At 55.1% G+C, this 140,773-nt stretch overlaps 4 protein-coding genes and 1 long non-coding RNA gene across 23 annotated transcripts; 2 read left to right on the top strand and 3 right to left on the bottom strand.

Annotated features, from left to right (window-relative positions):
* Window positions 1–21,768: 21,768 nt before the first annotated feature.
* On the bottom strand, window positions 21,769–22,893 carry SMIM38 (small integral membrane protein 38). Its single transcript, XM_074337175.2, has one exon. The coding sequence runs from the start codon at window positions 22,244–22,246 to the stop codon at window positions 22,091–22,093; it is 156 nt and encodes a 51-aa protein (XP_074193276.1). The 5' UTR covers window positions 22,247–22,893; the 3' UTR covers window positions 21,769–22,090.
* Window positions 22,894–64,849: 41,956 nt separating this feature from the next.
* Window positions 64,850–91,060, bottom strand: TPCN2 (two pore segment channel 2). 6 transcript variants are annotated; one of them, XM_074336858.2, is made up of 25 exons: window positions 90,885–91,060; window positions 86,441–86,505; window positions 85,620–85,696; window positions 85,040–85,217; window positions 83,574–83,690; window positions 82,561–82,667; window positions 81,884–81,956; window positions 79,859–79,961; window positions 78,862–78,927; window positions 78,296–78,360; window positions 77,694–77,791; window positions 77,106–77,187; window positions 76,796–76,882; window positions 74,229–74,348; window positions 74,023–74,082; window positions 73,527–73,655; window positions 72,662–72,711; window positions 71,086–71,185; window positions 69,309–69,380; window positions 67,986–68,062; window positions 67,386–67,467; window positions 67,181–67,263; window positions 66,631–66,712; window positions 66,140–66,237; window positions 64,850–65,495 (listed from the first exon to the last, which is right to left on the bottom strand). In XM_074336858.2, the coding sequence occupies exons 1-25, from the start codon at window positions 90,976–90,978 to the stop codon at window positions 65,417–65,419; spliced, it is 2,244 nt and encodes a 747-aa protein (XP_074192959.1). In that variant the 5' UTR covers window positions 90,979–91,060; the 3' UTR covers window positions 64,850–65,416. The 6 variants fall into 6 exon arrangements, with proteins under 6 accessions (XP_074192959.1, XP_074192963.1, XP_074192960.1 ...); XM_074336862.2 differs by having other exon boundaries at window positions 74,229–74,351; window positions 90,885–91,054; XM_074336859.2 differs by having other exon boundaries at window positions 74,229–74,351; window positions 79,859–79,958; window positions 90,885–91,053.
* An 11,942-nt stretch (window positions 91,061–103,002) lies between these two features.
* Window positions 103,003–106,515, bottom strand: LOC141572298 (uncharacterized). Of its 3 annotated transcripts, none has more exons than XR_016018423.1 (3): window positions 106,117–106,507; window positions 103,476–105,585; window positions 103,003–103,398 (listed from the first exon to the last, which is right to left on the bottom strand). It is a non-coding gene; the product is annotated as an uncharacterized LOC141572298 (long non-coding RNA). The 3 variants fall into 3 exon arrangements; XR_012497663.2 differs by having other exon boundaries at window positions 103,476–103,629; window positions 104,655–106,470; XR_012497661.2 differs by having other exon boundaries at window positions 103,476–106,515.
* Window positions 106,516–106,966: 451 nt separating this feature from the next.
* On the top strand, window positions 106,967–115,570 carry MRGPRF (MAS related GPR family member F). 12 transcript variants are annotated; one of them, XM_088789752.1, is made up of 5 exons: window positions 106,967–107,838; window positions 108,145–108,265; window positions 110,717–110,834; window positions 111,381–111,491; window positions 113,684–115,570. In XM_088789752.1, the coding sequence occupies exons 3-5, from the start codon at window positions 110,787–110,789 to the stop codon at window positions 114,662–114,664; spliced, it is 1,140 nt and encodes a 379-aa protein (XP_088645878.1). In that variant the 5' UTR covers window positions 106,967–107,838; window positions 108,145–108,265; window positions 110,717–110,786; the 3' UTR covers window positions 114,665–115,570. The 12 variants fall into 12 exon arrangements, with proteins under 12 accessions (XP_088645878.1, XP_088645879.1, XP_088645880.1 ...); XM_088789753.1 differs by having other exon boundaries at window positions 108,095–108,265; XM_088789754.1 differs by lacking the exon at window positions 108,145–108,265 and having other exon boundaries at window positions 106,967–107,394.
* Window positions 115,571–130,178: 14,608 nt separating this feature from the next.
* On the top strand, window positions 130,179–130,908 carry MRGPRD (MAS related GPR family member D). Its single transcript, XM_088789911.1, has 2 exons — window positions 130,179–130,368; window positions 130,466–130,908. Exons 1-2 carry the CDS (start codon window positions 130,179–130,181, stop codon window positions 130,906–130,908), a joined length of 633 nt encoding a protein of 210 aa, XP_088646037.1.
* Window positions 130,909–140,773: the final 9,865 nt, after the last annotated feature.

Below are 140,773 nucleotides of genomic sequence, written 5' to 3'. Positions count from 1 at the left end.
AGAAGTCCTCAACCTCTGGGGACCTGAATTGAACCGAATTTTCTCACCACCGCTGAACTGCCTCAGTTTCCCCATCTATACAGAGTGGTCAGGCTTTACTACCACACAGGGTTGGGGCGGGGGTGATCTGCATTGTATGGCTTCAAGTTGGTGCTTTTAATTCTCAAATGGTCCCAAGAACCCTTTCAAGTATTTGAAACAGAAATATATGGTGAAGGTGTGTGGCGAGGTTTTAAACACAGGTCCACTCTGATGCCTTTCTTCAGGATTTCCGGGCAGACCGCCAGCTTCTCTTTCCAATTAAACGCCCCATTTGGCCGGCTGGTGGGCCCCTGGGCTGGAAGAGAGAGATGACTGCTACCGCCGCTGTCTGGATGTAATTTGGGGGACAGGAGATTTCATAAGGGAGGGAGGGGCTACATCTGAGATGTAATCAGAGCAGAAGCATCCCCCACCGGCTCCCTAGAAAGGAAGAGAATCCACGTGTCCGTGCCCCAGTACATGCTCTCATGGAGGACACGCACTCTGGGAAAGCTGGGGGTGGGGGCTGGGGGCGGGAAGGGGATGGGAGCGTTGATGACAGTGTCACCGCTGGAGGGATGGAGGAGAGTACGGCTCCTCCAGCTGCAAGGCACCGCTCCCAAGACCGGCCTTGGGTGACGTGATGTTGGAGTAGGCATAATAATGCGATTATCAGAAGAAGTAACACTACGCAGACTCACTGTATGGAGAACCCTCGCTAAACGCTTTACATGGCTGCACAGCAATGTGTGGGAGGGGGCGCTGTCAGGCTGATGGGGAAACTGAGGTTCAGGCGAACTGAATAAGCCGACCAAAGTCCCAGGCTGACAGGAGCGGCCCTGGCTCTGAAGGGGAAACGGAAACCACCGGGCCTGACTTCACCACTCAGCCCTCTGGCCTCTGCCTGGCTGAGAGTCCAGGAGAGTTTAGACGTAGCATGTTGACAGGGAAGTGGACCCGGCCGGCCAGTGAAGAAGGCTGTGGAACACGTGAGCACACACACACACACACACACACACACACACGCACACACACGTGCAAGGGTTTGTGGACGTTTGCACATATATACACAAGTTGAGAAGAGCCTTTGAAGAAAAAAAGTAATGAAATGACTGTGAGCAAAGCCAGGTGCCCGGAAAGGAAATGGAGGGAAGATGAAAGGCAGCAGTGCCCCCCCACCGCCTCCGGAAGCTTCCGCAGAGCAGGAGGCCTCCTGATGGCTCCCATTTGTGGAGGCCGGGCGCTGGAGCCGCCGTGACACTGGGGCCGTGTGGCTGAGGGGACACGTCAAGTGGGGGGCCAGTGACCCGGAGGCAGCTATCTCGGCCCACGATCTGATCACCAGATGGACCCTCTCCTGCTCCCTAAAAAACAGGAAATCCATCTGAAAGGAAGACAAATCACATCCCTGCCTTCTTCCCATCTGCTGTGATATGTGAACGCGGCGGCTGTCGGCAGTGCACGCTGATTGATTCTGGGTATTTATGGCCGAGGGTCTGTTATCAGCTGTGCTCTCAAAGGCTGAGCTCGGAGGGGCTGATCCCACCAGCTATTTCAATCTGCCACCCCTTAGAGACATGTCTAACCCTTTAATTCAAGGTGACAGCGATACTATTTCAAGTCAGGCCCAGAGAGGCCTCTTCCTGTTTTGCAAAGGACTTGTGCCTGATTTCAAGACAAACTAAAGCCAACTCAGAAGTGTGGCCCACAGCAAGGCCAAGGGCACTACAGGCTCCACTCTCAGCTGGGATTTCACCTCCAAGGTCAGACCCTGTGGGACAGCTGACTCGTCAGCACCAGAGAGATAGCACCGGGTTGAGAAACATGATGCCCTTTCTTATCCCACTTTGCCACTAAAGCACTGTGTGACATTGGTGAAGTCACTTGCCCTCTCTGTTTCTCATTTTCTTCGGCTGCACAACCAACTCTTCAGTGCTACGATTTTTTTTTCCTTCATTCTCCTGTTTTATTCCCCTGCCCATCACTATCCGGCAGGGGAGATACCATAATCACAGTGCTACGATTTCAAGTTTAACCTCTTCAGCCTGGCCTTCCAAACCCCTGACAAGACTCCAGCCCCATCTCACTCACCCCACATGCACCCCAAAGGCCTCCCTCGGCTCAGAACCAGGCGCGCACACAGCCATCACCCAGCCTCTCTCAATGCTGTTTCTCTATTCGCAACACCGCACCCCCTGAGTCCGTCTGTTGAGCGATGACAACCAGCAAGGTCCTGCCGTGCACCCCCACCTTACAAATGGGAGGCTGAGGCTCGGAGAAGTTCAGTGGGGAAGTGGTAGTGCCAACAATCAAATCGTCTTAACCCCTGGCAGAGGGTGCTCTGTGTTGCCAGGTGGTCACCCTCAGGCCCAGCAGAGCACAAGAAGCACGTGGAGGAGTCCTCTGCACCCCAGGCATCACAGAGAAGGTTCCAACCTACAGGGAACAGCATGGCCAATTTCAGGTAGAAGCAGGAGAGAACATGAGCCAAAGCTCCCAGGAAGGAAGGTGGTCCCAGCATGGCGGCCACCCAGGAACCAGCCTCTCCACAAGGGCCCTGGTCTCCTGACGCTCCCGCAAGCCCGCCTACCCCTGACTACCTTCCCCACCACCCTGGGGCAGCACTGTGTGGCTAAGAGCTGCTCTTTCTTGCAGATGACAAAACTGAGGCTCAGAAAGACATCATCGCCTTCCCGATGTCATGTGGCTTGCCAGGGCTGAAACCCAGCTGAGAGCCCCGTCCCAGGCCTGCTGTCCACTGGGAGCAACCCTGGACACCAGCAAGTTCAGCCAGGGTGCCCCCATTTTTGTCTGTGTTTGTTTTCAATTGGGTTTTCTATAAAAGCCTCTTCAATGAAAAGTAACTCTAATGCATCCATTTTAATTATTATTTTTATTTAATTTTGCAAACTACTATAGTAACAAGGAAGGCTCTCATATCAGGGGTGTTGCTGGGGGACATCCCACAAAGGCCTTCCTGGCCCCAACCCCGGCCTCCCAAGCCTGCGTTACAGGGGCCGGTGTAGCAGCATAATCCAGGAAGGACTGGAAGGTACAGTTACCCACAGACACACACACCCGTTGACCACACCCCAGCCATCCAACAAGCATTTAATGAACATCTATTATGTGCCAGGTACGGAAGAGGGACCTGGGAGCGCGGCCCTGCGCAGGCGGGAGAGAGTCCTCCCACATGCCTCCCCCCGCACCCAGCCCGTGCCGGGAGCTCTGCCACCTCCCAAGACACCTCTGACATCCAGCTTCAGGTGCCACAGTGGCTGGATCACTGATTCTTCATGGAAGACCAGGGGTGAGGAATGACCACAGGAGTGGTCAGCCTCCATGACAGGCCCGTCACTTTCTTTCCACCTGCCCGGGTCTCAGGGACTGGGGAGCTGGCCTTAGAGTCCAGGAGAGGAAGCGCCTGGTGGACTTCTGACCCTTCAGCTGCACATGGCCCCAAACCCAAGCTCGGACAGCTGCCTCCATGCCCACACACCCCTCGTCCACTCAGCACCAATAAGGACAGAGGCCGCAGAGCACGGACGCTGGCCGACGCTGCTAAGTTTCACCACACGCCCATCACTGTTCACATTTTGCAAGCGCTCACACACAACCCCGGAAGGCAGACGCTATGGTCTCCATCTTACAGATGGGGACACTGAGGCACAGAGGGGCTAAGTAGCTGAGGGTGCCCAGATAATGGGTCCAGGGCCAGGATTCAAACCCAGGCGTGGGCTCCTATGACCCTGTACTGCCTGTCAACGTGTCCCACAGTGTCGGGGGGGTGGGGGGGGACATCAGCTCTCCCCCCGGGAGCCAAACGAAGCAAGAGAGAGAACAGAGACGGGTTAGAGGGGGCCTTCCTGCTGAGATGGTATGGCCCCCCCAACCCCCACGGACCTCACTCCCATCCGTCCTGCCTTTCCGTCCAGTCCCCATCCCCAGGCCTGTCCCTAATGTCACAGGAAAGATCTGAAGTAAACGCCGCACGGAAAGTGCCATCTCCTGATGGGACACCCTACTGGCACCTTCTCTGGACATCACTGTGACGACGGTGACGATGTTCCTATGAAATGGCTGCCACTGGGATCCTGAAGCCCTGCGTGGACAAGTCTTCCTCTCTGCTGGGTGGTGTCCAAGAGCACCGACCCTGGCTTAGCTTCCTGTTGCTGCCATGACAAATTGCTACAACGTTGGCGGCTTAAAACAGCACAGACTCATTGCTACAGTTCCGTAGGTCAGAAGTCTGAGCGGGGCTCACAGGGTTAGTACAGCGTGTCAGCAGAGCTGTTCCTTCCTCCAGGTTCCTCCGGGACCCCTGCACCCTCACTCCCTCCACAGCGCCATCGCGGTGCTGGTGACCCTGTCCCCCCATCTCCAACTGTGGCTTCTCCCCAGGGAACTCTGCATATCCAACTGCCTTCTTAGCTACTGGGGCTTCACGGGGTGGAGGAGTTTCCTGGGGTGATGGTAACAAATCACCCTAGACTGGGTGGCTTCAAACAACAGGAATTCATTTTCTCATGGTTCTGGAGGCCGGAAGTCACAAATCAAGGTGTCACAAGGGGCCGCGCTGCCTCTGAGGGCTCTGGGGAGGATCCTTCTTGCTTCTTCCAGCTTCTGGGGGCCCCTAACCTCCTTTGGCTTGTGGCCACATCCCTCCAATCTCTGCTTCCATCTTCTCCCCTCTTCTGTGTTCTCTCCCCTTCTGATAATGACACTTGCCACTGGATTTAACCCACCAAAATAATCCAGGATGATCTCGTCTCAAGATCCTTCACCTAATTACACCTGCAAGGGCCTCTTTTCCAAATAAGGTCACGTGTACAGGTACTGGGACATATCTTTTGGGGCGGGGGGTGGGCAGGGCGCAATCCAACAGGGGCCATATTTTCCCTGCCAGAGTTCTGAACCATTTCAGCAAAGAGGTCAACTGAGCTCTGCAGGCAAAGAATGAAACAAGTGCCTTCGTCTCTGAAAAAGCTCATCTCTGGTCATTGAACTCATGTATGAGGGAAAATGGCTTCTTAATTCTAAACCTCAGATTTGAGCAGGCCTACCCACTTAGCCAAGGTGACACTGGGATACCAGCCCTGCTGCCTCTGGGGACGAGCCCCACCCAACACTTTGCAAAGGAAATAGCAGAAGGCAGGCCTTCTGCAGCAGAAGCAGAGAGGGGCTGGCTCCTGTCCCCTAACTCTCCATCGGTTAAGTCCATCCTCATCCCCTGGGAGGAGTCGTGGGGGACCAAGGAGGTCAGGTACATGACTTTGACAGGGGTCCCCTGACACAGACGTCTCCTACTAGCTGGGAATTCCGTCTGTTCTGGTTATTCTATTTGCATAACGCGCTGCGCTCCAACGCAGTGGCTCTAACAACAATCACCATTTATTATCTCTCATGGTTCCTGGGGGTCAGGGATTCAGACAGGTCCAGTGGGGATGGCTTATCTCTGCCCCATGATGCCAGGGCCTCAGCTGTGCGGCTCGAAGGCTGGGGGCAGAAGCATCTGAATCTTCTTCCCTCCCAGGTCTGCTGGTGGAGGCTGGTGTTGGCAGAGGCTTTGTGGGGCTGAGTCACTTGTGGTTTCTTGGGGTGGCCTGGGTTTCCTCACAACACGGAGGGCGGGCCCCCAGGACAAGCCCAGAGGGAGAGCCGTGGGGAAGCCAGGCTGCCTTTTTTGGCCCAGGCAGGGGGTCACAAAGCATCACCTCTGCCACGTGCCCCATGGGAGTTACACAGGTCTGCCAGGTTCCCGGCCCCGGGAGGGAAAAGTCCCCTCCCTCAAAGGCGCAGTGTGGGCCAGGCCGGATGGCGGCCGTTCTCCCTAGGAAAGGCCATCCTCCCTGGCTTCTCAGATGGAACTGGGCCCAGGCAGAACTCTAGAGTCTTTCCCAAACCTGGTCTCTTCCTTCTCCTCCCCCACCACACTTCAAGGCAGAAACCTCAGCGCTGTTTAGCTGGTGGCCGGCCATTCGGGTCGGACCTCAGGAGGAAACTGGGCCACCTCCAACAGGGTGGCAGGGCTTGGTTCTCCCTGTGGGAACCTGCCCCGCCCCAGGGACCCTGGGCAAGTTGGCAGGAGCAGCAGCCCCTCAGCGCGGGAGACAGTGAGGTAAGAAGGCTGCTCTGCCCGATAGCCTCATCCAAGAAAGGGCTTTGATAAATGGAGAGATAGGCGGGCTAATTCCTGGGCGCCACTGGGGAGGGACGCCCTGTCACTGCTAAAATGGGCCCGGACACCTTATCGTGTGCTCACTCTGCAAATCACCAAAGACAGGCTTACGTCACCCCGTCTGAGGGGCTTCAGAGGGGCCGCTAATCCTAATGGATTTGCCCAAGTGGAGATAAAGAACCTTCTTGTTCCTCTTGCATTGTACTAATTCGTTTTGCAAACAGATTCAAGGAAAGTGGTTGGAGGTGCTGGCCAGGCACGCAAAGCACCCGGCTGTTCCAGAAAACATATTCTGGAATATGCGCCACAGGAAGGCTGCCGGCCCCATTCCGGGGAGCGCTGCCCAGCTGGCAAGAGTGGCTTCTTGGGAGGCCAGGGTCAGATCTGGCTGGTGGGCCCCTCCCACCTGGTCCAGACACATCATTTGTGGGGCCCAGTGCAAAGTGAAACTAGTGAGCCCCTCGTTCAAAATGACGGAGAATATCTCAACAGCAACAAAGCATTAAGCCACGCGTTGGGCTCTTCTGAGAGCAGGGCCCTATGCTCCTGCACAGAGCACATGTCCAGGGAGCCAGCTCTATTCCCGGTGGCCAAGGCCATAGAAAAGGCTTGAGTCATTAGAACCTGGCATGTCCAAAAAGGTCAGAGTTGATGCTGATGGTCCCAGAGATCTACTTCCCTGGCCTGGAATTAGCCTGGGGCCATCAGAAAGGGGCCCATACGTCTGAGACCAAAACTCACCTCTCTACCTCTGAGCTGTGCTGTCTTGAGTGTATGACTTGGCTGCTCTGAGCCTCAATTTCCTCACCTATAAAATGGGGTGCTAATTGTAACCACCTTCCACATAGCCGTGAAACTGAAATGTGACCCAATTCAAGGCACAGAGGAGGGGGTGACGACATGGTACCTGTCCCTATTGATGGGGTTACCAACACCCTTTGTGACAGAGGCAGACACCACAGCCCTGGGCTGCCATCGGGCCTTCGGAACCAAAGCCCTGGGTTCCAGACCCAGACCCACCAATGTGAACATGGGTCACAAACATCTCTTGGAGACGTTGCTTTCAGTTCACTTGGGTCTATACCCAGAAGCAGAATTGCTGAATTACATGGTAGTTCTGTGTTTAGTTTTTTGAGGAACCTCCACACTGCTCCCCACAGCGGCTGCACCGACACTACACAAGGGCTCCACATTCTCTGCGTCCTCCCCAACGCACGCTGTTTCCTGGTTTTGATAGTAGCTTTCCCAGCAGGTGCAAGGTGGTGTCTCATTGTGATTTTGATCTGCATTTTCCTAAAGACTTAAATGCATTTTTCAACGCGTTGCTACCTTGTACTGAGCTACACAGCGCTATACTGGGGTTAAACTTTCCTGCACAGTGCATTGAATGATTGATGGGTGTGTGTACAAGTCCTGTCCCCGTGTCTTCATGCCATTGTGCTGCACTGGGACACGTTCCTCTGTCAGAACAAGATGCATCTCATGCTCCAAGAAGTGATCCAGTACCTTGAGATGCAGAGAACGCGTTTGATTCACACGCAGATGCTCTGGCTGTCTGTAGGCTGTGCTCTGCAAACCCCAGAATCCTGCTAAGTTCTTTTGTCATGATTGCTGTCGAAGCAAAGGACAAAATGCCTATCCAGTAGTATGGTCTGTTTAGTATAATCATATACCTGTATTTTCTGGTAAATTCTTAAGGAGAGACCTTTCATTTTGACTAGATGTGATAAGAACTGAATCCCCCATTTGCAACATGACACATCTGGTGACTGGACGAATTTTCCACAGACTAGCTTCTGGCCACATGCAGCTCAAACTTCATTTCTCCTGCCCACACACAAGATGGGCTCAAGCATGACTTGGCCCGGCCCTTTTACAGGACAAAGCAGGTGCACCCCCTGGAAGCCAACCTGAGCCTGAGGCCAGCAACAACCAACTCTCTAGGGAGGTGACCGGAATTATACAAACATCCCACCAAGCCCACTCACTGCCCCTCACCGGGACCCGGGAAATGCGGGCAGCCTCTCCAGCACCTGCCTGTCCCCAAAGCGAGGGCAAGTTGGAGAGGGAAGGGACAGCAGCCCTGTCTCTGCCACTTTCACAAATATAAAATACACGCCCAGCTGTGTGACTGCATCCTGTGGCCCTCGCTGTGGGGGCCCTGGGGCCTGAGCCTGTGCTGAACCCCCCGTGTGACACCAGGCTCCGGGCGGGCTGAATTCTAGGGTCACTTCTGGTGAACCAAGTCTGTGCTGCTAACAGGCAGGCGATCCCCACATGACTACAGGTCCCCTCCCCAAGCGTCTCAGTGACCTTGAGACAGGTCACCCCCCAACTCCCATACAACCCGGTGCCAAAATCCAGGGTCAACCCCAGACACCTCGCCTTGCTCATGAAACTGCCAGAAAAGACTTCGTCTGCTGTCTTTTCAGGAAGAAGCTCAAAAACCTTCTCCCCACGGCCGTCAGAGGCCTTTAACAGCGTGAGCCTAAAACGCCGCCGAAGGGACCCTTCAGACTTCCCCTGGCTTCTCATTGCCTCCACAAGAAGGTCCCAAGCCTGGCCAGCCCTCCAGCCTCGTTTCCTCAAACTCCCCGCTGACCAGCTCGAGGAGATGGGGACCAGAGCACCCCCACCATTTCCCAGAGGACACCCCTTTCCTCCCACCTCCCAAATTTGGATCAGAAATGTGATAAAACCATCAAAACTTTACATCAGCCCTGTAAATTACAAAACTCAGGTAAAGGTTCTCTTTCTTCCACAGGAGGATAAAAATAGCCGATTCTTGGGCTGGCCCGGTGGCTCAGGTGGTTAGAGCTCCGTACTCCTAACTCCGAAGGCTGCCGGTTCGATTCCCACATGGGCCTGTGGGCTCTCAACCACAAGGTTGCCAGTTCAATTCCTCGAGTCCCGCAAGGGATGGTGGGCAGCGCCCCCTGCAACTAAAATTGAACACGGCACCTTGAGGTGAGCTGCCGCTGAGCTCCCGGATGGCTCAGTTAGTGGAGCACGTCCTCTCAACCACAAGGTTGCCGGTTCGACTCCCGCAAGGGATGGTGGGCTGCGCCCCCTGCAACTAGCAACGGCAACTGGACCTGGAGCTGAGCTGCGCCCTCCACAACTAAGACTGAAAGAACAACAACTTGAAGCTGAACATAACCCCCCACAACTAAGATTGAAAGGACAACAATTTGACCATTGTTCCCCAATAAAGTCCTGTTCCCCTTCCCCAATAAAATCTTAAAAAAAAAAAAAATAGCCGATTCTTTGTGGGGAGAGAAATTGAAACAAAAGTAAAGCCATGACGTTGCGTTAAACTCAACCGGCAGAGACACCCCCACCCTGCAGGCCCCACCCACTGATCCCAGTTCAACCCCCCTCCCCCTCCCCCCAAAAACTCCCCAAGTTTTGTGGAGAACAACCCAAGAGCCGTCTAGAACAGCTGCTAGTTTCTTTATCATCAATAATTCATTGGGGTACATCTGGGGTCAACACAGATTCAGAGAATGATACTGTTTTTGGTTAGAATCCAGCACATGGTTGGAAATTTGAGAAAATAAGTGGTGGACCATGGCCACCAACATGTACCCTCCGAGGGCAACAAGTTCAAGGCAGACGGCGGCATTGGGACGACTTTCCTTTTATGTTGCCAACGGGTGGAACACGACTTTGCAGGGAAAGGACAAACCTTCTTGTCACTGCTGCTCACCATCCTGGGAACAGACATTCAGTTATCGGGAAGAGTCATGCACAACCCACGGAGCTCCTCGTGACAAAGGAAGCTCTGGAAACAATCAGAAAGCATAAAAGAAGGAAAATGCACTTGGCATTGCTACAATTTGGGAGCAAGCACCCACTTTGTCGTGAGCCGTTGCAGATAAAGCGTCTGCTCATTCAATTAGGCGGAGGAAAATGGAAAATAGCTGAAATTCATAGCTGAAAACATTTCATTTCCCAGCAAACACTGTTCACTGTTAAAAGGGGGGCCTGGTCTGCTCTGTCTGCGGATAAAGGCAATTTGGGGAGATCCTGGATATGGGAGTGAAAGATAAAAGGGAAGACATATTTCGACGGATGAGTTCACCAGCTGATCCCTGCAGAAATGCAGACATTTGAAATGAAATCAGGGAGCTAACACAGATTGAAATGTCACAGGACAGCAAGGATGACAACATGTGCCCCCAGCCTCGTCCCTAATATGTAATGAGCCCACTGGTAATGCAATTGGAGACCAGCTGGCGGTCTGTGTGGTGACATACTCGCAGACGAAGGCTGTTGAGCCCAAGCCAACCTTCCCGCAGGTCTCGTTAATGCTGCAGAGATGGCGGGACCCACTAGCTAAGGATTCAAAGAAAATTTACCTGCAGCAAACTGGGAGCCACATGGTTTGAACTCAGTTCTCGTCTGAGTAAAGGGACCTGCCAGAGTTCCAGCCACGCTGAAGACTGAAAAGTTTGGTGCAGTTTGAAGAGCTGAGGAAGCCCACGCCGAGAGCGCTGAATGTGCCATACTTGCACCTACATCTGTGAGGGGGTCTCGTGAAGAAACGGGAAGGACCCCAAAGCCTCTCAATCCTGTGGATTCTTTATGCAATGACCCGCGCATAGCTCTGCGCACAGCTGGGCGACTTTGCCAGCACCCATGAAAGAGCAAAGGGTGACAGGGGCCAACAGCTGTGTAGTGTGTCAGCAAGCTTTTAGACTGTGCATCAGGGTTGAGGAGAAACCCCAGCTCCCTGAGGTGGAGTGTGGGCGGAGGTATAAGGGACCTGGTAGGGTGGCCAGAGCAGAGGAAGAAGGCAGGAAAAGAAAGGTATTTGGGGAGCTGTGAGCAGTGAAGCTTGGCAGGTGAGCAACATGGCCTGTTCAAGCCCAATGTCCCCAGGGTCCCCCAAGGGCCTGTCCTGCTGAAGATGTCAAGGTGCCCCAAGAAAGCCCATGCCTGCCACCCCCACTTGAGCCTGGAGTCATTGAAATGGATTCTGTGGAATCGCACTGTCCCTCCCGGAGATGGGGGAGAGCACTGCTAACCGAGCCAGCACCCGTGGACTCACTTATCTGACTGTCACTGGTGCTAGGGCATCGTCAATCCCGTTTTACAAGTGAGAACCTCCGAGCTGGCCGGAAAATGTCTAGACAAGATGCAGGAGGCTGAAGCATGTGGAGCCGGCTAATGGGGTGGCTGCTGAGAGGAGAAAGGGGAGAGGGAAGGTCCCCGATTCTGATCCAGCCGCCAGGACACATGAGTCTGGCTCAGCGAGCATGCCTGGCATTCCAGGTACATTGCAAACACCCCCTCACATAACTTTTCAACATCTCTTTAAGGCAGGTCCACCATTTTCTTCTCCTTGCTCCTCTCCTAGAAGTGACCCTGGAACTTGTGCCAGGAAGGCCAAAGAGCTGAAAGGTGCATGCCCCTGGCCTCCCTGGCCCGGCATGGAGAGAGGCAGGCATGGCTCCTGGGGAGCCAGGATGTGTCCTCTTCCAGTTCCTTCTGTGTGTCCCCCACCACACCCCAAGCCCCCTGGGCCTCAGCGCCACAGACCTCTGGACCAGACAATTCAGGCTGCATCAGGCCCAGCTCAGGGTTTTTGGAAGAAGATCTGCAAGAGCAGGGGCCATGGGTTTGGATAAGAGGGGCACTGGTGCCAAGGGGTGCCCAGGGGGAGTGGAAGGCCCGGCTGGCCGAGAGGACCCTGAGAGGTAGGGGAGCTGTGACCCAGGCCTGTCAGAGTCTCCTGACCTGGAGCCCAGTGGGAATTCATCCCATTGTCTGGAGAATTCTTATCAGCAAAGGCAGACGGCCCTTTTCACGGACATCTGCCAACCCTTGTCCCAGGCTGGATCTTGGGTTTCCACGGGCGGCGAAGGCCAGTGTCGGAAGATGGGGCCACTCCAGAGGGGGTAGGCTCTGTTTACACACAGCAGTGCTGGGCGCCAGCTCCCACGGGATCGTGTGTCTGTGTGCACAGGTGGCAGAGGGGCCCTGCTCTGCTTGCACGGTGCCCGCCCGGCCCACCTTGCTCTCTTCCTCCTTCCCTCCTTCCCTTCCTCCTTCCCCCTTCCTTTCTTCTTTCCCTCCCTCTTTTCCCATCTCCCCTCCTCCTTTCCTCCTCCTCCTCTTTCCTTCCTCCTTTTCTTCTAGCAAATGTTTGGGTGCCTTTCCTGCTCCGGACCTGCGCGGTACAGCCATTGATGAGACCCCATTGCAGTCCACAGGTGGCTCACAGACCCGAGGAAGACTCAGCCAGCCACCGAAATACACACAGCAGGTCACGTGACTGCGGCAGCCCGGGCGCCGTGGGAGCCCATCGGAGTTCACCTAACCCAGCCTGGGGCTCGGGCCGGCTTTCCGAAGGAGGTCACGTGTTCCTAACATCTGGCATGAGACTCTCCATGTGACTGGTGTTCACTACACATGATTGATCAGAACTTCTCTGACCCAATGAAGTGTCACGTCACACCCACCAGAACGGTGATCATTGTAGAGACTGATCGAGTTCTGGAGAAGACGTGCAGCAGCTAGAATACCGCCCCCCCTTCCCCCACTGTGGGGCCGTCCACCGGGCCGCCACGCCAGAATACTGGGAGGCGGTTTCTGATCAAGATAAACACGCCATTGCCCTGGGACCCAGCCGCTCCACTTCTGAGCATATATCTAAAAACGTCAATGCATATGGCCGTCCAAAGATGCAGGCACAGAGCTTTTATTCAAAGGAATCAAAACCCGAAAACGGCCGAGATGTCCCTCCACAGCGGAATGGATAAATACAGCGGTACATCCATCCAGTGAAACATTATTTAGCAACAAAAAGGAACGGACGGTGGTGGCTATACATAAAAACTTGAATGAGTCTGACAGACATCATGCTAAGAGAAAGAAGCCAGACATTTGAAAAATAAAGCACACATGTATGTCTCTCTTATATGATATTCAAAAACAGGCCACATTAATCTATTGTGATAGAAATCAGCATGGTAGGTACCCCGGGTGGAGGGAGGAAGGTGAGGTGTCAGTGAAGGGGAGGGCCCCAAGGGAGCCCTGGGGTGCTAGAAAATTCTGTAACTTGATGTTTTGCTTGATGCTTATGTGGCTATATACATGGAGGTATACACATTAAAATTTACGCCTTTTACTATATGCAAATTATACCTCAATTTAAAAAATACATTAAAGTAGAAAAACAATCTCCACTACAGTGGGAGAACTCTGGGCCAAGAGACTGGAGACTTCAGAGTGGACTGGACAATAATGGACAGTAGATATTGAAAGGGTTGTGGGCAAGGAGGGGAGATACAGAGGTTCCAGAGAACCCACCGGGGTCACTGGTGAGGGTCCTCAAGAGGAGAGCTCCGGGGCTCTCAGCCAGGTCACCTGTGAGGCCGGAAGCACTGTGGCCTGGTGGCTAAAGGTCTTTAAATGCACTCAGACCGTGAGATTCCAGGCCTTGGAAGTGACTGCAGTTTTCCTTGCACCTCTTTTCCTTGGCACACCTACCAACATTTCACGGAAGACACTTCTCGGAAAGAAAAGTCTCCCTTGAAAATTATCACGAAGACGGAGAAAATGTTAAATGAGAAAATGTGAAGTGGGCTCCTGGAAACAGCTGGCTGATCACTGTCATCTAATTCTGCCTCTTCCCAGTCCCGAGCAAAGCTGCAGCAAAGGGATTTTAACAACACAAACCCACAAGAATGCAGAGAACAAAACAGGCACCTACAGCAACCAAATTTTACAAGGTGGACAAAAGATGGTGAGTGAAAACTTGGACTTTGCAGACTTAAGAAAGCTGGGTCTCATTGGTAGCTGCTGAGAAAGCCAGGGGGTGGGGGAAATACCTATTTACACAGAGAATTCCTCCCAAAATTCCCTCTGGAACTGGGATGAAGAGGCAGCCACAATGAAAAGAACTGAGTACAACCTTCTCAGATGCTGTTGGAGCCCTAGACCCCCTTTCGAACCCCACCACTGGGAGGATACCCGCCATCTTGGAAGAAGAACAGAAGTGTATTTTCTGGAGTGTGTGACGCAGACGTTTATGGACTGAGGATGCCAACACACGTGAGGGCCTGGGGACCTGGCCAAAGCCAGGGTGACAGGAGAAGGGATCCTTTGCATCCTTCCCCCTTCCAGTTCCCCAAACACCAGCAATCAGACCCTACTCTCCTGTGACACCTATCCAGCCTGAGAGGAAACGTCTAAGAATTCTGATGTCAGGGGATCCTCAAAAAACCAGCCCAGATCATTCCACAATGAAACCTGTGGTGGTCAAGCTCCACTCTTGAACTTCTAATGAGCTCTGTGGTCCCCCGCTCATGAGTCGACATCCAAGAACTACCAGATATCTATGAACAACCTCTAACATGGGAAGTAGAGACCAAAACAACCAACATAAAAATTAAAATAAAGAACTGGGAGGAAACAGAGACTGCTCAAGAAAAAGAAAGCTTTAACAACTATATCAACAAGAAGCTGTCATCAATATCCTCAGAGAGACATGAACACACCCAAGGACAAAAGCAAGAGTGCTATCAAAAAGGAACATTCAGAGGACAAAAAAAGAAAGAGGTCCTAAATTCAAAAATAAAAATCTCAGCAGAACCGATCAACTCAATAGAAGAGAACAAAGTTGAAAAAATATCCCAGAAAGTAAAGGAAAAGAGAGAGAGAGGGAGAGAGGGAGAAAGAACAGAAGGGTAACAATAGAGAAGATCCAACAACCAACTAACAGGTGCTACAGATGTATAAGAGAAAATAATTTAAGGCAACCCCCAGCACTGCAAAGCTTGGGTTTCCAGATTGAAGAGGCCCAAGAAATATCCAGCATAGAAAATAGAAAAGGACCCACACCATGGCACATCATTGTGAGTCTTTGGTATACTTGAGACTAAAGGGAGAGTCTACAAGCTTCCAGAGAGAAAAAACAGATCACTTCCAAGGGGTCAGTTCTCAGAATGGCTTCAGAATTCTCAACAGTGGTATCAGACGCAAGAAAACAATGGAGCAACGCCTTCAAACTTCTAGAAATAAATATTTCCTACCAAAAATCCCATGGCCAGCCAAAGAATCTATCAAGTCTTATGGTGGAATAAAGACCATTTCAGACAGGCAAGGTCTCAAAAATAATTGCCTGCCAATTACACTTTCTCAAGAAGCTACTGAAGGATGTGCTACCCAAACTGAGAAAATAAACCGAGAAAGAGAAGACTGGAGATACAGAAAATAGTTTATCACCGCGGGGGAGGGGTGAAGGAAGTGCCCAGGGAGACTGTGAGGGCACATCCAGATGGCAGCAATGCACTCAACACAGAATCACCAGTCCAGGTGGCAGCCAGGTGACTCAAAGTGTCTGCTGCCCAGCACCCCTTTTCACCCAAAACAATCTTATCTACCCGGCTTATCTTGACTACATGCTGATGAGGTTCTCACTTTTCTCACGCTCAGCTACCTGAACCTCTCATTTCATCCCCCAGAAATGTTCAACCCCAACCTAGTCCTGAGAGCGGGAAGTTGGCCCTGGTGAGCGTAGAAGCAGATGATACAAAGCAATCCATTCTCAGGCCACCCTTCCACAGTGATCCCTGGGTTGGTCCCACGAGACGGTCCAGCTGTAATGGGCCCTGGGTTCCCCAGGACTCATTCACAGCTTTGCCCATTGTCAAGGTCAGAAAGGATTTTGGCAAACTCAGGGCAGCAAGCTCGGCTCTGACCCAGAAATTCCCTTCAGCTTGACTTTGTATTTAATATTTTTCTGGGAGCCTTCAAGTGTTGGTGACAATATTGCATTCCTCCACAATTTGGGGATTGTGCTTCCTACTCCATTTTTCAGAGTTAAACAATGTATTGTAGAGGGGTTGTGGCAGTGGTTGGCCAGATAGTCAACAAACCTGCATCCTCTCCCTCTTGGGCACCCAGCTAGACCATACTGCCCAGCCTCCTTTGCAGGTAGGTACAAGTTCATGACTGAGCTCCACCAAACAGAATGTGATGGGAACCGTGTACCCCACCCCAAGGCCTGGCCAGGAGAGCCTCCCATGCAATTCGCCCTGTCTTTTCTCCCTGCTCATCTTCTGCTAGCCCAATTCAGGCCACCAAATGGAGAGCGCTAAGGCTCTCAGGGATGGAGAACCACTGGGAGGGAGTAGCCTGGGTCCCTGTGTGACCGCGTGGAGCAGAGCCCCCGCCCACTTGCACTGCACAGTCATGAACAAGAAATGCACGTTGATCGGATTAGGCCAGTACAATTGGTTACAATAGTTCATATGTCCTGATTAATAAGGGATATTTGCACCGGTGGTGAAACGCTAAAGGAAAATCTAAGAATTATTCTTAGGAGCACAGTTCCTGAAACAGAGTATGTATGTGTTTAGTTAACATTTGCTGAACAAATCAATAAACAAATGACTGTTCTTTGTGCTTCCAAAGTCATGTCTGCACAGGGATATGGCCTGGAGGGGAACACAAAAAAATGTACATTTGGTTTGTTAGGGTGGCGGGGATGGGGGTGAAAGCTTTCCTGTTATTCTCGGGATACGGTTGTTTTGCAATAAACACATAGGAAATGTGGAGGCAGCCTCTCCCACGTTGTACGTGGCATGTTTAAAAGCATCTACATACACTGCTTTCTAGACAGACACTTCTTTGCAAGCAAGAGCTTCTTTCTCCTAAAGCAGCAGGACCCAGCACCCAGGCGGCCTCCTTCCAGCAGCACTTCTCTCCAAATCCACCCTGCTCCCCACTCCACACAGAACCCTCAGCCCTGCCTCCCCCGGGAAAGACGCAACACCATCACAAACATCCTCTATAGCTTTCAAGGCCCAGTCCAGACGTCACCAGTCCAGAATTTCTCATCCCTCGCGTCCCCAGATTCACCTTCCTATTTAACATCGTTTTGCTCTTGACCCTGACGTCTCATTGTCAGATACATGTTGCACTTCTGTTGCATCTTCTTCCTGCAAATGCTGGGAGTGAAAGATGTACAGCCAGGCCAGGTGCCATATGTATATCTGGAGGGTTTTCTTTCTCTTTCCTGTGGCCCCAGGCCAACGCACTGGGAAGGAGTGGACCGACTGGCACACACTCAGGGGCAGGGTGAGACCACAATCAGACAGCTGTCCACACCACCATGGTGAGTGCTCTCCAGATACCTTGGGGGACCCAGGAATGCGGGTGAAGACAGCCAGAAGGGCGGCACCTGTGGTTGGCCATGGTAAGATAGTCTACCTTCCTACCTGTGACCAGAACCGCTTGAGCAGCTGTAGACAGCTCACAGGGGCCCAAGACCACAGGGAACTAGGGAAATGTCTCACCTGCAGCCAGCCCCCACCAGTTCCAGGAAGGAGCAATCAGACGCCCATGATCCGAAGGCTTCTGCCAAAGGCAGATTCTGAAACACAGCCACCTATGAGGTGACCTCACCTACACACCAAATGGCAGCTGCTCCCCACAGATATTTCTGCCACCCCACTCCCTGCCCTGCTCTCAGTGTGAGAAGAGGGAGAGGGTGGGAGAGGTGGCTGTTTACCTGTGATTCTCCTGCTAATTTCTGTCCCCCTAGGGACATGACCAGAGTAACTGAAGGCCAGGGGATTTGTTTTCCTGACAGGCAGCAAATGCTGCTTAGGAGGCTGAAAATTGGCACTGTCGTAGGCTATAGTCATGGGTCCTGGCCTCAGAAGTCTCACGAGGAGTAGAAAAGAGGGGCAAGCATTTAGAGAAGCAGGCAGCCCCCCCCCCCAGACATCACAAAGTGATCTACGTGCCCTCCCCACTTCCTGACCCTCTTGCTGTAGGCAGGGCAGTCAGGTCTGTTTTATGAATGAGGAGATTGAATGTAATGGGCTTGTTGAAAGGATGTACCAGTTAGGACATGGACAGAGCTGTGTAACAAAGAGCCCCAGAATAGACAATGGCTTGTTTTCCTCCATCTACTGCTTTCACCCGCGCATGGTAGAATCTGCCTTCACCATCCTTTTCTGATGTTTCAAGGATGATCCCCAGAGCTTCTCAGTCATTTTCTTATATAAAAAGAGGTTCATTCTGGTGATTAAGATGCATTTTCTGCTATCTTTCAGTCAGACAGGACCAGGAGGGTCATACCTCTCAATAATACAGGGCTCCTGTCACCTCTATTCTCAACTTTGTGGTTTCAGCAGAATTCTTGAGACAACCAGAAAAGTCCCATTGGACATGTTGATACGTGCACGCATACCCGGGAAGCTTCTGGGCCTTCCTGCAATCCAACGTGGACGGGCTCTCCATGCACGGGTTCTGCTCTAAGGGTTTTGCGGGACACGGTTGTTTTGTCCCCGTCTCACAGGCCGGAACTTTGTCCCGGTGGGGTTAAAACATGTGCTCTGACCACACAGGGAGGAGAGGACGTGGGGTTCAAACCTTGGCCACCACGGGCTCGGAACGTGCACCTGGAACAATGGCCTCCCACAGGCGACTATGCAGAATCCCTCCTGTATCTCTGCCTCCCCATCTCTCTCGGCACCTCTGGCACCAACCCCGGCTGTTTTCCCCAAATGCCCCTCGGTCCTCCCTGCCTCATTCTCGGCCCCTGATCACTGGTCCTCTCCAGAAACATTTCTGAGGTCCAGAAGTGGTGGGCACGTCTATACTCCAACACACAGCCTTCCTCCCCGTCCCCTCCCATGGCAGGCACATACTTCCTCTACATTTGCTCACACTCTGCATGTGCTGTTCTGGTGGTCATCACAGGGCTGTGCCCTGAATCCCAGGGGTGGGGGAGTGGCCCAAGTCCTGTCCTTGTTCTGTCCCTCAGATCCCCGACCCTTTCTCTCACATCACTCTCTGGTCCAGACCCCTGACCTCTGCCCCGGCTGCTGACCAGCCTCCCCACCCTCAGGCCCCCGCCCCACCAATCCGTCACCCTCATTGCTCCCAGGGGCCATTCTCAAGCATAAGCCCAGGGGTGTCGCTCGCTTGCAAGCCCCGCCTGCCTGTGCCTAGGTGAGCGTTAGAGCCCTCACAACTCAGACCCACGCTCCCTTCCGTTGCTCGTCTCTACCCTCTTCTCTATGCATACGGCACCCAGACCAGTGCATCTCAAGCTTGGGGAGCATGAGAACCACCGGGGGGTGCGGGGCTTGTGAATTGTATTCCTAGGTCCCCCTCTCAGAGATTCTAACCCCACTGGTTTAGGGACCCGGAACCTACCTGTGTAACCAGGTGACCTGAGAGGCTCTGCTGAGGACTGTAAACTTCCCACGTTTCAACCTCCGGGCCCTTGCTCATGCTGTTCCTTCTACCTACCCACCCATCCGAGCCCCCAAGTCCTACCTCTGGTGACACCTCCTCCAGGCAGCCTTCCCCAGACCTGTGTGTACCCCGACGGCACTCTGCCCCTCTGTTATAGCCCGTAGGACCATCTGCCGGATGTGGGCATTATTTACACACCATCCACTTTCCCCACTACCCCTGGAGCTGCTGTTGGAAGCAGGAACCATCTCATTCATCCATCCCAACACCCAGGCAGAACCCCATACAGGTGCTAATACCAGCAGGGGAGGGGGTGTGAGCCAGGGGAAAAAGAGGCTCCAAACCTTGTTGAGGGCCCCTGTCCCCACCCCCACTGCTGAGGCACCAAACTGCTGGGGATCCCTCAGCAGACACATCTGGCTTAAAAAGGAAATACGCTGTTTCATGACTTAACTCTTTATTTTTAGATCCATTGACTCATCCCCACCGGAGGGGCTCTGTTCTCCGGGGAGCTCACAGAGGAGGCCTCCTGCCTGCCTGCCTGGTCTCAGGCCGAGCGGTGAGGAGAGGGGCAGGGGCGGCTGCCCTGCCTGCACTCTGGGGCCGATGCCTGGCTGACTCACCTGGGGGCGGTGATCCCCACCCACTTGTCCCTCCAAAATATCTGGTCAAGATGCCCAGCACACACCTGCAGGGGCAGCTGGCAGAGGGTGGCATCGGTCACATCCCCTCTGAGGGGAAGGAAGATGTGATCGAGGAGTTGTTTTCCCAGGTCTCACCTCTCCTTCCTGCCCACGCCCCCTCCCCCCCCTCACACACACACACACTGTGGCCGTAGGGGCTGCCCAGTTCCTCCAGCACCAGCCTGGCAATGTCCTCCCATAACCCTGTCCAAGGGGCAGAGCTGTGGGCAGAACTGCTTCCCAGGCTGTGTGGCCCCTTTGGTGGGGGGCTATGGGGAGCATGTCTGGTGCTGAGATTAGTGCACAGACCGGGGACCGTGGGACGCACTCCCCTTTGCCCTGCCCCCACTCCGGTGCCCTTCCCTACTCACTGCTGCCCCTAAACACACAAGGAAAGGACCACCCCCGCCCCCTTTTCTGACCCTATCTCACTGCTTGCTACCCTTTTTCAGTGTGTATAACCCACTTGTTTATTTCCTTCTCAAAACATATATGCCACACAGAAATAAGTTAAAAGTCCACAAAAGCAGATATGTGACAATAGACTGGCATGGGGAACGTGCTACCAATTATGGGGAAACAGCAGCAGGGGGAGAAGACGGGTTTGCTCGAAAGCACTCGGAATAGCTCTGGACGAGACACGAGAACTGGGTCCCACAGTCTGCATTTGGGGAAGGGGGTTAGGTGGCTGGGGGGAGCGCTGGGGGCCAGGCTCACTTTTCACAGGATGCCCCTCTGTGGTTTTCAAGGAGGAGGGGGAGAAGAAAGGTGCAGAAATCAGGGACATTCCCAAGACCGCCCTCATTTCTGACCCCAGTTCAAGTTCAGGGGTCCCCTCAGGGTCAACCTTGCGTGAGAAGCACTCCAAACTCACTAACAGCAGTTATGCTCACAGTTTATCACAGTGAAAGGACAGATTAAATCAGCCCAGGACAGAGACTCACGGGGCAGAGTCTAGGGAAGTTCCGAGCACAGAACTGCAGTCGTCCTATCCCAGGGGAGCCTTGGATGGCGTCAGCCCCTCCCTGTGACATGCACGGAGTATCACCACCAGGGAAGCCCCCCGAAGCCTTGGCATCCAGAGTTTTGATCGGGTTCCACTCCCCGGACACAGTTGACCAACCCCGTGTCTGGCCTTCGGTCTCCAGCCCCCAGTGGTAGAGTGGATACTGCATGGCCCAAAGCCCCCATCATGTCACAGGGTTAGACTGTCTGCTAAGGCCCAAGGTCCCAGGTACACAGGATACATTTATTGGGCAGGACAGACCAAGGGCATGCAGCAACGGGGCAAAAGTGCCAGCTTCTCCTGCAGGTCACCGGGCTTCAAGGTGGGAAGTGGGAGAGACAGACATGAAGGGTTTGTGCTCACAGTCGGGCTTGACCGTCCCCTGTTGCCCCCACCCCCCACCGCCACTTTCCTTTCCAACAGCTGGGCTCCCGTGGGCTCCCTCACTGCCAGGCTCACTCTCTCAATAAATCTCATCCCAGGGGGCTGCTTTGGGGGAAACCAAGGCAGCTGCCTTCACTTATTCTTATCCCTCTGGGAGGCAAGAGGAGGCTGAGATGGGGGTGGCTTTTGGTGGCAGGGCTGGCTGTGATGTGGTCACATCTGTCCTGGTGCCCCACCCACCCAGCCCCTCCAGCTCATCCCCGCATCTTCCTGCAAACATTTATAAAGAATTGAAAGCACAGAACGTCTGAAAGCAAGACCCACCCCCAGGATCACTCACTCGCACAGGGAACCCCAGAACTTGGTGACACACAGGCAGTGGTGGATGTGGGATGTGACCAGGACAGTTTTGGTCACTCTGGGTGGGGCATGGTCGACCTCTACCCTGTGTGTGGGACACGGGGGTCCTCTGCCTGCCGTGATCCACTCCACTGCCACCCGTGGCCTCAGGACAGGACGTGTGTGGGACAGTGGCTTCCCGGACAAGACAGCCCTTCACACCCGGTGCTTTGAGGCCAGTGGCCAGTGGAGGCCTTAGTCTTCCTTGGGTTTGCGGGGCTGCCGCCGGGCCAGTCTATAGTCAATGTAGGTCCCAAGGCAGGACCACAGAATGAAGCGCACTAGCAGCACGATGGCCAGCAGGACCATGAGAGGGTCGGGGCTGGTGCTTTCTCCCAACCAGGCGGCCATGCCGAGGGTGGGTGGCCTCACGGAGCAGAAGCGATGTGTAGCTCAGAGTGCAGCTGGGCCCTGGGTTCCAGGGCAGACTGTGCCAAGGGCCCAACGTGCAGCCAGGGGCCCAGGCTCGGAGCTCGGTCCAGCCGGGGGTCTCCGAGGCCCACGCCCACTTTTAGGGATGAATCTGTCCTCTCCACAGCCCCCGAGCAGGCCAGACTCTACTCCAGGGCCTCCCTGGCATGTGAGAGGACAGCTCGGGAAAGGCTAGAGGCCTCCTTGGTCAAGAGGCCCGTGCACCATTCATGCAGAATGAACCACTCTCTGGGCCCACAATGGCCACATTGTCGAGAGGCCTGGGGCGGGCGGCCGTGAGCTTCCCCCTCTGCCCGGCTCCCCCTGCTTGCCAGCGCTGACGTAATCTGCAAACGTCTCCGGCGGCAGCTGCTGGGCGAAGCTGGCCACCTTCTCCGGCTCTTTCAGCCGCCCACGCCGCTCTTCCGGCCCCGCGAGACAATCGGGCCCTTTCTCTCCCCAATTAGCTATCACTCAGGAGGCCGGTGCTGTCCAGCGGCCCCGTGGTCTGTGCTGCAGCAGCCGGGGCAGGATGGGGTGGGGGCAGGGAGGCTTGGCGGGATCCGGGGCCACAGTGGGGAGGCAAGGAGGCAGCTCTGCAAATGAAGAGGGGAAGGAGAGAGGGGGAGAAGATGAGAACAGTCCACTCAGAGCCCAGAGCGACCCCAGACATGGCTCAAGTAGCACGTGGTGTCAAAATCCCACTCCCGCCTATGACAGCGAGGGGGTCAGCGCAGGCTGTGACAAGATGGCCTAGAAATGGGCTCCCAGCACCTCCTCCCAGCCCACCCACCCCAGAGGACCACGGCCTGGCACGGACAGGACTGTTCTAGAGGGGTCCCCTCCCATCACTCACAGTGACCCTCTTCCCCAAGCCAGATCGCACTGCAGACTCTCTGAGTGACCTTGGGCAAGCCACTCAACCTCTCGGGGCCATGGGCTCCTTATTAGAAAGTAAGGTGAGTGACGGATGTCTGCTTTGAAGGTCCCTGGAGAGGATTAAGGCGGAGAGTGTTCATATGAGGACCAGCCCCAGGGCCTGGGCACAGAATTGCTGACCACCTTCCTCTCCCACAAAGAGGAGGCCCCGAGAAATGTCTGCACACCATTTAGGACATAACAGGTCTGCCCACCCTTCTGTGCCTCACACACACACAAACACACACACACACACGAGCACACACGTACATACGTACACATGCACACATACATGCATTGCACGCTCACACAAGCACACACATGCACGAACGCACATTCCTACCCACACATGTGTACATGCCCCTCTACAGACTCTGCCCAACCCTCAAGTTCAGCTCTGGCCTTTCACAGCCAAGCTCTGCGCGAGTGAAGAGACAGCCTGGGCCCCACACCCAACTCCAATCCTATGTCCCCATGAGGCAAAGGGGCAGTTGGAGCTCCCAGGCCCCAGAAGACGACCGGAGGCCTCTGGGTCCCTGGTCCTGGGAGCCCAACCTCGTTCTCACCAGGAAGTGCTCCCACCCACAGGTACCTGAGCCTGAGAGAACGTGAAGGGGCCTCCAGAGCTGCGGACCCCTGAAGCAGCTCTGAACTTTCTTTACCTACATAATGACAGTGTGCTGCAACCCAGCCCTTCCAGAAGATTCTAAGGAGTACGTGCAATGGCATTGACAGGGAGCACACCCTAAGTTGGGCAGTGGAGCAGGACGACCCACTCATGTGTGGTTTTCGTAGCAATAGTCCCCGCGCCCGTGCGGGGTGCCCACCACACCCCTCCCACAGCCGGCAGCCATCACCCTCTGAAGAGCCATTTGGAGTGTGCCCAGCCCTGCTTTGCTCTCTGGGAGGCAATGGCTTTTTCTGCCTCTGTCCACAGAGAGAGCCCCCTGGCCGTGACCCTGGCCAGGTGATCCCACACGCTGGCTGGACGCTGTCTGTTAGGTGACATTTAGCTCTGGGCTTATTTGCCATGCGCAGAGGTTGGAGGCTCACTTGAAACACCCATGTGGAGCCCCATGTGGAGTCAGTAATCACAGAGCACGCTCGCGGGGACGTGGCTGCTGACAGGGCTTCCAGCATGTTACAGAAAGCCCTCCGTGGTGTTCACCAGGCTCTTTCCTTGAGGTACCCACCTGCCTAGAGAGTGAAGTTCCCAGAGGAAAGCAGCCGTGAACTTGGGGAGGGAGGAGAGGCCAGTTCCTAGGTGGAGATTTTGCTTACCTGAGAGGTCAGCGTCTTCGGGTGGGCGTCCAGGGGGAGTCTGAGGCTTGGGGTTCACGCTGATCAGAGCCCTGATACTCAGCCTCCCAGCCTGCAGCTCCAGATCTGGCCAGTGGGACAAGGTGGCCTTGGCTAAATCCCTCTGTTTGCTGAGCACACAAAGGCGACAATGCCCCGTCACATGGCACCCACAGCACGGAGACTCTCGGGGTCACAGGGCCTACCCCTTCCTGTTCAGAGTCCCCAGCCCTCAGGAGTCGGCGAGGCTGAGGTCAACACGTCCTTCAGGAAAGGAAGGGAATAGCCCCTGTCCTGGACAGTGTTACGGCGCTCCCCCAGGGCTGACATCGCCTAAAAAAGGTCTGCCTGATGCAGGTGTGAGGACCTCAGGTGGATAAGGGGGCCATCACCCACAAGGGAAAGACAAGTAGGTGATAATAAGCAGAGCTCATAAGACAGCCCTTCGCAGGCGTCACTTACGCAGCACCCACAGTCTCCATGGAGTGAGCACCGGGGGCTCCCCATTCTCAGGAAGGAAGACCCCTAAGTCACCCCACAATTAGCAGTGATGGTGGGTTTGGGGCACAATCAGGGCTCCACCTCCACCCCTGGGACCCTTTCACCCATCTGTGTGTCCCTCCCTCCAGATTCAATGTCCCTTTGCTGCCCACATGACTCTTCTGTGGGGATGTCCTCAGCTGGAGGAGCCACCCCAGCACAGAGACCCAGAGAACCCAGGGATTTCACACCCCCGGGAGCCCTTCACCAAGGACTGCCCTCGTGGGGGTTGGGGGGGAGAGCCCAGCTCCTGCCGGGGTCAGGACAAACTCCAACGCCCAATTCAGCCCCCAGAATTCCCTTCAAGACCACAAGGAACGTGGAGCTGTGCCTGAAGTCCCCTCTCCTTGTCTTTTTCCCTCTTTCCTCCTTCCCTCCCCACTCCTCCCTCCCTTTTTCCCCGGGGTGCACCACCTCTTAAAGCACCTGCCAGAAAGCAACCCATGACAAAGATAATGAGCCTCACGTCCTCAGGAGCTGGAGGTGGCCACCACTCACAGAGCTGTGTGGGTGGAGGCTCCCGCCCTGCTGAGGACGGAGTGGGGACCTACGCTCCATTCAGGAGTGCAAATGGCCTAGGAGGTCTTCTGACACCCAGATGGCCAACCTGCAGCAGTGACCTGCAAGTCCTCCCCCATTGTCCCCTAACAAAATTCTGGACAGATGAGCCCTTTCCAGAGGTGAGGTCCATGGAGGGGGGCTGCGGATGGAAGCACAGCCTGGTCCCCACCCAGGGCCAGTTCTCACTGAGGTGATGGCGCCAGAACCAGCCCCAAGGGCCCCATTCGAGTTGCTTGCCCTCTGGAAGCCGGGTCTCCATCAAGGTGACCCTTTTACAGCTTCCTCTTCTGTAAACGGGGACAATAGCCCCTCTCCCATGCTCTACACACAAGGCTGGGGTGAGAGTGCTTTGCAGGGGACCACGCACCTCTCCAATGCCATAGGGACCTGGGGGACTTCCCAACTCGAAGGCAGGAATGGTGAGCGAAGATGGGTCCTCTCACCCCAGCCCCGTCTATCATATCACCCTGGTTTTAGGTTGGTTGGTTGGTTTTGGTTTTTGCTTTCATTACAGCACTAACATCCTCTGAGATCTTGTTTGTGTTTCTAGCATGTGAGCTCTCACCAACCCCCCCCCCCGCCCCCCAGGCCTTAGCACAGTTCCTGGCACCTGGAAGGTGCTCAGCAGGGATGTGTTGCATGTGTAAATTAAAGGAACACGTGTTTTCATCAGGCCGGATTCTGCCATCATTGTAAAACCGCCAGCCACAACTGGGCTAAGACTGAGCGTCTCAGAAGGGTTGGAGTCTTACTGAAAATCACGACCACTGTTTTCTTTTTGCACAAGCAAGAATTGATTGCTCTTATTAAAAAAAAAAAAAGAAAAGAAAAGCAAAAGCAATCATTGCAGAAATGTGTGAGTTAGAGAGTGACTGTCAACTCATATTTCCACCACGACAGAGAGCAAGATATTGGAGAAAACCTAGGACCGACAGAGGCTGAAGCTAGCATTCTGTGAAGGCTTGTGGTAACTTGCCTCTTCCCCTGCAAACAGTGCATCTCAAAACCCAGCCGAAGTCAACAGAACTGTTCATTTGAAACCCGCTTTCACTGAAACGCTCTCTACTCACACATGGACGGAAACTAATTTTCTTTCTTCCTGCTCCACAAAAGCACATTACAATCCCAAACAGTGAGATGAGTGGGGAACCGCGGAAAGCTTCCTCATGAAGGCAGAGCCCTGTGCCAACCGGGTTCCCTCCCTAACGAGGCCTACCCCCCAACCCCCCACCCCACCCCCATCTGAGTCACGGGGCCGCAGCATAAAGCCGGACCCAGAGGACGCACTTGAGAAAAATGTCGCTGCCGCCCTTCAGCTGTTGAAAGCTGGTATGTAACTTTGCTCAGAGTGATCAAACAGCTAGTCGAGGACGCTGTCAGAAACAGAATGAAATTCCAGATAAATTAGCCATGTCCGAGAAGCCAATACAACACTGGATTAAGGCTCACAAAGAAAACGCAATTTATTCAGCCTACCTTGTCAGAATTCTTAATAACCTCACTTCTTTTGTCTCACCTCAGGCTCAGAGTCCCCAGATGGGAGGGGACAGTGAACCCCACTTGGAATGTGGACCCCCCCCTCCATACATGAATGCTGTGCGCTTACGGCCTAGGTGAGCGTTTCTAAAACTGTGATTTTACGAACATTTTAGCAGACACCATCCATGACGCACAGAGGAGGCAAGCTGTCACCAAGCCCGAGACACATCTGCAGAACGCTCACGTCTGAATGAGGGATTCATACATGAGAATACGGACGTGCGTGGGGACCAAAGAGAGGACTATTAACCATTTTGGCTTAATTCTTTGGGGTGTGGGAGGGGCAGCATCCTGCCGGCTGGCCCCTTCTGAGAAGGGTGTCCTGGCAGGGGCGTTCACACCTGAACCATTTCACCTTTCAAGGCAACCAGTAGGCGAAAGGTAACTATGGCCCTTTGCAAATACTAACTGCCCTCCCGAAAAACAATACCTTTTTTTATCAATGAACTCAGACAGCTTTCACAGCGACAGACACCCTTTGAAGAGTTAATAGACAGAGGCTTGTGCGGTAAGGAGTCTCCTTTGAAGGCTCCATGGGGATGTATCTGCTTTGCCTACAGACCTCAGTGAGAGCCTGGGGCCCTTTCTTTTTCACGGAGAGGCGGGTGAAGAGACAGAAGGAAGGGAATTTGCTTTGCAACACTAAGGCATTTGCGAGAGCTAAAACCAGCAGGAATTTTGAGAGGAACTGGAAGGAAGTGATCCAGTGGGTAGTCTGAGAAAGAATGTCAAGATGCTTGAGAAATACACAGAAGAGACACAGAGAGATGACCTAATGGTATTAAATTATTTTAAATATATAAAAGAAATGTACTGACTAGAGAGGAAAGACGTCTCCGCCGTCTCCCACACGTGACCTGGCCTAGATTCCCTTTCTCGATTTCTGAATAAAAAAGGAAGCCCGTTGATGGGGGAGAGGGATCGGGACACATTTGTGAAGCCTGCCGTGCGCTTGCAAAATGACTTTTTTGAAGTGAATATGAGTGTCCCTCAGATCAGGCCTTGTGTTGGAGGGTGACAGCATGAGGACTTGGTGACTCTTGGGAGCTCTTGAAGTTTGATGAAGCCACAAGAAAACGCCCCATTGTCACCAAATGTGTGACTCAGGCAGAGTCGCCTGTCACCTCAGAACTCCTAGAGGGACCTGTGTTAACATGCCTCCTGAAGTCTCCATTGTCATCAGTGGGTGACACTGTTCAGTTACCAGGAACAGGAGGCTGCTCAGCCTCCCCATCCTATCTGCAGGCTGTGGGTTAGCCCAGGCATATCCCCTGCTTATGAGCCAGTTTAGGCATGTCCCTGGGTTATAGGCTATCACCAAGCCATGGTTACAGGAATATCACCAGGCCGCGGGCTAGCTCAGGCTTACCCCTGGCTGCAGCTACCTCCGCCAGGTGTCCTGAGGATGGGATAGCTCAGGCATGTCAAGAGGCTACAGCAGCTCATGGAAGATGAGCTGGTGCCCCGTCAGGAAGCACAGCTGCCAGGTCTCACCTCTTCCTCTGAGGCCACACAGCCTCGAAGGTGAGAGGTCCCTCTGTCCAGATCCTTCCTCCTCCTCTTTCTCCCTGCTCCTGGCTTCCGTTGCTCTGTTGGGTCTGCCCCACGATGGCTGGGACCAGAGTGAGAGGTATAATGTATGGCCACACAAGTTCCAGAAGGAGAGGACAAAATAGGGCAAAGGCTATATCTGAAGGGGAAATGGCTGCGGATTTTTCTGAGTTGATGAAAGACATCAATCCACAGATGCAGGCATCCAAAAGAATCCAGTGTAGGATGAATGAAAAGAAATCCATACTTGGAGATATCGTAGTGAAACTACATAATCCCAAAGAGGAAGATATTTTAAAACGGGATTTTGTTTTAATCAGGTGTGTTAAAATGACTGACACAGAGGAACTTCTTTGAAAGAAGAATTTATACTTAAGTTCCCAAAGAGGAATGGATGGGGTTAGTGCACATTGCACCACCCAGGGATACATGGGGAAGCTCCAGAGCTGGTCAGGAGACAGAAGGAACAAGAGCGAGGGGAAAGCATGAGTGAGAGACTGTAGTACTGGAGTGACAGGAAGTTACTAAGTGGGAATGTCCCCTGTTGGTCAGGAAGTGAAACAAACACAGATGTCGGGGTTTTTAGAGGATTGGTAATGTGATTTTCACACATCGTGAAAACACAGGGAGGATATGGATACAAATAACTTTGGCCGTTAATCTGACCCATGATTTCAAGAAGCCAAATCATCACTTATGGAACATCAAGAATGATTATTACAGAAGAGACTATCTCAGAAGCAGCCAGAAAGTCGAGGTAGAACAGGAGAGACTGACAGTGAGACCTACAGCTGTCTTCTCAACAGCAAAAAGGAAGTAGACTCTGGTGGAATCACGTCCTCAGGGAGCCAGAATAAAATGACTCCCTAGACTTGTATAGTGAACTGAAAATGTTTAAGTCAAAACTTCTGCAGAGTTTTCTTGGGGGGATATATCTATGAATACATGTGGGAACGCCTATCTTTCACTTCACGAGAAATATGCTTATTTTCCAAACTGGTGGCACCACGTTACACTACCAACAGCAGTGTGTGGTGTTCTCAGCCCTTCTCATCCTCAACAACACTGGCTTTTTAAAGTTTTGCCAATCTGGTGAGTGAGAGAGGGTGTCTCATTGTAGTTTTCATTTGCATTTTTGTGTTTATTTTTCATATGCTTATTGGCATTTGGGTTTCCTCTCCTGTGAAGTGACAGTGGAGTCTTTAGCCTATTGGGCTGGTTCTTTTTCTTGCTGATTTTCAGGAAATCTTCACTGTATTCACCACATCTTTAATTTCCTGTAGTCTGATGTTCTGACATCTGGGACCTTGCTGACCTAGAGGGATGGCCCTTCCCAGGGTCAGCCAATTCCTAGAGACAGTGAGGACCCCAACCTCCAGCATGCTTCTCAAATGAACCAACCGTCCAGAGCCTAAACCCCGACCACCTCCTATATCTAGCTCTCACTCTCAGAGCCACAATCCCCTGCCCTAACCACCTAAGGAGGGTCCCAGACACCCAGGAAGAGCCCCTGGGCCCCAGAGCCCGCTGAAATTATTCAAACTAGCCAGTCCTGAGCCTGCTCACCCTGCCTGGCCCGTTCCTTCTCACAGAAACCACAGTGAAGTTTCCTGCCCATGTTTCCGCCCGTCCCTCTGCCTCCTGTCTGTCCTCGCGTGGCCCCCACAATGTGGCGTGCCCTGTGTTCTCAGCATCTGTGAGTTACAGACTATCTGTTCAATGGCAGTTGTCTCCTGATCTGTGGGCCTTGCCACACCCGTAGTAATAAAACCTATATTAAAACGTTCCCTTTCTTCATACTAAGTCTCTGTCAGTTCCCCTCTCAGTTTGTCGTTTGTCTTTTTGTACTTTTTATGGTGTCTTTTGATGAACAAAAGTTCTAAATGTAATGCAAACTTATCAACTGTACTAAAGGCCCTAACTGGAACCGTAAGTCAAGAACAATAAGTGAAACACACAAAGATTGGAGAAGATACAATGCTGTCATGATTCCCCAGTTACGGAGACAGAGGGGGGAGCATATGACAAGTCACACACAGTTCCTCGAGCTTCTCTCTGGAAGGATGCGCCCCCCTTCGGCTGACTCATCCTTGGCCAAAGCCAGTCACGTGTTCACACCTAACACAAATGTGGGAGAGTTGCTCCCATAATTAGGTTATGCGGAACAAGACTCCGTCTTAGCAGAGGAGTGAGGGTCTCTTGCTGGCTTTCAAGAAGGGAGCTGCCATGTTGTCAGAGGAGGCGGCCACATGGTAGGACATGAGGGTGGCCTCTGTCCCACCAAGAGCCAGAGCAGCCCCCAGCTGACAGCCAGGAACAAAACAGGGACCTCAATGTGACAACTGCAAAGAGCTGACTCCTGATGACAACCACATGAGCTGGACACGGAGACCATGTCCGTGGTCTCTTGTGAGAACTTGAGCAGAGAACCCAGTTGAGCCCACCTGGATTTCTGCTCTGATGAAGAGGGGTTGCTTTAAGCCATTGCATTTGTGGTCACTTGTTATGAGGAACAGATAACAAACTGATTGGATCTTGGCAGAGACTCGCAATTCTACCACATGCCTGAAATATTTAGAGCCCTACGTATTCGGTGGAGAACTGGTGACCCCTACCTCACACTTTATACAAAACTCCATTCCAGGTAGTTCAACAATTAACTGTGAAAGGCAAAACTATAAATCTTTTAGAGGACAATATAGAATGACATTTTAGTAGCCTCAGGGCAGGGCTATCTTAAAACACAGTAAGTACAAGAAAAGACAGATCCATTTATTTTTAGATGAGGAAACATGAAGATATCTGCTGCCGCTCATAAACTACCAGTGACGACAATCCCAAAGGAACATGTTTCAGGCCGAAGAAAAATAATCACAGAAAGAAGATGGGAGATGCAAGGAGTCATAAGCAAAGTGTGTAGGGAATAGCTGGGTAAATCTCAAGAAATACCAACGGTGTAAAACAAGAAAAACCAAGTCACTTGGGGAAGTTAAAATTAGACATGAAATAGATGACACAATCGCACATAAGTCAGAGGAGGCATGATGTATTCCAAGGTCTGTGCCCTTTGAAAGGAGTATAAAATATCGACAAATGTAGACATTTAAAAGTCTACTATGCCTGGTAAGTCTTTAGAGTCACCACTAAAAGAATAGAAATTGACTATAGGAGTTCCAAAGGAGCAGAAGAGGAGAGAAGACCCTGAGAAGAAGAATAAACCATCAAAAAGAAGCTCCAGAAAGAGAGAAAGCCACGTGGCCAGCTCAAAATAAAGGGCAGAGTGAAAGCCCTCTGCCCGAGGTTATGCTGAAGGAAACAGTGGCTGCTCGGAACTTGACCTTGAGGGAAGGTACCATGCTGAACCTTACGCGACTTTCACGGGCGGTCTCCTCCTCCACTGCAGGTTCGGCTTTCTTGTCACCTTCTCAGAGAGGCTCTGCTGACCTCCCTAAAGGGGTCGGTCTCCAAACTCTCTGTTCTCGCTGCTGAGGTCCCATTTGCCAAGTCCAGTCCATCCTCCTCATTATTTGCACATTCTACATGTGTGGATTTCCCTGCTCGCTGAAGTTTATTTGTGTCTCCCAAAATCAATATTCACGGCACCGTCCTGGTGACTCACAGACATGGGCAGAGCATGCTGTCGCTGGACCCAGGTTCCTGGCTGGGACGGAACCGGACGACATGCTGCCTGTTTCAGCTCTCACTGCAAACAAGGGTCCTTTCCGTGGTGTAGTTAGTTAATGCCTGTTTTTGCATTTTTGTGCTTTTAGTTGGTGATTTTGCTGTTTAAAATGGTCCTAGGCCCAGAATTGAGGGGCTGGCTGTCTTGTGTCTCACGGAGAAAATATGTGTTAGATGCAGCTCATTCAGGCCTGAGTGATAGCACTGTTGGCCGTGGGTTCTAGGTGAATGAATCAAAATGTATATTAAGTCGGGTGTCTTTAAACAGAAACACACATAAAACAAGGTTGTGTATTGATCAGTCAATGCAAACGTGACCCGAGGTTCACAGGAACCCAAGCCAACATTTCCCCCGTGGGCAATGACTGTGTCTACAGTAATCTCAGAGAACAAAATTACCACTCAGCGATGCTTGCTGAAGGAATGAGGAAAAGAGCCCCTGAGCCCACATTCCTACCCCTGGGGTCCCAGAGCCCTGGACACAGGATCTGTTGCCTTGTTTCAGGCCTGAGCACGCAGTGTGCTGCGTTTGAGAATTCGTCATCCTCTTATTGAGTGTACTGCCAGGGGCTCCTTCTCTGGGCCTCAGAAGCCTAGAAAAGGGTGAGAGTGGTTTTCAGCTGTAATTGAGGATCTACTATATGCGAAACACTGTATGTATCAATTAGAGGGTATCTGAAACTCTTTACAGAGGCTTAACACGTGGGAGTTCATTTTCTCTACATCGATGGGGCAGCATGCCGTCGACGTCCCAGTGCTTCTGGCCTCACTGTCCTGACCACGGAGTTTCAGCCTCATGACCCAAAATGGCTGCTGTGCCTCCAGCCTATAACCTGAACTCCAGGAAAAAGAAAAGAGCCCAGGAGGGGGCAGTAAAGCTTATATCAGAAGAGCAAAAGCTTACCAGGTAATTCCCAGCAGACTTCAGTTTATATCCTTTTGGCAAGAATGGTGACAGGTGGCCCTGGATTCTAAGGCAGCAGGGAGCTCAAGAATCCTCACTGGGCACATTTCTATCTGTTACCGCTAGAGTTTTCTGAGGAAGAGAGAAGGGAAGCCAGTAGTGGGTCGGCACCTGGCAGCACAGCCTCACCACGTTCGGCACTTTGCAGGTGGTTTCTCATGTATTCCAGTGACACAGCTATTTTGAACAAACTCCAACACCAAAAAGTTAAGTAACTTGAATCAAGTTCCCCAGAGCCAGGATCTGAACCCACATCAGGGGTCTCCAAGCTCTTTCTCCAAACCATGGGCTCCTGCTCTGCCAAACTCTCCAAACAGGGGTTTTCATGCTGCTTTTAAATTTTCTCCTAAATTACTCTTCAAAAATGCCCATCTTCGGGGTGGCCAGATGGCTCAGGTGGTTAGAGCGCGAGCTCTGAACAACAGGGTTGCTGGTTCGATTCCCACATGGGCCAGTGAGCTGCGCCCTCCACAACTAGATTGAAGACAATGAGCTGCTGCTGAGCTGCTAGAGGGGCGGCCGGATGGCTCAGTTGGTTAGAGCACCAGCTCTGAACAACAGGGTAGCTGGTTCAATTCCCGCATGGGATGGTGGGCTGCGCTCCCTGCAACTGAGGATTGAAAATGGCGACTGGACTTGGAGCTGAGCTGTGCCCTCCACAACTAGATTGAAGGACAATGACTTAGAGCTGAGGGGCCCTGGAGAAGCACACTGTTCCCCAGTATTCCCCAATTAAATTTTTTTTAAGGATTAAAAAATAAATGCCTGTCCTGCCCCTGCATGACCTGGTCGGAGTCTGACCCACCTTCCCGGCTCCCTGACACCACTGACCTGAGAGCAGACACTTTAACTGGGTTAACTCGCTGCCCTTGGAAGAAGCTCCTTTCCTTTTCCAGCCGTGGGGTCCAGGTCTGGACAGCACCTATTCAGGGTCCTGCGTGCCGGCCAGACACCCCAGACCTCGAGGGCTCTTCAGGACGCCCCACGCTGACTCCTTTCCCAGAATGCACCTGTGGGGTGACTACAGGCTGATGCCGTGGGAACGCAGCTGAAATGAATAAAGTTGCAGGTACGTGCAAACCCTCTGTGAAATGATACTCGCCGTCATAGTTTGGAAATCCGGCCATCACCAGGGAGGACGCCTGCCAAGAGGAATACTGCTTTCCCGCCTCCCTCCGGCGAGCCCCCACCTCATTTCCGACATTGCTCACCCAGGTAATCTGAAATCACACATCAGCCAGGCTAAGCCTGGGGGACGCCTCTAATGTTTCTGAGTAAATCGTGCACTAATGTGCTTTCCTGTGGCCACGCGTGTGGGACAATGGGGGCACCCCAGCCAAGCCTCGTTGCATAAGGCCCAAAGGATGGTTTTCCATCTATCAGGAAACGAACTCCTTGGCTCACAATGGAAAGTCTATGCGGCCCGGGGTGCTTCCGGCTCCTAAAATCTCTTTCAGTTCCTTTTTATATGTATATGCATACTGAGATTTGTTTCAGGAGCGGGAGGGGGCTAGGAGGAGGAACAAAGGGTACCAGGGAGTAAGGTAACCCTCGCAGGGACAGCCCATCTCTCCCACAATATTTCCTGTTGAGCAAACGCCTCGGTTCTGACACGGCCCTGGGCAGCTCTTCCTGAAAGGGGGCCAGCCCCAAACCCCCCGAAGCTCATGGCCGCCTGGCGCTGGGACTGAGGGAGAGTGGTCGGGAGGTCACAGAAGCTGCGGGAATCTGAGTGCCACTGCACCCCCAAAGCCAGTGGGGAGAGCGGGAGGCATCCACAGCAGGCAGGAGCGTGTAGGGCAGAACAGTGGCCCTGCTCCCAGCCACCTCATTACAGGACGTGTGGATGAGGACAAAGCCTGGGTCTGCAGGTCCCAGCAGAGACGTGGCAGGACCCGTTGGAGCATTTCCTGCCCCACTGAGACCCAGTCCATTTGGCACCTCCCACCCTGAGGGCCACGACTTAGGCTCAGCGTCAGTCCCTTGTCCTTCAGGTGGCTTCTTGAGAGACGCCACGCCATGAAGCCACACAGGCGGGGAGTTACTCTTACTGCCGCTGCTTTCTACCTGATGGCCCAGCACGTCTGTTTCTTCTTCCTGCATCCAACCCTTGCAACCCGGGCTCCTGGTGGGTGGGTCTTTCCCCTCCGATCTTCTCTGCATGGCCTTGCCACTTCCACATTAATCTTCCCAAAACACCATGCACATGAACCAACACACACACACACACACACACACACACACACACACACATACTCCAAACCTTTCAAGAATAACCCTGAGACCTTCCATTCTATCAGGTCCTGTGAAAAGCCCCCTTACTCACAGGATCAGTCTGTCTTCCTGACAGTCTTGTATAGCACTGGTATGTCCATTTTTCAGATGAGGAAACTGAGGCTCAGAGACATTAAGTAACTCCCCAAAGACCCCACTTCCCTTATCAGTGAAGCCAGGAAGAGAACGCAGGTCTGTAAGACAGCTCATAGCCACTCTGTCCCCCGCACCATAGGAGCAAACACAAACCTCTTCACCTGGCCTTTGAAGTCCCCCCACCATTTTATACATCATCCCTTTTCATGCAACTTCCTTTACGCAAACCAGGCTGCCCTCCCTCCTTTGCTCACACAGTTCCCCCACCTGGAATGCCTGTCCTGGCTTGTAGCCAGTTTCCAAGGTAGCCACCAACACTGCTCACCTCCTGGTGTTCACACCCTGTGCCGTCCCCTTGCACGTGACATAGGACTGACCTGTGAACAGTAGGACGTTGCAAACACAGTGGTGTGTGACTTCTGAGGCTCGGTCCTAAAAGATATTGTGGTTTCCTCTGGGATCACTCACCATGGGGGGAGCTGGCTGCCATGTTGTGGGGACACCTACGCAGCCCTGTGGAGAGGTCTACATGGCAAGGAACTGAGGCCCCCCACCAACAGCCAGACCCAGTTGGCCAAACATATAAGGACCTGCCTTGGAAGTGAATCAATTCAGCCTCAGTCGAGCCTTAAGAGGATCCAGCCCCAGCTGACAACTTGACTGCAACCTCATGAGAGACTCTGAACCAGAACCACCTGCGAGGCCACTCTCTAATTCCTGATCCACAGAAACTGTGAGATAATAAATGTCTGTTGTTTTAAGCTGTGAGTCTTAGTAAGAGATAACTGATTCACTCCTCATCACCAAGGAAGAAAACTGGTTGGCGGAGAAGCAAGCGGACAGCCAATGAAAAGATACTCAGCATCATTAGACAGCACTAGACACTTACTAAAATGGCTACATTGTTAAACTGACAATGCCAAGTGTAGACAGAGACGTGGAACAACCAGAATTCCCATGCATTGCAGGTGGGAACGCAAAATGGTGTTGCCATGTTGGAAAAGAGTGTGGCAGTTTCTTATAAAGTTAAGTATGCACTTAACATACAGTCCAGCAATCCTACGTTTAGTGTGTACCCAAGAGAAAACATGTCCACACGAAGACCTGCGTCTGAGTGTTCATAGAAGCTTTATTCACATTCACCACAAATGAAAATGAGTCAAACGTCCACTACCTGGAGGATGGAAGAGAAATTGTGGTCTTTATGCAACTCAGCATTCATGCCCTGTTCATGTAACATTCAGCAATAAGAAGGAACTAACTACAGACACACACACCAACACAGCTGAATCTCAAATGCATTATGCTAAATATGGGAGTTAGACACACAAGGCTGCATACGGCGTGATTCCACTCACGTGACGTTTTGGAAAAGGCAAAGCCATAGGGACGAAAAACAGATTTGCGGTTTCCAGGGGCTGTGGTGTGGGGGGGGGGGTGTTGACTGCAAAGGGCCAGCAGGAAGGACCTTTGGGGGCAGTGGGACACCTTGATTTTGGTGGTGGTCACATGACCGTATATTTTTATCAAAAGGCATTAAACTGTAAAAAGGGCAATTTTTCCTGCATGAAAATTATAACTCAGTAACCTCCACCCCAAAAATCATCGTCCTTGTCACTGAAAGTAATAAAGTTGGAGGAAGAGGACGAGACCCCGTCCTACACAGCAGATGCAGTGCCAGGTGATTGATGGGCAGTGTCCCCTGTGGTCAGGCGTCCAGTGGGTCCTGTGTTCTGTCCATTGTACAGATGAGCAGACTGAAGCCTGGAGGATATGATGGAGTCCGGACTTTCATGCAGGTCTGACTCTAGCAGCCATACCCCAGACCACTAAGGTGTCCTGGGGGAGACCTCCGGGGTTGCCAAGCTTTCCAGAAGGAGCACGAGACCTCAGAAGAACAGACCTGCCCAAGCTCACAAGTTGAGGAACAAAAATGGGAGAAAATCAGGTTTCGTTGGTCAACACTCATCCCTCCAACAACAACCTTGATCACAGAAAAGGCCCCAAGATGTGAGCAGAAATGACTGGGGGTGGGGCAGCACAGATACCCTGAGGCAAGCCCTGCCCTCAGGAAGCTCACCTGGCCCAAGGTCACCTTCCAGATGGGGCATGTGGCTGCCCAGACACACTTACAGGGTTCCTCCTGAAAGCTATCTTCTGGGATCTGGGATCAGTGGCGATGAGGGCCAGAGTACCCTCACCCCGGGGCTGGGGAGTGGGGTGGGGGAGGATGGTCCGAGGAGGGAGGGAAGGACAGAGGGGAATCATGACCTTGTCTCAGGCCTGTCCAGGAGGGATTATATCCCCAGGAGAGGCCCGAGGAGAGGGACACTGCGTTTCCAAGCTGAAGAATCTGAGCGTCCACCCACACTGCATTTCACAGCACGGTGACGGGTCTGCAGGAAGGGGCTAAAGTTGGGGAGTGGGTTTGCTGAGGGACACTTGCACCCCTCCCCAGTTCTGATTGAAAGTCCTAGGAGTCAGGAAACTGTAGTGCTTTGCACTTCAGCCCGAGTGTTCAGCTCTGAGTTCAAAGCCTCAGGACCAGCACGTGCAGAATGCCCCACCTAGTGGCAGGAATGTCGTCCTAAGTCCGTGGGGCCACCACTGCCTGAATAACTAGGGGAGGACAGTGGCCTATGTCTCTCAGAGTGGCCTCCTGCCCAGACTTCTCGTCCTGGCTGTGCCACCTACAGGCAAGTCTGCAGCCACTCTGTGCCTTGGTTCCCCCTCTGTAAAGTTAGGATTGAAATCCTGTCTACACCCGTCTCTCCAAGGTGATAATGTATACAAAGTTGGCCTGGCACTCAGCCAACACCTGTGCCCAGAGCCCACAGCCTGGAAGTCTGGTGGCTCTGGGACCTCTCCTATGGAGTGCCAAGAGGCCAAGAGATCTCAGTCTGGAGACCTTTATAGGCCACCCCTGGTGGCAGGAACACTGCTGGGGGCCTCAGCCTGCTCGTGTGCGGCCTGGCCCACCTGGCCAACCCCTTGCCCGAGAGTTGCCCGAGCCCTCACACAAGGCCTGGCCTAGACACACGCCACTCTGAAGGGAAGGGGCTTCTGGGTGGGAGAAGCAAGGGGATGGCCTCCTGGCCTCCGTTTAGGACCAGTGTGGTACTGAACTGACCGTTAGGACGAGAACTTCCAAGCACAGGGACTCCGAGCTGGACAGAAAGTGGAGCAGGACATCCATTCAGACCTGCACTGATGGAAGGAGTACCGGCCCTTTGCAAACTTGGATGGAAAACTCCCCCGACAGGAATGTCCTTGTTTAAGATGCCTCCCGTTCGCCTCTGGCAGGTCTGAGTGCTAAGCGAAGGACGCATGGGTGACGAGGCACGGTGACAAAGCCCTCGCCACCCCTGAGATCTGAAACCGTGTTTCCCGAAGCACACAATAATTGACCTTTCTCACTAACTCCTCAGAAGTGCTCTTGAAAGTAGGTGGCTAACAGTTAAGGCAACTGAGGCTTAGGAGATCATGTCTCTTCTCAAGGTCACACAGCCAGGAGCCAAGAGTCTCACTCCAGGGCCCCACTCTTCCCATTCTGCCCCCTATTCTAATATCAGAGTCCATTACTCAGAAAGCCCCCAGCGCCGCCCAGCACGGCCCCCAGGCCCGGCGGTGTGTTCCTGGAAGAAGGGCAAGCTTTGCCAACTTGAATTAAGACTTTCCTGAGCTTTAGGGACTTTCGCTTTCAAGGGTCCCTTCTTTCATAACATAATAATGATTCATATTTATAACTGCATTCAAATAAAAACAAATTGACATTATATATTGTGTTACTCTCCTGGGGCTGCCATAAGGAGTCCCACAAATCAGAAATTTATTCTCTCAGTCTGGAGGCCGGAAGCCCAAATTCAAGGTGTCACAGGGCTACGGTCCCCCTGGAGGCTCCTTCCTGCCTCTTCCAGCTTCTGGGAGCGCCAGGCGCTCTCTAGCTTATGGTCACATCCCTCCAACCTCTGACTCTGTCTTCATATAAACTTCTTAGAAGTACACCAGTCATTGGATTAGAACCCACCCTACTCTAGTGTAACTTCTTCTTAACTAACTTCATCTACAAAGACCCTATTTCCAAAGAAGGTCCCATTCTGACATTCCAAGTAGACATGAATTTTGCAGGGACACTATTTAGCCCAGCACATATATTAAAACATTTTCTTCAACATGAAAGTTTGTTTTGATTCTGATTTTTAAAGATATTAAAACATTTTCGTGAGCCCAGACACAGGGCCCCCCATGGAGACGGCACCCTCATCTCTGCCCGCCCCTCGGCCTGGCACGTTCACCGTGTGGATAGTAGATGCTGGGTCAGCCCTCCAAACTGGGCCGCCTGGTCTCAGCAGCTGGTGAGGGGTCGGCCCGGCCCAAGCTTTCTGTCCTGGCCGGCTATTTGCCTCTCCCTCCTCCTCAGTGCTGGGCGGGTGATATTCTCTGCTGTAATCTGTTCCGTCCCGGGGCACCCTCCCACTGGCCGCCCTGCACAAACAGCTTCGCTCAGGCCGCCGCCCGCCCGCTCCAGGCTTCTGATATGAATGCAAAGGTTAGATTTTCTTGACACCACTTTAATTTTTCAAATAGCAATCGAGTTACCAAGCACATTGGCACCTGGGCCCGGTTCCACCACGACTTGGCAGGACCTGTAAAAGCGGCTGGCAGTGATGGATGTGGGGCCCCTCGGCACACCCCCACCCCGCGCGCCCTCCCCGATCTGCCCGGCCACCCGTGCCAGCCCGGTGACCGCACGAGCCCAGCCCCTGGCAGCTGCGAGGCCTGAGTGCCAAGACACAGAGCGAGCTTCTCCCAGCATTGGGAGCCAGCGGGGCAGCTTCCCAGCGTGGCCATTGGAGGCTGTGTGCAGGGCCCATCCGCCCACGGGGGCTGGGCCATGTGATATGGCTTCCCACCCACCAGGCCTCACCCTCCCCCAGCCCCATCACCAAAACAAAATCACTTAGGAAATAAAATGTAAGAAGTAATGACTAAGAGCTGGAAGGAATGTAGCCATCAGAAGGTCCCACCCACTCATGGAACGGTTGGGGAAACTGAGGCCAGAACCAGGAGGCTGCAGAACGAGGATGGAGCTGGGATTTTGGCTGTCAAAGGTCAAAGGAGACAGACTCAGTGGTTCCCAGGAGGGTGGGAGCCAGCCAGGCTGGGGTCAAATCTCACCTCTTCCACTTGCTAACTCTGTAACTCGGAGCAAGTTGCTTGACCTCTCTGTGCCTTGGTCTTCCCACCCACAAAGGGGTGTGATGCAGTACTTACTATCCGCTTCCCAGATGCACCATCAGGACAATGAGAGTCAGTCGTGAGGAGGGAGAGCAAGCCCCGTGACTGGTCAATGTCACGTGTGGGATGCAGCCCCTGAAAAGGTGGCAGGGGTCCCTGAGGACGGGCAGTTGACCTTGTGGCAGGGAAACAGGAAAAGCAGTGCTGGGCAGCTCTACCTGGTGAGACCAGCATCGCATTGTTCACAGGCCAAGCCACTACGGTAATAAGTGCTGTCTGCATGCGAGCCGCAGTCTCCGAGCTTCCGAGCCTCCCAGGAAGGACCCCTGCTCCTAGTTTGTAGCCACTGGCACTGGTACAGATGGAGAGAGCTTAAGGGGACTTAGAGCCCTCTGCACAGACCCAAAGAGCGGGTGCAAACAGCTCAAAGACCCAGACCCTGCCCCAGGCACGTGCGTTAACACGCCACAGGGGTCCGGTCGGTCTCCATAGAGTCAATTCCCTTCCCTGCCTGCCTCCCACAAAGCCTGGACACCCCACCATATCACCCCTCGAATGTCCCCAAAACTGAGCCAGAGGCCACCCGGGCCGGAGGGCGGGGCATCTGGGCAGGTAAGGGGAGGACACAGAGCTGTCTAGAACACCGCCATCAGTGCGTCAGCCCCTGGCAACGTGTGGCCGTTGAACCCTTGGCATATGGCTGCGGAGACCAACGAAGTGCACTTTTCAATTTTATTTCACTTTGGTTAATTTAAATTTAAAATCTGAAGCAACGTCAAATGCTTTTCTGTTAAACACATTATTGCTTTGGCGAGATATTGAAGACCGAGCATCTGACTTGAGATGTGCTGTCAGTGTAAAAATAACACCGGATTTTGGAGAATTAAGTATGTACAAAGGAATGTAAAATATCGTAATAATTTTGCTCTCGATTATATGCTGAAATCATATTTTAGATAGATTGGGTTAAATAAATTGTTATTAAAATGCATTTCACCAGTTTCCTCCTGCTCTTTTAATGAGGCTACTAAAAATTTTTAAGTTACCTACACGCGTGGTTTGTAGCATATTTCTATTGAGCAGGACTGGTCTAGAGAGAAGAAAAGGGACACCTCAGCTCTAGCGGAGGCACACGTCTCCTTGCGGGGCTCAGCAACCTTGCCAGGCTTTGCTGGTGTGTTCCTGTTGGGGATACCCGTGAAGGTACTCGTTTCGAACAACAGCAGAACCCTTGTCCCACACCAGGCTCAGTGCAAGCGCTGCCGGCTCTCCCAAACACCACCAACATCCTGGTATGTCACACTGCTCCCTTCTCAGGGCCCAGAGAGATGAAGTAACTTGCCCTGGGTCACACAGCAAGCAGTAGGGACTTCTGATCCAACTTCACATTTCAAGTAGAATGCTTGCATCAACTGGGATCCTAAGGCCAGGGTTCAAGTCTCCACTGGAGCCCAAACTTGACCTTGGGCTAAACTGGGATGCAAAAGGTCAACATGGGGAGCAGCCTTGAAGATTGCGGGCAACTCTAGGGGTTTCCCACTGGCGGTAATTCAGGGGCTCCAGCTCACTCTCTGTGTCCCATAAATTCAACCAGAGTATCCCTTCTATGCATGTCTAGATGGGGTGGCCCAGAAGAGTTCCTTAGCAGGCAGAGCCCTGCGGCCACCATTTCTGTAAACTACTGATGTCTCTCAAAGAGGTGACTTGATTTGCCTGGGTCACTGAACCAGCAGGAGCAGATCGGGGTGGAATCCAGGTGTGTCGGCCCCCAGGCCCCACCCCAGCACGATGCGGATAAGATTGAAGAACTTCCAGAGACCCCCAGAACACACCTAGCAGTGTTCCTGAGGTCACAGATGCGGGGAGAATGCTGTCCCCATGAAGTGATGGCTGCTTCTCGAGTTCAGGTACAGACGCTGCTGCCATGTCACCCACCAACTCGGAGAGCCCCACTGCAGCGTCAGGGTTCCGGAATGTTAGCAGGACGCATAGCAGAGCAGTGAGTCAGCTGAAGCTGCGAGCACCAGGCTCAGCTGGGCTGTGGGTGGGGAGCGGGCATGAGGTCAAACCCTCCATGCAGAACGGGGCAACGGTGGCTTGAACCGGCCCTTGGGCGTTGTCCTCCAAGGTTCGGCCGTGAGCAGGGTACAGAGGAAGCATCTACGCCAGGAAGGGAAGGCACTTGCCCAAGGTCACTCAGGGACTCCCCACACGGTGCTGTCTGCGGGCAACCAAGTGCCGCCCAGCACGGCCGTCCTTGTAGGTAAACTGAGCTTCGTCGCTGAACAGTATTTACCTGCCCGGGAGGGCTGGCTGCTCAGAGGCAATGTCACGCCGTGGATGGTGCACATCAGACTGGGGTCAGATAAACCTGGTTCCAGACCTGGCCTGGCTCTGCTTCAACCCAGCTGTGTGACCTGGGCAGCCACTTACATGTCTGAGCCTCAGTTTCCCCATCTGGAAAGGGGGACAATAATTCTACCTCTCGGAGCACATGTTCAAATCAAATGAGACAAGAATTAAAGCACCTATTGTGTGCCTGGCACCGTGTAGGGCCTTCACATGAATTATCTGACTTGAGGTCCATGTTATGAGTGCGGAAACTGGCCCACGGAGATGCCAGCTCCCCTGGGTCACATGCTGAGGAAGTGACACAGACAGAGGCAGCAGGCTGGGCCCGTCCTGCATGCGGACCCACCCGCCCACCTGCGAGCCCTTCGGGGCCAGAGGAGGACATGGGAGGGTGGTTCTGCAGGGGACACGTCGCACCGAGGGCTCTGTGGAGAAGGAGAGGACAGTGGAACCAGGGACCCACCTCCCGGATGGGAGGCAGGCACCAAGGTGGAGCGCCTGCAAATTCTGGAGTCACAGAGGCAGGGGTTCGAGTCCTAGCTGGGGCCGTCACTGGACAAGTCCCTTCACCTGGTCAAACCTCAGTTTCCTCATTGGTAAAGTGGGGGATGGTGTCCACCTCATAGGGTTGTGGTAAGACACACCTGGCACACGAGTGACCACTATCATCATTATGGCAATAATAAGTGTGACAAACACCAAGGGTGGCTACAACTGAAAGGACTTTCTTATGTGGGCAACACACACACACACACACACACACACACACATACACTTGCCACATGCACACACATGAATAGACTCAACACATGCACCTCATACCTGTACAAACTCGCACGCTAACTGACATGTGTGTGCCAGGATATGCATGCCCACGTGTGCACCACCTGCCCCATAACACACACACACACACGCGCACACACACCCTCCCACATAACACACACACCTGTGTGTCAGGGACTCAGGAAGAGCTGGTGAGCCACTGAGGGAAGGGACAACAAAAGGGCCGACACAGTTTGAGCATCGTCCTCTATTGTGACCTTTAGTCCCTCTCGTGCTCCTCAGCTCGTGGAGGTGGTGGGGTCCTAACCCCCGGACCCTGTGCATGTGACCTCATCTGGAAAACAGCTCTTGGCAGATACAATGAAGTTCAGGGGCCTGAAGTGTCCCCATAAGGGACAGAAGAGGAGAGGCATGCAAAAGAGAAGGTGCGTGAAGATGGAGGCAGTGACACGGCAAAGCCGGGAGCACCTGGACCCCCGGAAGCCGGAAGAGGCAGGAAGGACCCTCTCTGGGAGCCTGCAGAGGGCACGGCCCTGCGACACCTTGATTTCCGACTTCTGGCCTGAGAACTGGGAGAGAAATTATTTCTGTTGTTTTAAGCCCCTCAGTTTGTGGTCATTTGTTCCGGCAGCCCCAGGACACTCGTGTATCTAGATCTAGATCTGGCTGGCTCATCGCGTCTCCCATTACTAAAGGAACCAACGTGCACACACACACAGGCAGCCCCCTTGCCCAGCACGCCCCGACTCCAGACGGCAGCCCAGGGTTAGAGCCCAGCAGGTCCCCTATGTGAGGTCAGGGAGGTCACACGTCCCTGACGCCTCAGGCTGCTCCTGGCGATGTGGGGTGGGAGCAGCGTCTCCTCTTCGAGGCCGCTACGTATGGCCGGCCTGGCTTTGAAAACTGTAAAATGCTTTTCGGGGTTAACTGGTGGGAGTTATAAAAAGGCGCTTGGGTTCCTACCTCCCGAAAGTGATGGAGCAGGTGCGTCCCTTACTCATGCCACCTCCCCAGGTCCCTCGGCCAGAAATGACAAGTGTGCGGGCACAGAGGCAGGACCCAGGAGGTTTGGCGGGCGCCCTCGGCCTGCACTGGCCTGCCCCAAGAGGAGCGGCTGTCACATGGCTGAGGTGCCAAGCTGGTGAAAGACCACCCCTCCAGCCCTGGCACTGCTGCCCACTGCAAACACCCGGCCTGAGTCGGTGCCAGCTGCTTTCGGGGCTGTCATGTGCCCAGGCTGCTGGCGGCCAGCCGGTCAGGGGGCCCTGCCCTCCCTCTCCCCTTGGCACACCTCTGATTCAGAGGAATGCATGTGTGTGTGCTTTTTATTCCTTCAAGGGGAAAAAACTCTCTCTCGGCAGAATTCTTCCCCAGACCCTGCTGCTGGCTACTGGCTGGGATCCTGGGAGGTGGGGCCTCGGCAGGGACCCCCACCCCGCAGTCTTCCCGCGGCGCTCCTTGAAACCACAGGTGCCCTCTGAGGCGTCCCCTTGCTTGGGAGGGATGTGAGGGTCGAGGTTACAGGGCCGGCTGGGGAGTCAACACCCCCCCGCCCCCAACTTCAGGTCCCACGGCCCAGAGTTTAAACCCTGAGAGTCAACAGGGGACCTTACAACTCCCTCCACCTCCGACCTTCAGGCTGTTGACCCACAAAGTGGGGCGACCTCACAGGGCTGTGCAAAGGCCCGCAGCCTGGGACCCACATTCCTGATCACCTGTACGGGGCTGCTTTTGAGTTCTCACTATCAACAATGACACCAGGGGGACAGGCACCCACTGGGACTTTGGGGCAGCCCGGGATGTTTGTCAGGCTCTAATTAAATAAGATAATGTACTTGGCTCGGCCTTCTAGCCCTTGATAAGCATAAGCGACGGCACTCCTGCTTTCTCCGATTCGCAGCTACGTGCCCAGCCACTCCACAGGCTGTCAAACCGGGGCTGGTCACAGCTTCCTCCAGTGTCACTTGGAGGTGAGCCCTGGTACGGATGGCCAAGCTTTGCACAAATTAAGAGTCCAGTGAAGGCAGGGCTGCTTCATTCCTTCACCCTGGGGAAATCGTTCAGGGCCCTTGTGATGTAAGCCTTTGGTTTCTGGTGTTTTGTCTCCTACGGAAAGTTTGGTGCCGACAAAAGGAAACCACGTTTTGGGTTCATGTCAGCCCCATGGCTTCTTGGTGGAGACGATGCTTCCAAGTGGAGGCTTCTGTAAGAGGGGCCGTCAGCTCCGGAAGAGGGAAGAGCTGGAGGTCATGAGTGAAACCCGCAGAACTTGCTGTGGTCACCAAGTGGCCACAGAGCAGTGGCTGGAGGATGGCCTGGCCTGTGGCCCTGGAGGCCCCACTGCATCACCAAGGGCAGCTCCTAGGGAGCCCCCCCGAGTGCATGGAGGCAGCCCCCACGGAAAAGTGGGGACAGACCCCCAGCAGGGCCAGTCCTGGCCCCCTGCCACCCAGCAGAGCCGAACGGGAAGCCAGCACCTGACACAGTTCCCTTCGTGTCCTGTGTGAGAGTGAGGTGGAGTAAGACAACACTCTTCCCCGAATGCCCCCTCCTGGGTGCCAGGTTGGTCTTTTTACACCAAATCACCACCACCATCCAGGTCGCTTGTCACCAATTCAAAACCCATGCCCTGGGCAGGGTCTCCAGAAGTGCTACTGCATCTCCTGTTTCCACGATGATGAAAAAGCAGGGCACAGAGAGGTTAAGTAACCTGCTCGAAGTCACACAGCTGGTGGCATGGGCCTGAGCCCAGGTCTGGCTGCTCCCGTGCCCTTGCTCTTGGCCACCCAGCTGCCCCCGCCTGTGCAGCCTGGGCTCCCAGTGCCACTCACTGCCTTTGGAGCCATCTCCCCACGGGAAGTGGTGTGTGTGCCGCCTGCACTGGGAGCCTGAGGACAGCTGTTGGCATGCCCGCCACCCACCCCATGGCTGCAATCAGCAACAGTGCTCAGAGGCGACTCTGGCCCAAACGCACAGAAGTGAAAGGACACCCGGGAGCCCCTGTGCCACAAGAAGACAAGATCCACAGAAAGAGAATAAAGCATGGTGTGCAGCGCTGCAGGGTGAGGGGCCGATTGTCAGAGCAGGCTTCCCCAACGGGAGGTGGGGGAATCGAGATGCCCTTGCAGCCACTCTGGAGACAGGGACAGGGAAAGGAGGGACAGGCTGCCCAGGACCTTTTAGGCTCAAACCCGGAGTTGGGATTTCTCTCTGAAACTTGTATCCTGAGGAGCCATAGAAAGTTCTAAGTTCAAGGTGAGTGATGAAATTAGCCCTGTGCAAGTGTCTCCTGGAGGCCACAGTGCCTCAGAAGAAGAAGCCAGGAGGGGAGGCAGATGGGCGGCCGAGTGGGAGGGCCGTGGCATGGGGTGCTTGTCTTCAGGAGGTAGGGTTGGTGGATCAAGCTGGGGGGGGCTCAGGGAGCTCACACGCTGGAGGCACCTTTTTAACGGCTTGATATTTGCCTTCAGATTCTACCAGAAAAGGGTGTTTCAGGAATCTTGGTAGAAAACTCACTCAATGAAAGCAAAAATGAGCATCTATTTATGAGCGTGGCCCCCTCAACTCCCACCCCAGCTGAGCTGCCCGACTCTGATATTCACAAAGCCCCTTGGGGTGGCTTTCAACCCGACCTAAAGCTGCTCTTTATCAGGAATCTTTCTTAGAAAGAGAATGTCGAAAACACCAGCTTATGAGGAAGCCAGAGCAGCGTCTGGGGCCAGGCCTGGAGGCTGCACCATGGAGAAGGGGGTCCCCGCCCTGTGGGTCCAGGACCCAATGTGCACAAGGGAGGAGGACCAGAGCCAGTTCCCCTGTGGCTTCTCTGTGGGCCTCTCAGGCCCACGGCCTCGGGAAGACCGTGGTGGGGAGGATGGTTCATGGGACAGAGCAGCCCAGGGAGCTGGGAAGGCCGCAAGGGCCGAGTCCCTGGCATTGGGGGAATTTGCCCGGCCCGCCGCAGGAAGGCAGGCAGCTCAGCCATGGCCCAATGGGTAGGCGGAATCAGCACGCTGGACTGAGCTATTTGGGCCAGGATTTGGAATGCCACACGTAGCAGACAGTTAATGATCAACCGATCACCCCTATCCAACAGACCGAGAGCTAATAGGGCAATAAAATGTGCAAAATATCTACCCCTGACCAGACTAGACATGACAACTAGGGAGTCAACATGTCTTAGTTTCCCCTTTTGATAACCTTGTTCTAGAAGGCAGGCCTGTGACAGCCATCCCCGTGGGAAAACGCTCCCTCAGCAAGCCATTATCCAGAACAGATTCCCACGAGCTTGGCTCACACCTCCCCCCCACCCCCCACCCACCCACCCACCCACCCACACACACACACACACACACACACAGGCCAAGTCCCCTTATGGCCACTGCTGAGGGGACACATACTCTTTCCCAAGTTGCATATTTCTGAAGAAAACCTGGAGTATTTTAAACGGAGCATGTCTTTGCCCCTTGAAGGAAAATGTAAGGGGCCGGAGATTGGATGCCAGATTCATCCTCAAGGGCCTCCAGCCATCCTGCCAACACCTGGAAAAAGTGCTTTCTGCGAGAGCTGCTGACTTTTGCCCATTTATATGCTAATTCCAGAAATGATTCTTCCTACATTAAATCAAAGCCGAGGAATGTTCCAAAGGTCTGAACAGATTGTACCATGAACAGACAGGGGAAAGCTGCGCGAATTCTGCCCACAGGAGTTTTGAGCGTGTGAACTCGTTCTCAGCACACACGCGTCTAATTTTAGGCCCACGTGCTCCTTCAGCTGACTTGGCCAAAATAAAACTGCGTTGGCATCTAAAGCCTCCAAGTGCCCATCTTGACCTTGAGGTCCACTTTCAAGTAACCTTTTGAGAAAGCAAAGATGGCAAAAAAAAAAAAAAAAAAAAAAATTTGAGGGGTCCGCATTGAGCCTGTGACCCCAGAGTGATCAACTGACTCCGAGAACGTCAGTGTCGTCAGATCATTCCTGATTCCAGGCCAAGGACCCCCAGCCTCCTCGACAGCTTCCTCACAACCCCCCACCTGGACACACATGCTTTCTTTTGCTTCCCACCTCACCAAGAACTTTCTGCTTCAGGGGCTTTGCACATTCTGCTCTGTCTGCCATGATCACTCTTCTCCACTCTCTTGACCAGGTGACCTCAGCTCATCTCAGCTTAGAGAAGCCCACCCTGACCATCAGACGAGGCAAGACCCCAGGTACCCACCCAGTGGGCATGACATCTGCCCTCCAGGGGCTCCTCACAATTCTAGTGGTACTATTATTTATGTAATAATTTCTTCAGTGTCTGTGGCTACCACGCAACGGTGAGAGCAGGGACCAGGTCTGCCCTATATGCCCAGGGTCTGGAAGAACACTTACCATAAAATGCAGCGAGGGAGGCAGAGAAGGAGGAAGGGAAAGAAGAGACGTTTGGATGCAGGGAAGGAAGGAAGGAAGGAAGGAAGGAAGGAAGGAAGGGAGGGAGGGAGGGAGGGAGGGAGGGAGGGAGGGAGGGAGGGAGGGAGGGAGGGGAGGGGAGGAGGGAGGACATTTGGATGGATGGATGGATGGATAAATGGATGGAAGGATGGAGGGATAGATGGATGGATGGATGTTTGAATGAACAGAGAGAAGAAGGAAGGGGAAAAGGGAAGGATGGGAGTTCAGATGGATAGATGGAAAACACTGGTCATCTTCCAAAAAGACAATTGTCTTGGTAGAATAATTTGCATTTCCCGCCTTTTTCTGCCTGGAGCTGAGCAAGGATCTCAGTGCGTGGACCCCGACTGGCCATGTCTCCCACCCTCAGCCCTGGAGGCAGAGTTCCCACCAGGCCACCCTCTTGTCCGTATTTGTCATTGCTAGGCATTTCCCTCCTAGGGTGCCTGCACCTGCATTTCCCACAGCCAAATACCACCTCCCGCTCAAAGCCCTCTTGCCCAGAGATATTAACATCTTCTCCCATCTAAGGTGATCACATCTTGCAATCCCTTAACTGGATTCCATCTGCAAAGACCCTTTTCTCCAAACAAGGTCACAGTCACAGATTCCAGGAGTTGGGATGTGGACATGTCATTTTGGGGCCACTACAAATGTCCTGGGCAAAGCCCTGATGTGGAAGCTGACCAGTGTGAGGCTTCGACAGCGCTGGAAAGTGGGGGCCGTGGGTACCCGGTGTCACAGGTGCTAGCCAAAGGGGGAGGATGCTGAGTTGTCCAAAGCAGCATGCAGGCAGGGTCTGCACCAGCCACCCTCACCACAGCGTTCCTGGCTCGATGCAGTGCTCAGCAAACCCCAGTGCTCAGCAAACCCCGGTCTCAGCAAACGCTGGTGCTCATCAAACACTGATGATCAGCAAACCCCGATGCTCAGAAAACCCTGGTGCTCAGCAAACCCCGGTCTCAGCAAACCCCGGTGCTCAGCAAACCCCGGTCTCAGCAAACCCCGGTGCTCAGCAAACCCCAGTCTCAGCAAACCCCGGTCTCAGCAAACCCCGGTGCTCAGCAAACACAGACAGCATAAGTGTCTGGACAGCAGGGCCTTCCTTGGTGTTCCCAGCATGGGGACCCTCCCCAAATGAACTCTCAGTGTGGGAGCCAAGGGGTCTTCTCCAACCAGTGCAGCCTGGGCTGCTCCCTGCCTCCTGGGATCTTGGTTTACCCAGCTTGAGGGGCTCCGACGTGAAGGTCTCTGCAGGCCCTTCCTGCTTTAAACTTTTCGAGTTCCAAGGATGTGAGGGACTCGCCCATCCAGAAACACCCATATGGTCATTAGCTCACTGAGCGGGCAGCGTGCTCCCTGGGCAGCTCCACCACTGCCTCCCACCCAGCCACAGGCGCACACACACACACACACACACACACACACACACACACACACTCCAGACCCCCTTCTTCCTCTCCCTCAGACACACCCTTTGTACCCTTCCACACTCAGGATCCTCTTTCTCCCACCCAGAGGCTGTGGTCCCTGAAATCCCCAACGCTGCCACTTGCTATGCCCACCTGCCTTTCTGTGGCCAGGAGCTCACAGAGCCACACAGAGCCTGACCACTCAGCGGCAAGGGTGGCCGGGAGCTGTGGCCTCTGTGTGGCCCCAAGAGGGAAGACAGTGAGAGGGAAGCCAGGCCCCACTGGGGGCAGGAGGCTTGACAGGCTCAGAGAATCGCCCAGAGGCACCTTCCCACAGAGGCCTCCCTGAGCGGCCAGACCTGGGAAGCAGGGCCAGCAAGCCTCGGGGACTGGCCAGTGTGGTTTTGCTTTGTGTATCTGGATGAACTGGAAATGCAAAGGTCCACACTGGGCGTACCGGGCCAGGCAAACTGGAAGTGCTTCAAAAAGCTGGAGCAGGTCCCCATGGCCGAGCCCAGCACCGTCACTCATGCCACAAACCCTGCTGCCGGCCACCAGCCCCCCAGACCCGGCACACAGAGCAGGACCTGCGACCACCAGCGCCTGGGCGGCGGGAACGTCCGGACGACCCAGCCAGGCCTCTTTCGATGTCAGATATTAATCAAACGCATCCTGATAGCGATCAATGGAGGCGACTTGGCAGCGTGGGCTGGCGGGCCTCCAGGCCCACCTCCAGCTACAGGAAAGACGAGGGTGGCAAAGTGAGCTTGGCGGGGGACAGCTGTGGGAAAGTGCTCGGTGTGCAAACATTTCCTTAAAATGAGTTTACAAGGAAACGTTCGCGATCACCCAGCTGAACGGGACAAAAATAACTGAAGGCCCCATCTGCTTCCCAAACTCTGAGGCCCAGATAAGTGGCCCCGCAGGCAGGGGTGGCAGCTCAGTGGCATTTGCTGCCGGATCACCCCTTGCACACGGTTCCAAGTTGGCCAGGGGTGGAAGCCCGTGCCCCCTCCCACCTCAAGTGCACGGAAAGCTCATGCGGGCTCTGGCTGGCAGAGCCGGGAGTGGGCCTCGGGCAGCAGGGGCCTCCAGGGCCACCGCGCAGGAATGCCGGGGCCTGGCTCCCTTTCTGAACCTGCCATATGGCCCTGCATCCTGAGACCCAGGCTGGTAGCCAAGCAGGAGCCCGGGGCTGGGTCCACAGCCCTCCAGCCCCCCACATAAAGCCATTTGTCAAAGGTGCTTCCCAAAGGCTTCTTGAAGGAGCTGCCTTTGGAGAATCTGGCTTGGGCTGGAGCCAGGCCGAGATGTCTGGGGGCTCTTGGCAAAAGCGCCAGCCATCCTGAGATCAAAAGTCCTCCCTTGACTGTCCCTGCTTCTCTGTGCCAGGTGAGCCAGCCATAGGGCACCAGGAGCTGGGCACGGCCAGGGTTGTCCTACCCAGACGACGACATAGGAGTGGGGGGCTGACCACAGGTGTGCGCGGCTGATCTGTGAAAGCCCCACTTTGCAAAAACCCATGGCGGGGCCCCTCAGACAGGAGTTCCCCCGGGACACCACTCTGTTTTTTCAGGGATCATTAGCTATTTGACAGAGAGGCTGGAGCAAGGAGATGGGAAGCCAGAGGGACAGGAGGTCCTGCCAGCTGACATGGCGTCAGCATCTAAAAGGAAAAACGGTCAATGTGGGCACGAGGGAATCCCATGAAACTGACAAAAAGTCAATTCCTCCTCCATGGGACCCGTTTTCTGGAACGAGGAGAGCTGGGTGCAAGTAAATTCACTGTGTGGCATGGTCACTAGGGACCTGGCTGTCACACTGCCCATGTTTGCCTTCTCGCTGCAGACAAATTTGGTGGTGACTCCATGGGCACATGGCCGGAGCAGCCGACACTCGAGAGAAAGTTTGGATGTCACTTATGCCGGAAGCCGGGCATTTCGCGCTCTGATTTCACCCTGCTGCCCATCGATGGCCAATTCCATCTCCAGATGTGGATAATTATTTACCCAGGTCTGTCTTGATGGCACCCACCACGAATAATGCCAGTGGTGCCTTCATTAGAACCAGTCTCCGGGGGGAGGAACAAGATTGGCCAGTCTGTCCTTAACCGTCTCCAAAGGGCCTGGGGGCCTGGACCCAGAGCCACACATGTGTTGGGGGCTGATGGCTGATCTGTGCTGAGAGCCAGCTCTGAGACCAGGCACCAGCTGACTTGTCCCTTGTCACCCTGCACGCCGGTCGGGGGGACGGTCTGTGTCACATTGTGCAGATGGAGCAGCCGAGCACAGGGTTCCTGGTCTTACACTAACCGTCCGCCACCATCCCCTCCACTTGCTCCAGAGAATCAGCGCCTGGCATCAGTGCTGTGAAGGGCACAGCAGACTCATCTTACAGGTGCAGACACGGAGGCCCAAGTGGGTTCAACAACTCCAAGGCCAAACCACTACCAAATGGCAAGGTCAGGAGTGAACCTCAAATTGGACACCACAGTCCACTCTGCCACCAACCCCTGGTTCTTGCACCCGCTCCATCCTCTGTCCCCGGCCCCCCGTTTAGCACGTGGCCACTGGAAGCCTGTGCAGTTCAGGCGCTCCCCACATAAAGCAAGAAGAGCTGCCCACTTACAGATGCTCATGAGAGAGGAAAATACCAGGGTGATCGTGTTCCCCCAAACTCAGGTCCACCCGGACCCTCAGAGTGTGACCTTATTTGGAAATAAGGTCTTTGCAGATGTGATTAAGATGAGGTGACACTGGGTTAGGCTAAGTTCAATGACTGGTGTCCTTATAAGAAGAGAGGATACACGCAGGGGAGGAGGCCGTGTGAAGATGAGGCAGACGCAGGAGCCAAGGATGCGGGGCGCCCCCAGAACTGGAGGTGACAGGAAGGAGCCTCCCAAGCCTTTGGAGGGAGCACGGCCCTGCGACACCTTGACCTCGGACTTTCGGCCTCCAGACTGAGGAAATAACTGTGCTGTTTAAGGCCAGTCTGCGGTGTTTTGTTACAGTGGACCCCAGGAAATTGGTACAACACCCCAGCCCCTGTGTTTTGTGGGGAGGCGCCGTGCCGGTCAGCTGCCACCCTGGCACATGAACTTCTTGCTCCTGCCACATTATTGGTCAGCTGGGGATGTGGGTGAAATTTGTTCTGGACGAAAAGGAGAAAAATAGGTGCCAGAAGGCTTCACCATCACTTTGTGAGGGGTATAAATGTCTAGACATTATGTTGTTTTGTACACCTGAAACTAATATAATAATAACAATAATAAAAGAATGCTCCACCAAGGAGCATGGGTCCCAGAGCCCAGAAGGATGGCCCCTCTGGGGCACACTCACTGCCTGCTCGCAGCTCGCCAAGGGGAGCCCTTCTTATCCTGGGCCAGTTTCACTCCCCCACAGCCAGACCCCCCCTCCCCAAGTCCCGCCTGGAGGTCCCCTCCCCTGGCCACTGTCCACTGAGACAGACCAGAGCCCAGAGCCCGTCCCACATACCTTCGCGGCCGGCCATGTGGTCAAGCAGAGTCACTGCCTTTTAGTTATGCAGCAAAACTATGTAGCATTGGAAAGCAGGACCATCCGGTCCCAAGGGCCCCCAAACACATTCTTTGCATCTCAAAAAAATGCCAAAGGCATCTGATCAGAGAGAGGTTGTTTCGGGGGGTGGGGGAAAGAGCGGGGGCTCTGCCTGAGAAATCGTTCTCAAGCCCAAGGCAGCAACGGTTTCGCCCAGGAGCCCCGATGTCAGGCCAGACATTTCCTCCTGCCCAGCGCACACACCGTCAGACACCTGTCATCCCTGGGGTGACTCTCAACCCTGGACAGGCCCCCAAATCAGTGCAATCTCCTTTGTCCACTACAGTAGCCAACACGTGGGCTTCCAAAAGCAGCCAGCCCACGCCTGCACCATGGGTGAGGATGTTAATGTTTGGGGGGGGGGGGGATTCCAGAATGTTCTGAGCCTCAGTCCCCTCCTCTGTAAGACAGAAATGAGAACCCATGGGTGAACATGGGCACCCTGACACACAGGAAAAGCGTGGGAGCCGGGGCCTCTCTGATGCTGGTCCCGCATCCAGAGGTTTATTTGACCACCTTTCCAAGGATGTGGGTTTAGGGGTCCCCCATGGCCCGAGAGGGCCCCATCACCGCGGCCCACTGCTTAGGTGGGAGCGGGCAGCCCACCAAACTACGCACTATCACACTGTCTCCCCCTAACAGGCCAACGTGCCCTCCGTCCCATAGCCTACAATTCAGCAAATGTTTTTTGTGGGCCCAGCACAGGTGCCCCAGCATCCATGAGGCCAGTTAAAATACTGATGAGTGAGCACTAATGGAGGAAGCAAAGGCTGTACACACGAGAAGTTCCCAACGCAGGCCGTGGGGTCAAGGAAGGCGTGGAGGAGACACCTTTATAGATAAGGGAGGGAAGAAAGTTCCAGACTGGGGTAACTAAACCTGCCCTCCGTCTGTCTGGGGCTGGGGCGGGGGCGGGGGCTGGGGCTGGGGCTGGGGCTGGGGCTGGGGCCTGGAAGCAGGGAGGGTCCAGGCGGGACCTCTGGGCACACCTGTTGCTGGGGCTCTGCTGCCCTCCGCTGGCCATCCCAGGTATTGTATGTACACCAGGCAGCGTCTCTCCAGGTGTGTGCTTCCTACCTGTCCCTGCCTCTGGACGTCCAGGGCCTCTGTGGCAGAGCTCTCACCTGTATGCAAATCACCTCTGAGGCCCCCAGCCCACTGCCCAGATGGGCAGCATTAAGAACCTGCATTTCCTGTCATGGAAGCTGGCTCTGCAGGTGTCTGGCAGATTGACAAGCAGCCCCATCCAGGCCAGTGTGGGCAGCAAAGTTCACCCTCAGGTGCTGGGTCTGTACACGTGCTGCATCTCTGGCACACACCTCCTCTAGGTGGGGGTGGGGTGCTCAGCACCCTCTTGGGGCATTCTCAGAAGGTGCCTACTCACCTTTGAAACAAGGGGAGTATCAGGGCCCCAGGGCCTGTGTGCAAACCCAGGGTGAGGGGTGCCCAGTGGGGAGCGAAGCCGGTCGCACCTTAACACTGCCTGTCAGGGTGCCAGGGAGGAGGGCAGCACACAGGGGCTGTCACAACATCAGCAGGGAGCTGGTCAGGAACACCCACTCTTCCCTCTGCCCCCCATTGTCCAGATTCGGGGGAGAGCAGCATCGTTAGGAAATGGAGGTGCTGCACAGGTGTTTTTACTTGCCTAGACCCCCCTTTATGTCCCAAGAATCCCGTGAGGTCACTTCCATCCCTTCTTAATCCCCAGGAAACTAAGGCCAGTGGAGAGAAGGGGCCCAGTCACAGGGCTGGTTCCCGAAGAGCAGGACCCGTCTACAAGCAGCTCCATGACTAAGCTTCGTGTCATAAAGGGGAACACCACACTGGGGTTGGCACACGGCTTTCTCAGCATCACTCGTCCAGCCACCCACCCACCTCCTTTTCCAAAGGCGGAAAGAGCTAACTGCATGTCAAGGTCACAGAATGTGGCAGGTGGGGCCCAGACTCCACCGAGGATGGAGTGCCCAGGGCCACTTTGGGAGAAAGGCACAAGGAGCCCAGGCTGCCCCGAAGCACACCTCATCGTGCCTGTCACCTACCACCTTCTGTGGTGACACACGGAGCCCACCAGGACTGTAATGATCCTCCCGTGTGCGGGGACGAGCAGCCCTGCCAAGTCCTCTGAGCCTGCGGCATTTGCTCTGCAAATATGTGTCTCAGGCACGTGGAGCTTACATTCTCATGCTGGTGCACAGTCAGATGAAACGAGAGAGAAAAGACTGGATCAGGAGGAAGAGGCACTGCCGGTCCCAGCTGTGTGGCCTTGAGGTTACCCAACCTCTCTGTGCCTCAGTTCCTCCATCTGTCCATGCTGCCACTGCCAGTGACTTCTGTAGGATTAAACAAGTCAACATCCCACAGAGAGCAAGCACTCCAAACTGCGAATTTTGCTACCGTGTTTCCCCAAAAATACGACCTAGTCGGACAACCAGCTCTAATGCGTTTTGTGGAGCAAAAATTAATATAAGACTCGGTCTTATTTTACTATAAGACTGGGAATATAATATAATATAATATAATATAATATAATATAATATAATATAATATAATATAATATAATACCGGGTCTTATATTAATGTTTGCGCCCAAAGACGTATTAGAGCTGACTGTCCGGCTAGGTCTTATTTTCGGGGAAACACGGTATTACTAGAGACCCTTTACAAGAAATAAAATGCCTTTACAAGAAATAAAATGTGTGTTCGCTGCTACACAGATTAGAAGGTGCTTTCACATCCTTCACCTCGTGAGGCCCCCACGATGAGCCGTCCAAACCTGCCGATGACAAAACCGAGGCTGGAGAGAGTACTGTGAAACCGGCCCACTTCCCGGGAGACGTGTCCCAGCAGGGAGCTGGAGGTTCACGGACACTGGGCAGTTCCCGCAGCCCAGGCCAAGCCCTGCCCAGCATGTCCCCACAGGAAGCCCGCCAGGCTCCCCGGGGCTTGGTGTGGGACACAGCTCACCAACAAAAAGCCTACTGCCTCCTCCAGCAGAAACCTATTCCCTTTTCCCAGAGGCTGCTGGGAAGCTCCGAGCTGGCGAATGTGCAGCCTCTTCCTCCTCCTGCTGGCCCAGCCTTTCTGTCTCCATCCCACTTCACGTCTGTGCCTGGCATGTAGCAGCCCCAATATGTATCAGAGAGCGAGTGCTCGTGTCTGATGTTCTTTCTGGTATTTGGTGGCATGAATGGCTAGACTCTCACTCACCAACTCCACACCAACCACGCCAGGCCCTGGGGCAGAGGACTGGATGGAAACACACCATTGCTGCACAGGGCCAGTCGAGGGGATCGGCAAAGAGAAGAGGGAATTGCAGAGTTGTGGGGGGGAGGTGGCCCGGACCCCAAGGAGGCGGGGGCCCCATGTCTGCCCTTTCTTGCCCTTGTGGGTGTCCTTGCCCACCCCACCCCCACCCGAGACTGGACCCGGTCTTGCTCTTCTCATAGCCCTCAGGGTCCAACCAGGTTCTCCATGTCCAGTCGTGCGGTTTGCACACAAACCCTGAGCCAAGGCAACGAGGGGGTGGGAGGGAGGGTCAAGGTCCTGGCTGGACCCTGCCAGCTGCCTGGTGCCTCTGCCAGCAGGGATGGTTCTGACACCCAGGGCTGTCCTTTCTGGAACTGTCCCTCCCAAAGGGTTGCCTTTTTAAAATTCCCCGACCACAGCTGTGGGCACTCAGCACATACTTGCTGAGGAAAGCAAACAAAGGGAGGGAGGGAGAGAAGTTCTGTAAGCGTGGTCTCTGGGCCTGCAGCAGTGGCACCTGGGAACTTACAAAAATGCAGATTCCCAGGCCCGGCCCAGACCGTCTGGGGCAGGGCCTAGGGCTGTATGTTAACAGGCCCTCCTCCAGCAGCTTCTGCGAGCCGCCGGCCCAAGGCCGTAACGTGGTCCCCTCACTACAGATCCTGGTGTCGGAGGCTCCCGTCCACCAGACAGGTCCATGTGCCCATAGCTACGAGGAAAGAGTAGGCCAGGGAGGCAGGTCAGGCCGGGCCCGCTCACCTGGCGACAGGTGTTGCCAGGGCCCAGGCTCGGATTAGCCAACTGCTGTTGGACCCAGGGCAGCAGCGGGTGCCCAGTCCCTGCAGGTGTGGGCCTGCCGCCCTGGTCGGGCTCCCAGTGTTCACAGAAGAATAGCTCGGCCCCCAAAATGATCAGAGGACTGCCCGCAGCGTCTGCTGACCACTTTCGTGCGAGGGGCGTGATCGAGCCCCACGCCCCCTTCTGTAATTTTTCAGAGCTGTGCGGTGTGCCTGCCTTCCACTCTTTTTTTCAAAGCAAGGAATTGTTCTAACCTTTTAATAAGAACCACCAATTATCTCCAAGGCAGGAAGCCAAACCCTGGCTGTTCTGGTGAAACACAAGACTTCTCCCTGCTGTGCCGAGCAGAGGACACCACATGAAAGGCCCAAACCCATTCCTGGGACTCGCTCTGAGGTTCCAGCGACAGATTGGGCCTGGGGCCTGGCGCCCATCCAGCTGCCTGGGTCTGGGAGCGCGTGTGGGAGGGAGCCCGGGAGAGGACCCTGTTGACACTGGGCCTGTGGGGCTGGCAGCTCTGAACACTGGGGGTGCAGAGAACCCCCAACCCACCCAAGCCCCTCGCCTCCAGCCATCGCCCTCGTCCACTCACAGCCAAGGCTGCCGCCACTTCTCAGTCCCACCCGCCGCGGGCTCACTGCATCCTGGGTCTCCCTGGCAGCCCACATGGCTTCTCCCACATACGTAGATAACCAAAACTCTCCCAAGCCCACATCCTCGCCAACTGTCACCCCCGTTTCGTCACTGCTTTGTTGCAAAATTCCTTGGCGCGGCCCACACTCCTTATCTGCAATTCCCTCCTCTTGGTCTCTTCCTTGATTCTATTTTGGCATTTGGCACGTGCAGAATCCAGGCGGCACACATCCACGTGATCGAGTTCTTACACCATGACCGTGAACCTGCCCAGCCCGAGAATGAGAACATCATGCAGAACTTACACATGCCCGTCACCCACAGGGCCCTTGTCACTCTGTCCGCCTCCCCACGGGAGGCGCACGCTGGGACTATAGGCTCTCTAGGCCCTTGCATTTTTGCATCCCCACTGCTGGTACGGTATACTGTTTAACTGTGGTGTTCGAGTTTATATAAATAGTAGTGTGCTGTATGGAGTCTTCTGGAACTTTCTTTTTCTCGAGGCTTCTTTCCTGTAGTTCTTTGGGGCTGGAGTTCGTCCACGTTCATTGCTGTGTAATATTCCATTGCGTGGATAAACCTCAATAGCACACGCATTGCGTCAACAGCATTTAAGTTACATCTAGCTTTTGGCTGGTACTCTCATTGCTCTTTGAACACCCGAGACCACCTTGCACACACAGGCAGGCGTTTCTCGAGTGCGCACCTAGCAGAGTAAGTAAGGTGTGTCCTACTCGGCTACAGTAAACAAGGCCAAGGTGTTTCTGAAGGAATGGTGGCCGTTTAAATTTCCTCCAAGTAGAGATGAATGTTCCAACCAGTCAAATAGTCAGGCTTGTTCCGGTCTGACCATCTGGACACAGTGGAGCGCATTGCACTGCGGTCCCACTTTGCGTGTCGTGAATTCCTACTGAGATGGGGCATCTTCACATAACTCCAGGGCTCAGCTCTTTGCTTTTCTGTGAAAAACCAGTCTAAGCTCATTTTTTCCTACTGGTTTGTCTCGTTCTTGTTCATACATAGGAGCTCTTGGCCTAGGTGTGGCTTCCTGTCCACTTCACAGCACTTTGTAAAGAAAGGTCTTGACGTACGTGTATTGAGTTTCTCGGTCTTTTCTTCTCTATATTGTCTTTTAGGTGCTTTCAAGTTTGCCTTTTACACTTCAGGCCTTCACACAGCGGGCATGAGCTTCTGCGTCAGGGGTGAGACTGGGCCTGACTGCGTTCTTTTTCCACATGGATCGGAACTTCCGACAGCACTTAGTGGGTAACCCAGCCCTTTCCCCACCGACACTCAGCTTCCACATATGTGCGGGGCCGTTTCTGGCTCTCTGTTGCACCCCATGGCCCATCTGTCCCTGCACCAGTGTCACACTGTCTTGGCTACCATGTCATCACAGTAAGCAGGAATGAATGCTGGTGGACAAAGGTCCTCAACCATATTCGTCTATAGAAGTGATGTAGGTGGTTTTGTACATAAGTTTCATGTACATTTTCCAATCAGCTTACCAAATTTTGTGGGGGAAATTAGCATTGTTTAGAATTATAAGAAATCTATGGATTAATTTGGGGCAGATTTTAATTTCTATACCAACTCTTTCTACCCTTGAAGACAGGAAAACTCTGCCGTGAGCAGAATCCTAAGATGACACCGATGACCCTCACCTTTGTTTGCAAGGTGTGGGCAGGACCTGTGACTGACACGAGTCACCCCGGGGCTGGGGGATTCCATGGCACCAATGACTTTAAGAAAGAGGTTATCCTGGCGGGCCTGACACTATCAGGTGAACCTGTGAAAGGCCGGGGCTCTTCCTGAAGAAGAGATTCAAAGAGCGACAGAGACTCGATTCAATTGGCAGTGGTTCTGGAGGTTCTGGTATAATCTCAGTTACAGATTAGATTAGACTGGTGATAGACAGAAGGGACAGATAATGATTGATAGAGATGGGTAGCTAGACAGACAGATGATAGATAATACGTAATGACAGAGATATAGATGACAGATAGGTGATCATGATAGATACAGATGATAGATGACTCATATAGATGATAATGATGGATACAGACGACAGATGGTAGACAGAAATGATAGATGGCAGATACATAGATATAGATAGATGATTGATTGATAGATAGATAGATAGATAGATAGATAGATAGATAGATAGATAGACAGAGATGATGGATGGATGGATGGATGGATGGATGGATGGATGGATGGATGGACGGACAGATTCCCTAGCTCTGTCCACCGAGAGAACCTGGGTGCAGCAACACCCCAGTAGCAGTGAGCACACCTCACACCCACATCTTGGTTCCTAGATACTAATCTCTGAAAGGGACAGGGGGGTCCTTGGAGAAATGGCTCATTCCAAGACTGAGGCAGAGAAGGTTCAGGATGAGCCTAGAACATCTTTTCATGCCAAAAGCAAAGAAATATTCAGAGGATGGAAGGTACAAAGCAAAGGGACACAAAAGTTAGCCGAAGGGGTGCCCCTGGCACATGAGGACAATTTGAACATCAAATCAAATATAGTAACAGACCCACTGAATGAAAGAAACCACAATCCACACAGATGAAAGCAAGAATGGGAGGGAGGGAGGGAGGGAGGGAGGGGGGAGGGAGGGGGGAGGGAGGGAGGGAGGGGGGAGGGAGGGAGGGGGGAGGGAGGGAGGGGGGGGGAGGGAGGGGGGAGGGAGGGAGGGAGGGAACGGAGAGAGGGAGGGGAAGGTAAGTTGACAAGCAACAGGACAGTTAGTTCCCAGCACCTGTCGCTCTCGAAGGGAAAAGGACTATTCTGGTGGCAGCCTGGTGGTACCAGCTTAACCCAGTGATCACAGTGGACACCAGCCATGGGACAAACCGCAATTGCAAGCCACCTGCTAGGATGCATTTTCATGATATTCCTGCAAAAAAACACCAAACCTAAAACTCATGAGGAAAGCTCACATAAACCCAATTTGGGGGCCATCCTACACCATCACTGGCTGATCTCTGAGAGTGATTCTGAAAGTCCAGGACGACAGCGCCTGTCCGGGGAGATTCCAGACGTGACCAGAGACCTGCAGGACCGGAAGTGGAGGCCGGAGCCAGGGCAGCCGTGACTGGGGTGAGCAGCAGGCAGGACTCACGGGGAGGACACCGGGCCTTCCCAGTGCCTGGGGTTCTTTAAGAGGGGGTCCCTGTTTGTTGGAGCCACTCCCCAAAGCATGGAGGGAAAGGGAATCAGAACTACAACTTCTCATCAGGAAAGAAGTTATTTTTACTGTTCTGACCACTTTTCTCTAAGTTTGCAGTTAATTCCATGTTATCACTAATATTAGGAAACATAAGCAGAAACAAACTCGTGGCCTCACCTTGCACCCGCTCCTCCCCGTCTCTCCAACCTCTCAGATAACCACCTTGCCCATTGGGGGAGGGGAGCCTCAGAACCTCACAGGTGAGACCACCGTGCACGCGTGGAAGTAGCCCTGCCCAGTCATGGCGACGCTGAGAACGGGCAGACAGGATACCAAGGCTCCAGGCAGCTGGTGGCCTCGAGCTGGATGGGATAGGAAGTGAGGACTCCCCACGTCGGGCTGCAAACGCCAGCTGGACAGGATGCTAGCCTCCCAGGTGGGTGGCGGGCTTGGGTGCCCATCAGGTGCCTCCCTCCCCCGCACACCCAGCTCCTGGGCCAGCAGTGACTCTCACCCAAGCCCGTTTCTCCACGGTGAATAGAGCCCCAAGCCCAAGGTTCAGGCCACAAGCACCCAGACCACCCTGGCCCACCCACGGCCCCTCTGCTGCCCACTCGCCGCCCGCCACGTGGGCACCAACCCCCTTCCCTTCATCTCCTTGGCTGCCTACCCAACAGGGCTGGCTGCCCCCGTCCAGGCCAGGGCTCCCTGGGCCATGGAGACACAGGCTTGTCCTCAGACCCCGAGCCAGCTCACAGGGATCCTCCTGCCAACCCCGCAATAGGGCAGCAGTGCCAGTCCCAGATGTCCTCAACTCCTGCCACACTCAGGGTGATGACAGGGTCCACAGGGTCCAGCTGAGCCCCTATATCTCATGCCCAGCCAGAGGCTGAGGGCGACCAGAGCCACCGCAGCCACAGAAAACCACAGGAGCCCCCAGCAGAGCTGCAAGGGTGGAGATGGAGGCACGTTTCTCCTCTAGTGCAGCATGGCGGCCCCAAGCTGCCACAGCAGCTGGCAGGGTGACCCCCACTGCCCTGCCCCCTTACCCAGCAGCCGTGCCCAAGCCCAGCCTTGTGGGGTTCAGCCCTAGTTCTCGTTGGGACAGAGTCTTGGAAACAAACACCTTTTGAAACTGACAGAGGGAATGTGAGCTGTGGGAGCCAGCGGACACCTCCCCCCTCCACCACCAAAGCATCCGCGAGACCGCAGCTCATGGGCAGAAGGCAGCAGCGTGATTACACCAGCTTGTTACCCTCCCAAGGGCAGAGCCAGCCTCTGCCCAGCACTGTGTCCCTGAGGCAGTGCAGATCGTCCAGAATTCTCTGCCTCAGGACAATGAAAATCCGAGGGGCCTCTCTGCACACAAGCCATGAAATGGGCAAGGGTGGACCGGTGATATCAGTTCCGGGACATGCACAGGACGTCCCACCCGGCGAGTGACTGCCGCAACCAGGCTCTGCGGTAGAACAAGCCTGCAGCCCAGACAGTGAGACCAGGTCACAGCAACAGAGAGAAGCAAGCCTCCGGCTGGCCTGGGAAAAAGCCATGAGCTGTCCCTGGGGGCACCGGTTCCAGCTTGTAGTAACAATAAGGGCACCAGAACCGGATCCCGCCACTAGATGGAGCTCAGGCCTAGGGGTGGAAAATACTGCAGCGGGCACAGCAGCTGTCCAGGTGCCCTCCCCTTGTGCCAGACACCAAGCCGTCCCCGTGAAGCAGTCGGGTGTACACTGCTAACCCCCCGCTCCATGAGGGGCTCTCCACCCAAAACCTGCCTTCCAGACGGAGCCTGCCGAGGACGCAGGTCTGGGGGTGTCCTTCCAACCCCCAAAGTTCCCCCAAACCTGAGGGATACCAGGTAAATGCCCAGGATTTCAGATAAACTCCAGGACCAGGAACTGCACTGTGCATGGACGTATGAAGCATCACCAGGGCTTACAAACCCCGAACACTGTGCTTTCATGACATTTTAGACGTTACTTTTTAAAACTTTCCTCTAATCCCATTTCCCAGACAGAGAAGACTGAGGAGCTCCCTTCCCAGGGCAGGGTCAGCACCTGTGCCCATGGCAGACATCACTAATCGATCCCAGCGTTATTCTCCATGAGGGTCCCAATCTTCCTCAACAGAGACCTCCGGGAGCTGTCACTAGTCACTCGAGTTGGCACTTGACATGAGAAAACCATCTGTCATCTGTATCAAGTGGCAGTGTGGCCTGCCACGCCCTGCTCACTTTCCCCTCTTCCCGACCCCAGCTCGCTCTCCCACACACCCTGGGGACACACCCAGGAGGGCCACCACTGGCTTATAAATGCCTTCATGCAAATTAGAAAGAGGTGCCCCTGGCCTCGGGCAGACAGCTCTGTGCCAGAATCCACGCTTGCAGCCAGGTACCCCTTGTGCAGTACACAACCTAAACAGCCTTACCGGCAGCCCTGCTCCCGAGAAGCAGACTAGAGCTGTGTCCAAAGTAAGGATGAGAATCTCATTCTTAGCAAGACTTACTGATATTGGCATTCTGACCCATAAAGAAACACACCCAACCACATTCACCCAAGCCATACAACAGTAAAACACCCGAGATGCACTTCATATAAAACCACCAGGATCCTGAGCGTAGAGCCGGGAAAGCCGCCGACAGCCTGTGTGGGCCCCATGGGGGCCCCTGGTCCCTGATGGCTGCCGGCAGCCAAGGCACCGGGGACATCGCAGGGCACATGGCAGAGCCGCTGCTTCTTGCTTTTCAGACTGTCTGAAGGTCCCTGGGGAGTCACCCTGTCTCCGTCCTTAGAAAAGTGAAAGCTCACAGAGGAGCGGGGCGTGGATGCCACTGCGAGTGCTGGTGGCCGTCCCAACGCTGCAGAGAAGCTGCAGGTGGTCTCAGTCCAGCGCCCAGGGGCCTCGCTCGGGGACGCCCCAGCCTCAGGTGGGCGGGTGCTTCTGTCCCAGGGAAAGTCTCTGCCTCCGGGCCGCGACCGGCATCAGTGCCCAGGCCGCAACACCATCCGCGGCCCCAGCCAGGAAGGCGCACCTGGGGGTCACCTGCACAGCTGCACGTGCGGGTGACGTTTCAGCTTCTCCACCAGCTCTTCCTCTGCTGGCTCCTCCAGGATGTCCCTGCAAAGTGGGGAGAAGGTGCACAGGGCTGTCTGGAGAGAAGGACCCCAGGCCCCTCCTGAAGAGCGAGCGAGCCGAGCATGTGGGGCCATCTTGTACGAGCTCCCTGTGGGGGAAGCCATCAGACATGCACAGGGAATGTGGCAGGGCTGGGGACGCGGGACTCAGATCCATCTTCAGGGTGTTCACATGGCGCTCTCAAAAGCCTGGGGGAACGCCCCTCCAGGCTGACTGCTGGCGCTAGATGGATATTGCCTGCAAGAGCACAGCCAATGCCGGGAGGGAGATCGGGCCGCCCGGAGCTGGGCTGTCCCTGGGACGACCAGAACCGTTCAGTACCAGAGAGGAAGTTTCCACATCCACCAATGGGGTCGCCCGGAGACTAAGGGGACCTGAAGGATGCTTCCTTCAATATGCCCAATTGGAGAACACGTGAGAATCCGTGGCCCGGGTGGCACGAGCAAAGAAAACACAGGACCCTGACTCCAGACGCTAACCCCAGCTCGGAGCTCTGCAGGAGGCAGGCAAGGCGCCTGGGACATGTGGGCATGTCACCATCACAAAAGACACCTGCCCCCCACCTCCCTGCCTCTGCCTCCCTCCTGGCCCAGGAGCCAAGCAGAAGCCCCTTCCCATCCACACACCTGAACAAGAGTTCCACAGTACTCATCTCATAGGTAGTCTCCAGGTCCCCAGAGACGGACTGCAGGTGACCGCGGCGGTCCCACTTGTGAAGGAAATTCTGGTGAGCGAGGGAGTAGAGGGAGGCCAGTGAGCGTGGGTCCTGCATGGAAGCAGCCTCAGCCCCCACAGCCCCAGTGTCAGCCTGGCGTCCACTGCAGGGAGCCGGGAAGCTCATCCCGGATACCTGGGGCCACGGCAGCAAGGCTGCCAGCCACATGCCCCAGCCTCTCTCTGACAGCCCTCCTCCAGGAGGTCAATGTCAGGGGCATTCCAAGAACCTCCCAGCAGCCAGGTGAGCTGCACTGAGCCCCAAGGGAAGGACACAGCCTGCACTCAGGGCCGCCCAAGGACTCTCCCATCCGAGTTCCAGGCAGGCCGGCCAGCGGCTTCATGCCCACCATCAGCAGCTTAGAAAACCCCATGGCACAGCCCCGGCGGGGGTCTCTGATACCTCCAGAATCAGAGCCAGAAACAGGTTGACCCAGATGACAGATGACACCAGCCACCACAACACAAAATAGATCTTCGACCACCTGTGGAGGACAGGAAGGCCCATGGCCCACCGTGAGCAGAGCGAGCTCATTCAAGGGACGCCAACAGCCCCGCGAGTCTGACAGCTCCCACTGAATCCTGCGCGGTAATTCTGTGATGTTATTATTCCCGTTTCAGAGATGACCAAATCTAGAAACAGTCAATGAGTTGCCCAAGGAAGCAGGGCCAGCAAGAGGTGGAGGCGGGATTGGAACCCAGGACCGCCCCTGGGCTGGTCTGAGCTCTCCAGGATCCAGGCTGAATTCCTGCGCTCAGCCCCGCCTCCTCAGGGCTCCCCCATCCCAGGAGCTGAGGAGCCCTGCTGTCGTGGGGTTCCCCAGAGGCGTATGCTTCTCCCACACACACCCCCAGGGTTGCCCAGCTGTAACCCAGTCATGGGCAGGGGTGCAGGACATGTGCCTTGCACTATGACGAAAGGGGAGGGGAGCCCCCAGGACAGAGTCACTCACGGGCCCGAGTAGCGCCGATAGGCGTCCAGGAACACCTGCCAGTTGTTCACCACCATCACATTCCACAGCGTGACCAGGGCGGCCTGTGGGCAGCAGACGTGAGGTCCAGGGTGTGGGCAGCAGGGAGGGGCAGGCTCGCAGGGAGCAGGGGGGAGGGGGGAGGGGCGGGCTCGCAGGGAGCAGGGGGGCGGGGGGAGGGGCTCACCGCAAAGTCATCGAAGTTGTTGGCCCAGTACTCCAGCTGCTCGTAGCTCCCACAGGCCAGCGAGCTGTTGTCAGGGGCCAGGCTGCAGGACACAATGGGGTCAGGGTGGGGGCTGTGACACGCACGCCAGACACGCCCCAGTGCAGCATGGAACCGTCTCGGGGCCCCTGAGAAATGGGGGGAAAAAGAAATGCCCCCGACCTCCAGAGGTTCCCTGAGGGCAGCACTGGGGGGGGGGGGGGAAGCTGAGGGCACATGAGAAACTGAACTTCACTGAGTGGCCAGCGGGAGGAGCCTTCCCAGAGCCAGAGCTGCTTTCGGCTCTGCGTGGCACACCCCCCTCTGCCAGCACAGGACCTTGTCTCCAGGCCCAAAAGGGGGCGCTACACGGAGCCACAGGAGACACTCAGGGCAGACTCTAGTCAGCGCGTCTAAGAGCGGATGGGAAGGCAGGGGAGTGGAGGGGGAAGCAAAGGGAGAAACGGAAGGGACCGAGGCTCCCTCGGGGAGCTGACCGACACCCTACCCCTACCGAGGCCTCACACCTGTCCCGGTCGCCCCCACCCACGTGCTCCCTTAGCGCCTGTAGGCCCACCTCACCTGCCGTTTCCAGGAGGCACCACAATGACGCCGCGGAACAGGTTAATGCCTATGATGGCGAAGACATAGTACACCACCTGGGGGGGCAGGGCCGCTGGTCAGCACCACCCACAGGTGGACCCCACAGCCAGGCTGGCCTGAAGGTTCCTAGTCCCGGCCACGGCCCCCAAACATGGGTGCTGCCAGCCTGCCACGGGGAGTGCTGGGGTTCTGCTCCCAGGCACACGACCCCCCCACACACACACAGGACACCACCCTGCACCAGAGACACAGGATGGTGGGCCGAGGGGAAAAGCGAGGAGTCACACCAAGGGAGCCCCAAAGATAAACCGGGGCCCAAGGGGGAAGGCCAAGGAAGACGAGGCTGTCTGCCCCTCCTCCAGGACAAGTGCTACAGAGACAGGGGTGAGGACTCCACTGACAACAGGGCAGGAGGGCCAGAAGACGGTCCCAGGAGGTGGTCCCAGGGAGGGGTGGGAACTGGCCAGGCCTCCCAGGAGGAAGTCCCACTGTGGTCCCCACATCCACCAGGGGGCGTCCAAGAAGCGCCACCAGGCAGCCTCTAACCAGTGGCCTGATCCTAACATGCGGGTCACTGCACAGCCTGGGCTAACCCAGCCCCCTCTGGGCCTCAGTTTCCCATGCTGTACGACTAGATGTGGGGGAGAGGGCAGTGCCCCACGCAAGATTCTATTTCTAGCATCCTGTGACCAGGCCTGAGTGCCTGGAGCTCCACTCTCAGCTGGCTCATCCCACATGCTGTTCAAAATAAAGGACAAAAAGGCCATCAGCAGCAGCAACCACACAGCAGGGCTCTCTGCAGCGCATTGTCCCTTTGTCACTATCTCTCCTGCCACTGGGCCGTGTGACTAGAGCAGCACCAGGGCCCCCACCTGTCAGGGCCCCCTGCCTGGGCTGGACCATGGGGCGGAGCCAACACCCCTCCCTCAGGGGAGGTCCTGAGTTCCTGAAACCACGCCCCGCCAGAAAGGAGAGCTGACCAAAACCTCATCTGGGGTGTGTGGACTTTGGGGGTCCCCAGTGCCTCATATACTTTTTTTCATCAGACCCATGACCCAGAAAGCAGGGGGTATCCGAAAGTGACCGAAAGGCTCTGGCATGAAGGGGAATGCGGCCAGGCTGCACTTCCAGCCAGACCTGCCCTGAGGTCCTCTCTGGCTTCCTGCCCAGCCCTATGCTGCCCTCACACAGGGACCACGCCAGACAGAGCGCTCCTCGGCCAGCGTCCCGCGGAACCCGGTTCACACAACCCAACAGCCGGCTGGAGTGCCCTCATCGCCCCCGCGCGGGGGCCAGACTCACCACCAGGATCCCGCCGAAAGCCCTCATGTTTTTGATCAGGTCCAGGATGGTGCTGGCGACCACAGCCATTAGCTAAGGACAGGGACAAAGCGGAGCCCGATTCCTCCTGGTGCCACTGTGGTGGCACTGACCACCCTCCCGCTGGAAAGGCAGGTGGATTACCACCCACCCACACAGCTGTGCACACACCCTGCAGCCACCCCTACACTCACACTGTACGGACGTGCTCATTCACCCCCACACATCCAGGCACCTCCGCCCCCAGCCTTAGGTGGGTCTGGGTTCCAAGCCCTGTGGTGAAGCCCCGGCACACGACAGACCCCACTGTCTGCTGACCCGCTGAGGCTGGGCTAGGTCCTCTCTGGTCTGGAGGCCTCCAGGTCAGTCCCTAGTGATGGAGACTGAGGAGGGGGGCCGCAGAGATGCAGCCAGGAGCCCTGGCTACAGGGCTGCTCCCCTGCATGCAAACCTGACCCAAGAAAGCCTTTCCAATCAGCCTGTTTACCCCACCTGGTGTTAGAACATCGTCATGCTGGCTGCTAGCAGGTGGAAACCATTGTGGATGTGTGCGAGTGTGCATATGTCTGCATATATATGCATCGTGTGTGCACATGTGCATGCGTGTGGGCTGTATGTGTATGCAATTTGTGTGGATGCACGGATGCACGTATAGTTGTGTATACGTGTATATTGTGTGCATGTGTGTAATTACATGCATTGTGCTGTATGACTGTTAGTTACATGTATATGTATACGTTGGGTGTGTATATGCATATAATTATGTATGTGGTGGTATGTGTACAATCATATGGGTGTGTGATTATGTGCATGTGTTTATGAGTGTGTTCACGTGCACGTGTGGCTGTACATATATGTGTGATCACACTGCATGTGTGTGGCATACACAACGGCTTCTGCACTCAGGACCCCCTGCCTTCAGATGGGTAACACCGCTGGGTGACAGGAGACCACAGATGGGACAGAGGACAGCTAGGTAGGAAGAACAGGTGTGCACAGGGGAAGGACCTGGACACTCAAAGAGGCCTGACGTCCTCGACGTCCTTTTCTCCTGAAAACTTCTTAGGAAAATAGACAGGAGCAGTGAACTCCACCTCCAAGCCGGGCGGGGCTGGGCCTTAACTCCCTGAAACTACCTGCCCTCCCCTCGAGGGTGGTGTCACTCCCGAAGGGGACATTGAGAGAAACCAAGGCTCAGACATGGTCACGAGCCACCCCGTTCCTGCACTGGGGGCCCTGGAAGTGAGCGCCCAGCCTACTGTGAACCCCACTCCTGCACTGGGGTTCCTGGAAGTGAGCACCCCAGACGATCCTACCTCTCCCCTGGTTACTGGTAGCCACCAGAAGCCCAAGCCTAAGGCTTTTCAGAAACCTCAGGACAGTCGAGAACATGCCGGTCCCAAGCGCTCCACCCTGCCCCTCACAAATGCCACGGGCCCCAAGGAGCTTGAAGCTCCCCGCCACCCACCCCCACAAGTGGCCAAGGGCCTCACACCAGTCCCAGCGTGGGGGCCTGGCCCTCCTCATCCATAAGCCTAAGCCTGGCTGGACTGCTCTCACACTTCTAACTGCACCCCATCCCCCCAGAACCACCCAGCTGCACTGCAGGGCTGGGGGCACACCCAGAGGGCCTTGATCCCTCCCGGGGGCTCACCCTCCCTAGAACAACGAGCAGTGGGGATGGTGGGAGGGGAGGGGAAGGGAGGGGAGGGGCAGCGAGGGGAGGGGAGGGCAGGGGAGGGGAGGGGCGGGGTCGGACCTTCATGCTGGGCACGATGCGCAGGAAACGGAAGACGATCAGCATGTTCGCCAGACGGAGCATGTCCCACAGCGACAGCAGGCCCTGCATCTCCGGCTTCCTGGAGACACACGGGACACAGGTTGGGAGAGGCCCAGGACTCCGGCAAGGAGACAAGGATGCACGTGGTCAATAGAAAGAAAGACAGATGCAGAGAGAGCTTGGGGCACAATGGGAGCTCGCCCTGCAGCGGACATCAGCCAGAAGCACTCCCTCCCTCAGCGTGAATCACACAGCGGCACGGCCCTCACGGTGGTGCAGGACTAGCTGACCCTCCGCCTCACACAGGACACCACCGAGGTTCCAGGCACTGGACACCCCAGCTCAGGTCCCAGCAGAACTGGGAGAGACTTGGCCCTGACCCTGTCCCTTGTTCCCCAACCCCGATTCACATATCCTGTGCCCTGACCCCCATCTCCTGACCCCATCCTGTCCCTGTCTCCTGACCTGATCCTCTCCACTGTCCACCAACCCCTGACCCCTAACCACATGTCCTATCCCGACCTCTTCCTCTAACCCCATCTTCCAACCCTTGATCCTGTCCCATCCCATCTCTTGCCCTCTGAACCTGGGTGAGGAAGGGTTTAAATTTAAATAGGAATGAGAGCACGGCCTTCCCATGCTCTCATTTCTATTTAAACGTAAACCCATCCTCACCCAGAATGTCCCTCCATGGTCCTCGGACAAGAGCACTGCAGACAAGAGGTGAGCCAGCCCCGCAGAAGCCAGGCAGTGCAGTACCACCGCTCCCAAGGCATGTGCACGCTGGGCCCCAGCAGGGCCCCCCAGAACGGCCCAGCCCTGCTGTCTTCCCCGAGACAAACCCTCCCCAGCCGGCTCCTGTGGAGCTGACGCAAGAGTCTTTCAGGCCCACTCCCCATCTGAAGCAATTTCCATCTGTTCAGCTAAGACGAATGCAGCTCAGCATTCCCTCCACCAGGGCTGCCAAGGGCCTGAGTCCTGTGTTCTGGGCAACACGACCCAATGGCTGCCACAAGCTACACCACAAGGCGCCCTGGGACCCCTGCCCAGACGTCAGTTCCTCTGTGTGGCCAGAAATGGAGGTGCTAGGGCTCAAACAGCAGCGTGAGAGCAGCGACCCCAGGCCGTCGTACAGGGAGGTAGCAAACTGATGCCCAGAAGTAGGAAATGATGACCCCAAGTCCTGCCGTGTCCAGCCGGAGGCGGGCCCAGCCCAACTCCAGTGCTCAGCAGTCACCCAGCCCTGAGCGACCTACCGCCCGCAGTACACCTGGGGTTGGGGCTGGGCCCACTGCACCTGGCGGGGCTCCTTGACAGCCTCCTGCCACAACTCTGGGAACGCTACGTTCTGAAGGCGAGTTAGGAATGTTGAGGAGTCCTGAGAGCGAGAAGGGGTCTGCTCCCACAGCCCCCGGGGCAGGGGTGGCGCAGAGCTCCCCGTCAGCCCGCTTTCCTAACAATTGGGTGTTTTGCCCTCTACGCCCAGCGCCCTTCCCGGGGCGCTGGCCACTGGGCGCTGGTTGCTGTAGCCTCCCTCGGTTCCTCAGTCACATACCAGCCTGGGTGTGGGAATCGGTACACAGCCAGAGTTGAGAGCTCCAAAACCTTTAATTACAAAAGAAAAGAAGGCATGCTACAGCAACACTAATCTGGGGGACTTTGTAACGAGTTAGAAAAGCTCCGTCTAATACACATTCTCCCCAAAAGGGGGTTTGGGAAGAAATCGGAGCTCGGTCCAGTCCCCACGGGTTGGTTCCAAACGTCAGGACTTCCTGAAGCTGAGAAAGACACTCTGGTCTCAGGAATTAGGGAGCCTGCACCCATGAAGGGCGGACGAGGGAAAGGCTGGCGGAGCCCCAGGGACAGGAGAAGCCAGTCGCCCAGACAGACTGAAAGGCCCTTCTCAGACGACCTTCGCTCCTGTCCCGAGGGGCCCACAGTTCTCATTAAATAGGAAGAAATGTCACACTGCTATCGCTGCTGTGACACACACAAGGGGCGTGACCCCTCACTCCCACCCACCATCTCTGAGGAAAGGAGGGGGCATTTCCAGGGACATCCAGGTGCCCAAGACGCCCCTGCCCTCCCTCCACCCACACCGAGGTCCCACTGTCTTTAGTGGCGTTACAGGCTGTGCCCAGGGCTGGGGTGGCCGGTGAGGGTTCCATCCGGGTCCCTCAGGGGTCGAGAGGCAGCCTGACCCCCCACGCTCACATGCAGCAGAAACCCAGGCTCTGTAGCGCCCGTTGGCCACCCGCCAAGCAGCTCAGTGGGGGAAAGCCAGCCCCTTTGTCACTGGAGGCAGGAGCCCAAATCCCTGTGGCCCTCAGGTCCTCAGGGGCAGCCTGAGACGGCGCAAAGCTGGGTGTAGAGGGCACCGCCCACAGAGAGGCTGGCGCCTCGGCCACCTCAGACTTTACCAGCAGGATGACGGTGACAAGTCCGTCGAACACGTTGCTGGGGTAGGACAGGTACCCGGACAGGCCGAGCGCGAACACCTTGAGCAGCATCTCTGCCAGGTAGTACAGGACGAACACGCAGTTGAGGATCTGAGGGGGCAAACAGGGACCCTTCCTTTGTCTCAGCGCCGCTGGCCTCCCCAACCTCACCTGCCAGCCGCAGGGCCCGTGGGGCCATTCGGCCATTCGGCTCAGCCCAAAGGAGACCTGGGGCCTCACTGTCCCCTCGCGCCTCTCTCTCCTCGACCCTCCCTCGATGTCCTCTGCCTGCACCAGCCTTTCCCAGCCTCTCCCACGGCCTGGCACCCCTCCTCTGGGGACCCCATGACAGAACGAGTCTCTCAGCACTTGAACGGCCCTGCCTCCCACCAGACCCGGAACCCCAGGCTACACCCTCGTTCTTTCTGACTCCGTCACCCCAGCAAAGGCCTGACAGCTGAGTGGCCTTGGAGCTCACCCCCAGGACGAAGTCGTCACGGTTACGGGGCACCACGTCTGCGTCTATCACCAGGAACGCCTGCAAAGCCAGAGCGGAAGGGGGCTCAGCAGGCCGGCCCGGTGCTGGGGAGAGGCGGCTTGAAGTCACGAGGAAGGGCAGGTGAGGGTGACGGGGTGGGAAACGAGGCGCCTCCCACGTCAGCACCAGGGCACACCCGCACTCACACAAATGGACACCAGGTTCGCAAGGACGATCAGGTTCCCCAGGTAGTCAAAGTAGAGGTGGCCGAAGAGGAACTGGGCACTCTGCAGAAACGGGGACTGGTACTGGGGCCGCGGTGGATGCTGCTGAGGGAACGCACGCTCAGAAATGTGGGCCCGCCGGCGGCCGCGGCCATGGCGAGCCCAACAACACCCGTACCCCCCGATTCTAGGATTTGATTTTTCCCTCCCTTCTCTCCTCTATCCCAGTCGACCCAGCCTGAGGCAATCATCACAAACACAGAAGTGGTTTTATACACAAAGACGTCCATCACGGTCGTCTTTACAACCACAGAACAGAGGTAGACATAATCTTGCACCACTGATACCGTAAGGAAACCGGGCTGGAATATGACAGTCACCATAAGTGTACGCAAAGAGTTCGCTGTGATGTGAGAAGTGTTACATGACAGAATATAAACTGTCTGCTGATAACTACGAAAAGTTAGCACAGAACAGAAGAACACTGGACAGACAGAAGTGGAAAGAGACGGAGGCTAATTTGGCAATAAACGCTAACATGAAAACATTCCTAAGAGGCACAGGACATCCCCTGCAGCACTGACCATGATGACAAACAGGAGAACCACCCAAAGGTGCCTCAGGAGTGGACGCCGACGCAGCCGTGACAGCGTGACAGGTGCCCATGCCTGCGCTGCCCACACAGGGGCCACTGATGGCACAGGGCTATTTATATCCAGTCAAATTAAACACTCAGTTCCCTGTCACAATAGTCACATTTCAAGGGCTCAACAGCCAAATGTGACTGGTGGCTACCGTATCAGGCAGGCAGGTAAAGAACATTTCATCCTCACAAAAAGTTCCACACAAACATAGAAACATCTAGAAGACCCTGCTGAGTGAAAAAGAGGAAGCTGCAGAGTGAAAGTTATGACACCTCAAAAAAAAAAAAGCGATTCTTCAGGCACATAATTGTACGGGGCAAGTCCGGCAGGAAAACACTGAGACACCAGGTTGAACACGGTGGCTCTTCTGGAGGGAACCCCAACTGGCTGTGCTAGTTCTTGACCTGCAGGCTCTGGACTCCGTGTTCACCATGCAGCCCTTTCAGCACCTCTCGCCTGTGGGAGCGAGGCTAAGCTTTCTCAGTAGACGGCACTGGGGGGCACAGTCAGCGGTGTGGGGTGTGGGACCAGGTCATCCGGTGGAGGGCAGCAGTGGAGCTCCGTCCCAGCCACACACCCAAGCATCTGACTGCCCCCCTGCAATCAGCATTTTGGGGGAAGAGCGTGTCATGAAACCAAGGACATCACTGCTCTCCAAACCTCTAAGGACCCAAATTCCCACCTCAGTCCACATTCTGGACTCTAGACGCAGGGCACCGTGGGAAGACGGAACACCCACGGGCCACAGGAGGAAAACGCTACATGTGCGTTAACATACAGTGTCCACCTCCAGAACCCCACTGAAGGAGCTGCTGGGAAGAAACGCCCAAAATGAGGACGGGCCTAGGACGCAGCGCCCTCACGCACTACAGGTCGAGCAGGGCCTGGCTCAGGCGACCTGGAAAGACTCTGGGGAAACCCGTCCTAAGGAAACCACATCTGACAGGGGCCCAAGGCCACGGGGGCAGACAAGGAATACTCAAAGTTGACTATCATCACGGGCTGAATTGTGTCCCCCCAAAATTCATATGTTGGAGTCCTAACGCTCAGCACCTCAGAACAGGACTGTATTTAGAAATAGAGTCTTTAAAGAAGTAATAGGTTTAAAGGAAGTCACTAGGATGGGCCCTAATCCAATACGACCAGTGTCCTTATAAGGCGATCAGGACACAGACACACACAGAGGGACGACCGTGTGGGGACACAGGGAGGAGACGGCCGTCTACACGCCGAGGAGAGAGGCCTCAGAGCCAGCCCTGCCGACACCTGGCTCTCGGACTCCAGCCTCCAGGACTGGGGACAATAAATCCTGTTGTTTAAGTTGTGCCATTTGTCATAGCAGCTGAGCTAAGTGACACAACAGTGACTGAGCTGTGAGGAGTCCAGCCAGCAGATGCCTGACTCCACCCCTCTGCCCCCGTCCCCCTTCTGAAGAACGAGCAGCCCCCTCCCCTGCCCCACAGACTTCCTGTCTCCCAGCACCTCTGCCCACCCCCCAGAGACCCACTGTGTAAAATGTAGGAAGTGGGGTCCTCAGACACAGTGCTGAGGTGGGTGCCAAGGCCCATGTGGTAACTTTACAAATCAGTGTCAAGGACAAAAGACAAGGCTTTACACCAACTCGGGTCTCCCGAGAAGGTCACATAGGAAGAGGACAAGAGTTTGCCATGGAGACAGAGAAACCGTTCGGAGGGTTCCCCTGGGTCAGCCTGCGGTCTGTGGATTTTGTGAGGTCAACCAAACCTCCCCAGTTTCCAGGAGCCATTTACCATCCCAGGGCCAGGATCCCTGGACAGGCCAGTCCTGGCATTGGTCACTGAGCTGCCCAGGTGAGCAACGCCCCAGACAGCACAGCCCTGGGCAGCCCTGGCCCTGGGCAGGGGACTCCAGCCTGGCCCCGGTTACCTCTTTCGTCATCCTTTTGTCAAGCTCGTTGAAGATTTTCTGAAACTCGTCAGCTGACAGCAGGCTGTCACCGTAGGCTCGCACCTTCTGCAAAGCAGGGCAGCCAGCTCAGTCAGAAAGGCCTGGCTGAGGGCACCACCCAGAGCAGGAGGGTGAGCCGCCCCACCCCACCCAGCCTGGGCCAGCCCCGGCTACTCGGAAATGATACCCCTGTCCTGAAAAGGGGCCGCTGGCCCTCGTGACCCCTGGGAAGAGTTCAGAAACACATGCTGGGGAGGCCGGGGAAAGTGGGGAGGGCGGGGACTGATACCTCCATGATGGCCTGTTTATAGGTACTGTCCATCTGCACTTTCTGAAGCACCTGCAGGAGGTCCTGGGGCTTCACCCCAACTCTGTGGGGAAAAGCACACCCACACCCCAGTGAGCCCACCAGCTCAGTGCCTGATGGCGCTGGTGAATCAACTGTGCAGCCTGGGCAATGACAGGAGGCGAGGACACGGTGGCTTCACAGCCATCCTGCCGTCTGCAACCCCGAGACACTATCGGCCACCTTACGGAGGCTCAGAAGCAGTGTGCTGACAAGCAGCTGGGGCTGGAGCCTGCAAAAAGGCCCAGGTCCCTCTGCTCCTGGCACCCACGTAACAGCACGGGGTGTGGGAGGGGCGCAGGGGGCACAAGCAGGCCGAGCGCTCGGCCCCTCCCAGCCCAGGATTGCAGGGGTCATGAGGACAAACGAGTCCGCTCAGATACAGGAAGCACGGGGACACTGGAGCATGGGGGCGGGACGTCTTCGAGACTCCAGGGGCCTAGCCCAGTGCGGCTGGGTGCTCGGCTCAGAGTGCTGCTTGGGAAGCACCACCATGAACACCAGCAGCAGCCCCGGAGCCCCGGGACTCACCCCCGAGGCTGGCCGTCTCCCTCTGCAGTGCTGGAGAGGACCTCATAGGCAGCCCGGGTCCCCAGCCGCTTCCGGAACAGTGAGGCCTGGAGCGATTTCTGCAAGGAGGACGGCTCTAAGGGGCCCGGCGCAGCTCTCTCCAGAGCCGCACAGCCCCCCGTCCCCAGGAGCCTCTGAGAGCAGCCCCTCACCCCCTCGGCCTCAGACCAACAGTCACAGACTCCAGGGGAGGCGCCCAACAGCCACATGCTATGCCAGTCACTGAGGTGCATGCGCCTCTTAGTGTACTTGGGGTCCCCGGCTCCCCACACAGTGGGCTTGGGGTCATTGCCCTGGGACCTGCAACTTCTTGCAGCTTCCCTCTAGAGAAGGGGGGGCAGGGGAGGGAACCTCTGGGTGGCCGTGGGGACAGCACCTGACAGGTGGGGTGGGGGAAGGAGCAGGATGTGACACAGTTCCTGCTCATCCACAAGAGGGAGCCAGAGGGCAGTGCAGGGACCACTGTGAACCCCCGCCGGGCACCTGGCCACCGCCCTCCCACACAAGGCTGCTCAGCCCAGGCCAGGCCCTGAATGGACGTCAGAGACAGCAACACGGCTCACCATCAGGTAGCCCCGGAACTGATTGTAGATGATGGCCGTCAGCAGGTTCATCAGAAACAAGCTCCCTTCAAGAGGAAAACGCCAGTCAGTGGGGACCACCATGGGTTGTGGGCCCAGAGGGTCACACGGGCACAGCAAACCTGGGGGTGCCAGCAAGAAGCGCCAGGACGATCGAGGAGCAGGGAGTAGGGCCTGGGGCACATCACTCAACACCCCGGCCTTCCTGTCCTTGTCTATACAATGGAAGTGCCACCTGGTGTGCCCAGCCACACACACTAAGGACAGAGGGCATCAGCGGTCACAGACTACAAACCATTAGGCGGCCCACACTGAGGCGAAGTCAGAGGTTAGGGGGCCACACTGAGGCAAAGTCAGAGGTTAGGGGGTCACACTGAGGCGAAGTCAGAGGTTAGGGGGTCACACTGAGGCAAAGTCACAAGGTGGGAAAGGTCGCACTGAGGTGACACCATGGGGTCAGGGCAGCACAGGCACCCTTGAACGTTCGGGATGCTGTCACAGGGGCAGCATCTGGTCCCAATGTCCCCTCCAGTCCCTCCTGGACTCACCTATCAGGGTGAAGACTATGAAGAAGATGGCGTAGGCCCGGTTCTTGGAATACGCGGGAACCATCACTGAGGGAACACAAATGGAGGAACTGAGACGTGCCCACAACTTCAGCGTCTGGTCTGACTCTGTCATGACCTATACAATTTGCCTTCTCCACAGAGACAGCTCTGCTTGGGAAGGGCTGGGAGGCCTTCTGATCTAACTGCGATCCTCATTCCCTTGGTAATGGGGCGCTCACTACCTGTCGGGATGCTGAGCTGATATCTGCCTCCCTGTGACCACACCCCACAGCAAGTTCGGCTCTCCCTTGGGGGACTCGCTAGGACTCTCAGGACGTGGGGGGAGAGTCCTCAGGGTCCCACTGCACGGCTCTGGGTGTGGAGGCCAAGGGCTGCCGTCCTGGGAAGGACCCTATGGCCGGTGACCATCCCCGAGCCCCAGATGAAAGGTACCAGCTGGGTGGCCGGGCCACAGGAGAGCCCCAGAGGACTACAGCCACCCCATCCTGGCCACACCCCCGGCCCGAGCGCACAGAGGCCCCACCAACAACCCCAAAGGGAGCGTCATGGCCACCTCAGACCCCAGGGCCTCTCACACACACTGCTGCTGAGCCACACCCCACGCTGGGCCCAGTGGCAACAGGGAAATGGTTGGGCCTCAAAGAGAAGGCCACAAGGAGGACCGCACTGAACACACTGCCATGGGTCACCATGTAAACACCGTGCCTTTTTAGCTCTTCAGAGGAGAGAAGAGGAAAGAGGAGACATGGAACAGAGAGGAAAGGAGGGAGCAAGAAAGCAAGATGGAAAGAAAAGGGAAGAAAAGAGAAAAAAGTAGAAAAGGAAAAAAAAGGGAAAGGGCAGGATGGAGGGAATCCAACGTCCTTTTGTATCCTCCACCTGCTGACAGAGGCCTAAAGACACCTCCACCTCCAACAGCCGGGCTCTCCGGCTCAGCAGGGACAAAACCTTCCCCCCACGCTCGCGCCCCACGCACCATCGGGGTTGTTGGCAGTGGTCAGCAGCACGAGGAGGGACGTCAGAGCCTCGGGCAGGTTGCGGAAGTATGTCAGCCTCTCCCTGTCCTGTCCGTCATCCTGCTGAGCACAGATATGGCAGCTCTGAGCAGCCGCTCGGGCCTCCTCCCCACCAGCCCAGGCCTTAGGCCGGCAGAGCTGCAGGCCCCGGACCCAACCAGACAGAACAACCCGCTGCGGGCTCAACCACCTCCCACCTGCATCTCCCATCATTTCCCAGCAGGCTCTGAGTTCAAGGCCGGACAGGACTGAACTCAAGGCCTCCAGGCCCAGGAGCCAGCATCCAGGGAGGCCGCACACCAGCATGGATGCCAGCCACTGATGCAGGCCTGCTTGGAACCGTGGTGAAAAGCTCTGGGCCTGCCCAGCTGAGAGCGTCAGGGCCCAGTGACCAAAAGCCCACACGCAGGTGCCAGCCAGCCTGCCCCAGCCCAACTCTGCCACGCGCTACACTGCATGTGTTGTGAGGCCAAAGGTCAGGGGCGGAAGGAAGAGAGGGGCCAAGCTTGGGGAGACCCCCCCACACAGCAGGCTGCCACGGTGGGGAGAGAAGCTGGAATTACAGTGGCCCTCCTGGGAGAGCCGCTCTGTCTTCCACTCAGGGCCTCACCTGCCCTGCGGGCTGTGTGTTCGGGGATTCACGGGGACTCACAGGACGCAAGCGGGGCACTCACAGCTGTGATTTTTCACAGCCACTGGCAGGGGACATTCATACCCGGGCTCCCCACCCTCTCCCTCCTGGGGTGGAGGTCACACTCACTCCTGTGTTCCCCCGGTCAGGTTAGAGGGGGCCTGAGGGGGCTGAGGACCAGGAACCCAAATGGGTGGGTCACTGTCACTCTCCTCTGAACTCCGACAGCAGGCAGGGCACTGGACCCTCACCAAGACCCACACGCACAACCCTCTTGCCCCACAAACACACACCGCTTTCGTCGGCCCAGTCCCCTCCATGGGGCAGAACTCAAACCCAGCAAAGGAGCCAACCCTCCCGGGCACCTTGGGACACTCGGCGTTCTTGGGTCAGAGGCCACCCCACCCCCCACGCCCACTCTGCCCACCCCACCCCTCCTGGGCTCTGCGACACAGCAGCAAAGGCAGTGACAGTCAGTGGGGGCCTGAGATTCTGTCGGTGGGTCCCACCTCACAGCCCCGCTTACCTGCCACTGCACAGACACACAGACACAGTGCACACAATGACACAAACAGGACAAAGACACACACACACACACACACACACACACACACATATGGCTGGCTCAGCCCTCGGTCTTCCCTCATGGGCGGCACAGCCCCAACCCCCTAAACATTGAAGACCAGCCCTGGCCGAGCGCAGGCCACATTCCCAGGACAGAGATGCAGGACAGTTTCAGCCCCAAGTGACCCTGGCCAGGACACAAGGGCAGATACACAGGACCACAGATGTGCGCGGTGGGGGGGCGGGGGGCACGGCTGAGACTGAGGGCCTGGTGGCCAGTGGCAGACACCTCCACACAGTAACAAGCTGCTGGGGGCCAGGAAGCAGGGAGGGGCTGGAAGGCAGGGGACCCACAGCTAGAGAAGAGGGAAGTTTGAGAGGTACCTGTCCAGACAGAAGAACAGGAGAGAGGGGGACAGGTGGTGACCCCAAGTGCCAATCTGAGAGGGCCTATCTAGGAGGGGTGCAGAGAAAGCCTGGTCAGTGAACGGCCTGGGAGAGAGGAGGAATGAGGGAGGGAGAGAGGGAAGGAGCAGGGGCAGCCAGGCAGAGGCAGCGCTATCCCTGGGCCCAGGAGGCCCGGGACAGACAGGTGCCCTGACAGGGAGTAGTGGGAGGCTATGGCTGCTTGAAGGAAGAAGACACGTGGACACCTGCTAGGTCAGCCACCCTGCCTATGAGGTGGGCAGACGGCCTACGCTGGTCCTGCTGGCCCAACAACCACCCAGCAGAGCGCCTCCACGGCACTTCACCGAGGGGTGGGCCCCAGCGGGAGGAGCACGGTCCGTACCTTCTCGCCGGTGAACAGCAGCATCCCGAGCATGGTGAACACACACAGGTGGAGCGCCAGCAGCAGCACGACACTGGAAGGGTGGGCGCAGGTGCTCAGCACTGAGCCGACGCCCACACGCCCAACAGGACGGGGATCCAGGGACCAGCCGCCCAGGGAGCTCCGTGCAGCTGGCCTCTGGGGCACACACAGCCTCTGCCCCACAGCTTGCCACGCGCCCAGGAGCCCTCTCCTGGGGCAGGGACAATCCACACTCAGAGGGGAGAGCCCACTTCCATCCACCGGGGCTGCACGGTGAGGAGTCAGCCACGTGAGCCCCTGGGGGAGGCGACTGGAGGCAGAGGGAGGCCTGGCTGCCCCTCTGAGCAGGACTGGGGGGCAGGTGGACAACTAGGGGTGGGATGGAAGGAGAGCAGGAGGGAAGCGAGGGGCCGTAGCCTCGTGGGGACAGAAGGGGAGCAGCAGCTGTGGAGCAGTGCAAGGCCACCAGGGGCTGCCAGGAACATAGCCTGAGTGCCTGATGGCAGAGCCCCAGGCCGGGGACAGAGCCAGAGAGGATAAAGCACCCAGGGGCCCCCAGACCATGCACGGCTGCCAGGATGGGAGCCCAGGCGACCCAACTGCACTGCAGGGAACAGGAGAGCCCCCCCACCCTGCAAGCCAGCACGAGAACCCACCTGGCCATTTCCGGCAGCGACCAGCGGATGCATTTCAGTGTCTTCTTCATCATGGAGGAGTTCTGCAGCAGGAAGAAAGGCCGGACGAGCCGGCGGATACGCAGGGGCTGCAAGAGACCAGGGCACTGAATGCCAGGCCACACCGCGAGGGGCAGCGGGCAAACGGCAGAGACCCCGGCTCTCAGCCCCAACCAGTCCACACGCCACCGAGGCCCTGGCTTCAGACTCAGACGTCCTCCTCGCTGTCCCAGCATGCCCAAACTTGCAGGCACGGGAGGTCCCCGGGGGGTGGCCCGCATACCTCTCAGAGCAGCCCCAACTCGGCCCTCGCCATGGCAGGCAGTGTCTCTGTGAGGAAGCTGGCTCCCCCTCCGGGGGCTGCTCCCTGCCCCCTCTCCTCAGCCCCATGCTCTCTGCTCTGGGCCTCACCCTCCCTCACTGAGAAGCAAACTGGCAGGAAGTGTACACCCTCCACAGACACGTGCACACACGCAACGCACCCTACACACACACACACACACACACACACACACACACATGCGCACGCGCGCGCACACATGTACACAAGTACACCATCTCCCAGCCCTATTCTACCGAATCACAGAGTGTGCTGCAGGCAGAGGCTTGGGGCTAGGGGTCTGCCAGCCCACGTACGGTTTCCTACTGTCAGGGCTCACAGAGCTTTGGGCACATGGCCGGGGTGAGGCCCTGGGGTGGTGCTGTCCTGGGGGCCCAGGCAGTGGAGAATCAGCTGGACCATGGGAGGCAGGAAACAGGAGCCCTGGCACTTGCCCCCAGGTCTCGTGCCTCCTCTACGCCTCAGTGACTTCATCTGCAAAATGGGAACAAAGCTCCCAGGCAGTGGTGACTGACGAGCTACGGGAGGCAGGCAGAACGAGGCCGGGGGGCGTGTGGTTGCAGGGCCTTGAGACCCCTGCCTTCAGTCACCTGGGCAGCTGTACCCTCAGCCCGCCCAGAGCCCCCACTCCCACCTGAGCCCCCTGACCATCTACCTCCTGACAGACGAGGCTCAGTGACACCGTCCAGTCCGTGAGAGACATGATCAGCACCAAAAGGTAACCCACCAGCCAGAGGTTCTTCCGGAACTGGACCCACCCAACCAGGTAGCTCTGCAAGAGAGATGGTGGGTGAGCGGGCCAGCAGACACCGGCCCTGCAGCAAGTTGGCCCATCGGGCACACGGGCGAGGCTGGGACGGCCAGAGCACAGAGTTCCTGGGCAGGCAGTGTGGTCTCCACCTGACTTGGGGAGCAGCGCCGAGCTCCCCGCCCAGCCCCCGAGTGACCTCAGGCAGCTAGTGACCTCGAGCTCGGTACTTAATGGCTCCAGTTTGGTTTCCTCATCCAGAACATGGTCCCTGCCTTCTCTGCCCGTCCAACCATCAGCTTAGCTTGTGCGGCAAGATGCAGAGGCACAGGACTCAGTCTAGAAAAGACTAGGAGACAGAGAGCAGACGCGGGTGGGCGTTCTGCACCGCAGTGAGGGGGTCCGGGAGGGTGGCTTTTGTCACCGGTCCTGTCCTTACCTAACTGTTATTTCCCAGCGTCACTAACGCCTTCAGAGATCACAGCTTGCAGATAAAAATGTGCACTCTCTTGCTTTTTAAGACTTCCGCAACATACCAACCATTCAAAAAACACTAACAAGAACTCAGTAGTTTCAGTTCCAGTTTAAAAACCCCCAAGACCTCCTAACCTCATAATGGGCTACAAAAGAAGAAATAAGAAACTGACCGGGAACCTCAGTCACCCACGCCCCTCACGGTCTGCAACCAGAGGCTGACCCACCCTTCCCACAGCAAGACTGTCTCCAGTCGGGCAAAGGCACCCCGTGACCCAGGGCCTACAGGCAGCCGGAGGACCCAGACGGAACACTGGGATTCTGGCTGTTGGCCAAACTGACAGAGTGTGGCCTGCAGCAAGACCCAGTCCCTCTGAGGCTCCCAGGAAGTCACTAAGGCTCTGACACGGATCAGAAACTCAAGTGAGCGAGGCAGGGCCCGCCTGCAGCTTCTGGAGGGACTCGGGTCACAGACAGAATCCAGAGTCGGACACAGCAGCAGCCCCGTGAAGAACAGACCCCATCCCGCCTCGCCCAGCTCCTCTCCTGTTTCTCTATCTCAGGGTTGGGAGGGAGGGGAGAGACCCCCAGTCCTCGCTCGTTGGGTCAGGGTCTCCTTCCAGCGACACTGCCAGACCCTCAGCCACTCCCAGGGGTCCTGCAAGGCTGTGTACCCTCGATGTCTCCACCCAGACTCAGCTTACACTCTGGAAAGGGGCAAGAGCCTCTGCTTCCAGGCCCAGACGTCTCTAAGAAGGGAGGCCTCTGCTGAGCAGCTCAAAGCGCACAGTGCGGAATAAAGGCAGCCGCTGCAGGGCCGTCAGTTACGTCAGAAAGGCAGCAGAGGGGCCGCAAGGCGCTGCGGGCCGGGCCTCGGGCCCTGTCGGCGCCCGTCTCACCTTCACGGAGAGGTCAGCCACGAAGACCAGCAGGCAAAACACCTCGATGCCCTCCGTGAGGCCGCAGGGCGGGTTCCAGGGGGCCGTGCGGTAGCGGACATCCGAGGTGCTAGTGAACGAGGAAGGGGTCTCAATGAAAGCCAGAGACAGGATCAAGAAAATGATGGAGCTCAAAACCCTGGAAAAGGGACAAAAACTGGTCAAACTGTGAGAACCAGCCATGCTCTGGGGCCAGAAAAGCCCCTCAGCAGGCGGAATGTACCCACAGGGCAGCAGGAGAGACTCCACAGGCCCAAAGGGCAAAACCCCACTTCCTGCTTTGTGGTCACTCTGTATGTGGTCAGATAACACTAATCAAGCCAAAACGAACTTGCCATGCCTGACCAGAATGTTCTGGAAAGAAACACTCACCAAAAGAGCCCTTCTGTTTACATACAGGCTGGGGTCCTTCCCAATAAGGAGGGTACACAGTGCCTCCTTCTCCAGCGAGGGGACAGGGAGGCTGCCTGGACCCTGAGACCACCCTCCCCGACCCAGCCAGGGTGCAGGAACCCCGTGTGCCACACGCGTGCATTCTCACCACTGGCACGTGTCCGAGTAATACCATCGATAAAGCCACATCGACCGGGCGTCCATGCGGTGGTTAATGGAGCGATACTGGAAGTGCAAGTTCACGCGGGAGCATGAGTGGGGGTCCCCTCGGCACCACACACGCAGCCAGCCACGTGCAGGACGCCCCTCTTGCCCCACAGCAGGCCCCAGGTGGGGAGACAGGCTGGGATCACAGGGGGGTCTTCTACTCAGCATGTGGACACAGTGCTCCCTGGTGACCCAGCAAGGTCACACCGTCCCAAGCAGACGGAGAGCCCCCTGAGGGCCAGACCCAGGGCAGGCTGTGTCCCCACTAAAGGGACCCTCATTTTCTGAATGACAGCTGGGCCCTCCGTGCGAGGCCTCCACTCTACCCCCAACCCTCCAGGATGCCCCCAGCCTAATTCCGAATGTGGGGTACTGCTCAGTTCCATTTTCCAGTTCCCTAACTGAGCCTGTGTGTCACTTGCAGATAGGGGATGATCTTGCCACCTTTGGGCATCTTTCACAGGACCTGGGACGGGGCGGCAGACGACAGGCCAGCAGGAGATAGAAAACCAATGACGACAATGACTGGGGACTCAAAAGAACAGCGCCCAGCGGGGGGGGCCCCTGCTTCAGGGAGGACTCCAGGAAACCACGCCCGAGGCGGGGCTATCAGGATGACGGTGATGGTGACCACCTGGCCTGCCAACCCCAGCCTTAGCCTCAGGACCACAGGGAGCAAGGGGTCACCAGGGCACCATCACCCAGTCCTCACAGCCCTGGAGATAAACCCTGGCCCAGCCACCAGCAGCAGGCACTGCCCACCTGGATCGCGTCTTCGATGAAGACCACAGCCTGGTCAAAGCACAGATCCCACCCGGCCTTGGCACCTGTGGGCAGAGAAAACCCACTCAGTGAAGGGGGGTCACATGACACTCACCGGCTACAGGACGACTGAGACCAAAGAAAGACCCCGGCTCGTTCTTTCCCACGGCTCCGGAACGAGATGCCTTTCACGCTGCAGCGGGTCTACACTCGCTCACGCATGCGGCGCCCCGTGCGGGACAGGGTCTCAAGAGGTAAAGGGTCTTTTCATCGCGTGCACAGTGCTCCAGGCCCACGGCTCCCATCCGGTGGCAGAGCAAGGCCTGGAACCAGACCCGGAGGGCTCGTACCCCAGCTCCCCACACCACTGGCTCAGCGGCCACAGGCCGAGGGTTTAAACTCTTTCATCCATCACCCCTCTGTCAAATGGTGGTGTTAGTGGGCACCCAGCTCAGCCCCCAGAAGGGCAATGTGGGCACAGGAGCCCCAGGCCCAGCATGGCACACAGAGTGCTCAGTACACCGGTGGCTGTGGCTGCCCCCTTGCCCACCCCACCACTGGCCTTCACACAGCGTTTGTCAGGACCCGCACCCCACTTTCCTCGACTGTAAGGTAAGGTGGCACTACCTGCCCACCCTCCGTCAAAGGAGACCACAGATTTAACACTGACACATAAAGTGGATAGCTAGAGGTGCTACGTGCCTCTCCGTCAAATACTGAGAACGAGGAAAGAACTATGACGTTATCAGGTCCCATCTCACAGGAGGACGGGAGGGGGCCTCTGTGGGCCAGGCGGCTCTCAACTATCAGGGGCCTTCAGGACAAGTCAGGTGGCTCCAAAGCCTTGGCCAGCACCCCAGCCCCTCGCCGGTCAAGGAGCCACAAGCGACACACGTGGCCTTCAGGCCTGCCTCTGTGTCTTCGTGGCAGAAGCTGCTAGGTGACAGAGGAATCCCAGGGCCCGAGGCCACAAGAGAGGGCAGCCCAGGCAGCCAAGCCCTTCTGCCCTGTCTCACCAGCGGCCTCGAGATGGGGCATCGAAACGCGGTGGACAGCTCTGTCATGACTACCCTTTTCCATCTGGTCCCTCAGAGCCAACAGCTGCCAAAACTGCCCTTCGCAGCACCAAGAGAACACAGAGCTATGCACGGACCCAGAGCAGAGGCCCCAAAGCCAGAGGCCAGGGGGCAGCGGACCACTGCCCACTTGGCCCACCATCCCCAGGGAGGCAGCTGCCCCTGTCCTCGGGGCTCATGCAGCAGGCCCGGGGACCAATCGGGGACCGGGGGAGCCCCAGGCAGAGGTAGGAGACAACCCCGTCCTGGCACTGTGTCGACTTGCTACATCACCCAGAGCGAGAACCTGCCTGTCTGGGCCTCAGTTTCCCCACCTGCACCATCTTCATGCTCACCCTGAGGCCCCTAAAAGTTCTTCCAGGGAGACTGAGGGTGGTGACAGCCTGCTTACCGGAGAGCAACCTGGAACACTGTGGTCAGAAAGCAGTTTTGTTCCCCGCTGCACCCGCAGGGCCAGGCAGCGTGGGCTTGGCACCCAGCAGTCCCCAAAGCTTACTAATCGAGCGAATGAGTGAACAGCCCTGAGGGGCGCAGGGGGGATGGGAATAGTGTACAGGCCTGCAAGAGGCCCCACGGTACCAAATCCTCTGGGAAGAGATGGAATCTTCTTAGACAAGAAGCGACAGGTGGTCAGAGGCCCCAGGCTCACTCCAGGCCCAGGATTGGGGAGCAGGTGACGGGGCTCCATCCTGGGCAAGCCAGGCCAAGGGCATCGGGCACCCCGGGAACTGTCCAGCACTCATCCAACACTCTCTCCTGGTTTTTGGTTGCTGGTTTGTAAAATTCTGGGTGAGGCCCCCTGAGCTCCCCAGGCCCTCGGCCCTGGGGCACCAAACCTCAGAACAGCCCATCCCACCCTGCTTTGCATCCCCTACACCAGCCTCCCTTTCTCACCCTGCAGCGGCCAGAAAGATCTTGTCACAAACCCTCATGAGCACATCACAGCATCTTGTGAGTCCCCACTGCTCCAGCAGAAAGGCTCCACTGCCAGCCTGGCATTGCGGGCGCACACCTCTGCCCACCGGCCTCCTCTCCTGTTGCTTCCTCTACCCTGTGCCCTCCAGGCCACTCATCCTGAACTTGGCTCCCTCAAGGCCAAGCTCTCCAAGGCCTCCAAACCCTTGCCCAGGCAGTGAGCCCCACCAGAAGCACTGTCTTCTACCTTGGTGGTCCAGGAAATCATCAACCTGGGTGGCAAGCACCTGTGGGCACCCCTGGTACCCCACTGGCCACAGCAGGTGGGAGCGTCAAGGCGGACAGTGCAGAGGACAACAGGGGCCCAAGCACTGCATCCCACATCAGCCCTGGACCAGTCTCCCTGCCCCGAGCTTCCCGTGCCCAACATCCGGGTCTAAAGCCCCCTCTCCGTCTTGCTCCAGGCTCCACACTGCACAGCCTGGGTGGAGCCCCGACCAGGTCACTGTGTGACCCTGGGCAAGCCTCTTAACCTCTCTGTGCCTCAGTTTGTCGAAGACCCTATGCCACAGGACTGATGTGCAGATTGAATGGGTTCCTGCTAAAGTGCTGTGCCCAGTAACTTTATAACATTTGTTATTGTTATTATTAAAAGGCCCCTCTTACAGCACAGCAATCCCGTGTCCCTCGACTTTTTCATTGCCAGTCAGAGGAAGGAAAAGAGAAAACGACTATCCTCGCCCTGTGGCAATGGCTGAGTCAGAAGGACCCGACCACAGGGTCCCCTGAGACCCACGGGGCACCCATCAGTGGCAGTTCCCCACCCTTGCTGGTAGGAGAATCCGACTTTGGGACATGCAAACCTTGAGCACAGGGCCCCATCCAGGAGCCCAGTAAGGCGAGCTGGGCTGTAAGGAGAGCAGGGCCGAGGCTGAATGAGCCATTCTCAGGCCCCTCTGCCCCCTGGTCTGCAGAGCCTCAGTCCCCATCTGCCCCCTGCAGAGATGTAGCTCACATGCTCAGCAGCTCTCCCTGAGGCCACAGCATCAGGACAAAGAGCCCTGCCCCCCACCCTGACCCTGTCGGTACAGTACTGGTCTCATCCATTCTGCCGGAGCTGGGACCTGCTGCAAGCTTGACTCCTCCCAGAACAACCATCAGCACCATCGCACCAACTTCCTGGGCATGCCCGGCCCTGTGCTGAGGGTGTTCCCTGGGTTCTCACGGAATCCTCAATGCCCCTCAGGGCAGCATCGATAACTATGCCCCTTTCACTGAGACTCAGAAAGGTCAGGCAACCTGCCGAGGTCACACAGCCAGGAAGTGGCAGCCCCAGAAAGGCACCCAGACCTCCAGACACAAAGTCCGTGGCCCCTGAATGCCACCAGATGTCCCTGTCCAGGGCTCTTTGGGGCCTGGCAAGAGCTGGATGGAGCACTTTCCAAGGACAGTCTCTAAGCTGGGCAGGCACGTGGCCACCTCAGCCTCCAGTTTTCTCATCTCCTGTCAGGGACCTGCCACTGACATTCCACGGCTGGGCACCACAGATCCCTCCTGGACAAGGGAAAGTGGCCCCAGAAGAAGCGCCCGGCGTGTGCTAGCAGCGGCAGCGCCAGATCCCAGGGCTCTGACCTTGGATGGGTCCAGAGACTCCCTGGGCCTCAGTTTCCTCTCTGCAAAATGAGGCTGAGGCCCTTCAGTCCTTCAGGCAGCACCCAGTCCCTCTGGGGTCTGCCAGGGAGGGATGGACTCCACCCTCCCACTCTCCTCGGATTCAGCAGTCTCTCTGCCTGTCTGCGGGTAAACAGGAAGGGCAGGAGGGAGCTGCAGAAGGCAAAGGGAGGAAGCTGCCCTGGTCTGGGGAAGCCTGCCCCCACCCCACGCTGATGGGACTAGCCTCTGGGGAACCTCCTGGGACTAGGAATGAGAAGGCAGAGCAAAAGTCACTCCGCCCTCGGTTCGAATCCCACCTCAGCCATTCCTTGGCTGTGTGACCTTGCATCGGGGAACGCCCCTCTCTATGCCGCTGTTTTCCCGGTAAGAACCGGGGAAAATGCAACCGCCGCCTCCCTAGGAGCCCCCAAGTCGAGCCACAGAAAGCAAGTGCTGTGGGTCGGCCCGGGCACTCCGAGGGGGCTGCAGAGGTCTGGCTGTCCCCGGGCTGTTTGCTCCGGGCCGGGCGAGGCCCAAGAAGGACTCTCCGCCCGGCTTGTCCCGGGACAGGCAGGACGTCGCAACGCCTGCGCGCTGCCGGCGTCCCCAACTCCGGCCAGGGCCGGGGTCCGCAGGGCGCAGCGTCCCGCCCTCCGGAAGGCGGCTCGCCGCGCGCACCCACCGTGTGGCGCCGCGGGGACCCCGGCCGGACGGGGCGCGCCCGCAGTGACAGCAGCGACGCGGCGCGGGCCGGCAGGACCCCCCACGCACCGCCCCCACGCGGCTCGGTCCCCGCTCACCAGGGCCGACTAGGACGCCGCGGCAAGCGGGTAAGCCGGGTCGGCAGTCGCTGCCGCCACGGGCACGGCTCAAAAGAGGGTCCGACTCCGCCATTGGGTCGCCGCGTGCCGCCGGGACCCTCACAGAAACTCCGGACAAGAGCGCCGGGCTCCACTGCGCAGGCGCAGTGTCCCCGCCCCTGAAGTTCGGGAGGAGGAGCGAACAGCACTGTGACGCAGGGGATGCCCTTCTCTACCAACCAATGAGGACGGAGGCCTCGCGGGTGGAGGCGGGGCTTCAAGGGCCCTGCCGCTCCGTTTTCTTCCACCAGGGAAGAGCCCTAAGGACCCTCCGAGAGCTGGGAGGGAAGCGTTCTCAGAGAGACTCCGGGCCCTGCAGCGGTGGCACCACCTGGGCACTGGTTAGGAATGCAGATTCCTAGGCCCTCCCACACCTGCTGAATTAGAAACTCTGGGCAAGGCCAAGAATCTATGTTTTGCGTGAGTGTTGGGTATGTGGGGATGAGCGCAAAGGACACCTCCCAAAATGGAACTCTGGTAATGAAATTAGGATTAAACATAATTGAGGGTAAAGTTTAAAAAGACAAGTGACACACTTGAAAAAATATTTACAACATATATAAAAAGTGTTTGCAGCATTACTATAGAAAGAACTTGTTTTCTGTTGCTGCTGAGACACATGACCACACAATTAGCATAAAACAACTCCTGTTTATTATCTCCGAGTCCTGGAGGTCAGAAGCCCAGCAGCTGGGCCAGGTTCTCATCCGAGGGCCATACAAGGACTAAGTCAGGGTGTCAGAGCCTGGGGCAGACTCATCCAGGTGGTTGGCAGAATTCACTGCCATGGGGCTAGGACTGAGGTCTCCATTTCTTGCTGGATGTTGGCCGGGGACATTCTCAGCTCCTAGAGGTCACTGCATTTCCTTGCACATGGCCCCCTCCATCATCAAAGCCAGCAGGAAAGCACTGGATCCTTCTCAGGCTTCAAATGAGATGCTTCCAGATACTGCAAGATGCTCCCAGGCTCTCTGACTTCCCTCTGCCACAGCTCTTTGCTGTCAAGGGCTCATGTGACTACACGGAGCATATCAGATAACCTTTACAGACAATCTCCTTACAGTATTTAAGGTCAGCTGATCAGTAAGTTTAATTACATCTGCAATATCCCTTTGGCCTCTAACCTCCCATAAGCACAGGCATGATGCCAGGAGTTGAAGGCCATAGGGCTAAGAGTCTGCCTCGCACAGAGCTCTGGAAAGTCAGTTAAAAAAGAAAAAAAGACTGAATTCTCCACCGATTGGAAAGAGGCAAAGAACACGAACCAGATGTTCACAAAAGAAGAACTATCCATGATGACTGCTTGAAACACAACACCTCATTAGAATACAGAGATGCCCATTAGAATAACAATGAAATCATTGAGCACATCAGTTGGCAAGTATTTAAAAGATGGTGCAGCTCCAGAGGGTGAGACTGTGGCTATCCCAGGAGGGTAGAGAGAAATCGCAGGATGTGTTCATGGAGTCAATTTTTTTTTTTTTTTTTTTTTAACAAGGAGCATGCGTTTTAAAATTTGACCAAAGTAAGTATTTTTATTCTGAAAAAAGGAAATAATAGATGCATGCAGCTCTCTGCAAAAATGGCCCATGCCCCAGGACTTGTCTTACTGCAATTAAAGAATTCCCTTGGTATTGAGGCAGGTTAGTTAGTGTGAAATCAGGCAGTTAGTGACTTCTTGGGAGATTGAACAAAAACAGAACACACCAGGACAACCGTACCAGGGCAAAAATATCATCCATCATGCTCTGGGCCAACTGGGTTTTTCAAAGGTCTCGCCCAGGCTGAGCAGTAGAGCGAGTCTGGGAAACATCGTATCCATAGACACGAACATTCCAGCATCCCCCTCCCAGGTAAAAATAATGATATATAAACACCAGCTTTTTGCCTTCGCTAGTGGGCATCCCAGTTTCGGGTACCCCCTCCCACTCGGGAGCTGTAACTCTTTGCTTGCTATAATAAGCCATCTTCCTGTGCAACTCTTTGCCTCTCCCTGGTCCGTTTGTCCATTCTTCAGCTCCATGAGATTACGAACCTGGCATTCACTAAGCAACATCCTACATCAATATTTGGGTGCAAACTCACAGAGACGCAAGTGGAATTCGGTGCAGTGTAAGCAACTTCACGGGGTCAAGCGAGGCTTGTTTGGATGCAGTGGGGGCAGGGTGGCTAACAGGAGTTCTGACAAAAGGGGAGCAAGAAATAAACCATGGGGGAGGGGGCCCAGCGTGGTCCAGCAGGAGGACACTGACCCTCAGATCCCACTGTACTGCCCTTCGTCCAGCCAGACTGCCCCTGGGGTGCAGGCAGATGACATCTGGGCTATGTCCGTCACTAGCTCTCAGTAAGCCAGTCAGCTGAGTACTTAGGGGTGCCTGCAAGGAGAGAAAGGGCCGGTGGGGCCTTCTGCGTAGCGGGGTCCTCACAGCAGGCTTGCTGTCCCATGCGTGGCTCTGCTGGGCCCTGGGGCACTGAGTAAGCAGGGCAGTGTCGAGGGAGCAGTGCTGGCCTGAGAAATGCCAACCTGGCCTCTGTATGACCATAACAAATAACCCCCAAATTTTGTGGTTTAAAACCGCACTTGTCATCTCCCAGTTTTTCTTAGACTGGAATCCGAATGGGGCTTAGCTGGCTGCCTCTGGCTCGGGGTCTCTCCAGGTTGCAGCCAGCTCAAGGCTCGAGGTGGGTCCAGACTTACTCAGCGGCTGTTGGCTGGACTCATCTCATGGGCTGTTGGACTGAGGGCCTCAGTTCCTCGAAGTTTAGTGCCTGGAGGTGGCCCTCGGTTCCCTGCCTTGCGGCCTCGCCACAGGACAGCTCATGACACGGCAGCTGGTTCCATCAGAAGGAATAACCCAGAAAAGCCAAAAGAGTAGGACCAACAGTCCTTCTTGACCTCGTCTCGGAAGCAACGTCTCATCACTCCCGCTCTGTTCTATTGGTTAGAGGTGCACCGGGGCCGGCCCCACTCAAGAAGAGGGAATGCGGCCAGTACGCCAGGAAGTGGGGACTCTGGGGGTCACTTTAGAAGACTGTCTACCACAATAGGCGACAAGTGAGGCTTTGTTTTCATGTTATTCCTATGCCCCTAAAATCATCTCCCAAACCACAATTCTCATCTGCTTCTCACCTCCGCCCTGTGAAGCAAGACAACTGTCACTCTCCCCATGACAGATGAGGAAACTGAGGCTGGGGGGGGCTCCATGACATTCCTCCCAAGGTTGCATTGCCCAGTGGGCTGGAGGCACCATGTCTGAAAACAGCCATGGCCTGCCATCAGCTAAGTCCAGGAGCACAGGACCCGCCTAGGGTGGGATAAACCCCGGGCGGGCAGGCCACAGATCAGGCCTGGGGGCGGGGGGCCAAGCTGGGCCCTGCCTAGAGCAAGCTTACGTCTCGGTGCAAAGTCATAAAGCAGTGGCTCCCTCCTGCAAGTGAGCCCAGCCCAGAGGAAGCCACAGGGCAGAGTCCAAGCCCCTGGTTTGCAAAGTAGTTGAGAAAGGGGGTCCTTGGCAGGAACCCAGTCCCTGCCCTGCCCCCAGGGAAGAAAACAAACCTGAGATTCATAAGAGGACAGTGTCCTCCTCTCTCATCCCCCTCCACCCACACACACACCATAAATGAATGAAGAATCAGCCCACTAGCCCACAGCTGCATTGCCAATGTTGCTTTTGTTGCCCATCCTGTCCCTTGGAACCTGCAGTGGAGAAAAGCATCCCCTTGGTGGGGACACTGAATGGCTCAGCCTGAGGATCACTTCATGTCGTCCCAGGGCCACGGTTGGAGGCTTGTGCTGTCCACAGAGAGCTTTTTTCTCCCGGGATAGGCACCTGGAGGTTGCACCAAACTTGGTTTGAATGTCAGAAGTATCCCCCTCGGCTCCCAAACGTGTGCCCCGAGGTATGTTACTTTGGGACAAGTGCCAACCACGTCCGTATTTAGTTCCCACTTTGTCTTACATGGGAAATAACAGAAACTTTCTGTGGAAGCTGTGCAGGTGCATAAGTGGTTCCAAGAGGGCCCCTGACACCCTCGCAGCCTGGAGGCCCCCGGCCATTGTGGGCTGGGCACTCTGGGCCCGCTCTAGACTCTTCTTGTCATGTTCATTTCCTTCCTGGATGTGTCAGGCCCACTGCCCAGGGCGGGGCTGGGTTTCCTGTTACCTGAATGAGCAGGGAGCAAGGGACCCACCTGGGTCTTTCTAAAGATAGCTTCATGGTTGTTATTCATTCATTCACTCACTCATCCATGCATCTATTAGGCACCTACTGCATGCCAGGAACTGACCTAGGCACTATTGACTGATACAAAAAGTGCTTATCGTAATAGTTTCAAGTGATTTCTAAAAGCACATGGAGAAAAAAAATCACCCAGCCTCATGGCGACGTGGGAAAAGCACGGACCCTGAATCCTTCAGATCCAAGTTTATATCCCTCCCCACCACTGGCCCTGTGAGCTCTGGCAGCCCCGACACCACACTGGGCCTGGTTTCTGCACCCATAAAATGGGGTCTGCAGCAAGACGGGACAAGTATGGCCTCAGTCCCTGTTCCTGCTGTTCCACCCACTTCACTCTCTATCATGTCTGGGAGAAAAATAACGCCGTGTGTTAAGATGACAAAGAACTCTCAAATCCCTGTGGCACTTGAGCCTCAAAACTCTTGCCAAGAGGAGCACAGCAATTCTCTTTCTGCTGCTCCGGGGGAAACTGAGACTCAGAGAGGCCATGTGCTTCGTCTGAGGTCACACAGCGAGTGACCACAAGCAGGGGCAGTGGTGAACACACCCCTTGTTCATGCCCTGGGGGCCATATTAGGAAAACCAAGTACTTCCCAGGTCAGCACAGGCTGCATTGGCTATTTTGAGTTCTCTTACATGACACAAGAGACAAGAATCTGGGGAGAACCGAATCATTTGTCACGTTGGGAACTGAGTTGTGGTGGCAACCACAGGGCCTGAAGGTGACGAGGGCCAGCAGGGCAGGGCGGGAGAGCGGAGAGCTGAGGCCGAGCCCAGAGGCCTGCGGGGTTGGGGTGCAGTGCTGGGCAGAAGGCCCATGGAGAGCCTGGAGTGAGGGCCTGGGAAAGGCCTGGGCTCTGTGGGGCCTGACTAGAAGGCCGGCTGGCCAAGGTGGCATCTGGGGCCTTGCCAGGTGAGACCAAAGCACAAACATGTCTTCCTGGGCTGGGAACCCCTGAGACAGGGTCTGAGGATTAGGTCTGGGACAGGGAGAAAGCTGCAGAAGGGAAGTTACCAGCTGGCAGCAACTGGGCGCAGTCCCCGTGGGGCCCTTGTAGAACGATCCCTGGGTTACCATCACCTCGGGACAAGGAAGCTAAGTGTCCCCCCCCAAGCCCCTGAAACACTGGCAGTTGGCCAGGGGCCACTCCTAGGGCACGGAGCTCCCCGCACAGAGAGGCGCAGGCAGGGGCAGGAGGACACCTTCGGCCTGGCCTGGATTGGTGACACTACCTCCGGCACCCATAGCATCCGAGGCGATGAGACCGCCCCACCCAATCTTCCCGGCATCAGCCTGAACCCGGCGCAGTCAGGCCTGCCCTGGGAGGGGGCCCTCTCATCAAGGACATGAAGAATGAGAACTGCACCTGAGAAAGACTAGCACACATTGGACCGGTGCCAGGGAGGGGCTGCAAGACAGACAAACAAGGTGTGGCATGGCCATGCAGTGGCATGTTATTCAGCCGTAGAAAGGAATGAAGTGCTGAATCTCGAAAATAATTATGCTCAGTGGAAGAAGCCAGATGCAAAAGGCCACGCGTCTGGTTCCATTCATGTGAAATGTCCAGAACAGGTAAATCATAGAGACAGAAAGCAGGTTAGCGGTTGCCAAGGCCTGGGGTGGGGGTGGGGGGAACAGGGAGAGGGAGGATGGGGAGTGATGCCTAGTGGACACAGGGTTTCTTTGGGGGTGATGACAGTGCTCTGAAATTAGAGTGGTGGTGGTTGCACACCCTTGTGAATATACTAAAACCACTGAATTGTATACTTTAAAAAGGTGAATTTTATGGTAAGTGGATCATGTCTCGATTCTAAACAGCCCACGCAGGGCAGGCCATCTTTAGATGAGATGGTCAGAGAGGGCTTCTGGGAGGAGGTGACATTTTAGCTGAGGTCTAAAGAAGGAGGAGTTGGCCATGGGGTGGGGCAGCAGGGGGTGTGGCGTGTGTGTGGGGGGGGTGACACCAGACTGGTGGCAATGAGCTTGAGGGGAGAGGACCACAGCAAGGTGAGGGGGCAGCAGAGGCCCCGAGGGGCCTGGCATCCATGCTGAGGGGTGCAGCTCATTCCGGGGAGGCTGCTGGAGGATCTCGCACAAGAGAAAGAGACACAGTGGAATTTATGTTTTTAAACGTGGTGGGAGGGGGGTTGTGGATCAGAGGAGGCAGCAGGCAGACCCCCAGAAGACCAGATGCCTCCTGGGAATCACTGGGACAGGTGCTACTGCTACGCGGTACGAACACGCTGTCACCGCCATCCATGCCTTAAGAGGGGCTATGGAGGGGGTCACCTTGCTCAGTTGTGGCCATTTGCATCCTACTGTGTCTTACAGGTACCTCTGCCCTCAGGTGATGAACCCCAGGTGGGGAGAGAAAAGTCTGGGAGTGCCACAGCGCAGAAAGGGGTCTCATCAGGAGGCCCAGGTCAGGGCCACAGGGAAGGCAAGCTGTGGATGAGCAATAGACGGGGCCGGAAGCTGACCCCATGGCTGCCTGGAAAGCAGCTGGACTTTGAGCCGGCTGCCAGGCCAGCTGCCCGGGGCTCCTCGGCAGAGCACAGGTCCAAGGGGGCAGAGAGGACCAGGACCAGGGAGCCTGGAAAGGGAGGCCCCCGGGAACTCGAGGCTGAGGAGGGACTTGCAGTCAGGCTGAGAAGGGCTGGTCCTGCCTCACCCTGCAGGGGTCTAAGCCAGGCTCGCGGACCTGGTGGTTCATGGTCTGTTCACGCAGAAGCCCCCACCCTGTTCAGGGGCTGATGGACCCTGTGAGCCCCTCAGAGAGCAGCAGCTGGAACCAGGAGTCCAGTCCGAGAATAATGCCAAGGGATCTTCTGCTCCCCTTCAGAGCTGGCTGAGTGTGCCACACTGGGGACGATGGTCCCATATCAAGTGTCTGCTGTGTGCCAGATCTTCGTGGGGTACTTGGTCAGTAGAGAATCAGCCGTGGTGCCATCCCTGTGGAACGGCAGGCAAACACAGGACAGTCAACTAAACTGCGCACTCCCAAGGGACAGGAGCCAGGACTGTCTCATTCACCCCACCTCAGAAGCTGAACACGTAGTAGGTGCTCAACAAAGGTTTGTTGAATGCCTGACCGAAGCCATGCGTGTTGAATGGAGACAGTGGTGACAGCACTTAGGAAGGAATGACAAACCGAGCATGGGTGGAGAGTGAGGCTTTATGGGGAGGCTTCCTGGAGGAGGTGACATTCAAACTGGGTCCTGCAGGATGCATGGGAGTTTTCCAGGGACTAACACGTACAGAGAACCTCAACCTCATGAGCACAGACCTAGAGGTAGGAAAGGGCCTGCACCAACCAAGAAACTGAGCAGTCTATGCCTAGGGCAAGGGTTGGAAAGCTGGGGGACTCCTCCAGGAGGGGCTTGGCCCTAGGGTCCCTCTGCCAGTTCCGTTGGGCTGGGCCACACTAAGATGGACCAGCAACTCCCTAACTGGTTGGATTCCTTTCACTCTCCCAGCTTCTGTCTTGGCAGAGGGTCCACCTGTTCCCAATTCCTGAAGCTTCCTTCCCAGATGAGGTTGCAGACACACAGGCCAGGACAGGGGTAAGGGAGTCCTGCATTTCTGCTGGAAGTGACCTCAGTGTAATTCAGAGCCAGGGGGGTGAGCACTCACCATCTTGGGAAGCAACCTCAGGCCAGCCTTCACTTTGCAGAATACCCTGTGTGGAATCCCCCCATAGAAAGACACTTCACAGACATGGGGCCATGCCCTCTCCTACAGCCAGGGACGACACTAGTAATCACAGGGTGTCCTTGGGGTGGAGGGTGCAGCCCCAGGGCTCAGCAAACTGCCCAAGCTGGAATTCAGCCCCACTCACCCTCTCAGCCAGGGGCATTTCAAGAGGGCGCAGCCCAGCAACAGTGCATGGTGGCCCTGCTTGCAGCCCTCTACCCAGGGCTTCTGCAGTCCAGGGACAGGGGCCTGGAAAGGCCCAGATCCCCAAGCGTGTCATGCTCTGCTCTTTGGCACTGCTCATTTCTTTAAAGAATGGCCCCACCGTGAGCTGTCAACAACCCGTTAACTTTCAGGACAGATGTTTCTGCTCCTGTTTAGAAAGTGAGTGTGAAGGCAACTTTGGGAAGAAGGAACAGTGATGCTATAGTGTTTGGGTCGCCCAAAGTTCCCCTACAAAAATGGACAGAACACCTCGGATAGTCAAACCCTGGCCTCATGGACCACACCCGCAGGGAAACCAAGAGGCAAGGTGTCCACAGCATGCCAGAAGGTGGGGACCAAACACCGACTGCAAGACCCCCGAGAGTGGTATCAGCCACTGCAAGAGAGGACAGGAAGGGAAGTCGGCAGGGCCCTGGTGGTCCTGGGAGCTGAAGGACCTCCAACGACCAGCGGATACTCACCGGCAAGCATGGAGGTCCCAGCACAAAGCAGGAGTCACAGCCGAGAGGGGGACCATGCAGGCTTCCATTGGCAGTGAGTGTAAGGGGACAGCAGTACGCCCAGGTGTGGCAGGAGTCTAGGCCCCAGGAACTAACACAAAACACAACCTCCTTCCAGGACAAAGCCCCACAGAAAGGAAACTGCTGGGGAAAGCATCCGAACGGACAGGAAGGGGACAGTGGGAGGATACAACAGAGATCGGCTTATCTCTCCTTCAAAAATATTCAGAAAAATTCATTTCACTGGGAAAATCATGAGCAACAGAAAAGAACTATAGTCAAGATCCAAGTACAAAGACACTACATGGGGAAGAGAATGAGGAGCAGAATGACAGCCCACGAAGACACGCCAAAAAGACAATGCCCTCCAAACGCAAACGCCGCGAGTTTCCCAATCGGTTCTCTGTTTCTATGAGTTTGGAGTTTTGGGATTCCACACATACAAGGTCAGACAACTAAGCTCATGGACTCATCCTAGAAAAAGTGCTACACACTTCATTGCTGAATATCACTAGTCACCTTTGAAATACTCCCCTTGGGAAGCTATGGACTGATGCCAAGGCCTAGTTCACCCTTCAAAGCAATGTTGGAACTCTTTTTCTGGAATGGCCATCAGAGCTGTCATCGTATTACCCCTTGATGTCCTGAATGTCATCAAAATGTCCTCCTTTCCTCTTTTTTTTTTTCTTTTTTTAAGGCAGGCGCAGCTCAAAGTGGCCCATGCGGGGATCGAACTGGCAACCTTGGTGTTAGTAGCAACACGTGCTAACTAACTGAGCTAACCAGCCGCCCAAAATGTCTTCCTTTCAATAGTTCCTTTATCTTTGGGTAAAGAAAGAAGTCATTGGGGGTCAGGTCAGGTGAGTAGGGAGGGGGTTCCAATACAGTTATTTGTTTACTGGCTAAAAACTCCCCCACAGACAATGCCGTGTGAGCTGGTGCATTGTCGTGATGCAAGGGCCATGAATTGTTGGCAAAAAGTTCAGGTCGTCTACCTTTTTCATGCAGCCTTTTCAGCACTTCCAAATAGTAAACTTGGTTAACTGTTTGTCCAGTGGGTACAAATTCATAATGAATAATTCCTCTGATATCAAGAAAGGTTAGCAACATCGTTGCAACAAGTTCGTGAACTTAACTGTCAGACCTCCTGAGACCACACTATTTGTCTTTTTCTGACTGGTTTATCTCACTCAGTATGATGCCCTCAAGATCCATCCATGTTGTCGCAAATGGCAGGATTTCCTTCCTTTTCATGGCTGAATAGTGTCTATTATTTTATATATTAAGAAACTAATAGAAGTCGTAAAAGAATAGCTTACACCAAAATCAGAAAAGAAACTCAGAAACAAAGCAATTGGAGAAAAGGAAAATTTGAAAAGAGGTGACAGAACTCAGAAAAGAATTAAAATAAAAGAGGAAACCATTTAAGAAACTAAGACTATAACTAATGGAAACGTAAGAGCAAATGAATACTACAAATACAGCCTTACGAAAAACAGACTATGGAAAGCAGGAACATTTAAAAATCAAAAAGAAATGTTGAGACAAATAAAAAAAAGATGTTAAGGGAAAATTACAGATATGGAAAATCGGCAAGGAAGATCCAAGAAACATATAATAGGACTCCCAGAAGAAAACCAAAGCAATGGAACAGAACAAGAAACAAAAATTATAATCCAAGAAAGTCTCCTGAAATAAAAGCATTTTAAAACTACATAATAGATGAGCTTACTGCTCAAGAGTAGGAAACCAATTATCAAAGAGTAAACAGCTGAGGGACTAGGGTGCTACGTAGAGTATGATGGAGACCACAAGAACAAAGGACATTGTGCTCAGTGAAAGAAGCCAGGCACAGAGGGACAAACACTGTGTGGTTCCACTTACAGGAGGTCCCTGGAGGAGTCAGATTCACAGAGACAGAAATTAGGATGGTGGGGGGAGGGGGGAGGGAGGAGACAATGGGCAGTGAGTGTTTCATAGGGACAGAGTTTCCACTTGGAAAGATGAAGTTCTGGGCATGGATGGTGGTGATGGTGGTGCAACAGTGTGAATGTACTTCATACCACAGAACTGTGCACTTAAAAATGGTTAGCACGGCAAATTTTACGTTTGCTGTATTGTACCTTAATTTTTTTCAAAGATGCTGGTCGTTTTTCAAAAGTTTAATGACTTGAAATACACACACACTGTAATCTGTGTGATCTGTTTAGCTGGCAGATGGAACCAGACCTCAGGGGAAATTCCAGATCAAACTGCTGTACCAGGAGCTAAACAATCTTGACTTTCATCTGGAAAACAGCTACTTCTGCCAGAAAGTTTGGGAAGCATGGCCTCCCACAACAGCAGATACCTGATCACTCAGGCTTGAGGATAACCCTGCAGTTCTGCACTAGTGCCAGGGAAAACTGTGACTAATTTGATGGGCGTCAAGGCACATTTTCATTTTATTTGCACATATGTGCCAATGGCAGGCCTGAACCCAACTCCAGAAGGTGATCTCGGGTTTAGTGCAGCACCACCCCTGGCCTCCCTGCCTCCTACTCCCCCACCCCTTAGTCAGGAGTCTGTTATACCAGTGCCCAGGAGGGTCTGGCAGCCACCTTGACTGCTGCTAGCAGCTTGACTCTTGCCCTGCACCGCCTAGTTTTCGCAGGTGTCACAATGACCCACTGAAAGGGGTGATGGTGAACTGATGACAACTGGGATTTGCTCGGGCAGGGGTGGGTGTGGAGGGGAAGGAGGAGGGGTGTAGATGAGCAGAGGGGGACCGAAGCTGAGATCACGGTTGGCCATGCAGTTTAAGCTGGGCAGGGCAGTGGAGCTACGATGCTGGACTTCTGATGTGTGAGTAGCACGCACAGTGGGGCAGAGTGGAGGCCAGGCCACCGGCAAGGAGTCGGGGCAGGAGGTGCCAGAGGCCTGCACCAGCAGAATGGCCGTGGGAAGGGAGAAAAGTGGACACAGCTGGGAAGTGTCTGGACATCAGGGAAGTGAGGAATTGGAAATTGAACAGAGTCTCCAACTAGAAAGACAGGAAACCAGCCAAGGCCCAGTGCCTGGAACATCCCATCTGTGGTTCCAGGAGGTGGCACTACCCTGGGGCTTGCAGGGACCCGGAGGCCCCACCCACCCCCAGCCTTATCACATGCTCCTGCCCTCCAGCCACCCTTTCTGTTCCCTTAACACACCAAATCCTTTCCCACCTGGGGGCCTTAGCACCTGCTGCTGTCTATCCTGCAATGCTTTCCTGTGGACTCAGTGAGTAACTGGCTCCTCGTCCTCCCCCCATTCAGGGCTCAGCTCAAGCAGAAAGTGCTTCCAGCCTGCTCTTCATCAACAGGCCTATCTGTCATTCTGTATGAGCCTCCTGCTGCTACTGTAACAAATGACCACAGACATAGTGGCTTAAAACAACACACATTTATTCCCTTGTGGTTCTGGAGACAAGAAGCCTAAAAGCGAGGTGTCTGCAGGGCTGGTTCCTTCCAGAACCGCTAGGGGAGGATCCATTTCCTTGTCGTTTTCAACTTCTGGAGGCCACCTGCATCCTCGGCTCTGTGGCCTCTTTTTCACGTTCCTCCAGCCTCTTTCCTCAGTCACCACATCTCCCGCCTGATCTCCTGAGGGTCTTCCATCATCACGTCTCACTCTGACCTTCCTGCCTCCCTCGTGTAAGGACCCTTGTGGTTATACGGAGCCTCCTGGATAATCCAGACTCATCTTCCCATCTCAGGATCCTTAGCTTCATCACGTCTGCAAAGTCCTTTTCTCCATGGAGGGGCACATAGTCTCAGGGTCTGGGGGTTAGGACATCAAAATGTTTAGGAAGCCGTTATCCAGCCTATGCCACACCCCCTCCTCGCCCACCATGTACTTTACTATCACCACAACTGCTCGTCTTCTTCACTGCAATGATCCCCGCTGGAATTCTTCTGTTCACTTGTTTCTGTTTATCAACTGGCCTCTCCCCTCATGTCTGGATCCTCCGTCATTCTTTTCCCAGGATCAACATTGTTGGTGTTCAGTAACTATGTGTTGAATGAAGATAAGAATGGATGAATGATAGATCATGGATGGATGGATGGATGGATGGATGGATGGATGGATGGATGATGGATGGATGGATGGATGGATGGATGGATGATAGATGATGGATGGATGGATGGATGGATGGATGGATGGATGGATGATGGATGGATGGATGGATGGATGGATGGATGATAGATGATGGATGGATGGATGGATGGATGGATGGATGATGGATGGATGGATGGATGGTGGATGATGGATGGATGATGGATGGAGGGATGGATGGATGGATGGATGGATGGATGGATGGATGGACAAATAAATAGCCAGTCTCCCACATGTGGGACAGAGGAAAATGTAGGCTTCTCCAGAGATCCCAAGATGCACCTTCTATCACAGATGGTCCAGCCTGGCTGGAGGAGGGGAGAGAGGAGGAGAAGGGACCCTACTCACCCTGCCCCATCAGGAAAGCTAGCTAGACCTTGGAGACTTTTTATCTCAAGGGTTGAAACCAAAGGGCCTCAGGGATTGACCTGAGACCCAGACCATGTACACATTTGCCTGGTCTCCTGGAGGATCTCAGCAGAAGAGAGAGGGGCCTGGGACCACACAGACCTAAAAAACCAGCCTATCACCACAGAAAGGAATGCAGCACTGACACAGGCCACAACATGGATGAACCATGAAAACGTTATGCTCAGTGAAGGAAACGAGACGCAAAAGACCACAAAGTGTGTGATTCCATGTCTATGAAATGTCCAGAACAGGCAAACCCACCGAGACAGAAGTACATGGTGGTCACTGGGGGCTGGGGCATGGGGGAATAGGGGTGACTCTAATGAGTATGGGGTTTCTTGAGTGGGGGGGAGGACACAAAAGTGTTCTGATTAGATTGCGGTGATAACCACATGCACAGCTGTGAATACACCAAAACCATTGAATTGCACACTTTCAAGAGGCGAATTGTTTGGAATGTGAATTATATCTCGATAGACCAGCTGAGAAAAATGACGAAGCAGCCTACCAGAGCTACAGTGAAAGGAGAGGATGGGGTACCACCGAACCCCACCACCCTCTCCATGGCACAACTGGGGTTTCCCGAAGTTCATCAGAGGCAGAGCCAGCGCTGGATCCCAGGGCTCCGGAGCTTTCCTCACATCTCGATGCTCCATGCCCAGGAGAGAGATGTGGACACGGAGAGGTCCCAGCCCCCCCGGTGCAGGTCCTGAGGTGGGGGTGGGGGTATCTAACAGATACACAGAGTTACTCCCTGGGCCTCAGTTTCCTCATTTCCAGAATCTGGGTACTTCGCAGGCAGGGAGCTTCACTTGTTTCATTCGTCAGTGGATTCCCAGGACCTAGAACAGGGCCTGGCACATAGTAGGTGTTCAATAAATACATGTTGGATGACTCCGTAAGTGGGGGATGTTATGAGGATTAAATGATTCAATTTATGCAGGCCCTGGCTCACAGGACACAGTAAGTGGTAGCTGTAGTTGTCGTTAGCACCACTGCACCTGTCCCCTGAGCAGATGGAACAAATGGCAGCAGGAAGGTGAGAACGGGATAAGAAGCACAAGATCTCCAACTGGAGAGGGGGAGGGTCCCCTCGGCCTCATGCAGCCACCCCCCAATCACCTGTGCACACACCTTCCTGCCTCATACCACACAGTCGTTGCTCATACCGTTTCCTGTGCTGCGATGCCTTCCTTCCCCTTCTCACCGGAGTCACTCCTGCCCAACTTTCCCCATGGGCTCCACTGTCACCTCCTCAGAGAAGCTGTCCTCATCTCCCTGGTATGCCTGGCCCTGGTGCCTTCTGTTCAGGCGTGGTTTTACTTGTGTTTGGGTCATCTGATTTTGGCCTGCCTCCCGGCTTGCCATCAGCTCCCTGGGGAAGACTCCTTGCCTGCCCTGTTCATCAGCCTGGGGCCCAGCAGGTGCTCTATGAATGCCTGCAGTAGAGAGGTGTGTGCAGGGGCTCTGGGGCCCGCTGGCTCAGAGGGGCTGACCCGTCACCCAGGGAGCAGCTGTGGGCCCTGGCAGGAGGCAGCCCTGCCCAGAGCCCCCAGCAGGGGAAGATCTTGGCCTGAGGTGGCCTGGGGTGGGGTATGAGACCACAGAGTCTACGGTGAGGCCTATGGCAGGGGACAATTCAAAATAAAGTTCCTTTCTGTCGGGAGGGGCCGAGGAGGGCACCTGTTGGCGGGGTGGTGGCTATTCAGTGTGAGGAAGAATGTGAGAGGTGGCAATGCAGGGACGGTGTCCAATGTCCGAGTGGGCCGGCACTGGGCAGTCACCGCCGGACTGAGCCCTGAGCCTTGTGGCCGGAGGGAGGGAGTGACTCCATGATGCCCACACACTGGCCTGGGCAGGGCCCTCTGAGGTGCACAAGCACTTTTCTACCAGATCTGATCCCTTCCTCACGGCCACTCTGTGACCATGTTTTTTTTCACCACCTGACAGGCGAGGAAACTGAGGCCCACCTGACAGGTAAGGAAACTACCAAGATTGGAAGCAGCCACAGAAACCCCACATGCCAGCTGGGCTCTCTCCACTGTTCCTGCAGGAGCCCTGCCTCCAGCTTAGGGACACCTGTTGGCAACAGAACAGCAGCAAACCCAGGCGAAGGGTGGCTTTCCCACTGACAAGCACCTCTCATCAGTTTTGAAAGAAACAAATTTCCATACCAAATAAGGCGGTGGACTTCAGAGCCGCTGCCCACTTCACACAATTCCTTTTAAGTGTCCAGATGCAATTACACTTGGCACTTGCCTGGACTTGGCCTCCCCCACCCTCTCCCCACCTCCCCCTGGCCTCCCCACATAAACAAGAGGCCCAGCTGGGCCCCAGCTGGCCAGCCCTGGGGAGGAAGGGAGGGTCACCAGCTACCTGCAGCCTGCGATGCCTCTCAGCCCCTTCAGCGAGCTCCTAGGGCACTCCTTTTGCACCTTCCCCGCCCCAGGAGGTCAGCTGGGCCAAGCAGGGAACAACAATCCACACTCCCTCCTCACCTGAGGTTTGCATATGGGCAGGGACACCGGGTTCCTGGGGGGGGGGGGGCAGGGGGGGCCGGCAGGAGGTCTGCGGCCCGGGCTCTATTTCCGGTTGCCCACAGAGGCACCCCCACACCCCACCCCCACACACAAACTGGGCACCATTTGCTCCCGCAGAGAAAGCACTGTTTGGAATTCCCTCGGGCTCCCTGGGCCGTGAGAAAGCTGGCCCAGGGCAGGGGGGCTTTCCCGCGGGGCTCCCTGGGAAGCCACTCCTCACCACCCGTCCTCAGGCCATCCCTGGGGTACTGCAACCCCCAGGCTTTGGCTTGGTGCCCCAGGACCCCGCGGGCGCTCGTGGGGGAAGGGGGGAGTCGAGGTTGACTCATCCCCCCAGCTGAACGCGCGCACACACCAGGCAACACAGCCGCCAATTCCCTGCTCGGCCCCAGGCGAGCGCAGTGATTTTCCACTTGCACCATCTGATTGCCATTAGGGCCGGGAGAAGGGAATTCCTGGTTCCATAAGCCGGCGGGGGGCCATGGCAGATTGGGGGGGGAGTGAGGTGCCACCTGGGTGGCCTCACCGCCTGCTGCCAGGTCTACCTCTCAAAAGCGCCTGCACCACCTCCTCCATGGAGCTTTCACCCTCTGCCTCCTGGCTTCTCTGTGTCAGCCCCTCGGCACACTTGAACCACCGGGTGGGACCCGCCTCTCCTGGGCCTGCACGCCCCCGAGAGGCCCAGCTGGAGCCGCGCGAAGGCACCAGGCAAGTGGACAGCCAGGCGCTCCCTCTCCTGGGCCGCCCTGTGGAGCTGCAGGACGCTCCGGAGATTAACAGCTGGACACTGGCAAGAATGCAAGGGGCCAACGTGACGTCACCAGGCAGAGAGATGAGTTCCCAGTGGGGCTCTGGGGGGGCTCCTGAGTGGGCATTCCTTCCCGAAGCCTCATCCCCGCTCAGCCCCTCCTCCTCCGCCCCCCTCCCCCTCCCGTCCCCCCCTCCCTTTCCCCCTCCCGCCGGGCCTGGAATTGGGTTTGGGGCGGGTTCTGCTTCCAAAGCCATCTTCTCCGGCGGCAGGCGAGGGCTCTCCTCTACTCTGAGCTCGCATTTCCGAGGCTCAGGCCCTACTCTGCGCGGGACTGCTGCCTCGCGGGTCACAGCCAGAGGCAGGCATCACCGCAGGAGCCCTCCACAAAGGGACAGCTGCAGGTAGTTCCGTGGGGCCCAGGGTGGGGGGAGTGGGGGGGAGGGGGCTGATGATGAGGTCCAGGAACTGGGGCTGCAGGGGAAGGCCAGGCAGAGGAGAATGAGGTGGGCACCTTCAGGGCAGGCACCGCCCAGAAACCACACAGCCCCAAGCAGGAGCCCTGAGACCCCTGAGAGGCTGTCACCTCCTGCAGCCTCTGAGGCTCCAGGAGTCCCAGGGACATTGGGGATCTTTGAGAGTCCCCCTCCTATGTGGCAGGCCCTGGCCTTCTGGAAGTTCCTGACCGCCAAGCTGTCCTCCACTTCCAGCTCCTGCCCTGTCCTGCTGTGGGTCGGGGCTCCCCCTCTGTCGCTCCACCACCCTCACCAGCAGCTGTCCAGCCCTGAACGGGTGGGGAGGAAACACCCAGCGGGCAGCGTCCCAAGCATGGTGAGATGGCTCCCACTGCTCTCACGCACTAGGGGCACGCCCCTCTTTCCATCGGGTGCTGAGCTCCCACAGCTGTGGGGCCGGCTCTGGGGTGGACACCAGGGAGGGATCAGCCTGGAGAGCCACAGGAGACTGGGTGGCTGCGTCCCCCTTCCCCCAGGCCCAAAGCTCCTGATGTGGTGTTGGCGTTGGATGGAGGCCTGGAGATCTTCTGGAAGGTCTCAATCCCCCCACCCCCATAAACCTCTTCAATCCAAATTGTGAGCTGGGGAATTGAGGACCTGGAGTGAGAAAATGCTGGCTCTCTGCGACTGGGGGGAGTGACAGCCAGCGCTCTCAAGCCCAGCCCAGGTGGCAGCCTGGGGACAAAGAAAGGGGCTGGGAAGATGGATTGGAGAAGTGGGGTCTGATGGTTCCCACCTGGGCCTCCTGGAAGCCAGCCTCACCTAGTGGCCTTGGAGCCCCGGGTGCTGGGTGCTGGTGGGGGGAGGAAGGAGGGGGGAGGAGATGAGGAGATTCCTGAGGCCTGGAGGAGGCAGACAGGTGGCCACAGGGACCCATCCTAGGGCTTGTGTTCTGAGGGGGAGGTTCAGGAGTGAGCTGAGCTGGCAGCTTTTTTCTTTTTTTGTCTGCTTTAGCGGAAGCTAGCTGTCACCGGCCAGATCCTGACCTGAGGAGCACAGTATTCTCACATGCACTCACACACGTCCCATGCACATGTCACACACATGTCTTTTTATGGCCCATCTGGGGTCCACTTGGCTTCTAGATCTCTTTGCATGAGTGCAATAGCTTTTCAGATTGCCAGTGGCAGGGCAGGGCTCAGAGACCACCCATCGAATCAATCAGCAAAGGTGAGCTCAGGGCCCTGACCACATGCAGGGTCCAAGCTGGGAGTCATGGGTAGGTCCCAGCCGGCTGCCTTTGGGGGCACCTGTGTAGTTGGACGTCTGACCTGCCTAGGTGAAAGGGTGAGGCTCTGGATAGCCGGCAACCCAGACCTAAAGGGTGGCGCACGTCTGGAAGGGCCACCAAGAAGAATAGGCACAGTGCAGGGGATGTACCTGGGGCCAGGAGGGGTAAGGGGTGAGGCAGGTAGGTTTGGGGTTGCAGGCACCAGGAGAGCTTGGGCAAGCCCCAGCGCGGGGAGAAGCATGCCTGCCGGTGGCAATGGGGACAGTGGCCCAACTACAGTCAAGACTTCAAAGGGGAGGGAACAGGCTCAAGATGCACACTTCCTAGCACCCGCTCCATGCAAACCTGCACTGCACACGCATCACCACAAACTCTCTCACTTATTCTCGCGCACAAGGGCTCCCCCCAACCCCTGCGAGTAACGCCCGGGGGCACCTGTGCAACCCCCACGCTTTCCGGGGCAGCTGTCCAGGGTGGCGCCTTCCAACTGCGCGGGGCCTCGGGACAGCACTGGCGTTGGGGAGAGATCCGGGAAACCAAGGGTTAAAGAGGGATGGGCAACCCGCGCTTACCGCCCCAGCCAATAATGGGCGCGCCTGCCGAGGCCCCGCCCCGGACTGGGAGTGTGGGAGGGATGGGCGGCAGCGGAGTGGGATGCGCGTGGCGTCTGCTGCAGCAGGGAGGAAGGAATTCCGGGGGAGTGGAGCTGAGAGGGCTGCCCAGCGCTCGCTCCAGGCTGAGGAGAGGTCTAGCAGCCTGCGGCCTGGGCTGTGCCCCTACAAAGCCCCTTCTCTGCTCACAGCCTCAGTTTCCCCACCTGCACCATGGTCAGGTGCTTGCCTGCGGGGGGCAGAGCTTAGGTTGGGGGACAGGAGTCAATTCCAGGGAACCCCTGGGCAGGAGGACCAATGAGCACTGCCTGGCCAGGGTGGAAGTCTTTGGCAGGGACGCCCCCACTCCAAGGACTGTCACCCCTCCCAAGCCTCCCCACCTGCCTTCCAAAAGGGATGATGGGTGTGGGCCAGCTGGCAGTCATTGACACAGGGATTGATGGTGGTGACAATGATGCGGATGATGACAGCTGTCCTGCCTTCAAGGCACCTATAGGAGAAAGACCAGACACCTTAGCATCTTACAAACACAAGGCCCTGCCAAAGACCTCCTCCACCGGGAAGCCTCCCTGCCTTCAGGGCCTGACTGCTGGGAACCCCTGGCCCACCACAGGCTAAGCACAGAGGCACCCAGGACATATGGGGGGGCTCCAGAAATCTGGCACCCAAGGGAGAAGGAGAGGGGTTTCTTCCTCAGCAAGGTCTCACTAGCATGTCAACAGAGGGTGGATGAGGGACCCAGGCAGGAGGTGACCTGCTCTGGCCTCCGCAGGACAGTCACTGTGCTTCCCAAATGGCCCTGCTTTTGAGGGAGCCAGGTGACTGCTTGTCAGCCTTTCCTCTAAGGTGAGAGGCCTGGGGACAGGGGTCTAAGTGGGGCTGGAGAGCACAGCTGGCCTGATGTGGCCCTTTCTGCCTTTGGCAGGTGGGGTGTGCCAGTCGGCGGGTGAGCTGTGAGCCGAGCTGTGAGGAATCTGGACTCGCCCAGCCTGGAGATGGCTGGAAACTGCTCCTGGGAGGCCCATCCCACCAACAGGAATAAGGCAAGGCCGCACAGGCACTGCAGGGGGATCCGTGGCCCCAGGGCCGCGGCGTGGGTGCGGTGGGAGGGGGCACACGCGGCCAGCATCTCCCCTCCCACCCATACGCACAGCACTGCTCAGGCCCCATCCTCTAGCTCAGGACCCACAGGCGGGCAGCAGGGACCCCCTGGGCTGTGTGGCCAGGCATGTTACCTCAGGTCTCCAGTGTCCTCATCAGTGACACCACCACAGGGGACTGGGCGCCCTCCACTCCCTTCCCCTGCTGACCTTGGGGCATCTGTTACCTACCGAGAGTCCTCCTTCCATCTCCTCCCTGTGGAGATGGGGTAGTCAGCTACTTCCCACGGCCCTGAGAGGCTGGCTCCAAGGAGCCCATGATGTCACATGCTCCACAGGGCACTGCCCGCTCTGGGCCACCCTACCAGGGTTGCTCAAGGAGGATCCATGAGTTCTGGTTTACCTCCCATCTCCAATCACCAGGCAAGGCTGAGATTTCTGACAACCCATCGGGCTGACCCACTCCTTCTGCCCCCACCTCACCCCCAGACCGCTACGTCTCAGAGGCCTTCGAACGCTCTGGAATTCCCTCTGAATTCGGGCAAAACACTGTCAAGTTGGAAGGACCTTGGAGTTTACCTAAAGCAGCCTCTTCTACATGTGAGGAAATGGAGGCTCCCACCAGTGTAGCAGTTTGGCTGGGATGAGCCCAGAGGTCGGAACAGAGCCAGGACCCCTCCCTGGGGCCCTGAACCTCAGCCCCTGGCATTTCCCTCCTCCAGTAGTGACCACTATGGAGTGGCAGCCAAGGGGAGCAGAGATGGCGCTGGCTGGGGGGAGTGCCCAGAAATCCCAGAGAAAAGTCAGAGCTGGGGAGGGGGCCAGGCTCCAGAGCAGGCCTTTTACAAGGCGGTATGTGTCTGGGGGTGGCAGCTCCACGCCCAGTGACTCACCCAGCCCTCCCGCTCTGACTCCAAGGACGAGGACGAGGATTGCAGGCTTTTTCCAGCCTGGAGAGGCACTGAGTGATCTGATCAGTGAGATCCAGCCCTGTGGCCTCGTCCACTCCCGGTCTTGGAGCTGGCTCTCCACAGGCCTGTTTAGGCCTCTGGGCTCATGGATTACTGGGTCTGGTTCCCCAGGTGAGCAGAGACTACTCTATGGCCTCCAACCAGAAAGGCTAAGTAAATAGCGAGCTAAGGGGCTTGGGGGTTGACAGACAGAGACATTGAGCCAATAAATGTACTTAGAGGCTGATGGGATGCCTGTCAAGTGCTTGCCCTGACCTCACGGCGTCTCCTCAAAGTTTGGCCAACACCCTCCAGTCCCTGTCTACAGATTCCCCTTGACCTGATCCAGAAGTTCTCTCCTTTTGTTACGAGGTATCAGATCCAGAGAGCAATCTGGCTTTCTGCCAGAGCTGGGGCCACGTGGAAAGTGGCAGAATTGTCCTGCTTCAAGAACCTTCCCGCTGGTTTTGTTTTGGAGAGTCATGAGCATTGGGACTGATACCTAGCCTTAGATGGGGCGAGGGGGAGAGGAGATGAGGGACAAGGCCAAGGCCAGGTTCAGGCTGTGTAGTAAGGAGCTGGGATGGATTAGCGATGTCTGCCAGGGTGTGGCAAGGGGAGTGACAGTGCTTTAGGCAGCCTTTGCACTTGGAGTGAGAGGTCAAAATCCACAGCCTGAGAACTGAATCCAGCTTGTAGATGTGTTGTGTTTGGCCCACACAGTGTTTTTTAAATGTGAACATTTAAAGATCAGGAGGGTCACATTACAATCTAGAGTTCTGGCTTTTCTGGGGACAGGGGAAGAATGATGACGGCTGGAGCAGAGCGGTTGCCCACTTGCTCAGTACAGGTGCTTTCGGGTTTGCCACCACCACCGCCCCCGCCCCTTGCCATGCCTGGTTCACCTTCAAGCACTGATATGCCAGCCCAGACCCTGCAGGCGAAACCGATACTCAGCGGGATGTACTCGTGCTGTCAGAGCCTTTGTTAAAATACTGAAGTGCTTCCCTACAGCTTGATAAATAGCCGCAGACTTAAGCCCTTCTCCCTCCTCAGAGATCCCCCAGACCAGGTCCAGTTGCCTGGATTCAGAAACCCAGAGGCTTGTCCTAGCCCAGCAGGGGGCACCTCTGATACCAGGTGTCTCCGACCCCACTGGGAGCCAAGTTCACACTTTTTTTTGTAAGTTACAAATGATTTTATTTTTTAAATAAATATTTTCATATTTTAGTGTGAAAAATTGCAACATACAGAGAGCTTGGCGGAATAGCACGATGCACACACATCCTTCAGCAGTGCAGTGATGGTTACCCTTCCTCCACGTGCACTTTCTACCCGTGTGTCTCGATAGACTTTTCCTCCCACAACTATCTAAAAGCATTAGTTTGATGCAAAAGTAATTGTGGTTTCAAGGTTAAAAATAATTGCAAAAACTACAGTGACTTGTGCACCAACGTAGTAAATTGCAGACCCCAAGCCCCTGTTCCCCCAGACGGTCTGTATCTTCTAAGATCAAGGACATTATTCCGGACCGTGACCACAGTCTCTCTTCCCTTTGATCCAGTGCCGTCATCTACAGAGTCGCATTTCCCCTGTCGTCACAGTGTGAGCGATGGATCATTTTCACTGTCACTCCTGTAGGCTGCTAGCTCCAGACCCGAGGCACTGTGTGGGGTCAGGGGTGTCTTCTGCTCTCGCTGGAGCCAAGTAGTTGCTCCAGAGCCCGTGGCTCTGCACGTCTGTAAGGAGAACCAGCACACCGGGATGCAGGTGCGGGTGGGGGTGGGGGTGGGTGCCAGTGGCCTCACCGGGTGCCTTCCTCCCCCCTCCGTGGCTGCACAGATGTGTCCTGGGAGCGAGGTCCCTGAGCTCTACAGCCGTGGCTTCCTGACCATCGAACAGATCGCCATGCTGCCGCCGCCGGCCGTCATGAACTATACCTTCCTGCTCCTGTGTCTGTGCGGCCTGGTGGGCAATGGGCTGGTGCTCTGGTTTTTCGGCTTCTCCATCAAGAGGAGCCCCTTCTCCATCTACTTCCTGCACCTGGCCAGCGCCGACGTGGGCTACCTCTTCAGCAAGGCCGTGCTGTCCATCCTGAACACCGGGGGCTTCCTGGGCACCTTCGCCGACTACGTCCGCGCCGTGTCCAGGATCGTGGGCCTCTGCACGTTTGTCACCGGTGTGAGCCTCCTGCCGGCCATCAGCTCGGAGCGCTGCCTGTCCGTCATCTTTCCCGCCTGGTACTGGCGCCGGAGGCCCAAGCGCCTGTCGGCCGTAGTGTGCGCCCTGCTCTGGACCCTGTCGCTCCTGGTCACCGGCATCCACAACTACTTCTGCGTGTTCCTGGGCCGCCAGGCCTCCGGGCCAGCCTGCAGGTACATGGACATCTTCCTGGGCATCCTGCTCTTCCTGGTCTTCTGCCCACTCATGGTGCTGCCCTGCCTGGCGCTCATCGTGCATGTGGAGTGCCGGGCCCGGCGGCGCCAGCGCTCCGCCAAGCTCAACCACGTCATCCTGGCCATGGTGTCGGTGTTCCTGGTGTCCTCCATCTACCTGGGGATCGACTGGTTCCTCTTCTGGGTCTTCCAGATCCCGGCCCCCTTCCCCGAGTACATCACCGACCTGTGTATCTGCATCAACAGCAGCGCCAAGCCCGTCGTCTACTTCCTGGCCGGGAGGGACAAGTCTCAGCGGCTGTGGGAGCCTCTCCGGGTGGTCTTCCAGCGGGCGCTGCGAGATGGTGCCGAACTGGGGGAGGCCGGGGGTGGGACACCCAACACGGTCACCATGGAGATGCAGTGCCCCTCTGGGAACACCTCTTGAGAGGCGGGCACCTGGAGAGGAGGCCGGGGCTGGGAGCAGCCAGGACCTCCAGAGACCCTCCGCAGGGACAGGAACTGGGCAGCCGCCCTGGTGTCCCAGTGCCCGGTACCCAAGTGCAAGGAGAAAAGTCTGCTTGCCGCCCCTCTGGCCTCCGTCTCCCGGGGATGGAGGCTCCATGGGTGGCCAAGAGACCATGCAGCCACCTGCAAACAGACCCTGTGGTCCTGCCAGGCTTTCCCAGCCACTCTCGTCCGTCAGTGACCCATTGTACAGAAGTCCCAAGGGATGGGGCTCTCCCCGCCACGGGCTTGTCTGGAAAGGAGAAGAGAAGGGCCACCCAGCCCTGTCCATCTCCTGCCCCTTTCAATCAGCCCTCATTGAAAATGACACAGCAGCAGCATCACCGATCAGGCCACCAGCTTCCTCCCTGCCACTGCTCTCGCCATTCCATCTTCTCAAGTCCCTGTTAGTGGCAGACGTGAATGAAACGGTGCCACCCGGGAGAGGGTTCTGGGTAACCTGGCTGGTAGCTCCAACTCTGCAAATGACATCCCTGCCCGCTGGATGTATCCTATGGTGACTTCAATGGGTGCATTTCTAGTCATGGGGAGCAGCTGGAGACGGGAAGGACCTTCAGCCAGCTTGGGTGGGGCGCTCTTTTCTGACTCCATGCCAGCCAGCCCCGGCAGCCTCTTGGAGCACATGGTGTGTCCCCTCTGCTGCCCACATGGACCCTGGGCACCTGTAGACCATCCCGGCAGCCTCTGGGCTCCAGCCCCCATCGGAAAGTGGGCATTGGCTCCACCTGGTCACCCAGCCCACCTACAAGCACAGTGGCCCAGTATAGCCAGAGGAAGTTTTATGAGAGGGAAAAAAAATGTACATCAATAAACATTTTATATCTTACTGCCTCTGTCCTATCTGTGGTCTTGTTCACACACTAAGGATGCCCTTGGGCACCTGGAGGCCCTGACAGGTAGCCTTTCCACCCCTTGAAACTTGCTGTGTCCCCCAGCTCTTGTGCCCCCTCTCCCGGCAGGTCTCTGTACACCTCTGGCGTGCTCTCCTGATAAGGTGTCTGTTCCTCTGGAGGAATGAGCTTCTGTGGGCCAGCCACACCATCTTCTGTTGGCGAGCCCCAGTGCCCACCCAGGCCCCCTGCTCCCTCTGGGAACCTGTTTTCGTCACACCTACTCGGCGCCAGTCCCTGAGCTGGCTACTACAGGCCCTGCCTATATGGAGCACAGTGTTTCCACACGGAGGACCCCTGGGGTTGGGGGGCTGCATCTTTACCTATTGCTCCCCATCCAGAACTCTGTCCCAAACTGCCTGAGGCAGCTGGTGCCCTGTGCCCAGGGGGAACCTCCCTACATCTGAGCATAGGCTGCAGCTCCTTGCAGGAGACGCCTTCTACGAAGGCCGTCAGAAGGAGTCCTGATGCCCCTGGCCTCTGCTCAGCCCCATCTTGGGCTCCTGGTGTCCAGCCGGGGCCCCGGGGCCTGTGCGGAAACTCTGGAGAAGGCTGCTCACTGCATAGGCCCAAAGAGAGGCCCAGGTCAGAAGCAGGCCCCCCTCCTGTGCGGAGAGCTGGGAGAGGGCAGGGAGGGTGTCTGTCCAAGCTCTGGACAGGCGGGGCGGCTAACAGTGACATGCCCATCAAGGAAGCAGCGCCAGCGGCTGGCGCCTGCCGCACACCAGGACCTGCTCTGCCCAGGCTGGTGGTGCCAGCGCAGGGCCTGCAGCCCCACCCGCAGGCGGGCTCACCCCCACGTGCATTTCCCTGGTGACCGGCCCCAGGCAGCCTGACTCGCCTCTCCTGGCTTCTCCTGGCCTCTCCAGGCCACTGCTCCCAGCAAGGCGACTGCTCTGTGGACAGAAGGGACCCAGTGTGTTTCCAAGAGCTTCACGTGCCGGAGGTCGGGTGCCCGCCTGCCCTCCCCATCCTCCCACCCACCCCTCCCCAGGCCACACAGGGAATTCCAGAAGAGCAGAGTTGGAGGCCACCACAATGACACTTCTGGGGACTCAGAGAAACCAGATGGGGTCCTGAGGACACACAGGAGGTGGGGCCAGGACCCATCTACCCAAAAGCTTCCGCCAGCTTTCCACACAAGGGAAGCACCTCCCAGGCCTGAAGGTGGCGGAGGGGGCCATGGGGGGACCTGACTCCTCAGTCCTCAGACTTCACCTCTTTCTCAGGAGACCCCACTCCAGGCCTCCAGCCCTGAGCTCTTGTGGGGAGCTGCCTCCACCCCCAGGAGCTTGAAGGGGCCTCTATGAAGAAGCTCAGATCCCCTGCTCGGTGGGTGGGTGGGCAGCCCTCACCCACTACCAATCCCTGGAGGTGAGGAGAGGGCTGGGCCTGTGTATGAACATGCATTTGCCCTTACTGGGTACTAGGCCTGGGTGGGCGGGAGTGGGGAGGAGGGTAAACTCCAGGAATCGGACCTCGCCCAGCCTGTGGACCCTTCTCAGGTGCCCTGCACTATAGTCTAGAGAGGGAGTGAGCCTTCCCGTCCACCCCGCCCCCCACAGTCCCGGGAGAATTCCTGCCTGTCCTGCCCACACCCTGGACCACCTCACTCCTGCGCCGATGGTGGGAGGTGGCTGAGCAGAAGCCGCAGGCCTGCACCAGCTCCCACCTCCCTCCTGTGGTATTTAATTGTCAAGGCCCAGGGAGCTGCTGCAGGGTGGGTCCATGTGCTACCATCCAACCCTCCCAAGGCAGTGCTCCTGGGCCCCCCAAAGCTTCCCCGCAAGCCTCCTCCTTTCTGGATGTCTGGTAAGGGCAGGAGGCCCCAGGCCCTGAAACTGTCTGGAGTAAGGGGTCTGACCGTTCCCCCCCTGACAACGGCTCGTCCACAGGATAAGCCAGTTGAGATGCTGGTAGTGGGAACCACCTCTCCTACTAAGGAGCTTCTAGGTCGCTGGACAGAGAAAGGACACGTGTCCCCCTGCCAGCTGCTCTGCTTAGTACTAAGCCTGACTTTCTACCCCCACAGGACATGCAGGAGGAGGGGCGGAAGGGACAGGGCTGGGCCCGGGGAAGGGCAGGGCTCTACGCTTTCTCATGCTTCCTGTCACCACTGGCTCTACGAAAATGAGCAGGTGGACAAGTGCACTTGTTTAGACAATGCAAGGGGATGAACAGGGCCAAATTTGGAAAGTCAAGAGTAAGCCTCGGGAAGGCGGGGCCGTCACCTACCAGCCACGGGACCTCGGACTTGCTGGGCCTCAGTTTCCTCTAGCACTGCCGTCAGGCATTGGGACACTGGGTGGAGAGAAAGGAGCATGGTGACCTCAGAAGGAAGGACAGTCACTGGCACAGCCCACCCCAAGCACTGGTGATTAGGGCAGTGACTGCCACTTCTCGAGGACCTACTATGTTTGGTAGGCCCTGTGCTAAGAGCTCCACATACAAGTCTCATTAGCTCTGCACAGCAGGGCTCCACGGTACCAACTGTCAGAGCGCCTGCGGTAGAGCCAGGGCTGACAGATGGCGCTCCCCGTCCAAGGTCGCCCCACCAGGTGGACAGCCAGGCTGGAGCCCCCGTCACCGTCCGTAGGCTCTGGCACAGTGGCCATCTTGCTTCACTGGAAGCTCAGGCCTCTTAGCTTTGTGTTTCCCGTCAGCAAAGCACTGGGAATTGGAGTTCGGAGTGGCGTGTGGACATCCCCAGCACAGCCCAAGGACGCCCCAGACCATTCTCGTTGGATTCTGCACTTGATCGAGACCAAAGGCACAGCACCATTTCAAGGCTGTCGGCTTCTGAAACAAAGTGGGGGATGGGACAGGGACACGTGCCCACCAGACAGCACAGTAAAGGTCCTGAAAGCTGATGCCTCTTCTTGCCTCCAGCTTCCATCGTAATAAGAGAACGGGAAGGCCTCCCTGGCATCTGCCCAGCTTTCCCGAATCCCCTGCCACCGTGGTTTTGAGACAATGTGGGTTTTGCATTGTAGGCCAGACTTTTAAAGTCCCAGATCTTTTGGCACATGCACAGCTTGGTCACAACCCTTAGCCAAGAGGGTCCCTCCTTCCCAGGAACCAAAGGCTTCGTCTAGAAGGTGGGACGGAGAGATGGCTGCATTTATGGTGCACCCTCTGAATACCTGGGGAGAAGCCCAGGTCCCAGGCCGTTGGTGACAAGGCCAAGAAGCTATGCACACGCAGCACAGAGACCTTCCTCCCGAATCGGGACAACTGGGAGGAGAAGCACAAAAGCTACATTTTGAGCCAGTGGAGTCTGGAAAGCAGCCAGTAGGGGCTTGGAGAAAACAACAGGGCAGAGTTCACAAAATTAAGCCTCATGGAAAACTCTGCTTCAGTGTGTCACAGTGCCAGCGCGAAGCTTCCTGGCAACTCAGGAGCGGGTTTACCCAGCTCAGGCAGATTTAAAACAATCTTTGTAATCAGTTTAATTACAGTCTAATTTACACCCAGTAAATGTGCCCACCTGATACATAGTTCAGTGACCTTGGACATGTGTGTAGACTGTGTCCTCACCAAACTGATGTATAGAATGTTCCCATTCCCCCAAAAAGAACATTTCCATCGTGTCCCGCAAAAATTTCCTAGTGAACCCAGGGCACCCAGCCCCGGCCACAGCCTGAGGCGACCACTCATCTCTGTTTTAAGCCACTAGAGATTATAGATTATAGATTAGTTTCATAGGCACATGTTTATACCTTATCAGCCAGGATGATTGGTGACAAGTAACAGAAACCTGAGTTTAATCTACTTGGGGGGTGGAGGTGGGAGGTGGAGGTGGGGGGTGGAGGTGGGGGTGGAGGTGGGGGTGGTACACATGTGTTCAAGGGAATTTCCTGATTCCCACACCAAGGAACTTCCAGAAGTAATCTACACTTCCCACGTAGCTGAATCCGGGGCCTGAAATAATGTTCTCGAAGTTACTTCTCCTTGTTTCCTGTTTCTCATTTCTGCTTTCGTCTGTGTTGCGTTTCTTCTCAATGAACAAACTAAATGGCAGGTTCCCAGTTTACATTCGACGAATTCAACAATCCCAGCAAAAAGAGAACGTCCCTTCCCTGATAATTCTAGCAAATGTCCCCACAACCAATCGACTGCCCTCCCTGGCCAGGCCCAAGTCACGTGCCCTGCGCTGGAGCAGGAGGCAGGGAGCTGGCGTTGAGGACGATGGGCCATCATCTCACCTAAACCCACCAGGCTGAGAGCCGGGATGGGTGAGCTCACGGAACACCAGGGTGCGATGGCATAAAAGGGAGACACTGGCAGGCAAAGTGCCAAACAGACCACGTTCCTCCTGGACGTTACCTCCCACACACCCACTTCTTTCCCACAGATGATATTAAAATGTTCCCACCCAAACCCATAGCTGTATTATTTACAGCAGCAAACGCACTCCCCTCTCTGCCCACCCCAGAGGACAGAGACAGCCCAAAGTCAATTCCAGCACCGAGCCCAGAATCTGGGGCTATTTGCATCCTTCTTCATCAGATGCAGACACTTCCTCTAGGACTGGTACCCGAGAGCCAAACGATGGCAATTCTCAAGACACACAGATCACAGCGCCCAGAACCAAGGGCATAATCGTGATTTTTTTTTAAAATCCCGTTTGGAAAGAACAGAAACAGCGCACAATGGCACTCGTCCATAGCACACTCCGTACCAGACAGGGAGCCGTAAGGAGTGGCAGGTGGGAGGCCCTTGGTCAGCTGAGGAGCATGGTCGTGAGAATTCAAGATGGGGCCAACGATCACGGCCTATGTAATGCCATCCCCAGACCAGGTTACTTGCTTCTAACCAGTGGACGGGAGCAAGGATGATTAGCATGCATGAGACTGTGACTTCCATGTTGCTAGCAGACTCTCGCCCTTGCTGGCTTGAACGAAGCAAGCGGCCGTGTTGTTAGCTGCCCTGTTGGAGAGTCCCCGTGGCAAGGAGCTGAGGGCAGCTTCCGGCAACTGCCTAAAAGGAGCTGAGCCTCTCGGGCCAATCGCCTGCAAGGAACTTAATAATGTTTGGCTTCTTTGCTTTCTGTCAGCTCCATGAGCTAGTAACCAAAACTACATCCCTTGTTGAATCACAGGCCCTGAATCTAAACCCTCATCCAGGGTATTCTCACTTGAGTCTTAGCTGAATCCCCCAAGCAATGGACAACCGCCTTGGGAATGGTAAAGCAGAGCTGATCTGCCTTCTGGTACAGAAAGTATGTCACTGTGTCATTAGAGCCCCCATCCATCAATCAGTAACTGGTTAGGAAACATGAACATCTGTACATGCCAGGCAGTGTTCTGGGGATAGAAGTTACAAGAATGTGGGGATCCCTGCCTTCCGGAAGCTCAGGCCCTCTTGGGTAGTTTGTCTGCATCTCTTGGGTCTGTGGTCCTGTGTTTCTCTCCCGGCCAATTCTCAGGCTGGTCTCACTCCTGGAGCCAAGATGTCCACCATGGCCACAGCTCAGCAAGCCCAGAATAAAAGCCTATGACAGTCCGAGCTGTTCCTGTAAAATCAGGATGGCCTATGTCCCTGGGGGACGGCCACGAGAATGACGGAACGGTCGTAAGTCACTTGTTATCAACATTGATCTGGGGTCAGCAACAGTTTCAACGTCTGAGTTCCCGCTTTTTTTTCTTCCATCACATATCTTTCTGGGGCTGATGCCCTGAGTCTCTCACCCTCCTCCTCCCTCACACGCAGGGCAGGACAGTGAGGAGTAACACAGCGGTTCCTGGAGCCTCAGACATCAGATGCCCAGCGCCTGGGGTCCACCCAGCACCTGCTCGGGTCCATACAGGTGCGATGTCAGCCTCCATCCTGCCCTGGAGAGAATCCGGCTTTGTCCATATTCTTCTTCTTCCCAGGCAGGAAGTGGGGGTTGTGGGAGGAAGGCCCCCAGCCAGGGCTGAAATAAACCCCTCCTTCCCACTTGTCAGGTGAGGCATCTACATTATCTCCGATTCTTGATTCTCGATTCAAGGGGAGCTGAGGAAGGCCAGGGAGGCATCCACGCAGTTCAAGTGGGGATCGGACGCTCAGAGAGGTCACTGAAACTGCATGGTCCCCAGCTACCAAGGGGCAGAACTTGGACTTGAAACAAGGTCCTGGACTCCAGGTGCAGTGCTGCTTCCTCCTCAACCCCCAGTGTGCCGAGGGCTGAGCGAGCCCATTAGCCAGAGCCTCCATCTGTGCGAGTGGTTGGGGGCAGATGTAACGGCCTCTCCTAGCCCACACCCGCCCTGCTCCTCCACTGCCCTACCCGGACTCCTGATGATGGAGCCTAGTGCTCTGAGGTCTCATTGGCCGTCCCAGACGGCCTCGGGAAGGGCAGCATTGCCAGGATGGTGTAGGAGAGGGGTGAGCCTCCCCCCGCTCCCCACGGGCCCCCAGCCCCATCCTCCATTTGTGGGCAGGGAGCCGGGAGGGCGGGCCTGGCAGGCCCATTAGCCCCTCTCCCGCTCTTCCGCAGGCCTCCCAGAGGGTGGGCTGGGGGCCCTTCCTGCATGTATACCCAAGCTCTCTTTCTGGCTTCTCAGAGGGAGCCAGGCGTAGGTGCTTTGAAGTGTCTGGGGCCAGTGCTCCTCTGAGGCCCGGCACTGGGGAGACCAAAGAAGACTGCCCGGCAGCCCTGCTGGCACAGGAAGGCACAGGAGGGCCTCAGGGGCCTGGGCCAAGGGGCACCGCGGAGGCCGCCCAGCACCAGAGCGATGGGGGGGCCGGCTACCCTGGCCTGAAGGACGGAGCACCACGTCACGTCGGGAGCAGGTGAGAGGTCTCCTGTTTTGGCTCTCTAGGTGCAGGCGGGACAGCACGGTGGGGACAGGTGATACCTTGCAGCTCTACCAGCCCCAGGTGAGTCCTCACTGTGGTACAGCTGGGTGACCTGGGCTAGTGTCTCAACTTCTCAGATCCTGCATCTTCTAAATGAAACCTGGTGAATGAAGCCCCCATTGCAAGTGGGGGTGAGTTCTGAAATGACTGGCTGGTATATTTTCATGCGTGTAAAAAAAAACCTATATGTAAATGCACAGAAAACAATCCTTCAAAGACGTAATCACACCGTTAATGGTGACACCCAGGGCTGACAGGAGGAGGGGCAAGATACTTGTTTACCCTTCGAATCTTTTAAAATAAGACTATTTTGATATCGCCTCTATGCAGATTTGTTTAAATCTATAAAGTACAAGGAGAAATGGATAATATGATGAGTCATGGAAAATAACACATTTCCATAAGTCTTTAGTGGAATAGACAAGTATTCCAACAGGCTCTAGAGGACAGGAATTAAGGCGAAAGCTTAAATAAAGTCTGCACTTTAAGCCATCGTCCACCAGCAAGTGTTTAGTATGTGTTTAGTTATGTGCAGGCACCGGAGGGGCACGGGGGCACCTGGAGAGGACCTAGTCAGATGCAGGCCTGCTGCGGGCGTCATACTCCAAGTGACACGCCGCCTGAACTAGCGCAGTGAGACGGTGCAGGGGGAAGGAGGCCCGGGTGCGTGTGTGTTGGGGGCTGGTACAGAGCATAGCACCTAGCCTGGGGGCACTCCACATTTATCGAGCGCCCACTGTGTGCCAGAGCCTGATTCAGGTGTGACCGTGACACCCACAGGTCACCTCACTGACAAGAAGCAGGCCTCACAATCACGTGGTCCGTTTTCACGTGGTGTGTGGGTTGTTTGCATTTATTAGGAACTATTCACAGTTCACGATTTCCTTTTAGTCAGTGCACTCATCAGCTGAGGAGGCCATAACAAAATACTGCAGAGTGGGGCTTAAAACAACAGACATTTATTTCTCATAGTTCTGGAGGCTGGAAGTCCGAGATCAAGGGGGTGGACATCGGGTTCACGGTGAGAGCTCTCATCTTGGCTTGCAGATGGCCACCTTCTCACTGTGTCCTCACACTGCAAGACCCAGGGTGGGCAGCGCCCTCTGGTGTCTCTTCTTAAAAGGACACTTATTCTACTGGATCAGGGCCCCACCCTTATGACCTCATTTAACCTTAATTAACTCCGTATAGGCCCCATCTCCAAAAACAGTTGCAGTGGGGGTTAGGGCATCAACAGATGAATTTGAGGAGGACACAATCCAGTCCACAGCAGTTGGGATAAGGGTTCCACTGTCTCCAACCCCCACCCCCTTTTCTTTCCTCAATCTCAGTATTTTACCTCCCTTCTATTTTCACTGAAAAACAGGACGCCTAAGAAAAAGCAGCAGCATCTTCCCCCCTTGTGTCCCGCAACCATGGCTGGGTCCTCCCCTTCTCCCAGGTGACGCGCCAGCTCCCAGCTGGGCCCCCCCCTCCCCTGTGCTGGGTGCTGCTCACCTGTCACCTTCCCCGGAAGCCCCTCCTACAGCTGTGGCCTCTTTCTTGCATCATCAGCTTCTCCATCTATGCGGAATCACTCCCATCCACATACAAGCACGTAGTAATGTCCTTCTTAAAAAAATAAACAAAACCTCTGCCTCTGTATTTCATTTTTCTGCCTCCCCCATTACAACAAACTCCTCAGAAGGTCACCGCACAACCGAACTCCACAGCTGGCTCCTCAGTGTATTTGGGGGGGTCTCTGCTGCTGAAAGCCACCCCTTTGGGGGGACTTCTGGAACCACCGCACCTAAAATGCCAGCTCCACCCACCCCTCGGCATCCTATCCCTTCCTCCTGATCTGTTATCTGCTAGTTTCACGTAACAGCTGTGCCCCACTCAGGAAGTTATCACGTGGGAAGCTGCATTCTCCCTGCTTACCAACCACCTCCCACTCCAGGGAGGCAGCGAGTGTCTGTCTTCTTGTCCCCAGTGCCCCAGGACCTGGAACAGCGCTGGCCCAGTCTGCCCTCAGTCAGCGTTTGTGGGTGGACACTGAGTGACAATTAGAAGATGCCCGGGTAATCTGAGACGAGACCCCTGTCCAGGCCCCTGGACCCCTGACCCAGAGCAGGCAGGGGCAGGCTGGGCCCGATGTGCGTGGGGAGGTGTGGGGGTGTTGGCCTGGGGACCCCAGTGTCAGAAGACTGCAGGCAGGAGTGTGCCGGCCCGCCCTCCCCTCTCAGTCCACGTCCTCCCTTCTGGGAGGCTGCCCAAACACTCCTTGGGGTGGCCTTTGAGTAAACACGTGTTCACCGAGCCCCACGGCATCGGAGGAGGGGTCTCGTCAACTGGGGGGGTGGGGAGTTTGGGTCTGAGCCCCCAGAGGAGCCCCGCTCAGTCCTTCCCGGGGACCCTTCCCCTGGCCTCTCCCAGCTGCCCTCTGGCCTCGGTACCTCTGGCCCCACCCACCTTCTGAGTCCCCCACCTTGTTAGCTTCCCCTGGGCGTGGTAGCAGGTAATCATGTCTAATTGTGTGTTTCCTCCCCTGGACTGTGAGTTCTGTGAGGATAGGCTTTGTCTATCATGGTCAGTGCTGTGTATATGCTGTGTGTGCATGTGCACATATATATGCATGTGTGTGGTGTGCATGTACGTGTGTATGCATTTGTGTATGTCTGTGCTAGTACGTGTGTTACGTATATATACATATGTGTGCTATTATATTGCTACATGTGTGCACATATATACATGCATGTGTGTGGTGTGCATGCATGTGTCTGTGTTATGTGTATACATGCACATGTGCTTTTATATATGTATATTGTTACATGTATACACATATACTACATGTATGTATATGGTGTGCATATGTGCATGTGTGTGCATGTTGTGTTTTCATGTGTATATGTGCCGTGTATATATGTGTATACGTGTTATGTATATATGTATGTGTGCTGTACATACAGGGTCTGACAATTAAGTTCATGAACTCATCCTAGAACAAGTGCCACACACCTCATTGCTGAATATCACTATGGTCACCTTCGAAGTGCTCCCCTTGGGAAGCTATGCACTGACGCCAGCACCTAGTCCACCCTTCAAAGCAATTTTGGAACTCTTTTTCTGGAATGGCCATCAGAGCTGTCGTTGTATTACCCTTGATGTCCTGAATGTCATCAAAATGTCTTCCTTTCAATATTTCCTTTATCTTCGGGTAAAGAAAGAAGTCATTGGGGGCCAAATCAGGTTAGAAGTCATTGGGGGGCCAATATAGTTATTTGTTTACTGGCTAAAAACTCCCTTACAGACAGTGCTGTGTGAGCTGGTGCATTGTCGTGATGCAAGAGCTCCTTCGGGACCATTTTTGCTCACACCTTTCTCAAGCCAAGATTTTCAGTTAAGATTTCCCTAACTGTTTCTCTATAGATGTTTACTTGGTCTGCTATGGTTCTCAGTCAGCCAACAATTTTGACACACAATTCGATGACTTTTTGCAATGTTTTCATCAATTCTGCTCGTTACTGGCTGCCCTGACCTCTCTTCATCAGTGACGCTTTCTCTCCCCTCAGAAAAACATTTAAGCCATTTGTATACTGCCATTTTCTTCACAGCATTATCCCCATAAACTTGGACTGACATGTCCCTGATTTTACTTCCACTCTTGCCAAATTTAACAATAAATTTAATATTTGTTCATTGCTCTAATTCAAGCTCAGACATTCTCACGACAGCACACAAAAACACACAACAATAATGAACGCCACTCAGCAAGACACCGCCTCACGTCAACACGAACACAGCTGTGAGACACTGATACACCAGGGTTATGCAACCTTACTGAGCTGTTTGTACAGGGCTGCCCATGTAAGCGCACGGTGGCAAGTTTGTGAACCTCGTATTGTCAGCCTCGTATGTATATGTGCTGTGTCTGTGTGTTACATGTATGTGTGAATATTTATGGGCTATGTGTATACATGCTGCATATGTATGTACGTGTTATGCACGTTTATTGCTGTGTGTATGCTATACATATGTGTATATATATATATGGTATTATATGTACGTGTGTGTATATGTGTTCTATACATCTGGCACATAGAATAAGTCTGACAAGTACTATTTAACTTTGCGTTGAACCTAAAGGAGAGACGTCGGATGGTAATCACAGTGCACCTATGGAGGTTGGAAGTAAAAACAACAATAGAGATGGGGGAAAAAACCGTTCTCAAAATACAAGCTTTGGGCAAACTGATAAAGAAAATAAAAGGGGCAAAGACACAAATAAAACATGGCAAAAAGAATTACACTTTTAAAAATTATAAGAATACTGTGTAAAGTATTATACCACTAAACGTGAAACCAGAAAGCATGAACAATTTTCTGGAAAAATCATATTACCTACTCTAACTCAAGAAGAGATTAAAAATCTGAATAGACCTAAAACATTAAATAAATTGGAGTTGTAAGATTTTTTTTCAAAGCCATGTATATCCACTAACACACACAAATGACCAGACCAGATGGTTCTACCTTCTGCCAAACCTTCAAAGAAAGATAATCCTTTCATGATACAAATTGTTCTTGAGGGCAGAGGAAAACGGCAATCTCTCCAAGTCATTTTCTGAAGCCAGGATAACCTTAAAACTTGGGAATTAAAAAAAAGAAAAAAACAGACAAAGATAGCACCAGAAAGCAAAATTATGGTCCAATTTCACTTATGAACATGGATGAAAATTTTCTAAATAAAATCAGAGCACCTGGGCAGGGGGAAACAGAGCAAACTAAAAATGGTTTCTCCTAGAAATATAAGAGGGAATAAATACCAGAAAACTTATAACTATATATTTACCACAAATATAGATTAAGGCAGAAAAAAAGAAAATGATTAAGTAGATGCAGAAAAATAATGATAAACTTTATCACGCATTTATGATTTAAAAAAAAAAACGCTCAGAAAACCAAGAAGGAAATTTTCTTCTGACCTTGATAAAAAATAATTTCATAAACCTAGAGTAAACATATCTAATGGAGAAACTGCAGGCACAGTCTCTTTAAAATTAGGAAAAAGGTAAGTGTGCCTGATTCTAGCCCTTGTTCAGCAGAGCACTGGATGTTCTAGGCTTTGCTGTAAGACACGAAATATAAATTGGAGCTATGAGGATAGTTGTACAGAAAATCAGAACATTCCACAGACAAACCGATAGATATGATCAAATAAATCAGGATGTTTGCCTGCTTAATAAAAACTACACAAATTCACAGAGCTCCTCTACACCGGCAATAAGCTAGAGGAAGCTATAGTACAGGCATTTCTGTCTGTGACGTGATGGAGGGAGTGGTACTGGGCCAGCCCTCTCACTGGGAACAACTAGAAAACTGGAGAAAACATAAGGAACAACTGTTTTCAGCATTGGACAAGAGACGTCCCAGGACTGTGGACTCTGAGAGAAGAGAAGCAGAAGAGGTGAGCCCTGTGATCACCCTTGCTTTCTGTCTGGAGGGACCCTCAGGACCCTCGGGCATGGGAAAACCCAAAAGAGCACGGTCGTCTCCCTGAGCTGAAGATACACAAGTCAGACTTCAGGGAGATTGAAGTGGTTGGAATTTGAGAGCTGGGGAATCAGTCAGAAGGGAGCAAGCTACCTCAGAGAAAGGACTCTACAAATCTGCATAGGGGTCCCCTTGAGTCTTTGGCTGAAAACTAAGCTGTGCATAGGATAAACCTCCAGGACACTAGGCAAAGAACAACGACCAAGTAGCTATCAGCTGAACAACTCCCAGAGCTCACACAAAGCCATATATATATATACACACAACAGTGTAGGAACAGGCAAACTAATGGGGCAGCATGGTGAGTTCAAAACAGTCCTATGTGTAAATGGGAACTTGATAAGTCAACAGGGAAAGGAGCAGCCATTTAGGAGATGGTGTTGAGAAAACTGGCTCATGATACGGAGGAAAAATCACACTGTATCCTTTCTGTATCCCACAGGAAAATAGATTCTGATTGGATTCAAGACCAAACTCTAAAGGGTTTTTGAAAAAGTACAAAAGTAAGAGAGAACATGATAAGGGAATATTTTTTTCACCCAAGGATATGGAATGACTTAAGATCCAAAAGGCACAACATTTTGGGGTAAAAAATGTGTGGAAGCCGGTTACACCAAAATTGAGCGTGTCTGTCCACCCAAGTTCACAACAGATAAAGTTACCACACTGAAGAGCGTTCTCATAAAATCATACCTGCAGTGTCTAAAAGCAGAGAGTCAAACAACCCCTGCAAATCAAAAAGGAAAAGGAAAAGAAAAAAAAAGGAACAGAAAAAAAACCCGCCTGAAAAGTGGGCAACTGATATGATCAGCCAATTCAATGAATAGGAGCCCCAAGGGGCCGGCAGATGTATGAACTGATGGTCACGCTCACTGGAATCCCAGAAACGCAAGTTCAAACAGCAACAAAAGTCCCGTTGCAACCATCAGACTGGCAGAAATTAGAAAAGTGGATGATACCAAGTGTTGGTGAGGGAATGAGGCAACGTGTCCCTTCCTGCCTGCTGGTGGAAGTGACACCTGGAGTAGCACTTTAGGGAAGTAAGCAAACAATACTCAGTGAAGCTAAGCGTGCATATGTCCTACGACCCAGCAATCCCACTTCCAGAACGGATCCCAGGAAAATCCTGAGCCATGTGAAGATTTTTGTGAGGATATCGGACATGATGTTTATGGTCACCGGGACGAAAGAATGGAGAAATAAAACGGTGCCAGCGCACATCATAAAACTTTAAACCACAACAAACTACTTTTCTATAGTCACCTGTAAATATCCTAGAGACATACTGTTGAGGGGAAAAAAAGAAAAACAGCAAGAATTCTAAATCACATTTGTGGAAATTAAAAACATTTCCAGAGAACCCCTCCATTTTGACAGATGTTCAAAAACATATGTTGAACAGGTCAGAACAGATGCAAGGGAGGGAGAGGCTGGGATGGAGATTAAGAGGGAAACTTAAATTGTTTTATTTGACTTTAAATGGCCCGACGACGACGGTGGGCTGGAAAGTGGGGGCGTAATTAATTCTACTCCTTTGCCTTTGAGGTCCAGTTTAAAAAAAAAAATTAACTCACAGGATTTGAAGATTATAGGAGAAAAAAAATCATACGATCAATAGATGCAGAAAAAGCCTTTGATGAAATTCAACAACTCTTCATGATTGAAAAAGTAACTAAACCCAAAAATAGAAGAGAGCCCCTTAACGTGGCAAAGGGCCTCTGCACAACTCGGGGTACATAATGGTGGGCCTGGTGGCAGATTCAGGAGGGGTGGGAGCCACAGGGATTGGGGAAAGGGTCCGGCCTCCGGAGCTTGGCCTGCTGCCAAAAGAACCTGAGTCAGGGCCCCGAAGCATGAAACTTGGGGGTGGGGAGGTCCCCAGAAGTCCCCCGGGGCCACACAGCACAGCATCACTCGCTGGTCCATCTTCCTTCCATAGGATGAACCAGACTCTGAACGGCATTTGGGCCCCGGTGACGGCCCCAGATGGCCCCGGGGTGGACGCGCTGGACGTGGTCTCCTGGGTCACGCCCTGGTCACGTTCACCTGCGCGTGTGGCATAGCGGGCAACAGCCTGGTGGTGTGGCTTCTGAGCTGCCGCGTGGAGAGGACGGCCTACAGCATGTACGTCCTCCACCTGGCCGTGGCCACCTCCTCTTCCTGCTCTGCATGGCGTCCCTGGTCAGTCTGGAGACCAGCCCGCTGGCCAACACGCAGCCCCTGGCCCGGGAGCTGCTTCACAGAGTGAAGTACTTCACCTACACCGCCGGCCTGAGCCTGCTGACAGCCATGGCCATCAGCGGGCAGCGCTGCCTGTCCATCCTCTTCCCCACCTGGTACAAGAGGCACCGGCCTGGCGGTTGGTGGCTGGCGTGTGTGCAGCACTCTGGACGCTGTCCCTCATCATGAATACACTGGGCTTGGTCTTCTGCCGCTGGTCCTGGCACTCGGACAAGAAGCACTCCTCACGGTGGACTCCGTCCTCATCTCCCTCATCTTGGGCCTCTTCACCCCCGCGATGGCCGTGTCCAGCCTGACCCTGTTCGTGAGGGTGAGGAGGAGCTCCCTGTACGGGCGGCGGCCCACGCGGCTGTACGTGGTCATCCTGGCCTCCGTGCTGGTGTACCTCACCTGCGTGCTGCCCCTCGGCCTCTACGGTTCTTCCTGTACTGGCTGGACCTGCAGTCCCAGGTGCAGCCCCAGGTGCATCTGCCTGGCTCGCCTCTCGTCCTTCATGAGCAGCAGCGCCAACCCTGTCACCTACTTCCTGCTGGGCACTCGGCGGGGCCAGGGTCTACCGGAGTCCCTGGGGGTCATGCTCCACAGGGTGCTGCGGGCCACGCCGGAGCTGGAGGGGAAGGAGGCGCCCTCCTCCTACACCAACGAGGTGGGGGGCTGACAGTTGCAGCCCTGGAGACCCGCAGGCCTGCCCCAGCCCAGCGCCTGGCTGTCCTGCGGTCAGAGCCACAAGGACTTTGCATCTCACCCTGTTGGTGTCCCTATCCTACGAGCCAAAGTTCCCCCACAGCACGTCGTGTCCCAGTCTCACAATGCCACTCAGCTGGAAGATGAAATGTAATTTCTTTGTTTGTGGAGGACCCTCCTGTTAGAGGACAAACGTTAGCTTTCAGCCCTGGCCTGGCACATCCTCTCAGCCTCCTTCTCTCCTAAGGTGGCGTCTGTACAGGAGGTGGAATGTGGCTCCTGTGACCTTGTGGCCCCACGCTGGTCCTTGGGCATGTGCTGGTGGCATCAGATGGCCCCCAAGGCGATGCAGTGTCCTGCTGATGCTCTCCAAGCCTACAATCTGCCGTCGGTCAGCTTGTCCCCTTTGCTGACCCAGCTGTTGGTTGTCCTCCCTAGGACCCCTGCACTTCACCCCTGGCCTTTGCCTTCTGGTTGCGGTGCACCACCACCCATGCACCCATGGCAGGTCTGCTCGCTGTTCTCCAGGCGGCTACACTGGCCTCCTGGAGATGCACAGGTGCCCTTGATGGGACAGTGGCTGGATGGTGCAGGCAGCCTGGAGGCAGTTTTCTCCCACAGGCCCCAGAGACTAGCAGAGCGCTGTCCCCTGATTGACTGGCCCTCCCAGGGTCTCCCTCAGTTTGCCCCAAACACTTCTCCCCTCTGGGGACAACGCCCAAAGGAAAAACTGGGGACACATGCTTAGCTGTCCTCCCTCACTCTTTCCCTCCTACAGTCTCCTGGGTCCAGAACAAGGAGTGTTCCTGCCATCCAGTATCCAGGCTCCTGCCTGGGGGCTTGGGTGGGAAGGGCGCCTGACAGGAGGTCCCTGCAGAGCAGGCCTTGGCCTTGGAGGTAAAGAGGTGGGAGGAGGAAAGACAGGAAGTGGAAAGATCTGCCCTCGAGACCACGGCCCAGCCCACACGCTGGCATCTTGCTGCGTAATCCTAGTTGCTATGTTAGAAGCTGAAGAATACCTGTTCCTTGTATGGGCACCTTCTGAAGCAATTCCCAACCTTCTCCCGAAAGATGGAGGCTTCCAGCCAGCTGGGCCAGAGGTCAGAGCCTCTGAAAGAGAACAAGAGCTCACTAATAATCTATAAAAACGTTATCCTGTGGCAGCAAACCTCCCAGTCTGTAGATCTGAGCGGTGGAAGGCAGCAGGGAGTCCTGGGAACTGAGATACTCGTGTATCTGGACTGGGGACCCATGTCCCGGCTTTCCCTTGGCTGTTACTGACCTGAGCGGAGCTGTGCAACCCCTGGAAGGAGAAGCTGCCCTCTGAGTGCCCTCAGCTTCCCAGCCGCCTGCTTCCCCATCTCAGCTCAGACCCCTGGGTCTGTGAGTCTCAGGGAGGCATGTGGGCTGGGGGGGGGGGGGGGGGGCTCCTTATCAGTCATTCCAGGCCCCGCCCTGTCCTTGCATGCCGTAAGCACCTGAGAAGTGCTCGTCTGGCTTCCAAGAGCAACTGAGAGCTGTACAGTGCTTTGTGGGGGTGGGGCGCAGAGAGGCTAACGTTTTGCCCCGCGTCACACAACCAGTCACTAGAAGGGCTCTGATTCAACCCTTATCTTTTGAGCACAAGCCCCATGCTCCACGGCCCTTTTCTAACCTGCGCAGTGACAAAGTGGTCCGTCTGAAGCAGACGGTTGGGAGGAGCCCTAGAAATTGTTCACACAGTTCTTTACAATATTATACATCAGTCAAGACCACAGTCTCTGTGTACTCCAACTTTCCCTCCATCATGCTCCACCTCAGGCAGGTGGCATGGGCGGGGCCCCAAGTCTTTGGAGGATCCGGACAAGGGAAAGTTGAGTTGGTGGAACCTGCAGTCTGGGCTGTGTGGGGTACATTTCTGCGGTTCACTGTCACTTCTGTGTATAGTTGGGCCATTGCTAGCTGTCCTGGCTTGAGAATGACTTCCCACAGCCCGCTGTGCCAAGTGACCTGGCATCAGGGAGACAAACGCATAGCCAGAGGCTGTCCGCGGATGGGAACACCACCAGCAGTGTGTGCGTCGTGGGGAGCAGGGAAGAAATGAGATTTGCAATGTCCAGAACTGGAAGCCGGGCCCTGGGGAATTCCTCCAGGCATCAGCCGTGTAAAATCGTCAGCGCAGGTTCAGTTCTCAGGGGTGCCTGGTGGGAAGAGCGAGGCTCTGTTACGCTCCATGTGTGATCATAAAACACGCTGTACTTTTTTTTTTTTTGACTGGAAACGTGCAAAATACAATTATCAGATGTCCTGTCTCTGTAGGCATGATTCCTGGAGCATGAGAGCTGTGGAAATGCCTGTGTGTGTGAAGCTGCATGTCTTTTGCATCCCAGCTACCAATATTTACAACTAAAGCTGATCAATGAGGAAAGACCAAGTTATCTGTCTTCTCTGTAGACGGTATGACACAATGTGCCAGGACAAGAACTCTGGGTCACATAATCGGGGTGCAGGGAGGTGGAGCCTGCCTTCCTCACACACTAGCTCCGGTCTGGTCATCATGAAATCGTTCGAACTCTCCATGTTCGCGTCTTCGGAGTGGGGCAATCTTAGTGCCTGTGTCACGGGTTTGCGGGGGGGCTCTGTGAGATGGGCATGCCGTGTTTAGCTGTATCTGGCACACAGCAAGGACTCAGTCAATGTTTACTGGTTTTACACACTGGATGTTTTGGAGGGCTGGGGACAGGTGCTAGGCAGTCTCTAGCCCCCAGTTTGCTACCGTCCCTTGCCCTCGCTGCAGGACAGTATCAATGAGTCCAGCACGCCAGAGACGCTAGGGTCCCTGAGTCCCTTCCTACCAGGTCCTCAGCATCCCAGAATATCTAAGGGGCCGCCCAGGACCTGCAGCGGCCAGGCCAACTCTCTCTCCCAGGGCTGAGTCCTGACCAGTGATGAAGACAGGAGAAGCATGTGGAAGCCGTCCATTCCCACAGTGGCATCCTGACATTTAATTTCCATCTTGTTCCCACGTCTGCTCTGTTTTTATGCCACGTCCTCTGGCCTGTGCTCCAGCTGGGCGAACTCTTTGAACTCTTTCCAGTTAATTTCTTTATTACTTAACTTGACCATAGTGGGGTTTTGTTGCCGGCCACCGAGGGACACTAACTCACACAGAAGTATCAGAACAGGTGTGGCCGCAGTGGGGGAATAAACGCATGACCTTGAGGCCTGAGACCCAGTGAACCTGATAAAACATGAGTTCCAGAGCTCCCGCCATGAGGACGCCATCGGAGGCCCCACAGTGTCGTGAGTTCACGCAGTCGTGTGTTGGTGAAATTTGCACTGTGGCATGTTCTATCCAGGACGAGTTACGCTTGCTGGTTCATTCTCCACCAACTTCTCTGTCACTCTCCTCTTCATGCCAGTGGCATTGGAGCGGCCACAGACTGGACATTTTGGGGGAAGCTGAGTTGGGCACATATTCAGGTTGGGTTTCGTGGAATAAGTTTACATCGCTTACAGTCACTCCTATGGAACGATTGTTCCCCAATCTGGTGAATGGACTTCAGGACACAACGGGACAACAGCAGAGACTGTCTGGAGCTACGAGGTCTGACAATTAAGTTCATGAACTTGTTACAACGATGTCGCTAACCTTTTCTTGATATCAAAGGGATTATTCATTACAAACCAACTGAACAGTTAACCAAGTTTACTATTTGGAAATGCTGAGAAGGCAGCAATGAAAAAGTTAGATGAAAATGACCTGAACTTTTCACCAACAATTCATGGCTCTTGCATCACGACAGTGCACCAGCTCACACGGCACTGTCTGTGAGGGAGTTTTTAGCCAGTAAACAAATAACTGTATTGGAACACCCTCCCTACTCGCCTGATCTGGCCCCCACTGACTTCTTTCTTTACCTGAAGATAAAGGAAATATCGAAAGGAAGACATTTTAATGACATTCAGGGACATCAAGTGTAACATGACAACAGCCCTGAAGGCCATTCCAGAAAAAGTTCCAAGATTGCTTTGAAGGGTGGACTAGGTGCTGGCGTCGGTGCATAGCTTCCCAAGGGGAGTACTTCGAAGGTGACCATAGTGATATTCAGCAATGAGGTATGTAGTACTTTTTCCAGGATGAGTTCGCAAACTTAATTATTAGACCTTGTATGATGGAGCCCTATGGGTCCTGGAGCACGAAGGATGCAGGTGGTGGAGGAGAAATTACAGAACCAGAAGCCCATCTATGAGGAAGTCTTCCAGTCACCAGACATGTCGCACTGTAAGTGGAGGGGCTTTCAGAGAAAAAGCTGGGCCACACCGTTGTGGACGACTTCAGTGTTTCCCGTGGCTATAGGTTGTCTTTTTCAGTTCCTCCTGTAAGTGGAGTATTTTAACACACAAGAGGGCTTGACTTTCCCTTTTAAAGAGCTTAACAAGATGGGCTCCGTCACAAGGCTGCTCAGTCCTTACATTGCGGGTACAGTGACATTGTCAAGACGCTAAAATATATTTTTGAAGACTGGACTTGGAAAGAAAACACAAATTGCAAACAAAAAGAAGAGTTTATTCAAATTTGGAAAGATATTTTGTAACATTTCAAAAAATAGTGAGAAATGATAAACTCTTGACTTAAATGGATATGCAAGGGACTGTCTTTTGCTATCTTTAATTTTATTTTTGAAAGAAGAAAGAGAAAGTTCAGGTTAAAATTAATGGACTATGGGGCTGGCCCAGTGGCTCAGGTGGCTCGAGCGCAATGCTCCTATCTCCGAGGTTGCCGGTTCGATTCCCACATGGACCAGTGAGCTGCGCCCTCTACAGCTATGAGAGTGAACAACGGCTGTCCCTGGAGCTGGGCTGCTGTGAGCAGCCAGAGGTTGGCGTTGGCTGCCATGTGCTGCTTTGAGCGGCCAGTGGCCAGTATGAGTGGCCGGCAGCCAGCGTGAGCGGTCAGCAGCCAACTGCCGTGAGCTGCCGTGAGCGGCCGACCGATGACTGGCGACCGACTGCCTCAGCCGGGGGAGCACAAGGCTCATAACACCAGCGTGGGCCAGGGAGCTGCGTCCTACACAACTAGACTGAGAAACAACGGCTTGAACCGGAGTGGGGTTGGGGGTCAGTGGAAGAAAAGGGGGGGGGGGAATTAATGGACTATGAAACAAAAGGAGTAAAGGTAAATACTGGAGTCAATAGAAATTAATTTGAAACTGAGAACCAAATTGTAATCAAAAGTCGTTCATTAAGAGCAAGAGATCATTTGGGAATAGAAGGAACCAATATTGGCTGTTGGGTTTTTATAAGGTTAATGACGAGAAATGCATTTTATAAACATGCTGGGAAATATTTACATTTCGTGCTGACTTGCCATCAATGAGGACAGCTTAAAATCCTAAATTATCACTAATGGCAAGAACACTGGCAACTAAGTAATTTATAAGTGTCATCAATTCAAAGATTATTTCAGCTTAATCACCTACAAGAAAACTTGAAATGCCCTGAAATCTTTTTTTATTTTATTTTATTGGGGAATATTGGGGAACAGTGTGTTTATCCCGGGCCCATCAGCTCCAAGTTGTTGTCCTTCAATCTAGTTGTGGAGGGCGCAGCTCAACTCCAAGTCCAGTCACCGTTTTCAATCTTTAGTTGCAGGGGGCACAGCCCACCATCCCATGTGGGAATTGAACCAGCAACCCTGTTGTTCAGAGCTTGAGCTCTAACCAATGAGCCATCCGGCTGCCCCCAAAGTGCCTTGAAATCTTATCATTCACGTGTGGAGAAGCTTCATAGAGGGCTTCCCAGATTTGGTAACATCCTAAAAATGTATAAGATGTACCAATAATGAGTTGTGAAGCTAAGACACATTTTTTAACTATTAATAACACAAAATAAATTGTGATCTTCCATGCTAAAAAAGGATGGAATTATCTTTCAGTTCTATGGAAAATAATCAAAACAGTAGACACGAAAAGGCATTCAAAAAGTGTGCAGTCAAAAAAGGGAGGAAAAATATTACAGACTTTTTGTGTTTTGTATTATTTCTGGTATTTTTCAGCTTTTAAAAATCTGTGATTTGGGGCAGCCGGATGGCTCAGTTGATTAGAGCCTGAGCTATTACTATTAACAACAGGGTCACCGGTTCGATTCCCGCATGGGATGGTGGGCTGCGCCCCCTGCAACTAAAGATGGAAAACAGTGACTCGACTTGGAGCTGAGCTGCGCCCTCCACAACTAGATTGAAGGTCAATGACTGGGAGCTGATGGGCCCTGGAGAAACACACTGGTCCCCAATACTCCTCCCACCAAAAAAGATACTAAAGCAGACGTACAAAAGGATGTTAAATTGAATAAAGGAAAGTAAGTGAAAAAAAATCTGTGATTTGCTGTGATTTCTAAACAAATACTCATTGTTGCACGTAACTTTGAATTACAATTGTGAATTGTTTTTCTCAGAGGAGGACCCCCTCTTGTTCACAAGCTTTGGGCCCCACAGAATCTTCCCTGGATGGAAGGCAGAGGAATTCCCAGCGAAACTCCAGATGATCAGCAGAGCCTGTGGGTCACCTGAGGACAGTTTGAGGGGGGAACACAGAGCTATGGCCAGACATCCATGAAGAGGGGGCTGCTTCTGCCAGCACTGATACCTTACGTCAACAGAATGACAACTCAAATCCCTAATTCCTTGTTTTGAGATCTGGACTGACATTTGAGGACTTTCTATGCCAATGCTGAAGGAAATTTTTTTTTTTTTTTTTTTGTAGACTGGAGGCTGAGATTGACTTGGGAAAAAAAAGAACATGCTCCTGCAATTTGTTGAATTAGAGCATCTGTTGAATCCACAACTTTACAGGTGTGTTATTCACTCCACAAACATTTATGAGCACTTATTGTGAGCCAGAGATTGCTCACAGAGGCTGCACATCTGCCCGTGGGAAACGAGATATCAACAAAGAAGGTTCCAGAAGCCACAGGGCAGATCCTGACCCTGAAGAGCCGTTTGTGGAACCTCCTCCTGCCTTGTCTGAGGACGCCGTCCCTCCCTCCCGAGGGAGCTCCATCCATTAAACTAATTTATAGTCGCGTCCTGCCCCACCACACAGCCACCCTTACCTTGGATCGAATGCCCACCTGTACCAGGGTGGGCAGAGAGAAGAGCAGGAATTCCATACTCTACTAATATGTAAACATCAAGTGACTTTTGTGGGAATGGGCTTGGGGGAGTGCATAATGGAGGGGGGCGCAAAGGTACTTAAAACCAAGAGGAACGTGTTGATATGTATGTGTTTACAGAAACTGTACCCGAGTCCACACCCATGTGGTGGGATGTGGTCCCAGGAGTTTGCATGCCGGTTAACACGAATCTGAAACTCGCCCAGGCCAGCGGCTCAGGTGGCAGGTGAGCCCTCAGCTTAGTGTAGATGGAGGGACCCAAAGAGCTCAGAGAAAAGGAGGGAATCTAGCGTGGGAGTCCACCCTCCACCCACACGGCCCCCGGGGGGACGCAGCAGACGAGACACACAGAAAAGGCAGTGCTAGGACACGTCGAGATGGGAGATGGTCGGCGGTGAGGGGAGGGGTGTTTTGGAAATGTGTGAATTAGGAAAAGGGCATGTGCGGGTGGGCTTGTGGCTGGGTGGTCCAACATCCAACCCCCTTTCTAAAAGGGCCAGAACGTCCTTTGTGGGAATGGCCTCCCAGCCGTTTGTTTTTAGTTAGGTTGTGTGTGGTTAGGTTGTTAGGATATACGTTTTTAAGGTGTGCAACACAGTGATTTAATATACACACACGTTGTGACATGATGACCCCAGTCAAGTTAACACATCTTTGCCGTGCGCATGCGTGTGTGTGACTTTCCATTAGACAACACAGTATGATTAGCTCAAGGGACCACACTGCGTGTTAACACCCCAGAACTTACCCGTCTTATAACTGGAATCGGTACCTTTTGGTACCAACATCTCCCCGTTTTCACCACGCTACTCTCTGGTTCTATAAGTTCCACATGTGAGTGAGATCACACAGTATTTTGTCTTTCTGTGTCTGACATCTCACTTAGCATAATGCCCCTCCAGGGTCATCCACGTCGTCGCAAACGGCAAGGTCTTCTCTTTACAGCTAAGCAATGTTCCATGGTACGCATGCACCCCATTTTCTCTATCCACTCGTCCATCCACGGACACTCAGGTCGTCCCCATACTCCGGCTATTGTAACGAACGTGGTGGTAAACGGGGTGCACACATCTCTTCGAGATGCTGATTTCATTTCCTTTGGATGTGCGCCCAGACGTGGAACTGCTGGGTCATAAGGCAGCTCTATTTTTAATTGGTTTGAGGAACCTCCTCAGTGTTTCCCATAGTAGCTGCAGCAGCCTCCCTCCCAGCCGTGATGGGGGTGGGAGACAAAGCTGGCACCTTCTGCCACATAAGCAAAGAGCCCCCTTCGTGCAAACCCTTCTTCTCCTCAGCTCATACAACTAAGGGGTGTGGACACCGGGCTGACTAGTGTCCCTCCAAATTCATGTTCACCTAGATCCTCAAAATGTCACATTTGAAAAGAGGGTCTACAGATATAATTAGTTAAGATGAGGTCACACCGTATTGGTGTGGGCTCTAAGTCCAAAGACTGGTGTCCTTAAGAGAAAGTCACATGAAGAGACTGAGACACAGAGAGGACAAGGCCATGTGATGTGGTGACACAGCCACAGCCAAGGAATGCCAAGGGCTGCCAGGAGCGGACAGAAGCTGGGGACAGGCCTCAGATCCTTCCCTAGGGCCCCAGAGGGAACCCACCCTGCCCAGACTTCTGGTCTCCAGAACTGGGAGAGAATCCATTCCTGTTGTTTCAAGCCACTGAGTTTGTGGTCATTTGTTGTGGCAGCCCCAGGACACACATACTGGGCCTCAGGTGGCCCTGTGACTTCCAGGAACTGAGTCTTGAGACAAGTAACCAAAGAGAGAAGGCCTTCGGCCACTTCTGACCCTTGAGTGGTTCCTGTACTTTTTCCAGACTGTTCTCCAGGCAGCGATCAGCTCAGTGGCTGCCTAACAGGCTTCTGACTGATGTCTTTCCTTTTTCTACTGAGGTCAGCAGGGTTGACTGTCACTATGTCAACCAGAGAACCCAAACAGACATGTGTCATTGTCATTCGGGTAACTCATGAGCAAAGATGCTTTACACAGCAAGTGAACAAAATGGACATCAAACTGGGTAAGTGTGAAAAGGAACTTACTGGCTTTTATAACTAAAAATGCCCCCAAAACATCATGGCTTCAGGTGTGGGTGGATCCAGGCGTCTTCGGGAAACTGGTCTCCCCTCTGTTGGCATAATGGACCTCACTTCTCAGAGTTCCATCCTCCCTGTCCTACAACCCCAGAAGGAAAGCACCTTTTCCTCAGTGTTTCCCAAAAAAACCCAGGATCTAGTGCTGTTGGATACACTGGATTCTACTCTTACTGGACGGGAAATCACGCACCGTTTCCCAAAAGAATCACGCGGCCAAGGGGATGGAATTTGCTGAATGCCTGAGTCTGAAGGACGTTACACGCACGTGGAGCCAGACGTGAGGTCCACATCCCCACCAAAGAACACACCTGGGACTCGTCTCAGCCCCTGAGAGATCAGGGGTGCTGGCTGGCCAGGCTTGGGGCTCGGCAGCCAGCCGGCTCCCTTAAATAAGCATGGCTGCCCTGTAGAATACGACCATCCATCAGCTCCTTGGGCTCCAATCAAAGCCAAGTCACAGTCCTTTAACTGCCACGGTGGCCGGGATGCCCCTCCCAGCCCCCAGCCCTCGGCTCCCTCCCGCCTGTGTCCGGCTGGTCCGTGCCATACGCTGGGGTGGGACACAGATCATGC

Source organism: Rhinolophus sinicus, chromosome 14, assembly GCF_057876585.1.
Source record: "Rhinolophus sinicus isolate RSI-liver-muscle chromosome 14, RSI-T2T, whole genome shotgun sequence".
Taxonomy (NCBI): Eukaryota; Metazoa; Chordata; class Mammalia; order Chiroptera; family Rhinolophidae; genus Rhinolophus; species Rhinolophus sinicus.
The sequence above is the reverse complement of the archived record's forward strand: the minus strand, read 5'-3'. Positions and strand labels throughout refer to the sequence as shown.

Bases quoted from the DNA above. Each gene is read 5' to 3' on its own strand.
- SMIM38 (XM_074337175.2), bottom strand. From the start codon at position 22,246: ATGGCCGCCTGGTTGGGAGAAAGCACCAGCCCCGACCCTCTCATGGTC.
- TPCN2 (XM_074336862.2), bottom strand. From the start codon at position 90,978: ATGGCGGAGTCGGACCCTCTTTTGAGCCGTGCCCGTGGCGGCAGCGAC. The intron at 82,668-83,573 runs GTAGATGGTCAG...GGTCTCTTGCAG, and splicing joins TGAGCCTCGTCTGTCAGGAG to CCCCTGCGTATCCGCCGGCT. The intron at 78,928-79,858 runs GTGCGTGGGGCG...GTGTTCCCTCAG, and splicing joins CACTGCCAACAACCCCGATG to TGATGGTTCCCGCGTATTCC.
- MRGPRF (XM_088789754.1), top strand. From the start codon at position 110,787: ATGGCTGGAAACTGCTCCTGGGAGGCCCATCCCACCAACAGGAATAAG. The intron at 110,835-111,380 runs GCAAGGCCGCAC...CCTCACCCCCAG, and splicing joins ATCCCACCAACAGGAATAAG to ACCGCTACGTCTCAGAGGCC. The intron at 111,492-113,683 runs GTGAGGAAATGG...GTGGCTGCACAG, and splicing joins TAAAGCAGCCTCTTCTACAT to ATGTGTCCTGGGAGCGAGGT.
- MRGPRD (XM_088789911.1), top strand. From the start codon at position 130,179: ATGGCGTCCCTGGTCAGTCTGGAGACCAGCCCGCTGGCCAACACGCAG. The intron at 130,369-130,465 runs GTTGGTGGCTGG...CACTCGGACAAG, and splicing joins CAAGAGGCACCGGCCTGGCG to AAGCACTCCTCACGGTGGAC.